Source organism: Schistosoma haematobium, chromosome 1, assembly GCF_000699445.3.
Source record: "Schistosoma haematobium chromosome 1, whole genome shotgun sequence".
NCBI classification, from domain to species: Eukaryota; Metazoa; Platyhelminthes; class Trematoda; order Strigeidida; family Schistosomatidae; genus Schistosoma; species Schistosoma haematobium.
Window position 1 is genome coordinate 9,003,855 of NC_067196.1, and position 127,238 is coordinate 9,131,092.

The window sequence follows — 127,238 nt, forward strand, 5'->3', positions numbered from 1 at the left end:
TGTATGAACAGAGTTTACAGATACCAATAAGTTACATTACAGTGTGATGATCCTGGAAAATGGAAAACATCAGACAGTTGTTCAAACCTAGCATAAGTCTCTTAGTGATCAGCCGCCTATAATTCCATCAGAGATTGAAACCATGAACTCCATACCCAAACTAATAGGGAGTTATATGAACCTAACAACAATACTCCCCTGGCTTGAAGTCATATTTTTTTAATATTCCTTTACTGAATATATTCCAATATCGATCTTTCCATAGGTCAGAATTTGTATTGATTTGTATTTTTGATTTTCTTCCGGTGACATGTCGCCTGGGTAAAAGATGGAGTATCCATGGGCTGTAGCCCTATAGCTATTCTAAGAAATAACCAACTATGGGTCATACACGATAATACAGAGTCATGTAAAAGTTCTCTCATGATTGTTAATGATAAATGTGTTTTGATGAAGTACTATGAATCTCCATGACTATTAATCCGACAATTAAACTTGCTTCATTTTGATTGGTTGTTTGAATCTTCCCATTGACATGTTAGGACTGCGATTAATCAATCCCGTGATGATTGCCTCGACATTGCGAGTTAGTCACAAACATTTTAAGCAGAAATGGATGATGGCTAGTTGTAGAATCAAGGACATGCGTTGGGTTTGAGTCCCAGGATGATTATTTTAGTTTCACTGAAAGGGTTTTGTGGAGATTAGTTTGTTAATGCTACTCTTCATAGATTAATTCCAGTTATTTGCTTTCATATGGTCTTCAATGATACATTAAATGAGATTAAACTTCGATGAGTATTATTTACTATTATTTCTAGTGCGTATTCACGATGAAATCGAAAACTGAACTTAAGTTCTTCAAGTCTCATAATGAACTCTTACACATAAGGATTACTGAACCAGTGTTAGCTGGCACAATTTCAACTTCAATCAATTAGTGAATACTACAACAATACTAACTTTAAGTTAAACCAGTCTCCACAAAACCCTTCAGATATAAGATTATTTGTTGTAATTGGTTTTAAATGTATAAAACATCAACCAAACAACCAATATTGGTGCCAAACGTATGATGTAATCACAGAAAATCTTTTTATCCTAATATTTACTGGCATTTTTATAATCATAACTACAAAGTACTAATCCTAAAAACAATGTTACATTAATCATTAGAAGATTAGAAAATTAATAGTAATAATAATAAACTTGTAAGCTATTTTAACACTGTTCATTTAAATGTATTTCATATAAGACTCATGATCTCAACTGTTAAATTACTATAATATCCACAAAAACCCCGTTCTGATATTAATCAGTATATGTTCACTAGTAACTGACTTCAAGAGTTATTTCGTGGAGTTCTAGTGAGAATCCTTGACCAGTGAAATTCAAACAGGTATTTTGTGAGACAATGGTGGACGTGGGGCTCAATTTTATGGATTGGTTGAATTTAGACATTAACACCATTAGATACCGGTTCAGTGGTCTAGAGGTTAAGCATTCGTGTGAGAAACCGATATGTACTGGGTTCGGATGCTGCGGGCAAGATCGTGAATGTTCATTCTTGCTGAGGAGGTCTACAATAGAATGAAACTGCCATCCAGTAGTTCTAGGCTTTTCATGGTGGTTTAATTTCTCATGAACCTAACTATTGAAATTACTATAATATCCACAAAAACCCTTTTCTGATTTAATTAGGAGTTAAACATGATACATATATCACATCATAAATCGTAAAAGTAATTATGTTTAAAGTAATTAATTACAAAGTTAATAAATACCACAGATTTAATGGTACTACAATTGATCAGTCTTGTCTTATAATTGTATTGTGTATTTACTTGTGCTTAGGTGTTATTATGCGTACATGTATCGGATGTTGTTATCTCATTAACATTAATTTTCCATAAAATAGAGACCCAATGAAAGTTTTTACTGTTTTTCTTTTCTTTTTTTACACATTTGAAGGTTAGTTTATTTCTCTAGATGGTAAACAAAAAACTGGTAATTCATTTTGATCTAATTAATTTTCTATTCCTTAATTCAGTATTTTAAATTAAAATCATACATTATAGGTAGGTTGTTGATTTGATTCAATAATTAGAAATAGTAACATTAATAAGATTGTTGCGTCAGTCAGTCAACCCTTGACGTGGTGGTCGAGCTTTCCTATCGCGATGAACCAATCGAGCTATACTGGCTGGAACAATCGTTCCTCAAGGTCCTACCAAGCCAGACAGCTCAGTTGAAGAACGGTAAGACTAAAAACAGCAAACCCAAGGTCAGAAGGCGAAGTCATACTGCTGACTGTACAGAAGTGTGACGGCAGTAAGGTGTTTATTTCAGACAACCAGCATCACAGCGATACTGACTACCCACAAGGAGGGGGTAAGGTGAGGAAAGGTCGACCCTAAGAATGCACACATTGCCTTATCTCACGGATATCCGTCTCCGGTGGTAAGGTACTCAACAAGTACGGAGCTAACACGAAAATTACTTACAAAATGGTTATGTGTGACCGACCTCAAGCAGTTGTTTCGTGGGCATTGCGGTCACGCTCTCAGGTCACAAAGACCAGCTCTAATCTAATGTCCTTTTCAGGTGCCTGCATAAGAACCCTTCTACGGTGTGGGCAACCGAGAAGCGATAACCGTCCTCATACCTCTAACAGCATTCACTGTATTCATATGAGACTGTTAAACTTTATAGTCATTGTATCTATATTTTGTATAGTTCATATTATCGACTGATCTTGGTTTGATAAACAGCGAAAATCTAACAATCTACACAAACCCCTCTAGCATCATCCATTTTAACTGTATGGTATTCATTTAATTTTGTTAAAGGCTCACTATGTTATAACACCGTTGTCAATTTGGTTTTATTTTACTATTAAGTTGTAAATTTTATTTTAAACTATACAGACGATTGTGTGTTACGTTATGACATACTACACATCTATAGAGAGCTGATCTCATTATATTCATCAGTTATTCACTGGCTGAAATGTTTATTAATAATAATAATAGCTTTATTCAATATTACATATTTGGTACAATATAGAATTCTCAGCACAAAGTATTTCAACAAGTTTCCTTTCCTCATATTTATTGATCTCTCCTGACGTTAAATATTGAGTGATCACCAGTTAGATGCTAACAGTTCAGGAATCGACAACTGAATAATGTTCATTGTTTTCAATTCATATTTTATCAGTCCCCGTGATGTCTCTGATAGTAGTGTTTTGTAACTTGTACAGAGAAAGGTCGTAAACTTTTCATAACCATGCCTGAATATGTCATGCGATTAATAGACACAATAATCTGGTAAAACAAACAGAAATCCGATAACTTATTGAAATATCTAGATGGAAGGAACAGGTAGCCCAGATATTCAAGGAGGCTGACAAAAGCTCGATTATTCAATTGTTAATTGATAAAATATTGTTATGTAGATTTATTGCAACTGCGGAAATCTAGTTATTTACTAGGTGTTATAAATTAACTAATATTGATAATATTAATGCATGGGGAAAAAGACTACATACGACGATCATGAATAAATCGAAAATGTATCTCTACCACACAGAAGTTATATTACATTTACTGATCCGATCAATAGTCAACATTGTGAATAGATTGAACTGAACAGTAGTTGACATAAATTAATCAGCAACATAATGGCTGTACACAAATACTAACTCCGATAGGTTAAACTGTTTCAATGAACAAATATAATTTAATTACTGAGTGATATGTTTGCTTTTTCATAACATTTTTAAACTAATGGAATATTGAACAATTTTAGAAATCAAAAGTGCTTTCCATCGAGAGAGTTGATAATTTGACTTTATTGTCAATTTTATTTAATAGTTGAATTCATGAGTCAATTAAAGCTAGACCATCATGGAAAACCTAGAAGCACTGGATGGCAGTTTGGTCTTATTATGTGACTCTTCAGCAGTGCGCATCCACGATCCCGATTCGGACCGAGAACCAGAGAAATAAATCTGGTTTCAGTTGAAGTATTGATCCAGATTAAATGACTCAATAAATTTCAGAATTGAGAAAGCACTACTGACCATTTAGTGATTCCAGGTTTTTGATGGTGTTCTAACATTAGTCTATTCATGATCTCAATAAAGTAAGTGAATTCCTTAAATCAATGAGTTTTTTTCACTAAACCAAGTTGAACTCTATATAAACGTTACGTAAAAAGAACTAAATATGTAACTATCATAAGTAAATAAACAGTCACGTGATGAATCTCAGAAGTCAACTGTCACATTATCAAGTTCAAAGATAACATTCACATTATTCATGGCTTTTGTAAATTTGCTTCTGTAAAATTTGGTACAGATTGAAAGCAATACATCAAAAGATAGAATTGTATCTAATTAATTAATCTGAATGACTTCAACTTTACATTCCAATCAATCTCTTAATCATAATTTACACTCATTTTAATAAATGATAGACATTTCCATATAAGTATGTAGAAGTTTAGTCAAATAAGATTGTATGAATCATAGACTGATCTCATTTGGAATATGAATGAGGACCAAGGACCACTGAATATTGGTTTCGTCCTTAGCAGCGAGTACACACAACTCTCCAGGCGTCAAACTTAGAACCTACGTGTCACGTGGCGAAAATTTGACCACTAAAACCACTGGGTCAATATCCAGTCGTACAGTCTCATCTGAAATCAGTATGCGATATGAAGCGACAATTATCTAATGTCACTTGGGACAACATTTTCACTAACGATATGTCTTGAGCCTCCTGGTTTTCACTAGTACTTAAATTGAGATCAATCAGTAATCAATACAACTGACGATCATTTACCAATGGTGTTTATAATATTCATCAAAGTATGTTACTTATTAATGTTTTGTACATGTGAGGAATTTTCGATATTATTCAAAATCAACTAGAGTACTATCGAAAAGCAGTATCACTAGATAGTTATTTCGCCTTAATATAATGTGCCACTGCACTACATTGTGGATCCACAATCCTCCAATAAATTGAAACTAAGGCTTTTTCGGTTTTGCGATAAATATTTAAACATTCAACTACTGAGTTTTAGTCGAATGATGCACATTTCCAATTTCAATCATTTGTGATATATCAAAACGATTATTGTAATGATTTTTTTTTTTACTTTTGACAATAGTGAACACTATCGGTCACCACTTCCCAGGAGAACTTCTCTAGCTCATATACATACAGGTCAGGTCTTATTTAAAAATCATACTTTCTGAAACATAAATTATCTCATAAAATAATTTTCTTTCTTGAAAATTATTTTATTATTGAGATGATGAATCAATTGAAGCTAGGCCACCGTGGGACTCCTCAGCAGTGCACATCCACGACCACACACGACAGTTGAACCCAGTACTTATCGGTCTCGTGCGCGAACGCCTAACCTCTAGACCGTTGGATGCCGGCTCAGTGCTCTAGAGGTTAAGTATTTGCTCATGAGACCAACAGGTCCTGGGTTCGAATTCCGCGAAGGATCGTGGATGCGCACTGCTGAGGAATCTCACAATAGGATGAACCGGCCGTCAAATGCTTCCAAGTTTTCCATAGTGGTCTAGACTCAATTGACTCATTATCTCGACTACTAAAGTTACTACAATATTCACAAAAGCCCTACTGATACTAAAGCAAATTATTTTCCAAAATATAAATACTTCTTGAAAGAAACTATAGAAAGTTCATTCCAAGAATCATATGACTATTTTAAGTCAACACAGTCATATGATAAAGGTCAGAATATATAGCTGTTATATGACTAAGTTTAGAGATAAACATTTTCTTTTTATAGTTCTTTTTAAATTAGTTTCTTTAAAATTTGGTAAAAGTACAATGCGAGACAAACAGAAATGAAAAAAATATTAGTTTTAAGTGTTTTGCACTAAACTAAAATATAAACGTCATGTATAAAGTGAAAAGTACATTGTAGTGACAAATTGGTAAGAATTAGAAAAGTAACTTTTTAGTTTTGTCATGCCCCCAAATGCCCTGCTACGACCGAGAGTGGAGAGAGTCCGCTCTCCCTCTCCAAATGCTCACACATGGCCACGCGTATACAGTCTCTGCCAGAGAAGTCCTACCCACCGCCTTTTATCACCAGGGGTGTTGTTTACGAAATTCAGAGGACGAAAAGCGAATGTCCGGCACTTTAACCGGATCCCAAACCAGTGGTGCACATGGGCTCCAGTATCCTGCGGGAACAAATGGCGTATGAACCAATCGTTGGTCACCGGCTACCATGGGACTGAGTCTTCTCACGGTGCTCCACTGCCTTGTGGGTCAGACCTTTAGGTCAAAGGCTCGGGGTGTGGCCCCCTAAGAAAACCACCTGTTTCGGTCTGGGCACCCAGGCAGTATCACAGCCCACACACAAAAGTGTGGCGCATATAGATTTGGTGCCCTCTTGTACCAATATTTATGTGTTCAAATAAAATAAATAAATAAGTTTTGTCATATCATGTACAAAGAGCAGTAGAAATATTTTTTTATAGTTTAAAATCTTAACAAAAATTATTTTTTCTACCATCTTAATAACAATTGCTTACAACTGTATAAAAATATTCTTTAAGATTATGGAAAGTATCTATGTAATATATCATGCATGAATTGACATCAACTCGATACAGAAGTAATATCCCTTGATTTGAATGTTCATATTTCAATCAAATACACCAATGAAATCGATACAGAAATCAAATTTGCGAACTTGTAATAGATGATGAACAACATGGTTGGTTAAAATCTGTACCCGTCAGCATAACAAATTATTTCGTGACTACACATATTTTACAATAGTGAGTTCTCTCTTTCACGAGATCATCAAGGAGCCTAATTCAATTCAATCGATCGTGAGAATATTGTCATCCTTAAACCTGATAAAGGCTTTGATGTGGTTGTAATGGACAAATATAGGTAATGTAAATAAATTTTGAGTAATTTTGGATGACTTTTTTGACTGAGATCATAAACCGATCAATGTTAGACCACCACTGGAAACCTGAAACCACTGGATGGCCACTCCGTCCTAGTATGGGACTCCCCCTCATCCACGATACCATACACGAGATTCGAACCCAAGACCTTCAGTCTCACGCACGAACGCTTAATTTTCGTGTTAATCATATAACCTATAACGTTTGTTCTTCTTCATATAGTCGAATTTTAATATTACACTTAATTTGTCTTCATTACTGTCTTGATTAGAATATGTTAATCCTACTATGTTATACTGATTGATGCACGTGGACCTAATCAATGCTTCATTGAACTTGTAAATTTCATTCAAACTCTAATAGATTTTGATATTCAACTGGTTTTCATATATTCTGATTACCGTTTTGTTGTATCTTGATAAAGTACTCTGTATAGCTGCTTATTACATCCGCTGTACAAAACTGGTCACCTGCCATTGATACGGATCAATGTAAGGAAAAAGTCACAACTGTATATAAAGGGTTTTTATTATGTACCACATCATTAGTTGCTATGCTTTATATCTCATTTTATGATGTGGTCAATTATTAAAGTTAAATGTATCGAAGTGATAGTATTTAACACTTAATGATCAATAATTTAATATATGAGTATACTTAATAAGATCAATAAATTTAACTGTATTAGCTAACAATATAATAAATTACTGAGTTGCGTATTTGCTTCTTTCTAATAGCTTTCAGTGGTCTATCATTTAAATTAAAGAAAATCAACACGCCTGCTTGGTATTGTTTTCTAAATTTGTTACTAGTGTTTATCTTTTTAGTGCAATAGCAAAAGTTACGGTTTACATGGGTTTGAAATGTGTCGTTGTGGAAGTTTAACTCCCTACCGTAGTCACTCCTCATTTTTATCACAATTCGAGGTATTCGTTTCGTATTGGCCAGTTGGTCTTTAATTGTCCCGCCTGATTTTTAAGGTCATTTAAGGTGTAGTGACCTATGTACACTTGAATTAAACGGGAAAATAAATATGTTTACACATAAATGTTCGCTTCAATTAAACTGTTTTAGTCTCTGCTAAAATATCTTTCTTGTTAAATTATCTTTTGGAATAGTTAGGGCTACAATAGAAAATGGAATTGAAGTACCAACTAGTCCGAAAAATGCTTGGATTTGTCCTCTCTCTCTCTCTCTCTCTCTTATATATATATATATATATATATATATATATATATATATATATATATATATATATATATATATATAATCTCAACGTAGAGACTTTAGACATAAATCCTGTTTTCTTTTCAAGTTATAACGGTAACGCCAGTTGATAAAAGAAATCCTTTTCAAATAACGCAGTCTCAGAAGGCTGCATTATTGAAAATAGCTGATTTATAGAAATGTACTGAATTAATTGTCAGTTCAAAGGCTTTGAACTTTCTATGAAATATTGTGGTTTACTGAGTGATTATCGTAGCTCATTCAGATGTCATTAATTTATAGGGTACGATGCTTACAACATGTTGTAATTATAGTATTATGACTTCACTTAGGCGTAATTTAATCATATAGCTAGTCAATTTTTAGGATTTACTTAGACTGAAAGTCATTTTTGTAGTGATTTGATATTAGCTGATAAGCCACTGAAAATCATTTAGCACATCACAGTTAGTTAATTTTAGTTTGAAACTCCTCAAAGTGAAACACTGGCTACTTTTTTAGGTTTTGAGTCGACTATGATGCTTTGGGATTACTTACTTCCAATACTTTTGTCCAAATTTCCGAAGTCAGGCGATTCGAAGTCTGTCAAGGCCTTTATAGGATGAGTTCTCCATTGTAGAAGTAGCCGAATCTCACTAATTTAACAAGTCGTAAAAAAAATTATACCTTCCTCTAACATGAAACATTGTTGGGATAATAAAATGTAGTTATCATGTGTTTAGAGAAAGGTACTGGTGATAAGGATGAAACTTGATACGCTGACAATAATTTGCAGAGTGTGATTTTCTAGCAACTTCACGGTTTTAAGATACTTTTTACAGTTAACTAACATCAGTTTATGAAGTATTGAAAACCAAAGATCAGTTCGCTATTGTTTTGACTTAGAGATCTCCACCTATAGCCACAAACGAAATTCACCTCAGAAATGTCGGGTTTACTGTGTGTATGATACTAATTAAACAAATAATAACCTTTTTCAAATTCAGACAGCTTGTAGTGTAGAGTGATTCTTAGTTGGGGTAGAATTGTTTTCATACTCATTTGATTGACTCCTTAAAATCTCATATAATCCACAAGAAACAGTTCTATATGTGTTCAGTAATGGATATCTTCATATTATTCTATTGGAAAACCGCGACCTATTAATTTATTTATGTTTCAAATGGCACAATGACTTACAGATAACATTCAATATAGATTGATCTACTTCCTGAATTGGTTAAACTTAAGAATAGAAACCATCGGATCATAATACAGTTATCCATTATTCTATGAATTTCAACAGTTCTTCCATTGTAGTCTAAATGTAATGAGAGCTATTTTGACATAACTACAGGATATTTATATATCTGCCTTGATAAAAAGAATTTCACTGTTTGTAACGCTAAATAATTCAATAAAATAAATAGTTTATATTATTATTATTATTATATTATTAGTTGGCGAGATTCTAATTTATGGACGAGCCAATAAGAGGCGTTTTAGAGATTTCAAGGTTACGGCGCCAACTTCAGTGCTTAATGCTAACGTACGGTCGGTTCACAGGGAATTTTGTACAAAACGTGATAATTGAGCAGCTATAAGAATAGAAGACGGCGAAGCTATATTTTGAGGACGAATCAATCAGGTATAAGATAATAGATCTCGGATTTTAACGCGAAAGCCTTTCATCCATTTGGCTAAATAGATTCCTGGCATTATAGCTGATTTCAGTTCGTGATGAAAACCCCATATATAATTCCTAACTAGGGCAAATTATGACAATTATCGCGAACTGGATAATAAAAGCACCAGTAACACTGGCTGCAGCCAGGTGCTGCAATATATACGGACGATTGGAGAGCTTACAGACTACTACATAGGCTTGGTTATGTGCATCGTGTCGTTATCCACAAGTGGTATTTTGTGCACTCAACAACCGGAGTGCACATAAACAATATTGAAGCTATGTAGTCGGGGCTGAAAGAGTTTTCGAGACTTTATCATGGCTCCAGAGGCCGACTATACTGCAGCCGTATGGATGATTTCCTCTACTGCATGCATTACGATTTTAGAACCTATGAACCTCTTTCTAACCTTGATAAGTTTTTGAACCGCGTATAAGAAGTGTATTCACTTTATTTCCTTGGTTTTGTATAACATATTTTTACTCTATACCGACTGTTTGTTGATTAGCTAGTATTTCTCAAGGTCACGTTAGATTCGTTCAAAGGTTGTCCACAAACTAGACTCTCGCCTATTAGTTTTAATGAATGTAGCTGGAGGTTTACGATCAAGAAACTATTTCTATTTTTAATAGAACATAGGTCATTTTAACTACGCCTGTAGCTCTTCCAGAGTTACTGCCGGTCCCAAGCCCGGGTAAAGGAGGTGGGTTGGGCATGGGGTTAGCGTCCCCATCCCGTAGAAAACTAACTCGCTAAAAAACGCTTACCAGAAAAATTTTTTCAAACCATTTAAACTCTGCCCTGAAAGTTAGAAGGTCTTCATTTAGAAGAATTATGACGCTTCATGGTGAAAGCCGAGTTATTTCAGAAGCCACGAAACCGATGCCCCTTCTAACAACCAGAGCAAAAATTTTTATAGGTACATGGAACGTTCGAACAATGTGGGAAACCGGGAAGACCAGTCAAATAGCAACTGAAATGAGGAGATACAACTTAGCATTACTGGGAATCAGCGAAACCCACTGGACCCAAGCTGGACAGAAAAGGCTAGCTACGGGAGAGATGCTGCTATACTCCGGTCACGAGGAGGACAATGCTCCACACATTCAGGGAGTCGCTCTTATGCTGTCCAAAGTAGCACGAAATGCACTTGTAGGATGGGAATCTCACGGATCCAGAATCATCAAAGCATCATTCAAAACAAAGAAGGAGGGGATCACAATGAATATTATTCAATGTTATGCACCCACCAATGGTCTATTGTACGAGCGGCTGCAGTCAATCATAGAGAAGTGCTCAAGAAAGGACCTCACCATTCTGATGGGAGATCTAAATGCCAAAGTTGTAATAGACAACACCGGGTATGAAGATATCATGGGACGACATGGACTGGGTGAGAGAAACGAAAATGGGGGAAGATTTGCAAATCTGTGTGCATTCAACAAATTAGTCATAGGCGGCACAATATTTCCACACAAACGTATATATAAAGCTACATGGATCTCACCGGACCACACTACAGAGAACCAGATAGATCATATCTGCATCGAGAAAAAATTCCGAAATACAATGGAAGATGTGAGGACCAGGAGAGGAGCTGATACAACTTCAGATCACCACCCAGTTGTAGCCAATTTAAAACTGAAGCTAAAGAAGAACTGGACAACTGGACAAACAGCACTACAAAGGTTCAATACAGCCTTCCTTCGAGATACTAACAAAATCAACGAATTCAAGATAGCTCTCAACAACAGGTTTCAAGCCTTACAGGGTCTACTGAAGGAAGAAGAAACTACTATAGAGGACAACTGGAAAGGTATCAAAGAAGCATTAACCTCAACGTGTCAAGAGGTTCTGCGTCTAAAGAAGCACCATCATAAGTAATTTATCTCTATAGAAACACTGGACAAGATCAAAGAAAGGAAGAACAAGAAGACAGCAATTAACAACAGCCGAACACGAGCAGAGAAAGTCCAAGCACAAGCTGAATACATAGAAGCAAACAAACAAGTGAAGAGGAGCATTAGAGCCGACAAGAAGAAATACGTGGAAGAACTAGCAACGACGGCAGAAAAAGCTGCTAGAGAAGGAAATATGAAACAGCTTTACGATACAACGAAGAAACTATCAGGGAAATACAGTAAACCAGAGAGGCCGGTCAAAGACAAAGAAGGCAAGCCAATCACCGAAATTCAACAACAGCGTAACAGATGGGTAGAATACTTCGAGGAACTCCTGAATAGGCCGGCTCCAATGAATCCGCCGGACATCGAAGCAGCGCACACATAGATCTTCCTATAGATGTCAATCCACCAACTACGGAAGAAATTAGAATGGCCATCAGACAAATCAAGAACGGGAAAGCAGCGGGACCCGACAACATACCAGCTGAAGCACTGAAATCAAACATCGAAGTAACTACAAACATGCTTTACCTTCTATTCAAAAAGATTTGGGAGGAGGAACAAGTGCCGATGGACTGGAAAGAAGGACACCTCGTCAAGATTCTAAAGAAAGGAGATCTGAGCAGATGTGAAAACTACAGAGGCATTACACTACTGTCAATACCAGGCAAAGTCTTCAACAGATTGTTGCTGAACCGGATGAAGGATGCAGTAGACGCCCAACTTCGAGATCAACAAGCTGGATTCCGTAAGGATCGATCGTGCACAGACCAAATTGCAACACTACGGATCATCGTCGAACAATCAGTTGAGTGGAACTCATCACTATACATCAACTTCATTGATTATGAAAAAGCATTTGACAGTGTAGATAGGAGGATGTTATGGAAACTTCTTCGACACTACGGAGTTCCTGAGAAGATTGTCAATATTATCCGGAACTCATACGACGGACTACAGTGCAAAGTAGTGCATGGAGGACAGCTGACAGATGCATTCCAAGTAAGGACCGGAGTCAGACAAGGCTGTCTACTCTCCCCCTTCCTCTTTCTTCTGGTGGCCGACTGGTTTATGGAGACCTCGACATCTGAGGGGAAACACGGAATACAATGGACAGCTCAGAACCAATTAGACGATTTGGACTTCGCAGATGACCTAGCCCTCCTATCGCATACACATGAACAAATGCAGATAAAGACAGCCAGTGTAGCAGCAGTCTCTGCATCAGTAGGCCTCAGCATACACAAAGGGAAAACCAAGGTCCTCAAATTCAAAGCGGAAAACAGCAATCCAATCACACTTGATGGCGAAACTCTGGAAGATGTAGAATCCTTCACATACCTGGGAAGCATCGTCGATGAACAAGGAGGTTCAGATGCAGACGTAAAGGCGAGGGTTGGCAAAGCAAGGGCCACATTCCTATAATTGAAGAACATATGGAACTCAAAACAACTTTCAATCAATATCAAAGTGAGAACCTTAATTACGAATGTCACGGCAGTTCTACTGTACGAAGCTGAAACTTGGGGAACTACTACAGCTATCATCAAAAAGGTGCAAGTATTTATAAATAGCTATCTATGCAAGATACTCAAAATCCATTGGCCGGATACCATCAGCAACACAATTCTGTGGGAGAGAACAAACCAGCTTCCAGCTGAAGAAGAAATTAGGAAAAGACGATGGAAATGGATAGGACATACATTACGCAAATCGTCAAACTGCATCACGAAGCAAGCCCTAACTTGGAATGGTGAAGGGAAGCGGAAAATAGGAAGGCCAATGAACACATTACGTCGGATGATAGAAGCAGATATGGATAAGATGAATAGGAACTGGAAGGAGCTGGAAAGGATTACCCAGGACAGGGTTGGATGGAGAATGTTGGTGAGCGGCCTATGCTCCTTCACGAGGAGTAACAGGCGTAAGTAAGTAATAGGTCACTTTACAGGTTACTCTCATCTGTTCAATGGTCATTCTACGAGTTTTACACATTTCCCCCAACATTTGAATATAATCAAATATATCATTAATTGCTTTTTTGAGTTAATGTGAAATTATAATTCTCAGAAGTATTTTTGTGTATATTATAGTAATTTTAATAGTTGAAATCGTGAGTCAATTAAAGCTAGACCACCATGGAAAACCTGGAAGCACTGGACGGCCGTTTTGTCCCACTGTGGGACTTCTCAGCAGTGCGTATCCTCGATTCTGCTTCCTACGAGATTCAAACCCAGGACATATGTTTAGGATTGCAATTGGTCAGTCTCTTATTGGCATATGTGCATCCTGTACGGAATGCCTTAATATTGCCTTAAATCACATGCATTATAAGGTACACCCATCTGACGTATCCCAAATGGGACAAAACGTGTGTCCTGGCTTCCACTGTTAGCCACCATCCATCTTTGCTTTCAATGTGAATTGTTTAAATAAAATATATAAAGGAATTCTACATTTTCTTGTAATAAGTAATATCTTGACACTGTCTATTATGATGAGAAGAAAGACATAAAAATAGTCATTTTTTCTTTAAATAACCAACAATTACCCTTATCGAGTGGAAAAAAAGAAGAAAAAGCAATAAATAACAAGAAAAGTAGTTTCGATTTTGCTAATAATAATAATAATAACAACCAAAACATTGATGAAACCATCATCGTAATTATTCACACAAGCTCACTGTAAAATAAATAAATAGAAATATATATATGATTAAAAAGTTTTGTTTTTAAGTATGTATATCGAATAAATTTCGTTTAAAAATTCCTATTCTTTTGTTGCTATGTGGGTATGTGTGTTGTCGTTGTTGTTGTTTCTTTTTGTATCAACTTTTGAAGAAAATAAAACAGATTAATTAATCAATCAATCAATCAATCAATCATACAAAGTGAAATGCAAACTTCCTGAAAAATACAAAAAAAAAATCAACACACAGAAACAAAGAAAATATAATTGATTGTTAAAAAAAGTTTTTTCTTCTCGTCTCTAGTGCTTTAACTTTCATTCACTTTGTTTACTTGTTTGTTTGTTTGTAAAAATGTCAGTTACTTTTCCTTTTTAAATCTAATTCATTTTGTAGTTTTAGTTAAGGAGATAATAATTGAACATTGAATGAAAAGATAAAAGCCTATATATATGTATGTATATTAAAAAATATATAACTATCCGAACAATAATAATAATGGTAATAATAATAATAATTAGTAGTAATAATGATAACGAGAATAATCAATATCGATCAGTTCTAGTAATTTGGATATATATATATATGCATGGATACATATAGTGAAAGAAAGAGAGAGAGATTTATCGATTTGGTATTGATCAAAAATTTGAAAAATAATAATTGTCTAAAATAGTAATAGTATTAATAATAATAATAATAATAATAATGATCGTAACGTTAATAATTAACTATAATAATAATAATAACAATTATTATACTAATACATTAGAACTTTAGTTAAATATCTAATGTATCCATAAGATTTATTCAATATATATTTCTTCATCATACAACAATAACCTATATGGTAATGTAATATTTCTAGTGAAATTTTACCGTATACATTTTTTTTTAGAAAAAAAGGTAAATAATACAAGTTGACAACCTCTTGGTGTGTGTGTGTGTGTGAATGTGTGTCGGTTTATGTGGATTTATGTTTCTCATTAAAGAAATGAAAAAAAAGAAGGAGAGTAATTCATTTGTTTTGTGGTTTATTCTTAAAGACAAAATCTGAAAGGAACATTGAATCATAATAATAATGATAATAATAATAATAATAATGATAATAATAATAATAACAATAATAATAATAATAATAGTAACAATAATAATGATAAGAATCCATTATATTTATACTAATCATTTAAATTTTTTTAACGTAATAATGACTCCATTGCACGTCGACATACACTACAACGACTAACATGTTGTAAGATACCTGTCTCTGTTTTATATGTAGTACCAATTGGTTTAATAAATTGTTCATTTTGTCTAATACTAGACATCCAATAAGATCGTCCATCTTGCCAATGAAAACAATTTCCATCATGATTATTACATTCAATAAATGGTAAAGCACGAAAATGTTGTAAACAACTACCAGGTGATTCTAATGGTTGTACACCACCATTTGATGATGATCCAATTGCCTGTAGATGTAAAAAGAAAAACAGAAGAAAAAATAGTGTAATTAAACTAGGTGCTGAAGTTGAATGAGAAATTGTTTTGTGTTTTGTGTGTACAAGAAAAACTGAGAGAGACATACAATGAACTATTACTGTTTAAAACAGTCCCATTTGATAAATTTCGATAATGTAATGAGAAGACGAAGATTATCAGAACTATGTGATGATATATTAGTGCAATACATTTCGAACAATGTGATCACTTAATTATGACCTAATAAGAGCAGAGGATAAACATCCATCATCCTCTATTGCTAAACATATAATTGAAACAGGTCACAAGATTGGTCTAAATTCAGCTTTCGTATTGTTGTATAAAAGTGTAAAAGGGCGTACACTAAAGTTTATTGAAGCCTTAGCCATACGAAAATTCAAACCTCCCTGTGTGTATTCAAAAACAGTTTGTTCCCACCTTAAACCTACCCTGGTAATATTGACTTATTGTCCAGAGTGATTAGGTTTCAAGTTGTGTTCACATTATTATTATTATTATTATTATTATTATTATTATTATTATTATTATTATCCTTGTCTCCTCTTACCCCATTTTCAGTCTAGTTGACCTTTTATTTTTATATATAAATGTTCTGAACAAGTATATGTGTGATCAGATTGTTCGAAATGTATTGCGCTAATATATCACAGTTCTGATAACCTTCGTCTTCTTATTACTATTTAATCAGTATATTTCTGAAAATAAGCAAAAAGTCAATGAACATTCTAAGTGACACTTACATTTGTTTATTGGAAGGTTGAATGCCTGGATTCCTGACACAGAAATGACAACTTACTTGATTTTATTAACCAGCCATATAATTAGATGTTTACACCTCTTCTATAGACTCAAGTTTTGTTTTTCCATCGAGTATGACTTTTCGATTACTGATAGAAACTATAAGAATGTATTCACTATTTGAATAAGATTTATTTATAAGCAAAGATGGATAGTGGCTAGCAGATGCAGGTATATCTAGCTGACGAGTCCCAAATAGGATGAAACGCGCGTCCTGGATTCCACTATTAGCCACTATCCATCTTTGCTTATAAAAACTTATGAATTAAAGCAATATCGAGGCATATGCCAATAACAGACTGATCAATCGCAGTCTTATACCTTGATGGGAAGATACAAGCAAAGCAATACCAAGTGAATTTAAGATTTATTTATGTTTCAAATATCAATAATCCCCATTAATTGAGTAGAGAAATATTCTATTTCATTGAGATCTCGTATATTATTTATTAGTGAACAATATTAAGTGATTATTAGCTTTTCAAATGTTTCGATCGACTAACTACTGCATTGTTGTTGAAGACAATAAGTCAACAACGCAGAATTGTGTTAGTAAAATATTTGGCTATAAAGCGAATTGTTCTCAATATTTTCAATCATAAGTTAATCAATCAATTAGTGAGTGAGTAATTAAATAACTGATAATAATATTTGAGGTTTATAATAGAAACTTAGTTAATTGAAGTTTAAGATTCGACTACTTGGTACCAAATCATTAACAGTGTTTTGTTTATCACTAAGTCAAAGAATTGTGAGTTTATCTCTATGTTGTGTGTATTTACTTTTAAAATGAATTTTAAACTCAGACAAAATGGTTGTGTAACTTCCACTTCAATCCAGGGTTACCAAGGTGACGCAATTATTTGACCATTGTATAATAGCGGAGCCAGTGAGTCAGAACTAAATAGTTAGTTTTTTCTGTCTAAAATTCTTTAAACTATAATGCATATATCTTTAGTAAGGAGTTAAGAATATGCATATCTTTCTAGTCTAAAAAACTAGCTGTTTATCTGTCTATGGTTTCTTTGCAGGTACTGAATGGATAGAAATTTTTTTTTCACTGACTGATCATGCTTGTCTTGCTTCTATAGTGTTTGGTGGCGATCGACTTCTGTTGGTTCAGTTATAATGAAGCGACTATTCCAAGTAACTGGATATGTGGCCCATACTATTTTGATTAAGGGTGATTGGAAAATCCTATGTTTAGGTTTCACTTTATTTGACACTTATCAGTAAACTGTATCTGTAATTTTAAGGAAACCGATGGGCTTCTACGGATTTAAACTCCAAACATCCAGCTTTACAATCTTATGGATTATCATTGAGCTATTGCGGTAACAGTTATGAAGCTGGATGACGTGGACCAGAATGTCATATGGAATATCAGTTACCTGGAGACTGAGCATACACCTAGTTGATAGGTGTCGACTAATAGGAAACCTAGATCCGGGTTTCTTCAACTTGCTACATCAAATTGCCTAATATTATATTCTACGTTAAACTGTTGAATAGCTGTATGTAAGAAGTTTAAAAAAAGTCCACCGAAAGTTCACATTGTTTATAATAAGATTGAAATGAAATAATTACCATTGGAAAACTGAAACCATTCCATGCATTTTCCCAACCAGGTGGACACATTTGACCAATATCATCACGTTGAGAATGAAATGCTACTAACCAAGTTCTAGACTGGCAAACAATACATCTGTAAGAATATGAATAAAACAGAATTTCATAAATTTGATTCCAATGGTAAATTATTTTTATGTATTTAAATAACCGAAATTATAGAATAAGTACTCTTGATTTCGTGTGTTCGAGTTAGTATCTATGATGAGTATACCTTATTATCTGTTTGTATTATTTGTGTCGTGAGCTACATATTCTATTACTATTACCTAATCAAATGAATACAAGTCGAATTGGATGTAGTTAGGATTAAAGAAATAAGCAACAGTATAAACAGTTTAACTTGACAATTATTAAGAGCCTGAAACATTGCACAGGCTCTTTCGTCTTAGTATGTTACTCCTTAGTAGCTCGGACCGGTAACCCAGGATCTCCAAACCTTATGACAAAACATTAAATTCAGACCATTGGGTTCAAATTCCCTGTCGGTGTTATTGGCATGCACTGGTGAGAAGTTTCATACTAGAATGTTTCATGGTTTTAAATGATGCTATAGTTAAAGTAGGTCCATGAAGCAAAGTAACTTCAAATCTCGCAATCTCTGTGAAACTTTGATATTCAAAAAAGATGTAAAGTACCTGTTCGTAATTCAAGTCACAGATTTTCTTTCATTGTAATCTTGTATGCTTCATTTTTTTTTAACTGACTCAGTAACCAAGTTATCTTAAGTGCAGTTTAGTTTTAAATTGATTAACTTATATGAATACCATGAAGTTGATTTCTTAGAAATATGCAATCGAACTTTCACTCAAACTTTGCTGTAGGTTGATTGTATGACAACATATGGCATTAATCGTTCCTTATATAAGTTGAAGATGTCTACATTCTTATCTAGTCTTTCTTTGCCATCGTTATTTATTACCTGAATAATAAGTTCTAGAAGTTAATGTTCTGCATAGAAACTTTCTGATTTTCATTTGTTCACAAGATGCTGTCACTTATTTTACGATAAACTAACCTATTAAACATGTCTTGCAAAAAAATATTGTTCATTGTTCAACTTTATAATGAATATGTTTACAAAAATGATACAGTAATTAAACAAACAAACAAAAAACGAATCATATTGTACCAATTATTTATTACCGTGATTAAGTTGAAATAACTTGGTAACCATTTATTTAGTTAAATAATTATCAACAAGTTAGTAATTTCTTTACACTTATCTGTTTGTGGATTTAGTAATGACTGTCTGAAAAGTTTTGGCATGTAATTTGATCACTAAGCTAAACTAACTTATCTACTCACTAAACTTACTCTATCCTTTCTAAGCAAAGATGGATAATAGCTAGCAGTGGAATTCAGGATGCGCGTTTCGTCCTATTTGGGACTCGTTAACTGGATGTACCTGTATCCCAGAGTTGATGTTCACGTCGAGACTAGAACCCAGTACCGTTCGCTTCAAATACCATCGTATTATCCAGTTGACTGGATTCCACTGCTAGCCACTATCCATATTTGCTTAAAAAGCTGGTAACTTAAGGCTATATCTAGGCAATCCACACGGGATGTACATATACCAAGACGAGAATGATCAATTGAGGTCCTAAATAACAATGGGAAGATACAAGTAAAATAACACCAAATGAATTTCTACTCTATCCTGTTTATGCTCTCATTATATGCCATGGTGGTTTTTGGACATTGCAGATAAATATTGCATGAAGTAACGTAGACTAAATAAAATTTTAGTCGAAAATGGGCGTATTTTAAAGACGAAGAATTTTGAAATGATCAATTTTTTAGAATCAAATAGTAGAACCCAATAATCGACTTGATTTCTATTACCATATGATTTGATGAACGTCAGTAATTACCACATGAATCCTTGATTAAAATTTTGATTTAGTTGAAATGGTTCATGGAATTTTAAATTATGGTACTTCTCATGTTAATCTTTTTAATGTAGTTCATTCATTTACTCGGTTATAAATGAAACAGGATTTGAATCTGCAACATATTAGTTGAAAATCGAGAACTATATGCTTACTAGGGAACAATTTTTAAAAAAATGATTCCAGGAGTTCTAATGAAAATCTATGGTCGATGGAGTTCGACCATCCCGAATGATGATCTTGAGCTCGATTCCTGGTGAACGATCCTGACAAACCTAGTGATTCCTGTTTTTCACTGACTGTCAAAGGCCAGTTCATAATATGAATTATAAAATTCACTAAATTTCCACAGGTCCGTTGTACTAATAAATGTCAAATTTTTTAACCAATAAGTCAGTACTTCGCAAATCAACTAGAGCTTCTGTTTTGATTTACTCAATAGTCATCACCATTCTGAGGTGGTAAATGAGACCTTATGAACAATCTAACAAAAAAATGATGAGAATAGTTTACTGGTAATCAAAATATAATTTAACAATATGAAATAATCATCAGTATGAGGTTGTGGAGATTAGACCACCACTGGTGGTCTAACATCAATCGATTCATGATTTCAACCAGAAACTTAATGGTCTCCACAACCCCTATACTGATAATTAACATGTGCTCACTATTGACTAGCTTCATGAGGAAATTCGCGGAGTTTTAGTGAGAAGCTGTGACCAGTGGAGCTAATCCATGTCAGGTAGAGACAAGTATCTACCTCAGTACAATGGAAGATGGTCGAGCAATTTTGTGGATTGGTTGAATTTAGACATTAACATCGTTGGATGTCGACTCAGTGGCCTAGAGTTTAAGCGTTTGTATGAGAGACCGTAGGTCCTGGGTTCAAATCCCACGAGCGGGATCGTGGGTGAACACTGCCAAGGAGTCCCCTAATAGGTGGTGGTCTAACATCAATCGATTCATGAAGCCATTCAACAAAAGAATTAGTTCAAATAATGAATTACCTAGAAATATATGGTTTAATATTTTCAACACGGGCTGGAGAAAGCATATATTGTTCTAATGTTGATAACCAATATGAACGTCCATTTCTCATATTCACTTGACAATGACCGTTTACTTTAGCAAAACAATTTGCAAATGGCATTATGCTGAATTTTCTAAGACATGAACCAGGTGTTCCTGAAAAATGAAAAAAAAATTCTATCAGCTTTCGCTAATAAGTAAAAATTAGTAACTAGTGATGAAACTTAAAAAAAATTTGTCAGTTCAGGGGGTGTGGAGATTGTTAAGTTTTGATTGAGATCATAAATTGATTGATGTTAGACCACCATTGAAAACCTGGAAGCAATGGACGGCCCTGGGTTCGAATCCCGCGAGCGGGGTCGTGAATGCGCACTGCTGAGGAGTTCCACAATAGGACGAAACGGCCGTTCAGTGCTTCCAGGTTTTCAGTGGTGGTCTAACATCAATCGGTTCATGATCTCAATCTAGAAAATGTGTATCTGATTCACAAATGTTTACTGAATCAAAATATTGAAAAAGTTAAAATGGATTTACAGTGTAAGTGTTAGAATATGTGATTTAACCTGATTCTGAGGTTTATCAATGTTTCAGTGAACACGAAACTAAAACATCATAAAGAAGCTATTTCACTTACAGATTAGATACTGAAAATTAAAAAAATTCATGTTAGCAAATTATACTAATTGGATTCACTACTGAATACCCTAATTTTGATCACATTTTTGTCTTTCATATAAAATACTAGTGGTAAATTTGGAGCAAACTAACTGATTAGAGTTGATTTCTTCACATTAAAGAAGATCACATTACTCAAAAGAATTAGAAGCTACCACCAGATGGTGAAATTTAACAGATTCTTGGTATATTTCTTCAATAGCTAAGTGAATACTGGGTTCGAGTCCCGGAGTGAACTTCAACTATGGGATGCAGGTACATCCAGCTGAAGAGTCCCAAATAGGACGAAATGCGCTTTCGTATGCTACTGCTACCGATCTTTGTTTATAAATCTCTTTTAATCTTATTAATCTAAAGATGTATTGATAAATGAAATAATTGCTCTAATCTTTCAAATAATTTACATGTGATTAACCAATTAACCATATAGAATTACATTTATAAGGTATAATTAAGAATATAGTAATTAATATCTTGTTAATTTGATTAGTCAAAAGGAAATGTGGTTGAATTATCCCTAATAATGTTCACAAAAAGTTATAAATGATCATGATAGTCTGAAGAGTAACTGTCCACCAAACAAATCAAGGTACAATTTATGTATTGCAACTCCTTTGCCGATTGATACCTAAAGAAGAGTCTTGAATAACTCACATCAATTTATTATTATTTTATCCAAGATATTAAGAATGTAATTAAAATCTTACCTAAATCCATTGTTGTTGAATCATCATCACCTTGAAGTGTAACAAGACTGTAGCCAGTATAAACTGGTGTTGTATAAATTGGACAACTAGGCGGTTGGGAATCCTGAGAATGTACAGTGAAAAGAAATCCACTATCATCTAGCCCGATTGTTCCATTTCTTCCAGCTGGTCCACGTTGACCTTTTTCACCAATAAAACCTTTCATTCCTCTGTAACCAGGATCACCACGTGGACCTTGATCGCCTATAGGACCTCTAGGACCAGGAATTGGGTTAGGCAATCCTTTAATGCCTTTTTCTCCTGGATCACCTTGTTTGCCACGTTGTCCTGAAAAGAGAAAAAATTTATTAATAATAGTGAAGAAAGATTAACATTTTTCTTCCCGTATGCACAAACCAAAACAATAGGAGTAACTTGTCATCAGAATGATAAGACTATGGTAGGATTCCAGCATCCCCAAAATGGATATCCTTGTAGCTATAAATACTGATATAAAAATTATAAGTTGTCCGTTTAGGTTAATGAGTTTGTTGGACCTCATGAGTCACTAGTTTTTCTATGTCTTTTGGATATTTGTAGCATGGAAATGATCTACTTACAATCATTAATAAGACTAGTTATTATTCTACATATGGACACATTAATTAAGTTAAAACCTACCTGAGCCACATACATCATTAGATTCATTAATATGATAGTCTCATACACGCTCCACTTTATACAATAATTTTTAGTTTAACGAATTGTTAACAGGCTGAAAAGGAATTCACTATTATTTTTATACTTTAGTATTCTTTGTTGACTGAAATCCAAACATGTACCGATGAAACAATCGTCAATTAACGGTGTTGTCCTAGTATCTGACTTCGTATCAGTTCACTTTCATGACTCTATCTGGAATTAAACACAAGACCTTCAGGTTTCAGGGAAGGCAATATTGCGAATCTGTCGAAGTTAAACTATAAATCACTAGATGCAGACTCAGTAGTTTAAAGTTCAGACACTTATCGTGAGACTTGAAGGTATAGGTTTGATCTCTGATGAGGTCGCCGATGAGAACGGTCGACAAAGCCTATACTGAGCCGAACTAACTTACTAGTGTTTCTTATTTTTCACCCTTTTTTTCTAACAAAGGTCAGTCTGTGGTGTGAGTTAAAAAATGAACCAAATCTCTTGAATTAAAGGAACGTGGAAAGATTAACATCGGATATAAAAATGAATTTACATGCATTAATTATAATGCATATTTTATAAACTAAATAGGGAAGATTCTTTCGTATAATGCACAAAGGAATATGGGAAATTGTGATGAACTCTAGTCACAATATTCTAATATTCTTAACTATGTTGTAAAATGAAATAACAAAGATATAAAAATTCATTTTTGTATTGTTTGTTTGAATCTTCCCATTGGTGTTTAGGACTGCAATTGGTCAGTCTCTTATTAGCCTATGTGCATCCTGGTATTTGAAGTGAACGGTACTGGGTTCGAGTCTGGGAGTGAACATCAACTCTAGGATGCAGATACATCCAGCTGACGAGCCCCGAATGGGATGAAATGTGCATCCTGGGTTTCACTACCAGCCACCATCCATCTTTGCTTGTAAATATAAACAATGTGATATAGATGTTACTGTCATACTGTTATGTATTATTTCCTTCCAGACTAAAATCATAACGTACAGGCGATTCATCTCTGATTGTTAGTGTTTAATTTTATTTGGATTTTAAGTAATGATATTGTTACAATACTATTGTCGATGATATTACGTATACCATTGAATTTCAGTGTAATTCCACGATTATTATATATATATATATATATATATATATATATATATATAGCACCTGGAAACAACTGGAAATGATTGCCCAAGACAGATTTAGATGGAGAATGCTGGTGAGCGGCCTGTGCTCCCCCATGAAGGGTGACAGGCGTAAGTAAGTAACTAATAGTTACTCAAACGGACCTTCGTGATGTTTTTCGAATTTCAATAACATAACAATAATTTACATCAACTACAGACTGTTCTATGATGTAAGTGGTAAAATATCTGATAAACATTGATAATCTGTATAGAAAACCTACTAGAAATGTGATTGTTGTAATCATTTACGTGTGCAAAAAATAAGAGGAAACTTAGTATTTAAAATTGTGTCCATAAACATTTCAATGTTTAAAAGTCAATTGTATCAATGTTTTCTACGGTAAATTTATTTCGTTTTCTTCAGGGAAATATTCCAAATTAAAATGATCAAATATATCTAAAGTAATTAGTTCTATTTGATAAATTTCGATAGGGTAATAAGAAGACGAAGATTATTAGAACATTTCGAACAATCTGATCACACACATAATGTACTTGTTAAGAACATTTATACAGAAAAATAAATGGTCAACTAGACTAGAAATGAGGTGGGAGGTAAGAGGATGATAAGGATAATAAAGAAATAATGTGAAAACAATTTGTAATCTCATCATTCTGGATAATAAGCTAACATTACCAGGGTAGGTTTAAGGTGAGAACAAATTGTTTTCGATGAATACACAGAAGGGGTTTGAACATGTACCCAAATGACTATAGAAATAAATAGAATCAAATGATCCAATAAGAGTAGAGGATAAACATCCATCATCCTCTATTGCCAATACACATAATTGACATAGGTCACTAGATTCATCTCAACTCGGCTTTTGTGGTGTTGTACAAAAGTGCAAAAGGGCATATACTAAGGTTTATTAAATCTTTAACCTTGTGCTAATATATCACATAGTTCTGATAATCTTCGTCTTCTTAATACATTATCGAAATATATCTGAGAACAAAAATATTCTTCAATCAATGTACTCATGAATTCAACTGTGAAAGGCACTACAATCATCATACATCCTCATTCAATAATTGTTCAGTCATATGTAAAAACCATCTGATTTTGTTATTATTTTGAAATTTCATTGTATTATACATTCAAGATATATGGTATGTAAAGTAACATTTGAAGGATATAGCTTATTAAGTTTAATTCATCTCATGAAAGGTTTATACGATAACAATATATCTATGTTTTAGATCACCACTTCACACTAATCTTGCGAGAAAAATACCTCTCCAGACTTAAAACAGAATATCTACATTTAAAATTAATGTTTAAATAAAGTGAAAAGTAGTCATGGTTACTTTTAACGTGTATTGATCACTGTTTCTAAGTTTAAAATAACCAGATTTGATACGTAATTCAAAATTTACCTGGCAATCCTGGAATACCAGGTTCACCTGTTGCTCCAGGTGAGCCTGGATCACCACGAACACCTTTTTGTGCACGATCTGACCGGCCTGGGAAACCCTTGACACCCATTTGGCCAGGAGTACCAGGAGGACCTGAGTAAAATTGAAAAAAATAAATCAAAGAATACTAAGTATAGAAAAAATTACAATCACGGAAATATTCACTTAAATTTTCTTCAGTTTAGGGTCAACTTTCAATTAAAATTTATACGTTCTTTTAGTATCCCTGAGGGTATGATTTTATTTTCACATATGATAGGATTCATTTAACAAAGTTAACTTTTATTCATAGAATGGAGTTATAGGCTAACTTACCCTGAGACCCCATAGCACCTTTTATTCCTGGGAAACCAGGATTGCCAGGCAAACCACGAAGCCCCTTCATTCCTGGAGGCCCATCGTTGCCAGGGCGCCCAGGGTTCCCGCGAAAACCATCTCTTCCAGGTGCTCCATCCTGACCAGGAGTTCCGGGAAAACCACGACTACCGGGGTCCCCTTGTGTACCGCGAAATCCCGGGTCCCCAACTGGTCCCGGCTGCCCTTTCACTCCACTAGGTCCGGGAAACCCAGGATCACCGAATGAACCTTCAAGGAAAAAAGGAAATAATAAATTATTTTAAGATTTAATAATCATTAGCTAATATGAACATTAGTAATATCATAAATACCCAGAGAAATGAATGGTAAAGATTCTTTGATAGGAATAAAAGTCTACAGGTTAGTACAATCACTCAGATCTGTTAGTATTAGATTTGAGGTCAATATTACTGATAATACAGCGTCTACAGAGATTAATAGGCCCAATAATTGATGCTACAAATCTTAGAATACACTTCCATAGACACTATTCTGGTTCTAGATGATGAGTAAGCTACCACAACGGATCAATTTAATATAGATTGAAAATTTCAATTGCTATAGAGAACTCAGGTATGAAGATAGTTCAAAGAGATTATTTCTTCATCACATTCGATAGTACTTTTTATTTCAAAACAATGTAGATAGATTATGTTCAAATATTTTATAACATGTAACAGTCTGAAGCTAGTGTTTTGTAATAGTTATAATTCATTATGTTAAAATACTAGCAAACATTTAAAATTTAGAAGGTTTGTATTGTACGGTTGTTAATAATCGGGACTGCATATGATCCGTATGTGTTAGAATACAAAAATCCTAAACGGATATCTAGATATTGCTCGCTTTCGGATTGTGGCTAGCTATACAATCTATCTGGAACTCATAAGATAGATGCACATGCAGCTCAATGTTGATCTTCATACTGAGATTCGAACCCAGCAATTTTGACGATTATATAACCGACATATGAAAAGAAGCTTCTTGGTTGTTATCTATGATATGATTCAGATTTTCGATACGATTGTAGTTGAAAAAATGAGAAGCGTTGAGTCAAGTAATTCATCATTCAATTCAGATATTAGTTACACTTAGATAAAATACCTATTTGTCGGTTAATTAATAAGAGAATCAATGGTCATACTAGATATTAAGAAAGACTGGTGCGAATAGTTTTTCAACTGGCCACCAAAGGTTTTCCAAGACGATCAGCCATAACGTTACATTCTACAACGGAATCGGGGAATTGAAAAAAGGAACCAGTAAAACTTCATTTTTGTCTCATCTTCTCTGAGATTATTAAATAGATTTGTGTTACAAACATTCTGCATTACATAGTGGTATTTCAAATAAATCAAACGTGATTTGCTACGTTGAAAACAATATGATCTAAAACGTACCTTGTAATCCATCAAGGCCTACTGGACCCATATCACCCTTTGATCCAGGAAGTGGTTCTGGCGTCAGACCACGCACACCTTTCGGACCTCGTTGCCCAGGTAGACCTAGACATGTAAAACGGATGTTAATGTAAGTACCATTTATAAAAAAAAATTAAAACAACAATTATTTGGTTCCGTCAATTAATTCATTTACATACCTCTGTTGCCTTTTTCGCCATCTGGTCCTGGTAGGCCAGCTCCACCTGGTTGTCCTCGTCTACCTGGTTGTCCAATAGGACAGGATGGTGTTAAACCTTGATCTCCTTTTTCTCCAAAACTACCTTTTTGACCAAATGGACCTTGGAAACCAGGGCGGCCAAACTCACCACGATCACCCACTTCCCCTGGTTGTCCAAACCGACTTGGTAAACCAGGATCTCCTGGCAGTCCCTTGAAACCAGGATTTCCAGGAATCCCACGTGGTCCAGGCAGTCCTTCATCTCCAGGCAAACCTGGTGCTCCTAAACACAAGTCAATATGAGAAGAGTATATTAAAAACTCCAGATAATCTTCATTATGGTATCACAGTTATCAATTTTAAAGTTTATGTTTAACTGACAAATAAATTTTTATTATCAGAATGGGTTTTGTGGAGATTTTTAGAAATTTCAATGATTGAAATCATGAGTCAATTGAAGCTAGACCACCATGGGAAACCTGGAAATTTCTAAAAATCTCCACACAACACATTCTGATAATAATAATCACCTACTCACTAGTGACTGACTTCAGGAGATACTCCTGGAGTTCTAGTGAGAAGCCGTTACCAGTGGAGTTCAACCAGGTCTGTTGTGAGATATCAACTCACTGAAGACAATGGTGTACGGTGGCGCAACTTCGTGGGATGGTTGAAGTTAGACATTAACACCGTCGGATGCCGACCGGCTCAGTGGTCTAGCTGGTTAAGTGCTTGGCGCGAGACTGATAGGTCCTGGGTTCGAATCTCGTGGTGTGCGAAATCGTGGATGCGCACTGCTGGGGAGTCCCATCTAGGATGAAACGGCCGTTTAGTGCTTACAGGTTTCCCATGATGTTCTAGCTTCAACTGACTCATGATTTCAACCAGTGAAATAAATTTTTAACATATAAAAGCCGACTGATAACTTAGATTCAGTATTTGCTTTTAATAAGCACATAACCTTTAATCAAAGATAAGATGTAGTAGTATGCTAATTACTTCAAGAGGTAATGAGTAATACTAATCCATAAACACTCTTAGAATTAAGAAAATTATTTTCTCATGACTTTATAACAGGTATTTTCACATTTCTTTGATTTCTTACACAGGTCAACATACGTACATAACTCATGTAGATTTACCTTTGCAAATTGTATTTAGAATGAAAATGTAATCTTTTGTAAATGAATCATCAACTATATAAACTGACTTATATTTTATGATAGGGTTGCCTGAAAAATACCAGTGTTATTCTTACTATTTTAAATGATTACTTTTGAGCATCAATTAATGTTCTAATCCTAATGTGCATTGAAAGAATAACTGACCTCTCTCTCTCTCCTACACAATTTCTGCAGCAATTTGAATGACTCTGCCTGTCTCCTACATTTTAAGAGCATTCCATACACCTAAATTAATGGTTACTCTGGTTCTCAGAAGGGGCAACAGACTCGTGACTTCCGAACGAATTCGGCTTTCACCATGAGGCGTCATAACTCTTCTAAATGAACACCTTCTTACTCACGGAGCAGAGTTGAAATGGTTTGAATAATTTTTTTGGTTAGCGTTTTATTAGTGAGTTAGTTTTGTACGGGATGTGGTTGCTAACCCTATACCCAACCGTCCTTCTTTAACCGGGCTTGGGACCGGCAGTAGCCCCAGGAGGGGCTCCAGGCGGACTCTATTTACTTCTGTTTATGAAATAATTCCAATGTTACTTTTTCTAAGATTATGTTTTTACGCAATGATGTTTTCTCATTTATTTTCATCGAGATTTAACATCTCTCTTGTAATGTCCAATCATCTTGAATCATACTCGCAGGTGAATTGTGTATGACCCATCCAGTTAATATAATCTCATTAATTTCATTCCCCTATTGACAATATCACTTTGGTTGTGTTCACTCTCAACTTGAAATATAACAATATCATGAGAAATCCCTTTTGTCCTTATTAAATTTTGAATGATTTACTATAATTGCTTTTAAAGGAGCATATTACAAGAGAATATCGAGATTTCCAGTGCTTCATATTACCTATAGCATTAATTTTGATATTGAGTTTTTATTACAAGATCTCTATCTACATATATGTCATCGTTAAGGTGTTGTCATCATTTTTACTAATAAGCTAACATTCAATAACTATGGAAAATAGGAGAAGGAAAATAATAAACGGTATAAAATAACAATTGACTCACCAGAAAAGCCTTTATCACCGATTAAACCCGGCAAACCATACGATCCAGGGATTCCAGTAAGACCTTTTCTTCCTTGTCGACCATCCAGCATTTGTGCAGTTGGTCCAGGATCACCGATCAAACCGCTCTCACCTTTTTCTCCATCATCTCCTCGAAAACCTGGGGAGCCACTTCGTCCTTTGCTTCCTGAACCTCCAGGAATGCCATCTCTTCCAGGGAATCCAGGAGGACCAATATCACCCTGTTAAAATTGTTAAACTATATGATAAAGTTGTAATCATGATGATTTAAACAAAAAGATATTATAGAGAAAAATCTTCAAAACTGAACAGCCATTTATTGTTGATAAGAAATGATAATGAAATTGAATGTTTGTAAATGGTTCCATACAAATTAAAATGCCCCCAAATGACCTGGTATGGCCGAGAGTGGGGTGGGCCCGCCCCCCCTCTCCAAATGCTCACACACGGCCACGCGTATACAGCCTCTGCTAGGAAAGTCCTACTCACTGCCTTCTCTCACCAGGAGTGTTGTTTATGAAAATGAGAAGACGAAAAGCGAATGTCTGGCGCTTTAACCGGATCCCAAACCAATGGTGCACATGGGCTTCAGTATTCTGCGGGAACAAATGGCGTATGAACCAATCGTTGGTCACCGGCTACCATGGGACTGCATCTCCTCACGATGCTCCACTGCCTTGTGGATCAGACCTTTAGGTTAAAGGCTCGTGGTGTGGCCCCCTAAGAAAACCACCTGTCTCGGTCTGGGCACCCGGGTAGTATCACAGCCCACACATAAAAGTGTGGCGCATATGCATTTGGTGCCTCCTTGTACCAATGTTTATGTGTTTAAATAAATAAATAAAACAAATTAAAATGGTTCACTGATCTTTCCACAGACTTACTTTGAGTCCCATACGTCCAGAAAAACCTTGATCACCCTTAGCTCCACGTACGCCTGCAAATCCTGGCCTTCCTGAATCACCTGGGGGACCAGATGGTCCAGGCAGACCTTGTCTACCTGGAAATCCCTTTATTTGTATTCCAGGAATACCAGGTTTCCCGGTTTTGCCATGAATCCCACTAATGCCTTTTTCCCCGCGAATACCTTGGATCCCCATAGGTCCTTGTTCACCCATAGCACCAGCAACTAATCTTCCAGATATTCCAGGTGAACCTTTCAAACCTTGTCTCCCCATAGGACCTGGTCTGCCTGAAAAATCAATACAATGAAATTAGACAAAATAAAAGTACTGAAGAAAATATGTGTTAAATTTATAGAATTTTCGAAAGATTCAAACAACCCATATCACATTATCGTAGAAAAACTTACTGTTCGATAGAAATTAAAGGATTTTTCTATCACAGACCCTTCTGTTCCCTATTCTTGATACATTTGTAGAGAATGTGAAATATAAATAAAGAGGAACTTACTGATGGTGCAGTAAAAAGAAGCTGTTAGGTCTCTATTAATTTAAATTATTTACGAAACCTATTTTATAAGCAATAAATAATATAAGCGATTTTCTACAAAATACTGGAACATAAAATTATGCATGATATACAAGTTACGAAAAACCTACCCTGTGAACCAGGATTTCCAGGCTGACCAATTCTTCCAGGATTTCCCTTTGGTCCAACCGAAGCTGCCCATCCACTTCGTCCTTTTGGTCCACGGGTTCCAATTCTTCCAGGCAAACCACTAAGACCTCGGTCACCTTTTTGTCCACGTCTTCCTAGTGGTCCTTCATAACCTATATCTCCTGGTTCACCAGAAACACCTGGGATTCCAGGTTGACCTCGACGGCCCATTGGACCCATTGGACCCGGATTTCCAAATATACCTTTGATATCACAAACACCTGGCATTCCACGTGTTCCTTTTGGTCCGAATGATCCTGTAATATGTAAGAATGAAACAAGTATATTATATATTTAAGTGATAATATGCAGCACAAAAAGTAATTAACCGACATTGATGTCTATGTACGCTTAACATCGTCACATATGAGATTTTCTATCAGTGTGATTCACTAGAAAAAGAAAATTTCCTAACTATACTACCTATTTGAAATGGTCATCATATGTTCATTTCAACTGAGTGTAATAAAGAAATAGTACTTCCAACAATAAATCGTAGCGTTGAATATGAGTAAGATTTTTTATGTATGCTTATCGCATTTAAGAACTTATGTTTACAAGAACGATATTTAAATTGAACTAGTGAAAATAAGAAATTATTTATCTAAATGGAAATTCAAATGAAGCAAATAGGATTTTGGCTGACTGAAAATACTAATCATGCTCATAATAGAGAAAAATTCGATTGATATCATGAAACAATCAATGTTAGGCCACTATTGAAAATCCGGAAGCAATGGAATGCCGCTTCGTCCCAGTGTAGGACTCCTCAGTAGTGCTCATTCATGATCACATACAAGAGACTCGAGCCCAGGACCTTTGGTCTCGTGCACGAACATTTAACCTCTAGATCACTGAGCCGACATCCAATGGCGTTAATGTCTAACTTCAAACAATTCACGAATTTGAGCGACCATCTCCCACCAAAGACAATGAAAGATGGTCGCTCAAATTCGTGGATTGTTTGAAGTTAGACATTAACGCCATTAGATGTCGGCTCAGTAATCTAGCAAGTTGGCAGATATTACAGATATTGAGTACAGAAAGGAACAGTGTGATTTTTCCAACTATGGACGTCTTCAACTGACACAATGATGCTGTCTAATTACTATTGTTATTATTTGCGTAAACTTCATGCTCAAAAGTAAACTTATTAGATCTACTTAAAAGTTAAAAACAAAAACAAAGTTGTAATGTGAAACACATCTTTTTATTTAAAAAATAATGTAAATTCAACATTATTGAAACTCATTCTTACCCGGTATACCAGGTCTGCCTTTAACACCGATTGCACCTAATTCTCTACCGACACTTGGTAAACCTTTGGGACCTTGTAAGCCTTTCGGACCTGGATATCCTTTTGGACCATACAAACCATCCACACCTCTTAACCCTATTTTTCAAACAAACAAAAACAAACAGACGAAATGAAAATATTATATGTGACTTATGAAAGTAAGATGTGATTGGCCATTGAGTGTAGACAGAAAAAAAATCATCATACTGACTACTTAATTTGTGCTTTCCTTCCTATTATTATTGTCTGCTCTGGATTCACTGAGTGAAAACTTCTTGAAATTGTATTCGGTACTCTGTTTCACTGTATATGGTCGTAAATCATATATTGGTGTGTTGATCGCGTATTCACTCCAGTGGTTGCTTAATATCGATCACCCGTCTTATTACCACATAATCATAGGGTTGGGTTGCATCGACACCCGAACTAATGATAGGGAGTGAAGTAGTTGAGCGTGTCGACCGCTTCATTTATCTTGGAAGTCTCATCAGCCCTTATGGTCTGGTGTGTGACGAAATCTCCGCACAGATACAGAAGGCTCGACTAGCTTTTACCAACTTGAGTCATTTATGGCGTAGGCGAGATATACGTCTATCAACCAAAGGACGGGTTTACTGCGCAGCAGTTCGTTCCGTCCTACTTTATGGCAGTGAAACGTGGCCGGTAAGAGTAGAGGATATACGTAGGTTACTAGTATTTGATCATAGGTGTCTTCGAAACAATGATCGAATATCCTGGGACCATCGAGTAAGTAATGCAGTTGTTAGGAAACGAATACTAGGTAAGGATGGCAGATCAATTAATGAAGTAGTGAAACTTCATCAGTTGAGATGGCTTGGACACGTGTTACGTATGCCCAACGACCGACTGCCTCGACGTGCGATGTTCAGTGGTATAGGAGTAGGTTGGAAGAAAGCTAGGGGCGGCCAGACCAAAACATGGCACAAATCCATGAATTCACCCGCAAGTGGACTGAGCCATGTTGGTAGATGTAAACTACCTGGTTGGGGACCGCGAGATGATAGCAACCAACCCTGAATGACATAGCTCAAAATCTTTTGCCATGGCGCAGGTGCATACACTCTTTGTGTTCTTCTGAATTCTAATCTCCTGAATCCTCCTTGTCTCTTTTTCTCTTCCCAAATTTATCTCACTGGATTATACTCTCTAAGTAACATCTCCAAACCCTAATCTTTCCGATTACTGCTTATACTCTTACCACCTCTACCACTACGGGATTTGAATCGACAACTACATCTCTGTGCCAATGTGGTATGACAACTTGAACTGATGTACGTACGTACAAAGTTCTACGTTGTCACTGACTGACTAAGTATAACGCGGCAAATAAAAATTAAATTTTATTCTGCCGTTATATCAAAAGAATTATCAGATTTATAGTTGGAAAGTCTATCATTTTTATAAAAAAACATTCAGTTATTTACTTCATATAATCAACTTACCTGGTCTACCAGGGAAACCTTTAAAACCAGGCCTACCATCAATACCAGGTAGACCGATAGATCCAGGGACACCTTGAAGACCTTTTATACCTTTGCTTGCATAAGAGATTCTGCCAGAATCCCCTTGTTCTCCAATTATACCTGGGATAATTGTTGGGAAAAGATAATAATGATAATAATGTTTAACAGTGAAATGTACAATGCCATTACAGATTTAAAAAGTTCTTCTTTCAATATGGAGAAAAATAAAAAAACTTGTTGCATTTAATAATCCTTTTTATACAAGTAGACTACTGACTGAAGGCCAAAAATATCCGTAATTTCCGCAGTGAATGATGTCATTAACGTAAAAATTATGGTTAATAATGTCTGATTTATGACCACTTTTTAATTTCATTGTTTTTACAATAATCTTTAATTTAATATTGAATTTGAAATAGTTTATAATCGTGGAGGGGTTTTGTGGATATTATTGTAATTCAATAGTTGAATTCATGAGTCAATTGAAGCTAGACCACCATGGAAAATCTGGGAGCATTGAAAGACTGTTTCGTCCTATTACGGGCTCTCCAGCAGTATGAACCCACGATCTCTCTCGCGGGATCCGAAGCCAGGACCTGTCGGCCTCGTGCGCGAACGCTTTACCTCTAGACCACTGAGCTGTTTAACTTTAACCGATCCACGAAATTGGGCAACCATCTTCCATTGTACTGAGGTAGATACCTTTCTCTACGTGACACGGATTAGATCCCGTGGTCACGACTTCTAACATCAGTCGGTTCATGATCTCAATCAAAAACCTGATAATCTTCACAGCCCCATACTGAAAAAAATAGTTACTTGATCTTCCACTGTGTTTCACAGTAAAGGGGATTTTTTCAGTAATTAAAACTATGTACCTGAGGCACTGTGAATAGGATATGTAGTACAACGAAAATAACAATTTATCACAATCATGAATATGTGTTACTAGGGATTCTTGTACATCTTACCTTTCTGACCCTTGGGACCCGGAGGTCCTTGGAATCCAGGTTCACCTCTAAAACCACCTAAACCAGGAGTCCCGACCAGACCTGGAAAACCAGGTCTCCCAATCGGTCCAGGGAAACCTCGTTCACCTTTAAAACCAAACACTCCAGGACGACCATCATCTCCAGGAATCCCTCGAGCTCCAGGTAGCCCAGTAATGCCTGTTGTAAACATACGTGAATTACAAATATGAAAAGTCAGGTAAAACAAATATAACTAAAACATTTTCCAAATTTTAGTGTCTAGCAAATGTTTTTTAATAACGGAAGTTCAAGTATGCACAGAAAGTTTGTCTATCGAAACAAAATAATTGTTACCTTTCATCCCACTTCTTCCTTGAGAGCCTTGTTCACCAGGGAGCCCGGGATCACCGGGGAAACCGCGATCACCTGAGACGCCTAGAAAAATAAAACATATCTTTCGGTAATATAGTGGACGATTAAAGTTGGAATTTGAATGTCTTTACAGTGCCTGATATATCTGGGCTCACTGAGTAGTTTAAAAGCTATATTACATTCAAAGGTGTATAGCATACATTTGTGGAAGAACAGTAATTAAAAAAATGTGTAGCTAACATTTACTTACCTTTAGTTAACTGGGGTTGAATTAGGTCGCAATAACCTTTCGCTCCTGGCATACCTTTAGAACCGGGCAGTCCAGAATATCCAGGTTCTCCTGGATCTCCAGTTTCACCGACAAACGACCTACCATCTAATCCAGGATCACCTGGAAGTCCTCTATCACCAGGATCACCTTCAGGTCCTGGTATACCGGGAGTGCCTGGAAGACCCTGAATGTAAAATGTATAATGTTTAATACTTCATTTGAGATTTTTATTTTGAAGTATGCAGCTCAATTATAATTTCATATATTTAAATAACTAAATTTCATAATGATTTATTCTATAATGATGTGAATCATACAAGATTTCTCTGTTTATCGTTACGATTGGGAAGCGTAATTTTCAAAAAAGGGATTCCTTGTTTAAGGAAAACTTTAAGGCATCCAAATATGATATTATGTATTTCAAAGTAGTATGATGAATTTGGTTGTGAAGGTCAATGATGGCCCTAGAAATCAATATTCATCAACACATAAGAAATGTACAGAAGAGAATGTATGACTCAATATTCATTAAGAAAACAAGCAAGTTTATGCGAAAACATTCAAAAAACAAAAATCTGAATTTGAAATACTACGCTTTTTAAAATTACCATTCGTCCTTTAGGTCCGATTTCTCCACGAGCACCAAATGAACCTGGATTACCTAAGTCACCTGGTTCTCCTTTAGCACCTGGATAACCACTATTGCCTGGATCGCCTGGTAGTACTTGTTGATTTGTAATTCTTAGAATTCCAGGTTCACCAGGGTCGCCTTTAAAGCCAATTTGACCTGGGAATCCTACCATACCCTAGAATTTTAAAAAATTAAATGAATGATACTATGCATTCCTACATTAACAAGATAAATAACGGGGTATAAACGTTTAAGCATTTTTTTTCTGAAGACGAAATCAGTTAACACGATAAATGCAAACACTTTAATTAAAGACAGGTAAATTTTATTCACCTAGTGTTCCATACATGAATCAAAAACCTATCGGCAAATGTGTAATACAAATATTTTCCAGTCCTATTTTATCATTAGTTTGTCAATCAAGCTCATCATTACGTTACATAAATTAATATGGGGGTGAGCAGATTGTATTATGTAAGATATTTAAAAGTGTGTGCAAACGAAGATTCGATATATTAGGGGAATGATTATTCTGTTGACTACAGAAAGTGATTTAAACCTGGAATAAGGTAAGCAGTGAATTAATTGATTGTAGTGTGAATAATCTATGAAATTGGTTTTTCCCAATCACCTTCGACATGTATTCACATGTTGAGGTGTAATTATCTGACTTGGTCAATTAGTTATTTTTGTTGATTATAGATGATATTTGTTCACATAGCAATTTATTGATGATTTAATGTTGAATACTACTCAATTCGAATCCTACAAATCTAAGTGTCAATATGACAACAAATAAATCATTTAGAAAGTGGTGGTGGTTGGATGGAGAATGCTGGTGAGCGGCCTATGGTCCTTCACGAGGAGTAACAGGTGTAAATAAGTAAGTAAGCATTCATATATCATTTTGATTTATCTTTAAAGTCAAACAAAACCAAACAAAATTTTATTTAATAGCTGTTGTGTTTTCATTAGGTGTCGTCAAATCCAGGGTTTTTCAATGACAATCACGAATCAGTTAAATATTCAGAAGACATATCAAATTTAACAAACCTTTCTCCCTGGTGGACCAGGTAAACCTGGACGACCTGGATCACCGATATCTCCAAGTTCACCATCTGGACCATTTGCACCTGGTCGACCTGGTAAACCACTATCACCTATTTCTCCAATGTCTCCTGGACGACCCATTTGACCATCTTCACAGAACAAACACTTTGCCACACTTACACCTTTTATAAATTGTCGGCGAAATAATAGAACAATAGATGAAAAGAAAAGTTTTCACTAATTCAACATTTATCCTAGTATGCTATTAAAACAGAATCATACAGTATTATTTGCATAAGTTGTGGTGGTCGGTATTCAATATAATCCTTAAACTTTGTATTCGCCTTCTGATTACTACACTGTTGGGGCGTTATCTAGTGACAGTTATCAGGAAGAACTGTATACGAAGTTTAAGGATTATATTGAATACCAACCACCACAAAGTACACAAATTTCATTTATTAGATTTTAAATTTATAAACCTGTCATCATAAGGAGGAAAATGTTTAGCAAACCGATACACAACTTGAAATTTTGATATACAAGAGGCTAATAAACTGAATTAATTTATCTATAGATTAGAAAAGAACTGTTGAAAGATTAATGTTTGTACAATTCAATTTCCTGTCGCAGAACATCGTGGTACTCAGTTTTTAGATTCATCCTGAAATTTATGAAAATATTTGTAAACAAGATGGTTTAAAGAATGTCAAAACTCCTCCTAGAGCCCCTTCTGGGGCTACTGCCGGTCCCAAGCCCGGATAAAGGAGGACGGTTGGGTATGGGGTTAGCAACCACATCCCGTACAAAACTAACTCACTAATAAAACGCTAACCAAAAAAATTATTCAAACCATTTCAACTCTGCTCCGTGAGTAAGAAGGTGTTCATTTAGAAGAGTTATGACGCCTCATGGTGAAAGCCGAATTCGTTCGGAAGTCACGAGTCTGTTGCCCCTTCTGAGAACCAGAGTAACCATTAATTTAGGTGTATGGAATGCTCTTACAATGTGGGGGACCGGGAGAGCCTTTCAGATCGCTGTAGAATTCAGATGTATCCAAATGCGACTTAACCCCAAAGGACTTATTATTTTGAATCCTTTTTAAGAATGACAGATTTCCAGGGTTAAACTATGAAAAGCTTTAATTCTCTGATAATCTAATATAAATTCAATAGTACAGAACTATAAAAGCCATGTAAAACTTGAAATAGGTTTGTGTTTATTGTATCATGTGAATAGGATGATACAACATTCAGTTAGATAGAATTCTGGACCCTGAAGAAAAATGTCCAATCATCACATCAAATCTGTTCTTTTTTCGCATCCACTCTAACTTAGTATAGACGGGAAAAGTAATATATTCACATAAGTGGAGGTAAATCAAAATGAAACCAGATTTTTCTTACCATTTTATTATTCAAAATAAAAATTTGAAATTGTTAGAAACTAACTCACAACTCACCTTTTGGACCTCTGATACCAGGACGTCCTTCTCTTCCAGGTCTACCAACTAGACCAGGATCTCCAGGAGGCCCACGCGGTCCAGCCGGCCCTCGTTCCCCAGCTCCTGGAAAACCTTTTTCTCCTGGATCTCCAGAATCACCAGGCAAACCTTTCATGCCAAATGAACCTGGGGCTCCAGGATTTCCACTTGGTCCTGGAAGAGCTGCTTCAGTTACATCACCAGGTTGTCCACGCAATCCAGTAATTCCAGGTAGACCAGCAATTCCTGGTGGACCACGAATACCGGGACTTCCTTGAAAGAAGAATGAAATAATTGTGATTATTTTCTCCAAATAGAACAATGTTAGCTTAAATAAATTTTCTAGTTTTATTAATTACTACCAGTCACATCTAGATATGTTTTGAGAAACATTATAAACGTAAACTCATTATGCCTCAGCTTGTACTTATTTCTGCTTAGTAAGAAAACATTGTGGTATACTATATAAAATTTATTATTGTTCAGGATTATTATTTGCTCAGTAATAGGATCTATTTTTAGATGTATACGTTGGAAACAGTTCACATTGTGAGCATATAAATATTGACCTAAAGAAGGTCAGTCGTGGCACGGATAGCTTAGTGGTAACTCCTCTGACTGTGAAGCTGAGTGATACGGGATCGAATCCATCTGGGAGCATCAGTTCCCTTAAGATTACAGGTACACCTTGCTGACGAATGCCAAGTAACACGAAACCTAGGTCCAGGGTTTCCTGTTGACTACCTCCAACCACCATCTTATCTCAACATGGTGTGCGCAATGTCGAGTCACCTAAACTGGTTGCCACGTTGCAACTTGGTCGATAGGATTCGATCTGCACTAAGAAGGACATGACATACATGATATTGATCACCACCCAGTGATCAATCAATTGTAAATATTGACCTCATTTAATAACTTCAAGTTAATTGCGTATCTTGTAAGTTGCGTTATAACAACTGGAAATTTAAACTAGTCATAACTAATAAGTATTGATGTTCTATTGTATATAAATTGGAAAAGGCAAAGACATGTGAATTTATTCGCAATTTGAATACCAGAGTCATAAAGTGTTTATTCCTGAAGTACACTTAGCCAAGTAGTAGCCTTTAAGGTAACTTATCATCAGAAAGTGGTCGTTAGTTTTAAAGAGTTAATACCATTACCATACTTTCTATAAAACCCGGTATTAGACTTTGCTACGTAAAAAGAAACGCTAAACCGGACAACTTATATAGAATATTTAATAAAAGTTGAAACTTAAAGTATTCAGGATTCATATTGTTTCATCTAATGAGAAACGAGCGGTGTTGAATAGATTTTAACCAATATAAATTACTAATTTAATTTAAATAAGAAAATTCTGGTTCCGAAATAGAGCTGGAGTGTATTGACTTGTATTTTTCCATAAATACATTGGACCTCGTAAAGTAATAAATCATTTTCATCAAAGAGACTAGTTTCATTTACTTACCCATATTTCCTTTCGGACCTGGTAGACCTGGTTGACCATCAACGCATCCTCGACCAGGGATACCACGATCTCCTTTCATACCAGTGTCGCCTTTATCACCATCAGTACCAGGTAAACCTTCTCGACCAACGTCACCAGAAAGTCCTTTCAATCCAGGAAAACCTGGTAAACCTTTCATTCCTTTTGGTCCTGCACAATGTACATAACCCTAGAAAAAAAAGCAGTTAAATATTAGTTTATTTATTCAGTGTGTTTTATTTCAATCCTTTCTAAAAGTTTTAACTCCGCCTGGAGTCCCTCCGGTGGCTACTGCCGGTCCCAAGCCCGGATAAAGGAGGAGGGTTGTGCATGGGGTTAGCGACCCCATCCCGTAGAAAACTAACTCGCCAAAAAAACGCTAACCAGACAAAAATTATTCAAATCTTTACTAAAAGTTTATATTTTACAAGTAGGTATAAAATGCAGGAGTGAATGTGACTTTTAGTGATAATATTTGTGATAGAATTCTAGTTGATCAAAATAAATTTTCAGGATAATCAACATTAATTCCTGGTATTGGACTTTTCAAAAGCGCGTACGCACCACACTATAATAATATAATCCTTATGAAATTCAAGTTATGTGATGAGTGCGTTACTTAGACTATTAAATTGAGGTCAGTTCATTCATATTTGGAATTTTAGTCAGTGTACAATGTTACATTACTATCATCCAACCCCATAGGTATCATTCCAGTCTCAGATCAAACACATGGTGAAACTTCACTGATTATAATTTTTTTCAATTGAGATTTGAGAATTTTCCTCGGTATTAGTCACTAGAGAGCACATGATTATTATTAGGATGGTGTTTCATAATAGTCTAAAGTCGGTATTGAATGCTTACTGATTATCAATGATAATCTCGTTGGAGTCCGTCCATAATATAGATTATCTTTAATTAGAACGGCATCCACAAAGACTTACATTTGGAATAATTAGTCTAGGATATTTGTAGAGATTGTTGAACTTTATAGCTTAAATCACCAACTGACCTACGTTAGACAACCATTAAATCTAAGAAGTAATAAACAGCCAGTTCGCCATTGTATGAACAAAGCATAAACCTTTAGATTATCGAACTATCATCTAGTGATCTACATTTCAAACTCCAATTAATTCATGATATTGTAACGCTATCTTCCAATTCCAGTGATGGATAACTGTACATACCATAAATATTTGAACTCAGTTAGTTATAGCTTCTCACTAGAACTCTGTAATTATCTTTCGAATCTAGTCAATTGTGAGCGAGTAGTTGTGGATGCACATTACTGAGAAGTCTCATACTAGGACAAAACAGCTAATACATACTACTCGCTTTTCAATCGTTATCTACCCAAGTTCCTTCGTATGATATATATAATGTTATGACGGAGTCAAAGGTCAAAATTGGATCGATTTCTCATTATGATTCTTTTTCAACAATAAGTCCGTTTAATTCAATTTGATGATCACTCAGTATAGTATTTGTTTTGTTTTCCCCTATGACATTTTATTCTGTATAACAATATGATATGACCCCACGAGGCGGGATCGTGGATGTGCACTGCTGAGAAGTCCCACAATAAGACGAAACGGCTCTCCAGTGCTTCCAAGTTTTCCATGGTGGTCGAGCTTCAATTAGCTCATGATCTCAACTATTGAAATTACTACAATCTACACAAAACCCCTTCTGATACCAATATGATATTTTTGTATGAAGTATTTTTCATATATGTGATTTATTCTCATTATGAGTCAAAAAAATGGATGTATAAACCAGTATATAAATGAGTATATTTCCGACTAGACTGTATCAGGATTGCTTGTGCTTCTGGTTGCTTGCGAAATATATTTCCCCGTTTCAAACTTGCACTTCTCTTTCTAGTTAGCGGGACTGAAACACATCAAAATAGCTAGCTTATTGGTCTTTAGTCACAGAATTTATGTTCCGTTCTCAGACTAGGTGAACTTGTAATCGCTTCAAACATAACATATAATAAGATATGTGTATTAAACGAGAAGTTGATATGGTCCAGCATTAAAAAAAAAAGAAAACACCGTATTGTATGATAATCATCTGATCTACAAACTATTATCTGAATTTTGACTTTGTTGTATCATTGACACCAGTAATTAATACGTTCTTTTTACACGTACACACTTTTTAAACAAACAAAAACAATGAAAGAATTTCATTATCATCTAAAAGACTAGGTTAGATGAGATTTGTTTTGTTTCTAGTGGAATACATTCAATAATAATAATAATAAAAATATGATGATTTCACTTTCTGAAAAACAAAAAAAAAATAAAGGACTATGGAACGTTTGGTTGTTATGGTTCTTAGTTGGTGAATTGTAAACAGTCACACGTATTTATTTAATCTTAAATATTAATAATCATCTTTTGATTAATGAACTGGATGAATACTTCGATAAGTTTTGTGTTATGATAAACTATTGTATAGTGTTAATGATTCAATTATTGTTCTGTGAAGCATGAAAACTCTTTCCATGGATAAAGATTCATTAGATAAAATAGGCTACTCCACTTATAATCATTGATTATAGATGGAATCTTTAATTATGTTATTAGTAGAATAATGATTGATCTTCTAGTTGATTAGAGATAAAAAATGTTACTTACTCCAGGTTTACCCTTTTGACCTCGTGGACCACGTTCTCCATCAATACCAGGTGGTCCTGTGTCACCTTTAGGACCAAGTTCGCCTATTCGACCAGGTTCACCATCTAGACCTCGTTTTCCCTAAAATTATATAAACAATAATTAAAATTTTGAAGAACAACTACTAGAATGAAACGAGTAGTGTGTATTATTCCTTAAGTAGTTTTAAAAGAAAACATATAGTTCACTGGTTTTGTTATAATTGCTGAAAAACTAATACATATAAGTGAAGAACACTGAGATTTACACGACTCAGGGAAATAGACAAAACTGATGGTAGATGAAGATTTATTTCATTCTCCGGAAAAAAAAACATAACGAACAGTTTAACTATTGATTTCATTAACATTTGATGAGTTCACGAGTCGATCTAAGCCAGATCACCATTGAAAACCTGAAATCACCGAATGGGCGTTTCGTTCTAGTATGGGACGACTCATAAGTTCACACCCACGACCCTGAAAGCAAGACTCGAACCAAGGATATTAGTTCTCGCGGTCAAATACTTAACATTTAGACTACTGAGCCATCCAGTGCTTCTAGGGTTTCAATGGTGGTCTGACATCAAGCGGTTTATTATCTCAATCAAAGACATACTAATCTCCACAATTCCATACTAATAACTATCCATATGTTGGTCTTTTTTGATAACCATTATTTCTATGTTAATGATCAGTTAGGACTTTACATTTGTAAGTCAACTGTTATCAACTTTACACGAGATCTTTAAAAGAATGTACGTCATTTACTATTCACATGTAATCAACTATTAAGAAATAGATGTTTCATGGGTTACTAAAATCAGGTGTCCAATCGTGACACTATTCATTAGCATTCACCTTTCAATCTACTGATCACTACACTTGTTGTATTAATGTTAAATGAGGTGACTCGATTGAATGTTAATTTATAAACTAGTTCTGTATTGTCTATACCTAACAGACCATGATTTTGTTGTGTATCTTGACGGTTACATTTGACTTCTCATGATCATAAACATTTCAATGCTTTTAATATGGTTATTAAAGCATATAGTTAATCATGAAAGTTTATAAAATACTACTATAAATACTTTACAATTCATTGTGAAAGTCCTATCATAATAATTTGAATAGATACTTCACTCTACCTTTTGACTTTATAATCTATATAAATAAACAAACATATAGTGTACACATTATCGATTAATCATAAGCTTTTTTACTTACAGTCTCTCCTTGTGATCCTGGGAAGCCTGCATCACCTGGTTGACCCTAAAATCCAAAAAAAAAATAACAATTTGATAAAACAAAAAATAAGAGGGAAAGTGGTTTTGGCTTTTTTAAAAAAATGATAATTGTGAAAATGGTCATGTGATATCGTTGGTTGTTCGAAGTTAGACTCAGTTGGTCTACAGACTTAAGGTCCTGGGTCCGAATTCCACGTTGCTGAGGCGTTCCAAGCTAGGATGAAACAGCCGTCCAGTGATTCAAGTTTTTTAAATGGTGATCTAACATTTATCGGTTTATAATTTCAATAAAAACTCAACAATCTCCACAACCATATACTGACAATTATGTACATGTCTTCAAAACTTAGTATTATAGTTAAAATTTTCTTGATGATTTACTTCTTATCAAAAATATCGCAACGTAGTATATTTATAAGTGTTCGTATCTTATCATTGTAAATAATCAAGATTATGAAGTATTTTGATAAGTCTTTGTTGATATATCGAATCATTGAACGGATCCCTCGATATTCTTGATCGCTCAATAGTTAAAAATAGATATAATACCCGTTAAACAGATTATTGGCTATCTGAACTGTGCAGCTTATTCGATAACAGTTTAGAATTGTCGAAAAAATATAGATACAGGATCAGAATTTCACTGTGAACGTCAACATCAGGATGTAAGTACATAGAATGAATGAGTCGTTAATGAGACGAAAGGTGAGAAATGGAGTTCATTATAATTTATAATTCAATAAATAGTTTAATGGTTTTTATTCCAATTTGAACAATAAAAAGTGAGATAATATTGTGGTGTGTGCTATCGATGTATCATCAATCGAAAGTGGAATGGATTGTGGCAGAAGGTTGAGAAAATCTAATAGAAGAGTATGAGAACAGAGTATGATTGTAAGCAAAGATGGATAGTGGCTAGAAGTGGAATTCAGGACTCGCGTTCCGTCCTATTTGGACCTCGTCATCTGGATGCACCTGCATCCCATGGTTGATGTCCACTCTGGGACTTGGACCCAGTACCGTTCGCTTCAAACGCCATCGCGTTATGGGATAATTTTTAAATGTATACATTCTTTGTAGAAATAGTATTTTGTGTCTGTTTAAAGTTAATTCCTTAACTTTTTTCATCCAGATGTATCATGTCTAATTCTTAGTTCATTTGAGGTCACGCTTATTATTTCGTTTATCTTTTTTGGATTTACAATAATATCTTTGATGTTGTTTGGCTTTTTCCCGATTGTGTTAATCTTATTTTGTTTTTGATGGTTGCTATCTTGATTCCGTGTTTTATTAGTCATCCTTGAAGTGAATGACTAGATTCATTTATTATGGATATGTTTACATTCTTCCGTTGACAGGATACTTATACTATTTGATTGTAACGAATACGGCTGTATATATGTGTGGCATAACTGTTCAGTATCTCTTTTAAAACTGGATTGTTACATTTTGATTTATTGGACCGTTTTTGCACCCGACAATTAAGTATGGCAGATAAACAGAATATATTGAAATTTTCCCACAAGAGAACACCGAAGGACATTGATCAATTGCAGTCTTAAATGTCAATGGGAAAATTAAAACAACCAACACAAATGAATTATTCTTTAGCTCATTTCTGAATTGAACATAAGTCAGTGTTCATTATAATGATGGTTTTCATACATATTAAAGACATTTACATTGATTGTCAAATTATTAGCTTCTAGGAAATTCCTTTACAGTAGCTGATTGGAGAACGCACTGGCGTTTGAAGCGAAGGGTACTGGGTTCGAGTCCCAGAGTGAACATCAACTCTGAGATACAGGTACATCCAGGTGACGAGTCTAGATAGGACGAAACGCGAGTCCAGGATTCCACTGCTAACCACTATCTATCTATGCTTATAAAGGATTTCAATGTTTATAGTTAAAATGTCATGTTTTTCCTTCTTTAGACGTAACCAGCTTATTTTATTGTATACGAAAGTATAGGTAAATTCCTCAAGCTTGTATAATTCAAAATAACAGTCGGCAAATATGAATTTACGATTATTAATTAAAAAGAGATACTATAATATACCGATCAAATGTGTCTGTCAATGTTGTTTTAATCTACAGCGATTGAAGCTCTAATTTTCCATCATTCTACGATATCTACTTTAAAAAGTAATGATTTTTAGAGAAAAACATTGAACATACTCTGTCACCATGACGGCCAGGAAGACCTTTCTCACCAGGGATTCCAGGAGGTCCATCAAAACCCTTAATTAAAATAGTAAAATACAATACTGTGATACATTATGGCTGTAAATTAAAAATGGAGTGCTGTCTAAATTATTAGATAATTTAAAGGTAATTTTCATTACTGAAGAATCATTGATAATCGTTGTTCACTGAAACAACTTGTTATATCTAGAGCTTATATTCTTAATATACCGTGTATAACTTGAACACTCGAACGCTAGAACCCTCCAAGTTGCAAAAAAGAAGACAGAAGACAAGTGAAAGGAGTTCTACTCCAAAACAGTGTCAATTATGGTACGAAACAGTCAGGTATTTTTAGTTTTTGGTAAAAACGAAATCACCACTATAGTCCTCCAATCCGCATACAGGGAGTTATTAGCATTTGTTCAATGGTTGTGGTGTGAGCTACTCATGTACACATGTGTAGTATATAATGATAGTTCGGAATATAATGTATTTCAGTAGAAGACCGAGAAGGAAAGAACGGGAACGGAGAGCAATTGGTATGAAAATGCAGGAACAATGAAATTTAAGACGATGGACTGATATTTGCAAAAGAAACAGTCAATGGATTGATATTTTGCAAATTAAGTATTTACTGTATGGTTCTCGGATTTTACTGAGATATTCTACAATTTCGTGTCGAAATACATTCGGTTGTCCCCATTCGTGTTCTCGTTCACTATAAAGCTACGCGTAAAAGTTCTGGAATATTCTTCCAAAATATGATTGGATGGAATATCTTCGGCTCTTTCTGAACTTCTTAGAGCTTCCTCAACTTCACCCATGAATCGTCCTCACACAATTTAAAACACAACAGTAATTTACATCTACGGGATTAAATAAAGAACTTTCATGGCTTTCAGTGAATATACTAAAAAAAACTTTCAATCATCTAGAATACCGTGTACCATTATTTGTAACCTTTTTCAGTCTGTTCTTATGTGACTATCACTAATTACCATTGACTAGCATCCATCTCTTCCTTGTTTTTCTTTTCAAATTAATCCCGATGTAAGTAGTGTACAAATAACTTACGTAAGAAACAAACAACCGATTATTCTTATTCTGCTAATCTTACTGTTATAGTGGTCACAGATTCATTCAATTGTTGTCAATAAATGCTAAGGTCTAATGAGTAAAGATAACTGTATCTTATTTTGTCTAATTCAATTTTTCGTCAGATGAAGTAAAGACAAATAAAGTGAAAATCAGCGCTTAAAAATGAAATCCTTAGTCAAAATTAAAGTCATATGTGCAGAAAAATGCTTGATATGACACAGATATTGAAAATAGAAAAAGAAATGCGCTACAAATCCATGAACACCTATCATATCTATAATCTTAATTTGGTGTATGCAAATGACTCAAATCTGTTTATCGGACGAACTTGTCGTATAAGATCTAAATATTTTACATATACGTATATTGTAATGTGTGCTACTGATATCAACAGATATGAGTAGTATGTACCATCAATCGAATATGAAATATCTGAAGTCGAAAGGTTAAGAAGATTGAAGAAAAGTGAACAAGAACAAAGAATAATTGCTGTGGAAACGAAAGAACAATGGAGTCTGAGACGATTGACTGACATTTTGTAAATAAATTATTTACTGTATAGTTCTCAGATTTTACTGATAAATTCTGTAATTTTGTGTTGAAATACATTCGATTGTCCTCACTTGTGTTCTTGTTCCTTACATTAACAATCATGTATTATATTTTAAAGTTTTTTTGCACAGATCAAATACCCAGTACATCTCGAGATGTAATGTCTGGTTATTAGATTATGTTTTTTTGACACTGAATAATATCAATTTCATTATGTCATAGGGATTAAACTTGGTTAGAACTCGGTTCAAGTTTTCAACACCAACTACTTAAAAATGGATGCACTTTAAATTTCTGTCATTATTTGTATTTGCTGATAAGTAAATGTAACTTCTGTGTTGGTACCATAATTCTGTACACGTATATGGTTCATTATTCTATACTAATAAAATGAATGTTCAATTGAATTCATAAACAATATTTAATAAATTCTTAATTTAAGAGGTTCACTTACTGGTTCACCAAAGTTTCCAATTGATCCGCGATCTCCTTTGTCTCCTTTAAAACCCTGTTAAAAGTAATAATTTATGATACAGAATTTATATGTTCAGGAAACATAGTCACGTTTTAAACAAAAAACTTTTAATTATTTAAACTTACAACTGGGCCTTGAGGACCTTGTGGTCCAATTTGTGCATGTATATCCAGTGTACAAGGATAACCATCACTGCCACGTGGACCACGTTGACCTTTATCACCCTTTTGACCTTCGATGGTAATAGGTGCTGCTGGACGACCTTTTATACCAGGAGAACCACGTGCCCCTTTAAATCCCTATACAGAATAAGAAATTGTAAAAGTATTTTGACGGTTACTTATAAAATGAGAATTGGGAAAACAAGTTATAATCTATTGTAATTTAATGTACAGCTTTAGACAATTACTAAAACTAGTCTAAAGTTTCATAATCACTGTCAGTCACCATAAATGCACAATGTCAATATGATAATTAATATGCTGTTTTAACCTTTGATCATGAATATAAATTGGATGGTCAAGGAATATCAATGAATTATTAAGTCAAATAACTCAGTTACACAATTAGTTACGTTTTAGTTTGAATAACTGATTTTAGTTAGTCGAATGATGTTGGTCTGTGTTATGGCTGAATGGAACTAGGTTTTGGATTATTATTAAGTGTAATTTTGTTATGTAATTACTGAGTAACTAGATTGCAAGGTGTGTATATCGTTTATCACAAGCTATCTATTGACACATTAACTAAGGTTATACGGTTTATTGTTCCTACACTCTTCCTTATCCACAATCACTTTTTAGCTTTTTCATGTATTGTTGCTATTTATCATTTTATGGTGTGATGTGGTCTCATATGTCTGCATATAAACCACGACTGTTTGGAATGTAAATATGGTGGAAGTTGGTTGCTGACTTTTGAACCCGAAAGCAGAACGTAGGGAGAAACATGCGAACAATGAACTAGTAAGAACTTGGTTGCTGACTCGAGGTTAATGGTGTTGGTTGGGGGCGTAATTGACTGATTCCGAGGATTCTCAAGACATAAGAGGGGATTTTTTGTACTGTATGAAATTTACCGCGATTACCAACTATTCCATATATTAAAAATGCTCAGCACAAAGCCATATTCAGAACAGTTTTTACGATCATTTTCTTTGTAACAGTTTTAGTTTCCCTCGTACATCTGTACTTTCTATTGTGAGGACGATCCACTGGTGAACTCGAGGAAGCTGTAAGAAGCTCAGACAGAGTCGAAGATATTTCGTCCAATCATCTTTTAGAAGAATATTCTAGCTTCCCGATTGGGCAATGCTAATAACTCCCTGTGTGCGGATTGAATAGCTATAGTGATGATTTAGTTTTTACTAAAAATTATAAATATCTGACAGTTTTGTACTATAATTTGACACTGTCTGGAATAACATCCCTTTCACTAATCTCCTGTCTTCTCATTGTGACTTGGAAGGGTTCTAGAGTTCACGTGCTCAAGTTATACGTGTCATATCAGAATATAAGTCCTAGATATAACACCTATCATATATATATTCATCTTAAAATACCATATAGTCTTACTATCCTTAATTCATTAGTATCTCACATTATCCATTAAGTAGTCACCAAATTCATTTGTTATATTGACATTTGATTACCTATAATCAAATCATAATTTCATGTAAAGTGACTTTTGTCTCCTAACTGAAATAATAATGACACCATAATCTCTTACTGCTTACTTTTATATTCGACTATTATTGGTACATCCTGCAGAAAACATTTACAAATTACACAAAGAAATATGAAAAACTAAATACTTACTTTTAAACCCGTTAAGCCACGATTGCCTGCATCACCCATTGGACCAGGTTGACCAGGAAAACCCTAAATACCGTGAAAAAAAAATAAAATAATGCCAGTAAACTGGGATATAGTTGATAATCAATTCACAAAACTACACTTTTACACAACAAAATTCAATCATTGTCTATCTAATAGAATTGATTCCATAAAAGTACCCTCCACTTGAGATAACCAATTGGATATTTAATAATAATGTGATAATAATAATAATACTGTATGTTTAGGTAGAATGTTCAATAAAAATCAATATTATTATGATCTATTACTGATTACAAAATAGTAATGATTACCGAGATCTTTTAAACTACAGTATTATAGTGACCAATTACAATGTAACAGTCTCATGTAAATCATAACCATTCCTATTAATTACTGTAACATCTAAAATATGATATGAACTGTAATGTTAGTCTTTTAATTTTCTTTGAATGAATACAATAAAAGCTGTTTTTACAACGTCACATCATCATCATCATCATCATCATCATCATCATCATCATCATCATCATCATCATCATCATCATCATCATCATCATCATCATCATCATCATCATCATCATCATCATCATCATCATCATCATCATCATCATCATCATCATCATCATCATCATCATCATCATCATCATCATCATCATCATCATCATCATCATCATCATCATCATCATCATCATCATCATCATCATCATCATCATCATCATCATCATCATCATCATCATCATCATCATCATCATCATCATCATCATCATCATCATCATCATCATCATCATCATCATCATCATCATCATCATCATCATCATCATCATCATCATCATCATCATCATCATCATCATCATCATCATCATCATCATCATCATCATCATCATCATCATCATCATCATCATCATCATCATCATCATCATCATCATCATCATCATCATCATCATCATCATCATCATCATCATCATCATCATCATCATCATCATCATCATCATCATCATCATCATCATCATCATCATCATCATCATCATCATCATCATCATCATCATCATCATCATCATCATCATCATCATCATCATCATCATCATCATCATCATCATCATCATCATCATCATCATCATCATCATCATCATCATCATCATCATCATCATCATCATCATCATCATCGCCTCTTCTTCCTCTTTGTGTAATTCAAATTGTTGTTATGTATAATTTATCTTGTTTGTCCAAACTCATTAGATTCAATTTTTCATTGGGATTATGTTTCATTATTATTATTATTATACACTTTAATCAGAATGCAAAAATTATGACATTCTTACCAGTGATAAGTTGTCTGTATACAACAAGTTTTTATTAATTATTGGTAATATAACATGCCCTGGTACGGCCGAGGGTGAGGAGAGTCAGCTCTCTCTCTTTCTCCAAATGCTCTCACATGGCCGTGCGTATACAACCACTGACAGGAAAGTTCTACTCACTGCTTTCTCGTGGCATTACTGTTGTTTATGAATTTGAGAGGAAGAAAAGCGAATGTCCAGTGATTTAGCCGGGTTGGTGGAAATGGAGGATCCATCTAGAGGAGTTAGGAAACCCTCATTCCAAATCACTGATGCACATGGGCTCCAAAATCCTAGAGGAATAAATGGCGTGTGAACCTACTGTTGGTGACCGGCTACCGTGGGACTGCATCTCCTGAAGTTGCTCCACCGCCCTGTGAATCAAACCTTTAGGTCAAAGGCTCTAGGTGTGGCTCCCTAAGAAGTGCATGGTTTGTATATGATTCTAATGATAAATTAAAAAAGAAATTGCAAACATAACTTGTATAGCACTAATTTTAATCCAAACATAAAGTGTGATTGTGGAGAAACTTACATATTCTCCAATCGGACCAATATCTCCACGTGGCCCCTAGTTTAAAGAAAAAAGAACCCGCCAATATTATTATTATGATTATCATAAATTAACTGTTTAAATTTATTAACTGAGAGTTCACGTTACTGATTGATATAAATTGAAGAATCATTTGAATTAATGGAAGGATTGGATTTGACTCAATATGATCTGAAGCTATTTTTACATAAAGAGACCTTTAAAGATTCTATGTTTAACAAATGGGTGACATTATGGGTTCATTTAGTTGATGAGTTCCAATGTTGGAAGTAAACATTATGTAACAATATCTTATTTTCAACAGTTCTCTCTACCTAAATATTACTTCAAGATCAGTTATGTTTTAAACTTGATAAATTTTACAGTCCCACAATAGAATGAAACGGCCATCTAATGCTTCCAGGTTTTTCATGGTAGTCTAGCTTCAGTTGGTTCATGATCTCAACTATTGAAATTACTATAATATCCACAAAAAACCTCCTTCTGAAATTTTAGATATTCAAAACCATTTCTGTGATTAAGTAAAATGAAAAAAAACTATAACCTGAATTAAAAAGCTTAGAACTTAGTATACGGTATGAGCTAAGAAACATGATATAAGCTTCATTAATCAGATTATTTGAAGTTTATCACAGAAGTATAAGCCGTCATATTGCTTTTAAAAAAAAACTGGATGAGCACTGTTGACGAGTCCCGCAGTAGGACGAAACAACCGTCCAGTGCTTTTAGGTTTTCCATGGTGGTCTAGCTTTAATTGACTCATAATCTCAACTATTAAAATTAATAACCATTTTCACAATTTACATTACGGACTTATTTTAGTTGAATAATCATTGAAAACCAGAGTATTGAAGAAGAGTTTTATCTTAATATGAAACTTCTCATCAGTTCATAGTCACTACTCAAATGAGAAGCCTAATTACTTTTTACATCCTTATTAATGATAGTTTCTTCTATAATTAGAAGTTGACACCTGATTCCTACCATAGTTTATTCCTTTATACCTTTTAAATGAGCTACAATAATATACATATCTATTATGAGGACACTGTACTTAAACATTTGTAGAATAATGAGCGCTTTGAATACCATCATATACGTTAATGTCAATTACCTAGTTGTCAGAATTAAATGACCATCTAGTACTTATGTGAACAACTACTTTAAAGATATTTTTCTAACAAACTAACATTACAAAAGGGGACAATTTATAAGAAAGTTGTTTCGTCTTTAAATTGAATTCTTCAGAACTATAAATCTATAAAACTCACAAAAATGAAACAATGATTCTATAATCTCAGTAAATTCCTCATGATAAAAACTAATATTGTGATGTATGCTACTGATGTCGATAGATATAAGTAGTATGTATCATCAAAGGTAAAATGTCTGGCTACAGTAGGTTAAGAAGATCAAAGAAACGAGAACGAGAACAAATAATGATTGATGTAGAAATGAAAGAACAATGAATTCTGAGACGTTTGATTGACATTTACTGTATGGTTCTCAGATCTTACTAAGACGTTCTGTAATTTCGTGTTTAAATGCATCCAATTGTCCTTTTTTAGGTTCTCGATCTACACAATATAACTGATTATATCTTAAAAATATATATCAAATAAAATGTAACATTACTGGAATATGTTATAATTGAAAAGAGAGAAAAAAATGTATTTATTCTTACCGGGAATCCAATCGTGCCTCTTTCAGCCCAACCTGGTGTTCCCTTAGTGCCTTTATTACCAGGAAATCCAGGCAAACCTTTTACTCCAGGTCTTCCAGAATCGCCAGGCATTCCATTCTCTCCCTATTGGAATTAAACATACAAGACTAAATGCATCATGAAAATAAATACTGGTATAATTTAATTAAAGTAATATTATGGAGTAGGATAGAATTAATCTATTTCATTTTAATGGAATATCATTAGAATCACAATGAAATCTATTAAATTGAATAGTCATTTTCATTATATAGAATAATAGACATTTGTAACTAAAACAAACAAAGAATCTATCAGTGTATAACAAAATAACCTAAATAAACTTATAAAAGTATGGGATCATGGATGCGCACTGCTGAGGAGTCCTACAATAGGACGAAACAGCCATTAAGTGCTTCCAGGTTTTCCATGGTGGTCTAGCTTCAATTAACTCATGATCTCAACTGTTAAAATAATGTAAAAAAATGTTTAATGATAACGATTTAAGTAAGACACATGATTTGATTTTACAAGCATAGAGTTTATGTTTATAAAAAGAACTAAAATGATTCATTTAACGCTGCTTTTTTGTTCTCAACATGTGAATAGTTATTCACAAAGTGTTTTTTGTTCTTATTTGACAAAAACTACAATCAGTATAGGGTTATAGAGATTGTTGAGTTTTAATTGGAATCATGAACCGATCAATATTAGTCCACCATTGAAAACCTTGACGTACTGCTGAGGAAATCCATACTAAGACAAAACGGCCGTCCAGCGCTTTCAGGTTTTCAATGATGGTCTAACATTGATCGATTCATGATTTCAACCAAAACTCAACAATCTCTACAACCCTATATTGATCGTAGTATTGGAATCCAGGATACGCAGTTCTAAACATCAATGGAAGGATCCAAACAACCAAATACAAATAAATTAAATGCATAAATAGTCATGACAAGTTCATGCCATTTCTTGTCATAAAGTTCAAAATCTATGATTCGTGAGTGATCAAGTAAAATCTCACTAGTAAATCAATAGTACCCCCCATGAAATTGAATTAAATATTATCACCAACAAAATTAATTGTCCTCGGTCAGATTAATCGAAATTTCTACTTTAATCAGTGAATAATTTCAACATCTTTCTTACTGTTGTTCCCATTACATGTCGTTACCTCATGAATTCATCAATCTACAAATGTCAGTTATCTTGAGAATACTACCGAACAATAGTTAAACATTTAGTTTGAAATTCTTGCCGGACATTCAAATAAATGTGAATAAATGCCTCACTATTATTTTTAAAACTATTTCCACTTTAATTCATTTTTGTATTGGCTGCTTAAATCTTCCCATTGATGTTTAGGACTGCAACGGATCAGTCTCTGATTGGTATATATGCATCCTGTACAGATTACCTCGGTATTACCTTCAGTCACATGCATTATTATGACTAGTAGTGAAACTTCTATATTCATTTTAACCTACTGTAAGTAGCATAAGCAAATATGAATAGTGGTTAGCAGTGGAATCCAGGACTCGCGTTTCTTTCTATTTGGGACTCGTCAGCTGGATGTACCTGCATCTCAGAGTTGATATTCACTCTGGGACTCTAACCCAGTGCCGTTAACTTCAAACGCGTTGTCCACTTAGCTTACTTACTTACTTACTTACTTACGCCTGTTACTCCTCGTGAAGGAGCATAGGCCGCTCACCAACATTCTCCATCCAACCCTGTCCTGGGCAATCCTTTCTAGCTCCATCCAGTTGTAATTCATCCTTTTCATATCTGCTTCTATTATCCGACGCAATGTGTTTTTTGGCCTTCCTCTTTTTCGCTTCCCTTCAGAATTCCAAGTTAGGGCTTGCTTCGTGATGCAGTTTGACGATTTGCGTAATGTATGTCCTATCCATTTCCATCGTCTTTTTCTAATTTCTTCTTCAGCTGGAAGTTGGTTTGTTCTCTCCCACAGAATTGTGTTGCTGATGGTATCCGGCCAATGGATGTTGAGTATCTTGCGAAGACAGCTATTTATAAATACTTGTACTTTCTTGATTGTGGTTGTTGTAGTTCTCCAAGTTTCAGCTCCATACAGTAGAACTGCCTTGACGTTCGTATTGAAGATTCTCACTTTGATATTGGTTGAAAGTTGTTTTGAGTTCCATATGTTCTTCAATTGTAGGAATGCGACCCTTGCTTTGCCGATCCTCGCCTTTACGTCTGCATCGGATCCTCCTTGTTCATCGATGATGCTTCCCAGGTATGTGAAGGACTCTACATCTTCCAGAGTTTCGCCATCAAGTGTGATTGGATTGCTGTTTTCCGCTTTGAATTTGAGGACCTTGGTTTTCCCTTTGTGTATGCTGAGGCCTACTGATGCAGAGACTGCTGCTACACTGGCTGTCTTCATCTGCATCTGTTCGTGTGTACGTGATAGGAGGGCTAGGTCATCTGCGAAGTCCAAATCGTCTAATTGATTCTGAGCTGTCCATTGTATTCCGTGTTTTCCTTCAGATGTTGAGGTCTTCATAATCCAGTCGACCACCAGAAGAAAGAGGAAGGGGGAGAGTAAACAGCCTTGTCTGACTCCGGTCCTTACTTGGAATGCATCTGTCAGCTGTCCTCCATGCACTACTTTGCACTGTAGTCCGTCGTATGAGTTCCGGATAATATTGACAATCTTCTCAGGAACTCCGTAGTGTCGAAGAAGTTTCCATAACATCCTCCTATCTACACTGTCAAATGCCTTTTCATAATCAATGAAGTTGATGTATAGTGATGAGTTCCACTCAACTGATTGTTCGACGATGATCCGTAGTGTTGCAATTTGGTCTGTGCACGATCGATCCTTACGGAATCCAGCTTGTTGATCTCGAAGTTGGGCGTCTACTGCATCCTTCATCCGGTTCAGCAACAATCTGTTGAAGACTTTGCCTGGTATTGACAGTAGTGTTATGCCTCTGTAGTTTTCACATTTGCTCAGGTCTCCTTTCTTTGGAATCTTGACGAGGTGTCCTTCTTTCCAGTCCATCGGCACTTGTTCCTCCTCCCAAATCTTTTTGAATAGAAGATAAAGCATGCTTGTGGTTGTTTCGATGTTTGACTTCAGTGCTTCAGCTGGTATGTTGTCGGGTCCCGCTGCTTTCCCGTTCTTGATTTGTCTGATGGCCATTCTAATTTCTTCCGTAGTTGGTGGATTGACATCTATAGGAAGATCTATGTGTGCGCTGCTTCGATGTCCGGCGGATTCATTGGAGCCGGCCTATTCAGGAGTTCCTCGAAGTATTCTACTCATCTGTTACGCTGTTGTTGAATTTCGGTGATTGGCTTGCCTTCTTTGTCTTTGACCGGCCTCTCTGGTTTACTGTATTTCCCTGATAGTTTCTTCGTTGTATCGTAAAGCTGTTTCATATTTCCTTCTCTAGCAGCTTTTTCTGCCGTCGTTGCTAGTTCTTCCACGTATTTCTTCTTGTCGGCTCTAATGCTCCTCTTCACTTGTTTGTTTGCTTCTATGTATTCAGCTTGTGCTTGGACTTTCTCTGCTCGTGTTCGGCTGTTGTTTATTGCTGCCTTCTTGTTCTTCCTTTCTTTGATCTTGTCCAGTGTTTCTGTAGAGATCCATTCCTTATGATGGTATTTCTTTAGACCGAGAACCTCTTGACACGTTGAAGTTAATGCTTCCTTGATGCCTTTCCAGTTGTCCTCCATAGTAGTTTCTTCTTCTTTCAGTAGATCTCGTAAGGCTTGAAACCTGTTGTTGAGAGCTATCTTGAATTCATTGAGTTTGTCAGTATCTCGAAGGAAGGCTGTATTGAACCTTTGTAGTGCTGTTTGTCCAGTTGTCCAGTTCTTTTTTAGCTTCAATTTTAAATTGGCTACAACTAGGTGGTGATCTGAAGCTAAGTCAGCACCTCTCCTGGTCCTCACATCTTCCATTGTCCTTCGGAATTTTTTGTTGATGCAAATATGATCGATTTGGTTCTCTGTAGTGTGGTCCGGTGAGATCCATGTAGCCTTGTGTATACGTTTGTGTGGAAATATTGTGCCTCCTATGACTAATTTGTTGAATGCACACAAACTTGCAAATCTTTCTCCATTTTCGTTTCTTTCTCCCAGTCCATGTCGTCCCATAATATCTCCATATCCAGTGTTGTCTATTCCGACTTTGGCATTTAGATCTCCCATCAGAATAGTTAGGTCCTTTCTTGGGCATTTCTCTATCACTGACTGCAGCCGCTCGTAGAATTGATCTTTAATGTCGTCGTTGCTATCATTGGTGGGTGCATAACATTGGATAATATTCATTAAGATCCCCTCCTTCTTTGTTTTGAATGATGCTTTGATGATTCTGGATCCGTGAGATTCCCATCCTACAAGTGCATTTCGTGCTACTTTGGACAGCATTAGAGCGACTCCCTGAGTGTGTGGAGCATTGTCCTCCTCGTGACCGGAGTATAGCAGCATCTCTCCCGTAGCTAGCCTTTTCTGTCCAGCTTGGGTCCAGTGGGTTTCGCTGATTCCCAGTAATGCTAAGTTGTATCTCCTCATTTCAGTTGCTATTTGACTGGTCTTCCCGGTTTCCCACATTGTTCGAACGTTCCATGTACCTATAAAAATTTTTGCTCTGGTTGTTAGAAGGGGCATCGGCCTCGTGGCTTCTGAAATAACTCGGCTTTCACCATGAAGCGTCATAATCCTTCTAAATGAAGACCTTCTAACTTTCAGGGCAGAGTTAAAATGGTTTGAATTATTTTTCCTGGTAAGCGTTTTTTTAGCGAGTTAGTTTTCTACGGGATGGGGACGCTAACCCCATGCCCAACCCTCCTCCTTTACCCGGGCTTGGGACCGGCGACAACCCTATAAGAGCTACAGGCGGAGTTGTCCACTTAGCTACTGAGTCATAATGGCCACTTGTTTATGTAATGGGGTGAAGTTTAAATTCATTTGGTATTGTTTGCTTGAATCTTCCAATTGATGTTTGAAACTGCAATTGATCGCTCTTTTTTTCTATTATCCTTTTACTACTGTAAGTAGTATGTTTCAATAAACAAAAGTAATCGACTTTAGTGAAGATTAAAGTTCATTTATCGAAAGTTTAAAATACTTTCCCTTAATGTTGAGGTAATTTAACTTCTTATCAAACCCAGTTAATCAGATCAATATTAGTTGAATGTATTTCTGTAAGAACCTCTTGTTTATTGACCATAATATTCTGTTGATTTATATTGTCTAAGGAAATATTTTCATAGAATTCATACTACATTATTATAAGTTTGACGATGTAACATGAAAACCCATAGAGTTCTTTCATGGTCACAGGGTCTTTATATTTCTTCAGTATACTTGTTATTATAGTTTAAACACTATAAAATGTGTCGAAGAGGTCTCTTCTTATGCATCTATTATCATGATGTATATATATAAATGGATCATTTCTCTAAGGAAATATGAACAATGAATCAAAATGATAATGTAATATAAAAATGGATTCAAACGTTACGCCACCAAATTTACCTTAGTAGAACGTTAGATCGATCTACAAGAACTTTCGTCCAAATTTGACTGATGTTTCACAATATTTGGATGTAAAGTTGATGTAAGACATTACGGAGGAAGGGTGTATTTGTAAAAACTCAGCGAATGAACTTGAAGTTAAGCGAAATTTTGATGTTTGATTATATTTCCTTGATAAAGCCTAGACAAGATTGCTAGGTGCAACGTTGGATTTAATTCAGATTCATTCCATGAGATTTTACAAATAGATTCTTCCTCATTAGATTGATCTGTTCGAAAGCTGTATCGAAGGCAATGAATATCTTAAAGAGTTCACATTAAATTTAAATGCAGTTTTCGATACAAACATACATTAGTAAGAGAATTACTGTAAATGAAATAAACCCTAAAGTAGTTTTGCATACTAAAATTACACAAATGTAACTTCATCTCAAATGGATTAAATCTAAGGACTTTCAAGTCTCGTGATGTGAAAAATACCGTTAGACTACTAATTCAAATTCTAACTTTAGTCAGTTTCTACTTTTCTGATTTTTGCCTGACTATAAATATTCGGTTTATTTTGAATTTCAATGGTTAAGATTATGAGTTAGTTGCAGCTAGACCACCATAGAAGACCTGGAAGCACTGGATGGCTGTTTCGTCCTATCGTGAGACTCCTCAGCAGTCCTAATGAGAAGTAGTGACAAGTAGTTTAATCAGCAAACTAGAAAACAGTTCCAAATTATCACATAGCTATTTGCTGAAAAATTATAATGACTGTGTATCATAGGTTTTCCAAGGTGGTCTAGCTTCAATTGACTCATGATTTCGACTATCATAGAAATGTTAAGAAACGGCAAAAAATTTATCAAGATCATAATTATCATAACAAACTGTAGCGAATCAGAAAACTCGTGGATGAGTTGAAGTTAGACATGAACACCGTCGGATGTCAGCTCAGTGGTCTAAAGGTTAAGGTTAGAATCTCGCTAGGCGGAATCGTGGATACGTATTGCTGAGGAGTCTCATACTAAGACAAAACGGCCGTCTAACGCTTTCAGGTTTTCCATAGTGGTCTAACTTCAATTGACTCATGAATTCAACTATTAAAGAAAATTAATCTATGAAAAAGCAACAAACAGATATAAAATTAATTAAAAAAGACATTTGTTTAGTTACTATGTTGTAAGGAATCTCTTACCGGGTCACCATAACAACCAGGATCACCTTTGTCTCCTTTGGTCCCCATGAAACCAGGATAACCCTATATTGAGTGCATTTCAAAAGTAACAGTACACATCAATAACAAATATATAATGTTTAGTATTTTGTTATGACACAAGTTAATTAATAATGATAAAATATATAGAAAGCGAAACTGTTTATTGGCTTCTAGGAGTCTGATTTACAAGCTCTACATTTAGACGTGTTTTCCAATGATCTGAAATTATAGAATAATCTATTGATGAAGTGATTACAATTCTATTGACACCCAAAGCATTTCATTTTCACAATCGAAGATTGAAGTAATCGGAAGAATAGTTACAAGATTTAAGCTTCCAAACATGAATTTTAGAGCTTCTTTCCATAATGATATCTATCTAAAAGATAATATTTCAGATTCTACAAGTCAACTATCTGCAAATTTACTTCATTCTGTTTAAAACCTTTATAAAGTTTGTTGCAGTGTATCAAATATCTGTCAGTTGATTTGATTACTCAACCTATAAAGAAGGTTATTTAGGGAAACTGAACGTTGTATATTGTATATGTGGTGTGCGTTACTTATATCCACATAAGTAGTATATAACGATGGTCAGACAGGGAATGTATTTCACTAGAATGAACGGGAACGGCATGGAACGTGATTGGTATGAAAATGCATGAACAATGAAATCTGAGACAATAGACTGATATTTAGTGAGATATTCTGTAATTTCGTGTCACATATATTCTATTGTCCCTACTCGTGTTATTGTTCACTACATATAAACTGGTCAATATTATTAAACAAGACTAGTCCACTTGTTCAGTTATTAATTATACTCACTTTTGATTGCTGTTAGAAACACTGATAATCCAGTTCGATAGGTGAGATGTAATAAATTGAAGTTAAAACTTGGTGATGATTAACTTTCGGCAAGGTCTTTTCAGTTTAATTAATTGACGGTTACCTAAAAGTTACTGTTTCAGTTGTCGTTACAATCATCATAATTGAATGCGATCATAAACGAATGACGAATTTTTTAAAATTCCATTTGATTGACAACCTCTTAAAGCTAATATTATACATTTCTTATGTAATGATGTCATTTATCTCTTGCTTGTGAACAAGTTAACTCCGCCTGGAGACCCTTTTAGACTACTGCCGGTCCTAATCCCGGATAAAGGAGGAGGGTGGGGCATAGGGTTAGTGACCCCATTCTGTAGAAAACTAACTCGCTAATAAAACGCTAACCAGAGAAAATAATTCAAACCATTTAAACTCTGTCCTGGGAGTTAGAAGATCTTCATTTAGAAGAGTTATAACGCCTTATGGTGAAAGCCAAATTCCTTCGGAAATCATGAAACTGATAACCCTTCTGACAACCAGAGTAATCATTAATTTACGTACATAGAATGCTCTTACAATGTGGGAAACCGGGAAAGTCATCTAGATTGCTTCAGGAATGAAAAGATACAACCTGGAGGTGCTTGGAATCAATGTGAACAAGTTAACAAATCCCATTTGGAAATAAGCTTTAAAAAATGTGTATGAAGTATATATATAATGAATACTTACATCAAATCCATGCTGACCAGGATATCCAGGAGGTCCTTGTGTACCCTACACAATATAATATAAAAAACAACAACAATACAAACAGTTCTGTTATGTTATAATGGAAGAGAATGAGTAATAAAAATGTACCGTTTTGTAAACAATAGGAAATCTGATCAATTTACAAATAAACCTTCTATTCATTGTCCCCTAATTCAGTTACTAATAGCATCAATAACCTTTAATAAAATCTAATAAATATGTTATTTGTTTGTACAATATAATGTACAAACTATTTCGTTATCCTGAAAAAAAGAAACAATAAATTTCAATAACTAAGAAAAATATTACTTATTTAATAAATCTTAAATGACATTTCATTAACTTATAGTGTGTGCTACTGATGTCAACAGATATATAAGTAGTATATATCATCAACCAAAAGTGGAATGTATGGTGGTAGAAGATTGAGAAGATTGAAGAGAAGAGAATGAGAACAAAGAGAATGATTGGTATGGAAATGAAGGAACAATAAAGTCTGAGACAATTGACTGATATGTTGCAAATGAAGTATTTACTTCACTTAGTATTGTTTGCCTTGTATCTTCCTATCGAGGTTTAACACAGCAATTGATCAGTCTGTTATTGGCATATGTGCATACTGTGAGTATGCCTCGATATTACCTTAATTCACAAGCTTTTTGTAAGCAATGATGAATAATGGCTAGCAGTGGAATCCAGTTTGACGCGCGTTTCGTCCTATTTGGGACTCGTCAGCTGAATGTACCTGAATCTCAGAGATTTTGTAATTGATATGTTCAAATGCATTCAGTTATCCCTACTTCTATGGTCGCTTACTGTAAACTGAAAAGTTTTGATACTCAGTATACTTTGAAAACTGTTTCAAATCACATGATATAAGCATTCTTTATCATCTATATAAATTTTGCTCAAAGTCTATATATGTATGGAATGTATGGAGCAAAGATTCTTTTCTAGTTCAAGGCGTTATAACAATCCAAACTAATGACTCCACATGTAAATGAACCTCAAATCTGTTCAAGAGTTTTAAATTTGCATAAAATATCTTCTTATTACTTCCTAGTTTATAAGAGCTTTATCAAACTGATTTCATTCTCGGATTATGATGGGACTCTGCTAAAGTAGAAATCATCATGTTAGGTTGTTAATTATATTTCTATTGAAAATTTTGAATCATACTTCCATGCAGTAGGATTGTACCTCAATAGACAATCTATTCCATTTTTGAACCAATGAATGTAAACCATTATTACATTTTCTCCTTATTTATTTCCCTGTTCTCTTCAATTCAATCTTTTTTAAGCAGGCATTCCACTTCTGACTAGTGTTATATACTACTCATATTTGTCAACATAAGTAGCATATACCACAGTATAAATGTTTCTGTGAACATATAGCTTGTGTTTCATGTTATTTATTAAAATAATTTGTAATAAGAATTTTAAGTCATTATGGGCTTTCAGATTAAGTATGAATTGTGTAAGATAAACTATGGTGAAATCTAACATTATTCTAATTTTGCTGAAGTTTACACAAATCAGTAATCAATGTGATTTGTCATTATCACCACAGTAACTATAATAATAATATTCGGGATTTGATAATATTTTGTAATCTATAACTCAACCTACCGGTTACTATTGGATGTGAAATACTATTAACACACACACACACTATGAAGTGTACTTGTTCAGTAGAAATTTCTTGTGAGGTAAAAGCTATTTTGAAAGGTTTACCTTTTGATATGAACTATTGAAGTTAGCGAACATTGTATTAGAGTTAATAAACTTTTCAGTGTTATCGGGACGAAACAAATCTTCTTGAATATCGTTTATGATATAATCGATATTCAATCATCACGACACACCAAGTGCATTGGTACGGCCGAGGGTGGGATGAGTTAGCTCTTTCTCTCTCTCTCTCCGAATGCTCTCACATGGCCACGCATATACAGCCACTGACAGGGAAGTTCTACTCACTGCCTTCTCATGGCATTACTGTTGTTTATGAATTTGATAGCACGAAAAGCGAGTGTCCGGCGATTTAACCGAGTTGGTGGATATGGAGGATCCACCTCAGGAAGTTGACAAACCCTGATTTCAAACCAATGGTTCACATGGGTTCCAGGATCCTGAGAGAAAAAATGGTGTATGAACCAAATGTTGGTGACCGGCCACCATGGGACTGCATCTCCTGAAGTTGCTCCACCGCCTTGTGAATCAAACCTTTAGGTCAAAGGCTCTGGGTATGGCTCCCTGAGAAAACTACCTGCTTCGGTTTGGGCACCGAAGCAGTATCACAGCGCACATATAAATCAAGTGACTTGTGTGGCGCAAATATGTTCTATGTCCATTTTGTTAGGACCCGAGAAACATAATGAATGGTAACTTTGGGATCCTTTTATGGACCAATACTATGAGTATATTTTTATCGTATAATTGTTAAATAACTAAACTATTCATATTCATGTTCCTCTTATTATAAGCTTTATTTTGACCCATAAACTATTATTATACGATTTACCATTCTTGAGTTATACCCAGTATATTAATTACTACCTCCCTCATTCACAGCCACATCTGGCTAATTCTTGTACAAATGTTGTTTCATATTTTATTAGTACGTTGTGGTCTGCTTGATTTGTATATAAACAGAGTATGTTTGAAATAAATGATTCATATCGCAGAGGCTGAGACTTGTGTTCTGTACTTAACTGGCTGGGCTAGGCGGAAAGCAGGGCCAATCAAGACTCTAGACTGCTCATACGGTTTTACGCGTCCTTGGTTCGATCGATAAGTCACTGCTCTCTAATCGGCGGTCACAAGTTATAACACTTTTGTGCCAAAATGTCTATGTTCAAATAAATAAATGTGAATAAATATCAAAATGAGTAAGGTAGGATCTAATAAGGAATGGAACAGGTAATTATTTCATGACTTCCTTTAATGATAAAGTAAGTTATATTACAGAATTACATCGTTCACTTAAATTTTACTAATACACTTTATGTGTATTTAATCCATTGTTTAAGTTTTCACTGTCAATAAATAGTACCTACTATTCACTAATAGCAGTTATCATTAGGTTGAAATTTTCAAAGTTAACCAACTGTAGTTACATTTAACAAGAAAGTAATAGTAAAGAACTCCTTTTCTCTATATTTACTCCTACCTGTTATGTAATATCAAATATATGTTTAAAAAACACACAGAAAATAATCATACTTACACGTTCACCTTTAAATCCTTGTCTTCCTAATTGACCAGCCTCACCTTTCTCACCTTTTGTTCCTGGATTACCTGGTGGTCCACGTTCACCAATTAAGCCAATTGTTCCTGGAGCTCCAACAGGACCAAATGGTCCCTTTTTAGTTTATTCAATAAAATAGATTTAAATATAATAATATAAGTTGTATAAAGTGGTTATCTAGAAATAGATTTTAGATATCATTTTGTTAATCTTATGATTAAAATAGTATTTTGTTATACTTTATATGTTAACAAGAAATGGGACATTGGTAGATGTTTCGCTCAATTTCGTGGATTAGTTGAATTTAGACATAAACACATTTGGATGCCTGCTCAGATGTCTAGAAGTTAAGCATCTGCACGCGAGACCGATAGGTTCTGGGTTCGAATCCCGCAGGTCAGGATCGTGATTTCACACTGCTGAGGAATTCCACAATAGGACGAAACGGCTGTTCAATGCTTACAGGTTTTCCATGGTGGTCTAGCTTGTAGTAAGCCCATTCCACTACTGTATTATTTATCTGCTCACTGTAATTTAGACACTTGATCCACCATGTAATTTTCTGTATGAGTTTGATTGAGCCCATGTCAATTTTTTAATCTATTCTCCCATTGGTTGTAATGCACAAACAATCAATAATTTATCCATACTTGATTAACACTCATAAATATATATGGATTTTTAACACGCACAGACGCACTTCGTTTTCACTGTGTGCTTGCTTCATATACGCCTGTACATTTTACCAATCTTTAACAATAAACTATCTCTATAACTGGTGTTCAGGCTTTTGAATAATCATCTCGAGTAAATCCATAATTCTACTAGGAGACTTATCCTTCATTAAATACTCGATTAACGGGATACCATTTCCTGGAGTCAGATACAAAGGATACTAGACTCTACAAGCTTCAATTGACTTATGATCTCAATTATTAAAATATGAACAGTTGAATAGTTTGGATGATTTGTAACACAGTAGATCCTATCCTACTCATCATATGTCTGTAACTTATTTTCGCCTGGCTATAAATATCGATTAATACTTGAATAAATTGGGTTGGTTCATTTGCCTTCTCCACTTCCTGTTGTTTCTCTCCGCTCTCTTCTATTCACTCTTCTAATCTCTTATCTGTATCAACGATTGTATGAAATATACGTATTCGAAATTCGTCCTCGTATTTCCGTATTCCGTTATATTCACTAACGCGGATTAAGTTGATAATTATATATGAGGATAACCGAAATGTATACTTTGACAATAATCATCCATACGATCCAATTGGAGTCAGATAAGGAGCCACAAAATATTTCACGTGGTTAATCAGTTTCTCAAGGTTTATGTTCTTCGAAATTTATTATCTTAAAGTATACTACTTCAGCTACAGAGAAGATCTATAAAGATCTAAGCCTTTTATCAGGTCATAAATAGTTTGTATACATGATTTCTCATAGTTTTAGTAATATCTGTAAACAGACTTCTAGAAATATAGATGATGAAATGTTACGTAACAATCACCTAAAAAGAGCATCAATGAAGTCCTTAATCCCTTTCAGAAAATTTGTAAGACATAAAAGTGATTATTATTTAACGAAACAGTAATGAACAAGGAAATCAGTAATGGGGTTTTATAGAATCGTTTTTGAGGTAGAATATATATCAGAAGGAGGAAACGGCGAGATTATAATTTATGGACGAACCAATCAGATATAAGATAATGAGTCACGAATTTTTGTGCGAAATCCATTCATACATTTGGCTAAATAAAGTTTTGGCATTGTAGCTGATGTCAGTACGTGATGAAAACCCTAAATCTAATTTTTAACCCTAATCATCAATTGTAAATGAGAATTCTAACTGCTTTATAACCCTCATTTAGTTGTAGTATGGAGGTGGACATCCTCGAGGTCTTTTTAGCATCGCTCAAAGGTCGTCCATAAATTATAGTTTCATAGGAGGAAACACTTCTCATAGTTTTTTCTTTTCGCCCTACCATCTTAATTATATGGCGCCGCTAAAACCGTTTTTCTTGCCAGTCAGTCAGTCAGTCATGAGGAATTTTATGTCTAACTAAATGTAACACATTAGAATCTCCACTCTATTAACTAGTTTTGGAAATCACTTTCTCTCAATTTTGAGCTACTGTTGTTGCGAATTGTTAGTAATCAGTTTAGATATTGAACGTGAGTTCATTATGTATGATTGTTAAGTCGTCAAATCAATTTTTACTTTTCTTCTTCCCTTAGAGATTCTTCAAAAGGTCGGGGTCTACACACAACTCAACATATTACCTACTTTTAAGCTAGAAAAAACCTAGCAAATGGGGAACACTACATATAGCTTTGCTTTATGGAACTACTCGCGATGATACTTCTATTCACCATAGAGTTTTGAATTCTGATATGAAACTGAATCCTGCTACACTGATTCTAATCTATGTTCTGAGCCTTCTATATGCAACTTCTTTCAGTAGAATATATTTAATGATTTTCCGCTACATCTCAATGAATTCATTAATAGGAGAGTAGTACAAACTGAAGGTTAAGTGAAAAACATATTCTAACCAATGAATATACAACTTCATCTAAAACATTACACTATCTTTTTCGTTTCATCAAAATATTATACTAGTTACTGAATCGTTAATTCTTTTGATATAACTAATATGGTATAGCAACTGGAACTGATGTATGTACGTACGTACGTACGTACGAAATTCTACATTGTTGCTGACTGCCTGATACAACTAATATTTTACAGAAACAATAATATAATACAGATTTATTGTACACATTCACTTACTTCTATTCCTTTTCTACCAATACATCGACATTTATCTGGAGTACAAATACGTTGACATCTGTATGGATCATTGTTGTCTATTTGCTAATCACAATTTTAAATAAAAATACAGAATTCATTAAAACATCAATAAGGAACTTTGGTAAAACTATTATTAACATGAAAGCAGTTTTAAAATTATATCTATATTTACAATGAAACTGACAATATATTTAATCTGTAGGATCTCAGAATATTTCAAAGACAACGGATCCCTAGACAGATCATCACATTCAACAACTCAATGTCCAGGCTTTTTTTGCTGTAATTCTGTAAGTACTGGATTACATTACGGAGTATATTAGAGTTACTAATGTGGACAGAGAAACAAGAAGCCTTGACAAACTATGGAGGCTACTTTTCGGGAAATTATTGCATCTGAGTCCCAGAGTGAACATCAACTCTGAGATGCAGGTATATTCAGCTGACGAGTCCCAAATAGGACGAAACGCGCGTCAAACTGGATTCCACTGCTAGCCATTATTCATCATTGCTAACAAAAAGCTTGTGAATTAAGGCAATATCGAGGCATACTCACAGTATGCACATATGCCAATAACAGACTGATCAATTGCTGTGTTAAACCTCGATAGGAAGATACAAGGCAAACAATACCAAGTGGATTATTTCATTCAGTTCAAAACTTGTAAAACAGTAACATTTATTTTTGTCCCTAGTCTATTCTACAGATCATAAGTTTTCGTTTGATGTTTGTATGATTCACTGCCATAGCCTTTTCTGTTCCAAAGCTATTGTAGCAAGACTGTAATTTATGGACGAACCAATTAGGTATAAGATAACAAATCTTGGATTTTGGCGCGAAGTTCACTTATTCACTTGGCTAAATAGAGTTTTGACATTGTGGCTGATGTCAGCTTGTGATGAAAACCTTAAATCTAATTCCTAACCTTAACCATCAACTGCAATTCATAATTCTAATTCCTCATACTGGTTTATAATCCTCATTTGGTCCTAGTTACTAGGTGGACACTCTCAAGGTCATTTAAATGTAATCTTTTGTACTATATTTTTTACTCTAATCCTCAGTTTTGGACATAATTGTGTTTCCTTAATTGTTTGAACATTGTGGTTCGGTTAGTCATCTATTTATTCATGTATCTTTTTACACTAATCTGAATCGGGAATCAGATTGGAATTTGGAATAAATCGGGTAGCGCTCCAGTCAACTTGTCTTCTCTCTCTTTCTCTCTTGTGCTTGTCAGGTGACAGGATAGTTTTCGTCTTTCTATCCCAAGCAGTTGATCTCACTTCGAACTTACGCATACTAGCATCAAGGTTCAGCCACGTCAGCCTATCGCATCAAGGTCTTAGTCTAGATTTAGACAAGTTATCCTCTGTATAGAAGAAGGTAGACAGATCAAGGGCGTAACAGTTACACATAAATATTTCAATTGATAAATTTTAAGTCAATCAATCCCCAACAAAAGACAAAGTGTGAGATTAACGAGAAAGTAATGCAAAAACTGTTGTATATTGATGCTTGATAATAAACAAAATAGAATCACAAAGAAACAACAACGTGAAGTCAAAGAAATACTGTTTCGTAATAATGTCCTATGAATAAAGAGGTTTTAGTAGCTAAAAATGCTGTTGCACAGGAAAGAGTATAATGGGCAGAGTGAAATACTGAAGGGTTCTAAATACTTCACTAAATTAGAACAAAAAAACGATTCATAAGCCTAAAAACTATGAATCTTTTGAAAGTACAAATTTATAATTTGAATTCAGATTTTAATCTGGATCAGTACCGAATAATCGAAATTCCTTTTCCGGTATGATTCGACCAAATAACACTAACTGCCATCAAACATTCAATTTCAATACAAACATACGTTTTATTTATCAACATTAACTGGAATCTAGTCAGAGTTCATATATACAGATAGGGAAAATCAGTCAATCCACGATGTTACGCGACCATCTTCCATTGTTTTCGTTAGGTAACTACCTCAAACCTGCGTGAGGGATCGTGGATATGCACAGCTGAAGAGTCCTATGCTGGGACGAAATGACCGTCCAGTGCTCTTAGGTTTTAAATAGTAGTTCAACATTGACTGGTCCATGATCTCAATTAAGATTCAACAATCTCCGCAACCCTACAAAGTCATACATAAGTTGATTGATCGTGTAAGGTTTCTTTTTCTATACAAGTATCTTATTCAAGTATGTTCCGTACTAATCTGAAATCAGAATCTGAGAAGAATCATTAGTTAAGACAGTAAAGACTTGATGTTTATCACTGAATCTATTTCTGAAGTATAAATTGATCTAATTAGTACAGGAATAGGAAATAAGTACTTTTAGTTAAAATAGTTTGGTAAAATCCTTACCAAACAGTAATGAGAAGTATGACTAATGAATAACAATCAGATTAATTGAAAAATCACAATTTTCATCTATCAGTAGTCATATTATAATAGATTACACCAATAATCAGAATGAGTTGAAGTTGTGTACATTTAAAAAACACCATGGTGTTTGTCACAAATTGATATCAATTATAGATCCATTGAAAATCAGAAACTGATGAATTAATGTCTTTACCTGGTTTAAGATATCTCATGAGTATGTATCTTATGAGCCCAATACTTTTATATCTTATCAAAGTTTACGAAATCTTCAAGCTAGAATTTCCAATGGTTTTCAATGATTTGTGATACATAATAATATGCACTTCATTTTATTCATTACCTTACTAATGACTTAATTATTCCATAAAGAACTCAAGCAATCGGTTATAAGCTTATCGATTTTGTATACAAAATGACGGCGATTGATGAATAACTATGAATGGATTCATAACGTCTTAATATGAATTTAACAAAAGCATCTGTATCCAATATGTGATAGATAAATAAAATACTCTGTATTGACTGTTATATCGTAGCGGAAACTAGATTATGAGTAACTTCAAAGAGATATTAATGGACTAATATTATACGTATATTCTTATTGTATAACTGTTGAGTAACTACATTACGTAAATCTGTACTCCTCTTATTACAAGATTTACTTTGAACTATAGACTATTATTATATGATTTACTATTCTTAAGTTATACCGAGTTTATGAATTACAATCTTTGACAATCATGGACACTTTTTAGCTTGTCCTTGTACGATTATTATTTTTTATTTATGGTATGATGTGGTTTGGTTGGCTTGTATATAAAAGAGGTACATCCATTTGACAAGTATGGAAATAGAACTAAACGCGCGTTTTGGATTCCACTGCTAGTAACCATTCATCTTTGCTTATAATGCTTGTGACTTCAGGCAATCCACACAGGATACACATATACCAATGAGAGACTGATCAATTGCAGTCCTAAACATCAATGAGAAAATCCAAATAAACAGTAGTAAGTGAATTTAAACCAAGTATGTTTGAAATATATGATTTATACAGCAGAAGATGATATTGGCGTTCTGGACTCAACAGGCTAGGCTAGGCAGAAAAAGGATCAATAAGGACGCAAGACTACTCATACTAGTCAATACGTCATTGTTGTGGCACAGTGTTAAAATTGTATAAGTCATATTCTGATTAGCTACCTTATCATGAGATATTTTAACTGGGCAAATGTCACAATACTGACCAATTCTTTTCAATAGATATGCACAGTCATGTAATGGATATATACAAGAGGTAATAAACATATAAAACAATTAAATAATCATTCAATTACCTGTGTTACACCAATTTGTATGATTACCACTGAGAAAAATATAGATACAAACCTACAAATAATAAAACAAAACAAAAGAGAGAGAGATAATCTGTTAAAACAAACAGAATTCGACTTTGAACTTACTTACTTACTTACTTCCTTACACCTGCTACTGCTAATAGAGCGTAGGCCTCTGATCAGCATTTTCTAACCCACTCTGTCCTGGGCCTTCCTTCCTAGTTCTATCCCCTCCTCCTTTGACCTTGAGGATTCCATGTGAGGAATTCACCTTTGACGCAGTTGGGTGCTTTCTTCAATGTGTGTCCTATTCACTCCCAGCGCTTCTTCCTGATTTCTTCCTCCGCTGGGATCTGGTTTGTTCTCTCCAATAGTTGGTTGTTTCTAATAGTGTCTGGCCAACGCGTCCGAAGTGTTTTGTGTAGACAACTGTCAATAAACACATTTATCTTCAGGATGATAGCTTTCGCAGTTCTCCAAGTTTCCACCCCACACAATAGAACTGTCTTCAAATTCGTTGACATGTCTTTGACATTCAACTTTGGAATATTGAATTTATTGATTTACATTAAATCGTTATTGTAATAAATGAAAAACAAATTTCCAAAATCAATAATACTTCATAGTATTATGAACTTCATCGAAACATAGACATGTACATCATCATCATCATCATCATCATCATCATCATCATCATCATCATCATCATCATCATCATCATCATCATCATCATCATCATCATCATCATCATCATCATCATCATCATCATCATCATCATCATCATCATCATCATCATCATCATCATCATCATCATCATCATCATCATCATCATCATCATCATCATCATCATCATCATCATCATCATCATCATCATCATCATCATCATCATCATCATCATCATCATCATCATCATCATCATCATCATCATCATCATCATCATCATCATCATCATCATCATCATCATCATCATCATCATCATCATCATCATCATCATCATCATCATCATCATCATCATCATCATCATCATCATCATCATCATCATCATCATCATCATCATCATCATCATCATCATCATCATCATCATCATCATCATCATCATCATCATCATCATCATCATCATCATCATCATCATCATCATCATCATCATCATCATCATCATCATCATCATCATCATCATCATCATCATCATCATCATCATCATCATCATCATCATCATCATCATCATCATCATCATCATCATCATCATCATCATCATCATCATCATCATCATCATCATCATCATCATCATCATCATCATCATCATCATCATCATCATCATCATCATCATCATCATCATCATCATCATCATCATCATCATCATCATCATCATCATCATCATCATCATCATCATCATCATCATCATCATCATCATCATCATCATCATCATCATCATCATCATCATCATCATCATCTGCAATTATAAATATAACTATGCCTCATCATAATGATGTAACAGTTCGGTTTATATGCCAAATGAAATAAATTTTTAGGTTTTAATATAAATTTGTTTGTTTGATTTCCCTGTTGTTGTTGTTCGTTTGTTTTTTCATTCCTATTAATTTATGGACCACACATATTGCTAATATTATCATTCTTACATATAGTTTAGACTTTTCAGTATTCTTATCGTTACTATTCATGAACGGATTTAAGAATAAACATAGAAAAGATTATTATTATTATTATTATTATTAGTAGTAGTAGTAGTAGTAGTACTAGTAGTACTAGTAGTAGTAGTAATTGGAAGAAAAGAAGGAGAAGAGAATGAGAAAGAAGAGAAGTGAATAGCAAAGTATCAATGTTGAAAACTACACCCCTAATTTACTTAAATTGATTTCCCATGTACCATGTAAATAACATTGTTCAATAATGTTGTAGAAGTTAGTTGAATATAATGTAATTTATATACGTTTACGTATATTTATGATGATTAGTATTATTGTTAATTCAGTTTTCATTGCTAGAAGTAACAGAAATTAATTTCAGTTAATACAGTGAAATGGATAATTATTAAATTCTATATGAATCTATTGAATTAATTTTTTTGGTAAGGGTTTTTTTAGCGAGTTAGTTTTCTACGGGATGGGGTCGCTAACCCCATGTTCAACCTTTCTCCTTTACCCGGGCTTGAGACCGGCAGTAACCCTAGAAGAGCTACAGGCGGAATCCTGAAGAGAAGCGGAAAAGAAGAAGACCAAAGAACACATTACGTCGGGAAAATGGGAGCAGATATGAAAAGGATAAATAACAACTGCAAAGAGCTGGAAAGAATTACCTAGGACAGGGTTGGATGGAGGATGATGGTGAGCGGCCTATGCTCCTCTACAAGGAGTAACAGGTGTTAGTAAGTAAGTAATATTATTCTATGATTTTATCATTAAAATTATTTAAGGTAATTTTGTTCGGCAATGAAAAATAGGTAACTATGAACAAAATTCAATGTAATTTATTAAACATTGGTTAACTCTACTCTCTACTACATTATCATCGAAAGTGACACTTGGAGAACTATTACAAACATCATCAAAAAGGTATAACTACTTATAAACAGTTGTCTACGCAAAATATTCAATATCCGTTGATCGGATACTATCAGTAACACTATTCTGTGGGAGAGAACAAACCAGCTTCAATTGAAAGGGAAAGTAGGAAAAGACGTTGGGAGTGGATAGGATATATATATATATTACAGTAATCACCAAACTGCATCATGAGGCAAGTACTAACTTGGAATTGTGAAGAGGAACAAAAAAAGAGGAAGTCCAGAGAACACACTATGTCGGGAGTTGGAAGCAGACAGGAAAAGAATGAATAGCAACTGGAAACAAAGTGGAAAGAATAGTCCATGACAGAGTTAGGCAGAGAATGTTAGTAAGCGGTCTATGCTCCTCCACGAGGAGTAAAAGGTGTTTTGTTAGAAGTATAAACAAGGAGAAATTGTTGCTTGGAATATGAAATTGTTGAATGTTGCACAATACAAGAAAGAAGTAAAAAAACTAATCACAGAAGTAGATTTCATTTATCTATCCAATATGATAAACACTTATTGACTAAATTTACTGAAACCTGATGACTAGTTAACAAGTGATGCATAAAATTGAAATAAAGTTGATTTTACACAAGATTACTATATCATTACATATCATACCGAAAAGCTGTATCCTAGCAGATTCATAAACTGTAGATCTGGTTATTTTTGTTACAATGAAATGGATATATTTTGGATAGAATCATAAGTTTGAAGTAAGTTTGAGTACTTCAGTCCTCATTTCAATTTAGATCATTTTGTCATCTCTGAAACATTCTTATTCTCAGAAATTTCATACTATCATGAATTCAATGTTACATTTCAAATGATGATCAAGTAACCGATTGATACTTGTAAAAAAACACAGTAAACACTTGACTGTTATATGAAGTTTTAATTTTATTTTATGAGTAAGAATAACATTTTGATAACTTTCTGATGAAGTGTGAAAATTACATCAACCATTGTAATAAAGAGGCAAAATCCGACTCACACGTCCGTGTCGTGCCTCCTGGATAATGAGGCGAATGACTCATGAACTAACGTGAGCGGTAACACGGGTGGTGGAGATCGGGCTAATCACCCACTCTTACCTATACCGACCAATCAATTACGAATCCCACAGAGAAACATAGCACAATTACATTTGGAATGAAAAACTTTCATTTTTAGTAATGGGTTTGTGGAGATTAATAAGTTTTTGATTGAAATCATGAACCGATTGACGTTCGACCACCATTGAAAACCTGGAAGCACTGAATGGACGTTTTGTCTTAGCTTCAAGATGGATTTCCTGGAGTTCTAATGAGATGTCGTGATCAGTGGAGTCAAATCCGTGTCAGGTGAAGACAGTTATTCACCTCAGACAATGAATGAAGGGTTGTGTTTCATCATGGATCAATCGAAGGTAGACATCAACACAGTTGGAAGCTGACTCAGTGGTTTCGAGGTTAGGCGTATGTGTGCAAGACCGAAGGTCCTGGGTTCGATTACTGCATGTGGGATCATAGATGTGAATTGATGACGAGTTTCATACTAGGTCGAAATGGCCTTTCAGTGATTCCACGTCTTCAATGGTAGTGTAGCGTAGATCAACTGATAAATTCAACTATTACATTTATCCACTCATATTTTGGAATTGTATTAAATCTTCACAAATCTACTTCTGTAAATTCTTTATTGATTTTGAATGAGCTCATGATATTTTTCAAGTTTCATAAGTCCAATATGAAAAATATTTTCACTTCAATAGAATAGATCAAATGAATTTTATCACTAAATATTGTATTTCATTTAAGCATATATATATTTCAATAGTTGAGATCATGAGTCAATTGAAGCTAGACCACCATGGGAAACCTGGAAGAACTAGAAGGCCGTTTCGTCCTATCGTAGGACTCTACAGCAGTGAGCATCCGTGATCCTGCCTCTCGAGATTTACGACGTAGGAACTATCGGTTTGGCGCGCGTTTAATATGTTTAACAAATGCAATTCTTTGTAGTTCTATTGACTACATATATTAGTAACAAATAGTACATTAGAGTATAAAGTGATTTTTTTGTAATTACTGTAGAATGAATATTTAGTACACTACTGTATGCTAACGAATCAAACTGAATAAAAATATATTTCTCAGTTGTCTGAAAAGAACTAATAGTCGATTTCTAATAGGAGACACTAATCAAATATGTAAATATTCATTGATCGGTTCACGATCTTAGTAAAAATTTTAAAACTTTCCATAACCATATATGGATAAATTTATTACTTTTATGTTCAAATAGACAGACTGAAAATAAAGTTACATCCTGTGTGATATAGAAATTATACCAGAAGGGTTTTTGTGAATACTATAGTAATTTCAGTGGTTGAAATCATGCGTCAAGTGAAGTTAAACCACCATGGAAAACCCGGAAGCATTGTAAGGCCATTTCGAATCTCGCGAGGCAAGATGATGGATGCGCACTGTTGAGGAGTCCCACAATAGGACGAAACGAGCATCCAGTACTTTCAGGTTGTCCATGGTGATCTAGCCTCAATGAACTCATGATCTCAACCATTGAAATTACTATAATATCCAGAACACCCATTCTGATACTAATCAACATATGCTCACTAGTGACTGGCTTCAACAAGTATATCCTGAAGTTCTAGTGAGAAGCAGTGACCAGTGGAGTTCAACAGGGTCTTTTGTCAGATAGTAACTCACTGATGACAATGATGAATGTGTCGCTCAATTTCGTGGGTTGGTTGAAGTTAAATATTAACACTTTTAGATGCCGGCCGGCTCATTGGTCTAGTGGTTAAGCTCTCGCTCGCGAGACTGATATATCCTGGGTTGGAATCTCGTGAGACGTGATCGTGTATGCGTACTGCTGAGGAATCCCACAGTGGGACAAAACAGTCGTCCAGTGATTTCAGGTTTTCCATGGTGGTTTAGCTTCAATTAACTCATTATTTCAACCATTGACATAGAAATTAGTCAGAGATTTAGAAAAATATCTATAAATGGATTCCAGATACATGCGAACTCAAGTGAAATGGACTCGTTTAACTAAATAAGTAAGTTGATTAACACTGTTTTACTCAGAAGAGCATAAGAGTTGAATAAAATGATAAGAGTAATTGGCGAGACTATAACTTATTGGTGGACCAATCAGATTTATGAATAACATGCTTTGGATTTTGGCACGAAATTCATTCGTCCATTTTGCTAAAAATAACGTCATGACATTTTAGTTGATGTCAGTTCGTGATAAATCTAATTTCTAACCCTAATCATCAAATGTAAATCGTAATTCTAATTTCTCGCACTGGTTTATAACCCTCATTGAGCCATAGTAAGTTGGTCGACATTCTCAAGGTCACTTTGACATCTCCCAAGGGTCGTCAATAAATTATGGTCTGATCTAAAACTTATCAACTATTGATAACGAAAGTACTTCATCTGAGTTCTTCCGTAAATAATCATTGTTTTCTATGACTCTTGAGTAGGAAAAATATGTTTTGATAAAAAAACTGTTCATTAACTATCTAAGTACTTATTTTTAAAACGATGTACAGGTAAATTACATTAGCAAGAACTAAATTCACTTGGTTTTGTTTACTTCAATATTCCCATTGATGTTTAGGACTGAAATTGATCAGTGTCTTATTGACATATGTGCATCCTATGCGTATTGCCTCGATATTGCCTTAATTCAAAAGGACTCAGTAGTTAAGGGGATAATGCAATGGTGATTGCAGTGAACGGTACTGGGTCCGAGTCCCAGGATCAACATCAACTCTCAAGTGCAAGTACATAGAGCTGACGAGTCCCTAATAGGACGAAACTCACGTCCTGGATTCCATTGCTAGCCATTATCCATCTTTGCTTATTAAAAAGAAGTGTTAGTATAAATCAATCTCACGAATTGAAAGCATTAACTATTTGAAATGTAAAACATCACACTAGCACAATTAAATAGAATAATCATGGTGAATGAGTTTGTAACATTGTGGAATATGGTAGATATGACTGTTATTTCTTTAAATTAACATTATAGAATAGACCTGGAGTGAATATCAACTCTGAAATGTAAGTATATCCAGCTCATAAGTCCTAAATAAGATGAGACGTGTGTCATCAATCCCCTATTAGCCATATCACATCTATTCTATATTAAATAAATTTTTTCATTAAAAGCATTGTTTGAAAATAAATATGATGGAAATGAATACATTTATTTACATTTCACTTCATCTGTATACTGTCTACTATATTCCGGGGTAATGTATATATTATATATATAGACAGTTTTATGACTGTAAAGTAAACTATGACATACTCTAGTTGCCTGATAATATTCAAAATAGTACGTATTCAAATAGATAAAGGGTTAACCAAAACGATATTCTGAAGAAGTAATTCATGTTAGAAATGTCTTACACAGAAGTCTACAGTAGATTAATATATCTTTTGAATATAGTTTAAACTCAAATGAATTAAAGATATTTTCAAAATTAACTTCAGTATTCATGTAAGGCATACTTCCGGCTTTAGACTAATGATGATTGTCGAATTACAGTAATTATTTTGAGTTAGACAGAGCCAGTAGAAACTGAGGAATAAAATGGATAGCTCAGAATCAATTATAAGATTTGAACTTCGCAGATAACCTAGCCCTCCTATCCCATACACGCGAACGAATGCAGATGAAAGCAACTAGTGTAGCAGCAGCCTCTGCACCACTAGGCCTCAACATACACAAGGGGAAAAGAAAGATCCTCAAATACAACACCGATAACACCGAGCCACTCACACTTGATGGCGAAACTCTGGAAGATGTGGAATCTTTCACGTACCTGGGAAGCATCATCTATGAAAAATGAGGATCGGATGCAGACGTAAAGGCAAGGATTGGCAAAACAAGGACAGAATTCCTACAACTGAAGAACATATGGAACTCAAAACAACTGTGAACTAACATCAAAGTCATAAACGTCAACACGAACGTCAAGATAGTCCTATTTTACGAAGATGTAACATGGAGAACTACTACAACCATCATCAAGAAAGTAGTGTATGATCGAGTTAATCAAGTGATAGTGATTATTTTGCTCAAATTGTTTTGGAACATAAAGAATATTAAAAATGAAAGTCAAATTCACACACAGCTAATAATTACACCCAATTATATTGTATACCACAAACTGACTGGAAATTGAAAACATTGTGTATAACCTCAGTATATTTGACATAACTCACATGTATAAACAACTTATGAGCTGATAAAATCGGATTTAATAGCTGAATTCATGAGTTGATGTAAGCTAGAACACCATGGAAAACGTGGAAGCACTGAACGGTCATTTCGTCCAAGTATGCGACTCCTTAGCGATGCGCGCCCACGATCCTAAATACAGAATTCCAACCTAGGACATTACGTCTCACAAGCGAACGCCTAACCTATAGACCACTGAGCCACTATTCAACGGTGTTAATATATATAACTTCCATCGATTCATAAATGGCTGCACAACCATTCATTCATTGTCTGACGTAGATAATTGTCTCTATCCGATACGGATCGGACTCCACTAATCACTGGACTGATATCTCATCTTAATATCAGGCTCCTCAACAGTGCACGACTCATGAATTCGACTATTAAAATTACTACAATCTTCACAAAAACCCTATTCTGATCAAAATCAGATTTGTTATTATTAAAACAAATTTTAAAACAAAAAGTAATCAGACAATAACAAGTGAATTATCAAAATGAATTTCAATTCATTTTTCCCATGTTCAGCATGTTCTGTTTTTACTTTTCTTCTTCTGATTCATACTTCAATCATACTACTGAAATGGATGATTATCATTAATTCTTGTTTTCTGCACTTAATGATAACAGATTACAATGTTCGTAGTATATAAATTATTAAATGCTAAATGTAATTATAATGGACTAATCTTGTTTTAATCTAATTACATATATACAAATGTAGTGCAGTGTATGTGTATTCCCATACTACTACTACTACACTACCGAATATATATAAGTAGTAGGATTAAAGTGTGTACTACTTAAATAATTAGTTAGTAGACATAATGTAGATATTATGTCAAAATAATTAGAAAAAAAAGTCTGTATTAAATATCTTTGGGTAACCGGTACCTTTTCTATATCATAACTATTCATTAAGATAGTTACAACTGAATGGATAGATTTCAATTCAATGGTAATGTGAACTATTGATTACTAACTGATTGGTCTATAATCAACAGGATTACTGTTATAATATTTGAAAGTTTCGAGATGGTGGAGAAGATTTGTAGCTCAGATGGATAATGTTGACGGAGTTTTGTTCTTTGAGCTGGATAGTTTGGTTATAGAGCTTTCATTGTTCTTCTGAACGACATCATCAGCACAAATTTTGAAAGTTTCATGTTCGATCTTTTGAAATGTCACTTCTGAGAAGTTTAATAATGGAACTGAATAACTATTCAGTGTTCCCTAATAACATGTTGATTGCAATTTATAGTCAAGTTTAGTTCTGTCTAAGATTGTATGTGTGTTACTAAAACATCCTAAACGACTATGAAAGTTAGAAATGTAAACCTTTAGATGTAAACTCTGTGTTCTAAAAGTTAACTGACTGCCAAAATACTTGAAGTCCTGAGTTTAATTCCAGGTAATGTCGTGGACACTCACTCATGTGATGTACTATGCTAAGACGAAACAGGTGTGTTGTGTTTCTTAGATTTCAACGATTGCGTAAATAAGGTCATTTCATGATGGAAACTATGGTGTTGCAATACACATAGGCAGTGTTTATTCATATTCAACAATTTTACAGCTAAAACCAGTTCTTAATGAAAACTACCATGAATTAGAATTGAAATCGTTGAATAATACATGAATGATATCATGAAGTCTATTAATATTGCTCTGAACGACTTCAATTCGTAACTAATTCTGTTTTATTAAATGGAAATTTATTAGATCGTAACAAATTAATCTAAACCATTAAAATTACAATAACATCCAAAACACCCCTTCTGATACTAATCAACATATGAACACTAGAGACTGACTTCAACAGGTATTTCCTAAAGTTATAATGAGAAACAGTGACCAGTGGAGTTCAACCGGGTCTCTTGTGAGATAGTAACTCACTGATGACAACCAAAAAGTCCTAAATAGGATGAAAAGTGAGTTCTAAATTTCGCTGGTAGCCACCATGTATCTTTATAATGCTTGTGACTGCAAGCAATATCACGGCAGTCCACAGAGGATCCACATATACATCGAGAAATCGATAAAAAGTTCTAAGTAACCAATAATTCTCTTAAAATCAATAAATTTTAAGAGGTTCATTTTATTTCTGTTAAGAAATACGTCTATGATTTATACAGTTACTTTGTTTATCATCTATAAAAGTGGCTTTACAATCGTGCGATCATCTAAACTTGTCCCTGTATTATACATTTACCATTTGTAATTCATTTTAGAAGTGGGATGAAACGATTCTAAGTTGAATTAAATACTTTCAAATAAAACTTATGAATATACATTGAAATGTATGAAGAATATTAGAAGTGACAAAATCTAATATATATTAAATTCATTTGGTATTGTTTTACTTGTATCTTCCCATTGTTATTTAAGACTACAATTGGTCAGTCTCATGTCGGCATATGTGCATCCTGTGCGGATTGTCTCGATATAACCTTAAGTTATAAGCCTTTTTTAGGCAAAGATGTATAGTGGCTAGCAATCGAATCCATATTAAGCTATAAAATATGGATCAAAAAGTTAAACATCAAGCCAAAAAATGTTATTATTAAACACTGTTAAATAGTTCAACAGTTTATGTCCGTTATATATGATCATTGGTTGCTCATAATACCAATGTACAAACATATAACAATAACTCAACAATGAGTCGGGATATATGAAATATAAATAATAGTGAATCTGAAAGAACAAATAGATAACCTAGTTAATACAATAACTGACAGTTTAGCTTGTACTTAAAAGATTGTATCACTATGTGAATTTTATAGTTTTGATAGTTATCTACCAACATTATCATATAATAAACACATACAGTTTAGTATCTTACAGGTTTATATGACTGGAATATATTATTTACAGACTAAACTGAAGTTAAAATTGTATAACTACGCCTAACAAGTAATTTTAATGGTTAATAGTTTTCCGATAGATCTGAAACTCTTGGATTTTAATCGATTACTAGATCGCGGATATATATTATTGAGGAACCTCATAGTAGGACGAAACAGCCATCTTCTGTTCTCTAGTATTAAATGTTACCCTAATTATAGTCAATCTGTGATGAATACAACCAAACAAAAACAAACTGGAGTTTATCAGTATTGGGGTTGTGGAGATTATTACGTTTTTGGTTGAGATCATGAACCTACTGATGTTAGACCACCTTTGGAAACCTGGAAGCACTGGACGGCCGTTTCGTTTTATTGTGGGGCTTTCCAACAATGCGCACCCACAATCCCACTCGTGGGATTCAAACCCAGGACCTTCAGTCTCGCGTGCGAACCGCTTAACCTACTGGACCACTGAGCCGGCATACAACGGTGCTAATATCTGATCTCAACCAATCCAGGAGATTGCGTGACCATCTTCCATTGTACTGAGGTAGATACCTGTCTCTCCCAACCACAGATTATCTCCACTGGTCACAGCTTCTCACTAGAACTCGGAGAATTCCCTCACGAAGCTAGCGGGCAAATGTTAATTATCAGTTTAGGGGTTGTGGAGATTATTAGGTTTTTAATTGAGATCATGAACAAATTGATGTTAGACCACAATAGGACGAAACGGTCATCCATTGCTTCCAGATTTTCAATGGTGGTCTAACATCAATCGGTTCATAATCTCAATAAAAAGAAACTGAATTTTGACTGAACAATTTTCTATCACACTACCATCATTAATAATAAAACACTAAAAAATAAGCCCAAAATGCTAAATTTGAAATTTTAAGGAAAATATTCCTTAAACTAAACTACATAAAGTAGTTTTACCAGATTTTGCATCGTGTTAAAACGAACAATTATCCCATACATTTTGATTCCTTTATGAAAAATTTGTTTCCATTATTGATTTTACATATATATACAGTTTGGTATTCACTAGGTACAGTTCAATGGTAAAATAATAAAGAATTTCTAACTGAGAATACAATGTTTCTTTTATTCATGACATTAAGTTATCTATAAATCAATATCAGGGATTGGGGGAGGGGAAATATTCTTTAAAAAAATCCTAAGCAGTAATTATCAAAGAAACTTAGTTTCATTTTGAACTCATCAACTAAGTGTACTTGTACATTTCAATTTTTAAAAATGGATAATATCATGACATCCCTTTAAAATGTTCATATGTTCACAGAAATTAATCAGAAGGGGTTTAATGGAGATTTTAAAAATTTCACTGATTGGAGTCATGAGTCAATTTAAGCTAGACCACCATGGAAAACCTCGAAGCACTGAACGGCCGTTTCGTCCTAGTATGGGACTCTTCAGTAGTGCGCATCCACGATCACGCCCCCTGCGAGATTAGAACCCAGGACCTATCAGTCTCGCGCCAGGCGCTTAACAAACTAGACCACTGAGCTGGCAGGTATCCAACGGTGTTAATGTCTAACCTCAACCAGTCCACGAAGTTGCGCCACCGTACACCGTTGTCATCAGTGAGTTGATATCTCACAACAAACCTGGTTGAACTCGCATTGCGCACTGCTGAAGAGTCCCATACTAGGACGAAACGGCTGTCCACTGCTTCCAGGTTTTCCATGGTGGTCTAGCATCAACTGACTCATGATTTCAATCAGAGAAATTAATCAGTTATAATCTTGAATATCAATAATAAGTTAGATACAATTCTTATTATTAATCAATAATCAATGCACTTTTGGTTACCTATCAAAATAATCAAAAAGTGACTAATAATTTGTTTAGGTGATAATGTAAGCAATTGTTATTATTGTTGATTTTCTCTAAATCTTTATGTTCTTTTATTGTTATCTTTTTGGAATTAGTCATCACTGATTAATGTCTACATTTATGTAACTAAGTTGAAAAATCCTTAATTTTCATGATATAGATAGAAATGACAAATTATAAAGCCATAAAAAATATCTAGTCAAGTTGTAGTGAACGAGAGCACAAATGGGAACAACCGAATGTGTTGGAATACAAATTCTTTTTTAGTAAACGGAATACACCCATTAAGACATTAAATAAGAAAGATTAGTTCAGTGAAGAGTTCTCTTTTCGGCGAATTCATTTTCAAAGTTGTACAATCATAAATATACATATACTTATTTGTGCAGGGTGATAATAATACTGATAATAAACTTCTTTTAGACATGGTGACAGTGAGGTTAAATAAACAAAGATATTAGAAGTTTTTTTATGAAGCAAGAAAAGTTTAATAATCGTTTGATTGTTAATGGCTTAAGTATTCATCAAAGGATAGATAAGGAAGTTATCATTGGGAAAGGATGGCTCATCATGATAAGATAGAATGTTGAAATTGAGATTAAATGTAATCAGAATGATCGTGGAAACAAAAATAAACCAGTTGTGGGTAGAAGATTTAAAGGGAGGATGGAAGGTGAAGTAGATGGCTGTAAAGGAAGAAGAGTATGAGAAAGAGAAAAAAATTATAAGACATTAAGACCATGGTTGAAGAAGAAGTTGTACCAATCTCTTATGCACACACAATTCTGGTTTTTCCAGATGCATGGCTAATGCTTCGGCAATGCAAAGAAGATGCAGTTTAATTGATTTTGCGAGACTTCTACCTACCTTGTAGATGACTTTGAACGCAGTTTGTCTTGATTGAGTGACCTGTGTTCACAAGATGTTCGATTACTGAGCTTCTTATTGAACCGTTGCCTCCTCTTTTTAGCCATGCCAGACAATGTTCTTGAATTCTTTTGGATAAAGTACGCATCGAACGACCTGTATGCCTAGCTCCACATGAGCAGGTAAACTGATAAATGCACATTGAGTTTGTCAGATGCGATAATTTATCTTTTAGATCATTGGAAATGTATTTATTACGAATGTATTAATCCTGTATAACATAAACTATTGAAGGTTTTAACTATTTATCGATCGTTTTAATCAATAACAATTAACAGTGAATAAGGTCTTATAACAAAGAATATGAGAAGGGGCTTTGCGGAGATTGCAGTAATTTCAATAGTTGAGATCATGAATTAATTGAACCTAGCTCACCATGGAAAACCTGGAAGCACTGGACGACCGTTTCGTTCAATTGTGGGACTCTCCAGCAGTTCACATCCCCGATCCCGTCTCGCGAGATTCCAACCCAGGATCTATCGTTCTCGCGCGCGAGCGCTTAACCATTAGATCACTGAGTTGGCATCCAACGGTGTTAATATCTAACTTCAACCAATCCACGAAATTGAGCGACAAATCCATCACTGTCATCAGTGAGTTACTATCTCACAACTAACCCTGTTCTGGGTCCGGATCTCGCAAAGCGGGATCGTGGATGAGCATTACTGAGGAGTCTCATATTAGGACTAATGAATTCAACTTTAAAATTAATTTAATAGTGGACTATTATGAATAAACATTTTACATATAAATAATGAATTTATATCCTTTAGATATCTTGATTCATGCATTCATTCACTTAGTTTAATGTTTTAATTTCAATGTAAGGACTTGTTTCCATCATTATTACTATAATTTCCAGGATATCAGTAGTTTTATTAACTTATCAAATGAACTATTCCATTACAATATTTAATGTATGAATGTCTCTAATTAATACTGCAACAAAGAATACTTTGAATTAAGACTGCAAAATGATGTACATCTTGATGTATTGAACAAAGAATTGTAAGTAAATTGAAGAATAACCTTTTAATAAATATTGGACAGTATTCCCGAATACTATTCGACGGCCTATGCTCCATTGGGAGTAACAGGCGTAAATAAGTATTCCCGAAAATTTGATTGGATCATAACAAATAATGATTTATCTTGGTTGCCATACACTGGATTCATAACAATAGTCAGATTAAAGACAATTTAACGAACGTAAAACTATACAACTCAAGTAATAAACATTATTTGGCACTTGTTTAAGCTAATATATTTCTATGGGATTATTTAAGAAGAAGATCATTTGCATTAGGAACTAGTATAAACTAAAAAGTCACTAAAAACCAAAGAACACTGAATGAATGTTTCGTCATTGTTCTTCAGACCCTCATCATATGAACCCGTAATATAACACAGATTTGGACATGATAACATCAGATATCTACATGAAGTTTAATAGTTAGTATTGATATATTCAGAGTAATAACTCTTGTAGTATCAAAGTATTATCAGTATAGTGTAGGTAACCGTATGCCAGTAATCATAAAGTTTACTGATAACAAACAATGGCGAATGTCTTTCATCTACGTATGGACATAATGAATATCTTACCAAAATCTAAAATATTATTTTTAATGAATCGTTACATTTTAACCAGTTAGCTGAATGACATAAACAACACTGTAGTGGATTTAACAGTAATTGATATCTTTTTTAATGTATAACCTTAATAAAATAATAAACATGGCACAAGTCCATGAAGTCACTGGCAAGTGGACTGAGCCATGTTGGTAGGTGTATACTACCTGGTTGGGAACCGCGAGATGATAGCAACCGATGGTTAGAGACCTTGAATGACATGGCTCAAAATCGTTTGCAATGGCACAGATGCATCCGCTCTCTGTGTTCTCTAAAATTTTAGTTTTTTGAATTCTTCATGTCCCTTTTTTCTCTTTCCGAATTTATTTCACTGGATTATACTCTTTGAATAACATCTTCAAGCAATAATGTTTCCGATCACTCCTTATACTTTTACTACCTCTACCACTATGGGATTTGAATCGACAATTGTATCTGTGTGGTAATGTGGTATGGAAACTCTGACTGATGTACGTACACACGAAGTTCTACGTTGTTACTGACTGACTGAATAAAATAATATGCTTAACATAGTTATCTGCAGTGTTTTCACTGTTCAATAAGTTTATCATACCCTGTATTTACCATCGTTTTTCACTTTGTTTTCTGAATGACTACTGAATATTAAAGTATAATATAAATTAAAGATTTCATTTAAAGCCCTAACTTTATAACGATATTTGTGTTTCTTTTTATATCCAGAATGTCAAATTATTCATATCAGACAGTTATGAATCGCTTCAGATGTTTAGAATGAAATGTTCAATGAGCATTACACTTTGAATATATAACACTCATCAACTTAATGAACGGAGGAAAGATTGTTTGATACAACACACTAGGTCAGTTAGTCAGCTACAATGTAGGACCAGGCACATATATGCACCGGTCCAAGTCGCCATATCTGATTAGCACAACAAGATGAACACTGAATTCATAGAAGTAATTAATTCAATGGTGATAATTTATAAAAGAAAGATTTCATATAAGGATATAGTACAGGAAGAAAGAATGAGTTGGTAGAAAGAAATATATAAAGCAATTTTAATCTCATCGTTTAAGGGAAGACAGAGAGTGTATACACCGGCACCATTGTGATCAATTCTGAGCCATATCATCCAGAGTTTCCAACCATTGGTTACGATAGTCATGCAGACCCCAACCAAGTAGTCTGCATCTACCAATATGACTACGACTAGAAGTTATTGACTTCAAACACTGATACCATATTTTGGTTTGGTCACCGCTAACTTACTTTCAACCCTCCCTAACACTAGTCAGTATTGCTTATCGTGGTAATCGATGTTCAAGCATACATAACACACATTAGATAAACATTGAAAATGTTGTTAATAACTTCAATAAATCTTTACTCTTACGGAAAATAATTAAAAAAAAACCCATCCCAACTCGAATAAAGTCATACACATCAATAGTGTTTTTTTTGCTGTACAACCCCATTATATCACTCAAAACATAATAACTTACCAACTAAATGTTGACATATGTCCCATTCTGCTTGAATCCTTTGTTTTTCTTGCTTTGAAGAAGAAAATAGTTCTCTTTTTTTATTTTACTATTTTAATTAGTAACCAACGTATTTTACTCTAGTTGATTGATGATCTTGTTTATTTCCAATATTCTTTTCTTTATTATTATTAATTAAATCATAAAAAAATAATCAAATTATTTTACAGTTTTGTTATTTTCTTAAAAATAAAAAAAATTGTTTATTTTGTTTTGCTTTTTTCTATTTTTTTTCTGTTTTTTGTTGTTGTTGCTAGGGGTATTTGAGAAATGAGTATAGTTCCAATTGTTATTTACAATGATTCTATTATTAAAAAAATAATGAACTATTCAATCTCTTATGTTTATGTTGATGATGTTGATGGTGACGGTGACGATGATATGGATGGTGCTGATGATGATGCTGATGTATATTTTTTATTCTCCTTGTTCTTTCTGCACCTAATATAATTTTTCTTTACAAAACTATTAGTTGATTTCATTCATAATGATCGGTTTTCATTTAAATTTTCACAAGGTCATATAGATGATTTAACCAATCAGATAGGAAATAGTAGGCGGCACCGAATATATTTAGGATGTGTTATGCTTTCGAAAAGAATAAAAATACTAATAATAACACAATATGGTATCGATATTTTTTTCTTTTTTCTTTTCTTTTTCTTTATTTTTTTAAGGAGGAAATATTCATTTATAGAAAATATAGTTTTTATGTGTGCATATTGGGTAGTGTATGTATATAAAAATGTGTATAAATACATGTCTATACCGGCATTTTCCAGGTCATTTAAATCATTGACCTAATCATATAAGTTTGATGTAATTCACTGATTTTGTGTGTGTGTGTGTGTGGGTGTGGGGGGGATTTGTTGTTGTTACCAAAAGTTAAACATGTATTACTATGCCCAAAATAATTTGATATAGTTACTATAGTTATTAAATATAGAAAATGCTAGTAAAATACTTTATATAATAATATTGGTAAAAAACGACAATTAGAAAGGAAACCTACGCAAAGTAATACAACACACCTATTTATAGCAAACAAATGTGAAGAATAGTCTTAGTACGTCCCCCTTTTTTATTATTATTAATAGTTCTAAGCACATAAAGATGTTTTTATTAGGCCTGTAAAACATGTGACTAGAATAAGAAATACCGGTTAACTATGTTTTATCTTATATAATGTAATAAGTTAGTACTATTTGTATTGGTAAAGTGTATTTTTAGTCTTCTATAGTTTATAAGTTGATAAATCAAGTGAATTACTAACATCTATTTTATAATTACATGTAAAATATAAACGTTTAGATAAGTATTATGATATGAGAAGCAATATATCTTTCAGTTGACGTGATGGTATTACAATGCTGTTCTGAAAGCTAATGAATACTGACATTTTAGTTTAAGTAGTATTCGTTTTTGTGATTCTCATGAATATCTCTGATGTCATTACATTTTCTAGTTTCACAGCGTTATCTACAGTATTTTCACTAAGTTGAAATGATTGCTGCTTAAAGATCTGTTGACGAAATAAAGCATAAAAAATAACGAATCAAAAAGAGGGGTTGAGCAAGATCATGAATCGATTAGAGTTAAACATTAACACCGTTAGATGCTGGCTGGGTGATCTAGAGGTCAAACATTCGCGCACGAGGTCGAAGGTCATGGGTTCGAGTTTCGCGTTTGGGATCATGGGTGTATATTGTTCAGGAGTCCCATACTAGGATGAGACTGTCATCCAGTGACCCCAGGTTTTCAATGGTGATCTAACTTAGAATGACTCATGAATTCAACTGCTAGAATCACAAAGAATTCGATTTATTTTCATTGGATAAGTTTTATCAATCAGTGATTTGAATAAGTTATTAATTGACAGAATAGTAAGATGTATGCATAACTTAATACATCATTACTGGTTTGGTACAAATACAATGAATGAGCGAAATATATGTAGAAATTGAGATAATGAAATAGCATGCGATTATCTTTTTATTACACCAAGGCAAAATTTACATATAATCATAAAAAGCAGTTGTAAACTATTTACACCTATTATGGTGATACATATCATAAATTGATATCCACTGAAAACATGAAACATTGGTTTGAGGTAGTTGGAATCGATCTTCAAGAAACTTTGGGTTTACATTTCATCCTAGTCCAAAGCAATGGCAAATCTACAGTTACCTGACTACAGAACACATTGAATTCTAACTGATGAAATGAACTGACGGAATTCTACAGCCTATCAGTAGGAGAAAAGCATGGCATTGGCTACTGCTCTATGTAATATAGAATATTTCGTTTTCGTTTATAGCTGCTTAGACATGTGTTTCATTAACCACATGTAGATTACAGTAAATTGAATAAATACCACTTAGCGCGACCAATTGCTGACATTTAGTAATCTAAGCAGCTACCTTTTTGAACTTATATCTTTGATGGTATCATGAGACTACAAACTATTACAGTACTAAGTTTAATCCGACATTACGTCGTGGATCAAGAAGTAATCAAAGATTAAGACGAAACAACTCCCTTTTTCTGGCTTTCAATGGCTACCCATCTAATACCAATGCATAATGAAAATAACAAGTTGTGAAAATACAAATTCTAGACTACTCAAATTTAGTGACAGATAAAATAAGTAACATGACACTTAGTTCGTTGATGAATATTAATGTGTATATGTAATTATGATGAAAGACGCCAGAGCTTTTTGTAGCCCACTGATTTGATTCCAAATCGAAAGAATGAAATGAATATATCATAAACATAAATTTTCCATTTAACTCCGTCTGTATTAAGAAGGTGTTAAGAAGCCAAATACGGGCTGCGTTAGATGAATTTATTTCAAGCACTCGTTTATTCACACAAGCATTCAGAATGAAAAGCATGGAAACAAAGCGGGGAAAGCAAGTGAGCTAACTCATTTTGATAAAGCGTCCAGACAAAAATAAACCGAAGACATATGATTAATAGGGTAAGCGATACACACACATACGCCCATATAAATCTATATTTATTCATATATCTGGAATAATGATCATTACCACTATTATTGTGTTGTGCGATTTCTATTCAGTTTAGTTGTTAATTTGTTCTCTTTAAAATAAATTTTTTTTCAGTTTGATTACCACTCACCTAACCGTCCAAATCCCCGACACTTATTACGTAACCCAACTTTATCAATATCCGTCAATATTCATCTTCAAATGACCTAAAGTATATATGTATAATCATTGTGCTTAATAGTGACGAATTTCGAGGAGCGATTCCTGGATTTTTATTAGGAAGCAGTGATTAGTAAAGTTCATTTATGTTGGGTGTGAGACAGTTATCTATGAATGACAATAAAAGATGGTTTCACAATATTGCAAATCTATTAAAGTCAGATCATTGGATGGCGGTTCAGTAATGTAAAGATTCAATATTCGCTGTGAGACCTCGTGGCCCTAAATTCGACATCGAATGGAAACGAAACGTCTGTTTGACGCTTCCTGATTTTAGACGGTTGTTTTATTAAAATCAGTAGGTAAACTATAAAACTCAGAAATCTTCACAACTTCTCGGTACTAGCACTATTAATCCTTGTCACTTCAACGTTTCAATCACCACTGTCTCTTATTTAACATTACATGATCGTTTAAATGCGGATGCGATTATAAATAGCCGATGAGAATCCAAGAAATAAAATGTATTGACATATTACTCTCATTTAACCATTAAAAACACGAAGTTCAGCGAAGAACGATCTCTTTTCAACGAATTTATTATCAAGCTGTATAATCATATATGTATATGAAAAACTTTTTATGTCAAAGTACTAGTTCCATGAGGACGCAGCAATTGGGAAGACTCTCCCGGTCTCCCACATTGTACGGCGATTCCATGTACCTAAATTAATGTTTGCTCTGGTTGTCAGAAGAGGCATCGGCCTCATGGCTTCCGAAGGAACTCGACTTTTACCATGAGGGGTCATAACTCTTCTAAATAAACACCTTCTGACTCCCAGGGCAGAGTTTAAATGGTTTGAATTAATTTTTCTGGTTAGCGTTTTTTTAGCGAGTTACTTTTCTACGGAATGGGGTCGCTAACCCCATCCCCAACCCTCCTCCTTTATCCGGGCTTGGGACCGTCAGTAGCTCCAGACGGGCTCCAGGCTGAGTTATGAGGACACATAAACAAGGAATAACCATGATGATACAGTCGAAAGTTTATATAATAATAGACTACGTAATATGAATAATAACAGTAGACTTAATAAGTTAGTAATGAATGATAATATAAACGCATTATGATGATTAACATGTTTTTGTTACAATGCTTAAAGGTAATAGAGGTGCAGAATATAAATAAAATGATATCATGAACATTGATGAATAAAATCATAAGAATATGTGACGTAGCTAGAGGGAGAAATGTAATAATAATATAATGATAACAGATCATGACCGAGGTAGTGATAACGGTAGAACGTACTTCTTTTGTATGCACAGTTTTGCCTTGAATTCATGGATGGTAAGAGCTACTGCTATTTTGAGGGTTTGGATACGAAGAAATCTAGGTAGGTTTGAACGTATCACATACACAACCTTAAAATCAACCTGTGGAACAGTGGACTAATTAGAGTAAATTAGATGTCCAAGAATAAAACTTATAACTACTTTCTTATCACCCTTGTAGAACCACACGGGAACATGTTCCCATATCCAAGGTGAAAGCGATTTCTGGAAATGGCCAATGTACTATGCTCCACAAAAGAAGGTAAACTGGTAGATGCATATGAAGGCGATTAGACGGGGAAGTTTTTACTTTATGGATATAGGAAACGAGTTCCTACCAGTGAACGTTACTAGCAGTTTTGCCGCATAAAACGTTCTTCGTATTACTTCCGTTAATCGATTTTTAACTACATCAAATGCTTGATTACCTTTGAATTTCAGATTTATATAAAGGTATTTTTTTGGAACGAAAAACTCGGGTTTCTTTTCATGACATCTTTTCCATGTTTTTCTCTATGAAGCGGCTTGGATGACCGTTTTCCGCCAGAGTTTTCCTAAAGAATGCATTCCGTACTACATGTACAAAGCATTCGATAACATAAGGATTGAGTAAGATTCTTCTCTCTCTGCTTTAAGTAACCCAGCTATAGAATTTGGTCAGCTGGCAACTCCATGTTTTTTTTTTCTAAAAATGAATCATTTTAAGGAACCAAAGTACTTCATGAACGAATGTTAACGATGAAATCGATTGCACAACTATACATAATAAATAAAAAGTATAAATTAATAGTAACTCAATAGGTATATTAGCAGTAATAAAAATAATGACAATTTGAATCAATGTTTCAACATCCAAAGTAGGTGTAAACTTGAGAAAATAGACATTGAAATAACAATCTCCAAGACTATTATTACAATAACAAAGCAGTAGGCTTCAACACCACAATAAAAAAGCAAGAATCTGGACTACATAACGATGAACACCAACCCGGTCTCATATGATGGGGAAGCTCTAGAAGATATGGAAACTTTCACGCACTTAGACAGCATCATCGATGAACGTGGAGGATCTGATGAAGATATGGTAAAGCAAGGACAGCATTTTTACAACTGAAGAACAACTATCATTCGACATCCAAGTCATAATCTTTAATACGAAAGTCAAGACAGTCCTGTTTCACAGAGCTGAAACGTTGAAAAATACTTTAAACATAATCAAAATTGTACAGGTATTTATGAACAATTGTCTACGCAAGATAATGAATGTCCATTGACCAGATATCATCAGCAATCATCTACTTTGGGAGAGTACAAACCAGCTCGCATCTGAAAAGGAAATTCGGAAAAGACGATGAAAGTGGATAGGATATACATAGGACGGAAACCGCCAAACTGCATCATGAGACAAGCGCTAACTTGGAATCCTGAAAGGAAGCGGAAAAGAGGAAGACCAAAGAACACAATGCAGTGAGAATTGGAAGGAGATATGAAAAGGATGAATAACAACTGGAAGGAGATGGAAAGGATTACCCAGGACAGAGTGAGTTGAAAAATCCTTGGCGGGCGCCTATGCTTCTCCACAAGGAAGCAACAGATATAAGTGGATAATTAAGTAGGTAATTATCATCACTCATCCAGCAACTTACTATGTGAACATATTTTAACATCATACAATTAGGTATTTCTTCTCAGGATGTAATTACATGTCACCAACGATAGGAAACAGTCATTTTCCTAAGCCATTCCTACTCTAATCGCTTTGTTACAAATTTATTCTGAATTCAAAAACTATAGTTTTTGATTTGAGTTCCTAGTGTTTCTGATATATATCAGAGTTGAGACTGTCTAGTTACCATTTTAGTAGATATTATAAAAAATGATACATGACTAGTAATAGTGTAGCGAACGAGAACACAAGTGGGGACAATCAAATGTATTTTAATACGAAATTACATAACATCCTATTAAAATCTGTAAACCATACAGATAATAATTCATTTGCTAACCGTCAATCAATCGTCTCAGACTTCATTATTCTTTCATTTACACACCAATCTTCTTAACCTTGTGTTACAAATCATTTCATTTTCGATTGATGATACATACTACTTATATACCTGTCAATATCAGTAGCACACATCATAGTAGTACTGTTATAATTTTCAATACAAATATTTCACTGATTAAAATCATGAGTCAATTGAAGCTAGACCATCATGGAGAACCTAGAAGCACTGGACGGCCGTTTCGTCCTATTGTCGGACTCCTCAGCAGTGCGCATCCACGATTCCGCATACCGCGAGTTTCTAGTGAGAAGCCGTTACCAGTGGAGTTCAACCAGGTCTGTTGTGAGATATCAACTCATTGAAGACAATGGTGTACGGTGATGCAACTTCGTGGACTGGTTGAAGTTATACATTAACACCATTGGGTGCCGACCGGCTCAGTGGTCTAGTTGGTTAAGCGCCTGGCACGAGACGGATAGGTCCTGGGTAAGAATCTCGCGGGGTGCGGGATCGTGGATGCGCAGTACTGAAGAGTCTCATACTAGAACGAAACGGTCGTCTGGTGCTTCTAGGTTTTCCATGGTGGTTTAGCTTCAATTGACTCATGATCTCAACCAATGAAATTTCTAAAATCTCCATAAAACCCCTTCTGACAAATATGTCAGCCAAATATTATCGACTTACTTTTTTCCTAATATATCTATTATCCATCAGACAATAATTTTACGTAATTCTAACTAGTTTATCACTCTTTTTTTCATTGAACGTAATTACTGTCAACTTGTCAATGTTCAAGTTATGGATTATGATCGAAATCTAGAGTGATTTATTTCCAAACTGATCTACTAATTAAATTGGTGAACAACTTTTGATTCCCTTTTTGTTTTCATTTTTATTCAATAATATAAAATCAAATTTTAATGATAAAAAAACAAACAAACAGGGGGAGATGTAACTATCGGTTTATCCTCATAAATCACATGTTTCATATCAAATACAAAACTGATTTTGTTATTTGTCCTTTTACTAAACGTTATATCATTAATGTTTTGTGATTATATAATCATTATCAGAATAGGGTTTTGTGGAGATTGTAGTAATTTAATAGTTGAATTCATGAGTCAATTGAAGCTAGACCATCATGGAAGCACTTTACGGCATTTTCGTCCTAGTATAGGACTTCTCAACAGTACGCATGCACGATCTCGCATCCTAGGGATTCGAACCCGCGACTTATTAGTTTCATGCGCAAACGTTCAACTTCTAAGCCACGGAGCCAGCATTCAACGGTGTTAACGTCTGACTTCAACCAAATATTTTTGGAGAAAGTATAAAAAAGTATTAATTTAGAAAAAATATTTGATATTTTTAATACAATTTCCATCCTGACTAATACTGAAAAGTAAATGTGTGAAAACCTGAAATAGATAGATAGAGAGATGGTGTAGTGAATATACACTACCTTTAAGTTAAACAAAAGTTCTAACACAGTTATTTAAACTATTTTAGAAAGCAATTCATCCCCAAATGTCTGAACTTTTATATTACTAATTTTAGCTAGACAACCAGTGAAAGCTAGGGAGGATTGAACAAGCATATTTTTATAGAATGAAACTTTACATCAGTGGAAGTTCATAATCTTGACAGAAACTGAATTTTAAACGTTTAGGCCTCTCGGAGATCCTATAACCTACAACTCACTGAACTGAAATCTAATGGATAATGTTTCCAACCAATGAATATCTTTTCCTATAGCTAATACGTATCTCACACCTAACATATTTATTTCTTATTGAAATCATCAATAGACCTTAGTTAGAGAACTATTGCACATCTGTTAACAAACAGCTCATTAATACACACTTACGACCTAGCCCCTAGAGATCGAAGTCAAGAACTTCAGTCAAACGTATAAACGCTTAAGTTTTAGATCAGTGAGCCGATTACATACACATCTAACTTTGATCAGTATACAGTCAGTAAATGATCTTAATGAAAAGTTCAATAATCTTCATATATCCGTAAACTAAATGTTTACTTCTTAGTTGGCACATGTTTATTATGTTTATTGGTAATACCTTTGCTTATTGAACCTCATTGTCACCATGTCTAACAGAAGTTTATTATCAGTACATGAGCTCCAAATTTTGGGGAAGCCGCTATAGTGAACTTTGGGGAAATGGTACAAAAACCCCAACATTTCCCCGAAATTCCCCTTTAACCTTAGTCAAGGTCATTTGTCTTTGAGAGTTTCTCCAAAATACTCCAAAATTTCCTCAAACTTGGGAGCTCGGGTATTCTTATCATCCTGTAAAAATAGGTATATATATATATTTGCGATTGTACAGCTTTGAAAATGAATTCGCCGAAAAGGGAACTCTTCACTGAACTAATCTTTCTTATTTAATGTCTTAATGAGTGTATTCCATTTACTATTATGTTTATTCCTTCAAATTACTACTACCGATATAATTCTATTCAACTATGTTAATCAAATGTTGTTTTTTTAATAAAGGAAATTGCTATATATGCGTGAACTATTGACATTCTAATCATTTTTAGTTATAAAGAATAATAAACTGTACGTAATACTTCTTTTTTTCCTTTTCACTATCATAGTTACTTGAGATAAACAACAAAACAATGCCTAGATACCAAAAATGTTTTATTCAAATTGGCTACAAAAACAGCTGTCCAATGTTTATTTTTTTTTAAATTTTTGGTAATTATCTCACTAAAATCAATCTATGACGTAATCTGTTTACAGTGAACAAACTCGACAAACTTCGTATACGAATTTTTAAAAATAAAACAAAACAAGGTAGTTATGAATTGTAACGGTAAAATGAATTTGATTTGTATGTGTTTCTAAAGGATTGTTATTGGTTAGTCACTTGTGAGATTTGTATATTCTATGAGAATTACATAGAGATTGTTATTTAATGAGTTAGATAATGATTAGAAGTGGATACCAGAAAATGAAATCTACGATGGTGAAGATGTCACAGGTATTCGGAGTTTGACAACGCTTTAACCAGTAACACCTTCTAATATGAATTGTACCCACTAAGTGAAATCAAAAGACAGAAGCGAGGAGGTTCGAAGATATATTTGATAGGCTATCAATATATCGAGGATCGTCTGATCTAATCTGGCTAGCGATTGCAGTAGATGTTGAACACGGCGTTCCTACTCATGATCTGGTGCGGATGCATGACCGAGCGCCTTCAGCTAGGTGAGTCCATTAAAACTAATGTGATCAGCATTCAATGTCGAAGACCTAAAGAGCTATTTATTTTGGGGATTTATTTACCGCTACAATGGTAAACTACAAACACTCATATATCAGATTCATACTCATTGATTGAGTAAATGGCTGTCTGAACTCAGAAGTTCAGTGGATAATACATCGGCGTTTTAGGTGAAAGGGGTTGGATTAGAGTTTCAATTTGAACATCAACAATAAGATCAAAATGCATCAAGCTGATGAGTCCCAAATAGAACAAAACGCATATCTTGGATTAAATTATTAGCTAATATCTAATTTTAAGATCAATGAGACAAATCTAAATTTAAAATTGATGAATTTCATTACTTTGTTTTAATCCCATTACTTAGTCAATCGAACTTACTTCGTTTAACTTCATGAGTTGGCTTCATAATTGATTAATGAGTTATCCTGTAGATATGAGGATTTACTTGGGTTCACAAATGTGCTGATAGAGAATTCTTACTGTGATTACCTTAATCCTTGATCTGGTCTCCTCCACTTCAACCATTTCATTTCTGTCTCTTCGAACAATTTATTGATGACCTATATCAACCGGCGGCCTGCTTGAATATCTGGGCTACCTGTTCCTCCGATCTAGATATTTCATCAAGTTATCTGTTTTGTTGTTTGTTTTAGCACATCACTATGTCTATTGTGCGCACAACCTATTCAGGCGCGTTTATGGAAAGTTTACAACCTTTCGCTATACGGGATACAAAAAGGTACAATCAGCGACATCATGGTGGCTGGCAATATGCATTGAAACAAATGAACAGTAATCAAATATGGATTACCGAACTTCTAACATCTAACTGGACATCATTCAAAATTTATCGTCACAATCGATCAAGGTATAAGAACAGGAAACTTGTTGAAATACTTTATGCTGAGAATTCTATGTTGTACCAAAAATATAATGTTGAATAAAGCGAATAATAATAATATCTATCAGTGAAGGTAAGTCTTATTTTTAAATAACAAGAAATGCATTATGTTCATCCCCGACCGTTGTTACTACCTCGACGTGGTGGTCAGCTTTGCTTATCGTAATTAACCAATCGAGCTATACTGGCTGGAACAATCGTTCCTCAAGGTCCTACCATGCCAGACAGGTCGGTCGAAGAACAATAAGTCCGAAGGCGAAGTCATACTGCTGACTGTACAGAAGTGTGATAGCAGTAAGGTGTTTCTTTCAGATAACCAGCATCACATCGATGCTGACTTCCCACAGGGAGGGGTAAGGTGAGAAAAGGTCGACCCTAAGAATGCACACATCGCTTTATCCTACGGTTATCCGTTTCCGTTGGTAAGATCTCAACAAGTACGGAGCTAACACGAAAATTACTCACAAAGAGGTGGTATGTGACCGACCTCAAGCAGTTGTCCTTTGGGCACTGTGGTCATACTCTCAGATCACTATTATTATTATTGGCTTTGTTCAATATTATGTTTTTGGCACAAATTATTTCAACAGGTTTCCTTTTCTTATTTCTTTATCGATCCTTGCGATAAATATTGAGTGGTCGCCAGTTAAATGTGAGCAGTTCAGGAATTAGCATCTGAATAATGTATATTCTTTTCGATGAATATAGCCAGCAACCACGATGTCTGATTGGGCTCTTTTGTAACCTGTATAGCAAAATGTCGTAAACTTCTCACAAGCGCACCTGAATAGGTTATGAGACTAATAGGCATAATATTGTGTTAAAACAAACAAGCAAAAAGTTGACTTCTTGAATTATCCAGATTGCAGGAACGAGTAGCCCTGATATTCAAGCAGGCCGCCACTAAGAGCACCTCTAATCCAATTTCGGTGAGACTCTAATTTATGAACGACCTTTGAACGAATCTTAAGCGGCCTTGAGAAATACTAGCCAATCAGCAAACAGTCAGTATAGAGTAAAAATATGTTACACAAAACCAAGGAAATAAAGTGGATACACTTCTTATACGTGGTCCAGAAACTTATCAAGGTTAGAAAGAGGTTCAGAGGTTCTAAAATCATAATGCCTGCAGTAGAGGAAATCATCCATACGGCTACAGAATAGTCGGCCTCTGGGGCCATGATAAAGCCGCAAAAACTCTTTCAGCCTCGACTACATAGCTTCAATATTGTTTATGTGCACTCCGGTTGCTGAGTGCATAAAATGCTACTTGTGGATAACGACACGTTGCATATAACCAAGCCTATGTAGGAGTCTGTACGCTCTCCAAACATCCGTATGTATTGTAGTACCTGGCTGCAGCCAGTGTTACTGGTGCTTTTATTATCCAGTTCTCAATAATTGTCGTAATTTGCCTTAGTTAGGAATTATATATAGGGTTTTCATCACGAACTGACATCAGCTATAATGCCGGAAATTTGTTTAGTCAAATGGATGAAAGTCCGATTTGATTGATTCGTCCTCAAAATATAGCCTCGCCGTCTTATTTCTTATAGCTGCTCAATTATCACGCTTTGTACAAAATTCCTTGTGAACCGACCGTACGTTAGCATTAAGCACTGAAGTTGGCGCCGTAACCTTGAAATTTCTTTAGCGCTTCTGATTGGCTCGTCCATAAATTAGATTCTCGCCCCAATTTCCTTTTTAGGTACCTCCAAAAGAACCCTTCCACAGTGTGTGGGCAATCAGGAACTGATAACCACTCTCATACCTCTAATAATACTCATTATGTTCATCTACATTTAAGATAATAAACACTGAGTTTGACAAAAAAAACAGACGAAACAGAAATGAATCTATCTTATCATACCATGGATATATTGATTCACCGTTACCGTTTTTTTCTGTTTAGATTTGTCTCTTTTTTTTCACTTTTTTTAATACAATCGTTGTGACATGATCAATAAAAATGAAACAGCAACCAAAAAAATAAAAAAATTTTTAAAAAAAAAATACTGAGCCAAAATAAATAAGCAAAATGTCTTTTCTATTTAAAAAGGTAAAGAAATATATATGTACGTTTTTTGTATTATTTTGACCCAGTTATGATTTATTAACAATATTGGGACAGATGAATATAAACTATGGTTCAGTATTCAATCAATGATAATCAATATAAAATAGTCCAATAACAAGTAATTGTTCATATTACTTTATATAAGTAAAATGTATTATTAAATTGTAAGAGTTATTATATTGAGATTAGATGGTGGTTGGAAGTAGTTGACAGGAAACGCTGGACCCGGGTGGCCACATTGCAACATGATCGATAGCATTCGATCTGCACTAATAAGGACTAGACACGCATGTGATTGATCGCCACCCAGTGATCAATCAATTATGAAGAGTTATTATAATTTATAATCTAAATATAGATATGATGATTATGGACTAGTTTTATTTAGAGAACCAATGATGAAAACTAAAAAGTACTGGATAGTTTGTTTTTCTTGATTCTAGCATGAGATTCTGCTGGAAATGAACGTAGAGTATTTGTATCATGATGAATTGGTAACTTTGAAACTGATTCTTGAAGTTCTAGTAAGGAAAAAAACTTTGATCAATAAAGTTTAACCATGTCTGGTATGAAGTGGTTACTATTAATAACAGTGGATAATGCTATTTAAATGTTGAACATTGGTTAGCAACTTAATGAACTGAAGGTAACGTATTTGCTATGAGTCATAAGAATCTTATATTCGATTTATAGTTAGATTTGTTAGGTTGTCTTTTATAATTTTCAAGATTTATTTAGATAAATTTAATTCATGATGTAAGTTATTTTCAAAATGTATAAACGATACAGAAACTTTATACTTATAGGGAATGATCACTAATATCATGTGATAAGTATCTGAGTAAATTGATCAACGTACTGTATGAGAAGTATTGTTTTATTTTGAAAAAGACTTACATAGGTATTGTATGTGCTTTGCACCTTCGAAGTGCAAAGTAATTCTACAAGACTGGCAGGATTCTAATCCTGTACTCACCCTGGATGGTGAGCAGATAGAATTAGTCGAGAAGTTCGTGTATCTAGGTAGCTGCATAAGTGCTGGTGGTGGAGTGAGTGATGAGATCAATGCACGTATAGTGAAAGCCAGAGCGGCTTATGCCAATCTGGGCCATCTTTGGCGCTTTCGTGATGTTAGTCTGGTCGTAAAAGGTCGGATCTACAACGCGTCGGTGAGAGCAGTTTTGCTCTATGCTTGTGAAACCTGGCCTCTCCGAGTTGAGGACGTTAGACGACTCTCTGTGTTCGATCATCGTTGTCTCCGAAGGATTGCTGACATCCAGTGGCAACACCATGTCAGTAATGCAGAGGTTCGGCATTGTGTGTTCGGGCACATAGATGATAAATGCAATCGGTGTCACCATCTTGAAACACCGACTTCGGTGGCTTGGACATGTTCTACGAATTTTGTCCAAGAGAATTCCACGTCGTGCATTATTTGCCGACGCTGGGACTGGTTGGAAAAAACGGAGAGGTGGTCAGTATATGACATGGTGTCGTGGCATGAAAGAAAGCTGTAAAGGACTGGCTTGCGTTGGTCCTTCACGACTCCCTGGTTGGGGTCCGAGAGATGGTGCTACACAGCGGCTAGAGACATTATCAGAAATGGTTCAGAATAGAAGCCAGTGGGGATTCTGCTGTAACCTTCTTTTACTTTCTTCATAAAAAGTGGTTGCTTCTTCCTTAACTGAAAGATCTCTTCTGATCGTACGTGTCTATTTCCCCCATTATTAATATTATTATTACACTACCTTACGCTAGTCTGTTAGTTATTGTTCCTTCTTCTTCTTTTTTCTTTTACGCTCCTTACCTTTTTTTCCTTCTTCTCTTCGAATTCTCATCGTTTTGTGTGGCGCATATATATTTGGTGCCCTCTTGTACCAATATTTATGTGTTCAAATAAATAAATAATAATAACATCTAAGCTAAATTATTATGCAGTAAGATGATTAGTAGAGATATTATAGTGGATGTTACTCAAAAGACTGCTCGTAAGTAGCATTTTGCGGAACATGACCTCAAAGTTTTGAAGAGGAGTGAAGATTTTCAATATAGCATAAGTACGGAATTGGCAGAAAAATTCTAGATCAGACAAGGAAAAAGTTCCATTTGCAGAACACACCGAAAAATGCAAATAGGTAATTCAAGGTTACGCCTATGTATTATGTAAATAATTTGTAACTCCTTACGACAATGTTGATTCCCGTTGTCCTCTACCCTCGTTTACATCAAGATTGGGAGTAATTTGCTAAAAATCTGTCGATAAGAAGTACATTTCAACTGTGTTCAATATCACTTAAGAAGCCTTTCTTCCTAGTATTTGTTGGTTTAAAATTCTTCGTAGTCAATATTTCTGCTCAGCCTTCCTTAACAGAGTTTTGTTCCAAAATGTATCATTATATAATCACTGTAATTATTTATAACATATTTTCATAGGACAGTTGGCATGTGGTTAGCAGTAGATTCGAGTCCTGGATATATGTACACCGATCTGACGAGTCCAAAGTGGTATGAAACGAATATTCTAGGTTTTACTGCTGACCACATTCCACCTACTTCTTATAAACTTTGGTCATAATGGCCATATCAAGGCAGTCCTCACAAGATGCACATATGCTAACCGAGACTAATCCAATTACAGTTAACATATTGATAATGATATGATCTGAAACATTGGAAATTAAATTAAAATTTATGAGATGGTTATTATGTCATATGAGAATCTGAAGCAAATGAACGATCTTTTTAAGAAGGTTTATTACTTTTCATTTTCGGCGGGAGTAGCCAGAATTTTAAGACTAATAAACTGATCGTTATCTGCCCTGTTAATTCAATATTACGATATGAACAGTGTTGACATGAATGTCGCTAATAAAATTTCATTTGTAGGGATATTTTATTAAAAATTAGCAACTCTCTTAATTATAACCAGTATGTAGTCCGGTGAAACTTATATAGCTTTGTGTATGCACTTTCGGGGTAAAATGGTGTCCCCTATCATCATTTTTTTGAAACCACATGGATTTGTAAATTTATCAACATTTTCGTTCAGCATTTGATAAGTCCGGGTCTAAACTGAAGGTACCTTGTTTACTGGAGAAGTGTGAAAATCACCATAAATGAGAATCCAGGAAGAAAATGAACCAAAGAGAAGATGAGCCAAATACTTAGTAGGCATAGAGGATGAAATTACATTTGACAATAAAAGCAATATACAACGGTCAGTAATAAAACAAACGTAAGATTGGAATACTCTGATAACCTAAGCTAGAAGTTGACAGCGTGGAGTTTTCGAATATGTTACTACAGTACTTAACATTACCAGTATAGGGTTGTGGAGATTATTAAGAATTTTTATTGAAATCATGAATCGATTGATGTTAGACCACCGGTAGAGCTAATCTACGTCAGGTAAAGACAGGTATCTACATCAGTACAATGGAAGATTGTCACGTAATTTCATGGATTAGTTGAAGTTCAACATTAACATTACTTCACAGTATCTAACTCCAAAATGAAATATTTCAAAATATCTGTCCAGTAATCCTCGTTTTATATTGATTTTTTTCTACAGTTGAAATCATGAATTTATCTAAGCTTGATCAATATTAGAAACCCAGAAACATTGAACAGTTGTTTATTCGTATCACAGAACTCCTCAGCAGTTTGTATCAAAAATCTCATACTAGAAAGAAACAACCGTCTAGTGTTTCCAGGTTTTCAATGATAGTCTACTATAATGCCCATATTAGTTGTTTTTTCAATCAACTTCAATTTAGAAATAAAAAATCACCTGAAAAGTTTACAAGAACAAAGTCAACTTATGTAATTAGATGTATGTAACTAACATTGAATGATGTTGAGAATTATTCATGGAGTATTGATTTTGAGTTGACTTATTCCTTGTGCATTCAATATATTCCACTTAAATCACTCATTGTTATTGGTATTGTAACGGAAATAGAACGATGAAAATCACTTTGTAGCGTTTTTGTTGGACAGTACTGTCATTTATCTGTTTCTTCTCCTTGTCAAGTATCTTAATCTTTGTTCAGATCTCGTTTAACCACACCTTTTGTTCTTCAGTTTTCCTCGTCTGAGCCTTTATTATGTGATTTTGATTAAAGACTTATCTTTTGTTCCCATTGCATTTTGCCGGACTATTGACAGTAAGGTCGTGTTTGACTAAGCTCAAGGTCACGGCGTGGTTCAGTGTGTGACTGCTAACCCTTTGACTGTCTGCTTGGGAGGACTGCTGGAATCTTTGTGGATGGATATTTGATCCCATCTTGTTAAGAATCTTTTTATTGATTCCCTATAGTATTAGTTGTTTCCTTCATTGTTTAGTGCGCTACTTTGCGTTAGAGAAACTTCTGACTGTATAACACAGGCTGTACCGTTTGAGGTATTTTGTACTTTTGATATAATTTGTTCTATTTTCTAAATTAGAACCGTTTATATCGAGCACATAGTTTGTGTTTTGATATAATATAATACGAGTATCTCAAAAACGTGTTGTACGCTATACAGAGGAACGTAGTCTGGTTTAATCGAATAAGTTTTGGTTCGTCAGTCCGGCGTTCCAACTGAATACTGGTTGTTCGGTCGTTACAGATATGTTAACAAATATTTTTGAATTCAGGCTTATAATTTTACGAATCTCGCGGGGCGGGATCATGGATGCGCACTTCTGAGAAGTCCCATACTCGTATAGCTTTAATTGACTCATGAATTCAATTATTAAAAGTTATTATAATCTATATATTCTACAATGAAGAGTATTACTACTTTTAAACATAATAATGAATATAATAAGTAATATAGGCAACCGATTTTTTCCTATGTATATTAAACTTCAGAAATAACTTGATTCCAAACATCAGATTGTTTAATATCAGAAACTACATTCCAAATACAAAAATTCTCAGATCTTTAATGTAGGCAGAATGGAAAAATGTAACATTCAATCTTGATCTATGAATAGCTTCTTACTCTTCTTCTTCTTCTTATCTTTCTTCTTCTTCTCCTTATTATTATTATTACCACTGTTGTACACTGACTAACGACTTCTTTTTTAGGAACTTACTATTCATCTACAGATGTTCTGCATACATAACTTGTGAATTTGTAATAAAAAAGAAGAACAACATAATGAAGCAGCCTACACATTTCTATGTAGATCTTTTATTAAAAGACGTAAATATTTGTTAGTCTGAGAATTTGTTTTTTTATCGTAATGGATATTACACTAATTTCTACAATCATCTTGATTGATTCTGTCATGATCCATCTAAAAAATAGAAATGGAGTAAATTTCTTTCACCAAACATCAAGTTCAAACAAAATGTAAATTGCTTTTACTGATATGGAAAACGTTTGTTAGGATATATTTCTGATCAGAATGTAATCAAAACGTGATCATTAGTTGGATACAGAGGATCCACCTAGGGGAGTTATAAAACCCTGATTCCAAACCATTGGTGTACATGGGCTCCAGGATTCTAAGGAAACAAATGGTGTATGAACCAATTATTGGTCACCGGCTACCATGGAACTGCATCTCCTAACGTTGCTCCACTGCCTTATGGATTAGACCTTTAGGTCAAAGGCTCTAAGTGTGGCCCCCTAATAAAACCACCTGGTTCGGTTTGGGCACTAGGGCAGTATGCTAGCCTTCACGTAAATCGAATGATTTATGTGGCGCATATCTATTTGGTGCCCCTTTGTACCAATTCTTATGTTTTTAAATAAATAAATAAGTCATTAGTCGGATATAAAGATTTATAAATTTAATGGATTTTCGAGATTGTTGGATTTCATAGGTCATATCATTTACTAATCTTATTTAGATAACTATTAATGAACAAGAAGTCCCAATATACAACTTCTCACCGGTAGGTATCCATCGTCCTACAGGTGATCGAAGTTAAGATTATATGGTCTCACGGCGAGCGCTCAAACTCTGTGCCACTGAGCATACAACATCCAGATCACAATACTTCTCGACCATCTTCCAATACTATTGGTAACTAAATCGATCCCACTTGACGTGAATGAGCTCTGCTTTTTATTAGAATCAGGATTTTTTTGGCATAATTCAATTTAGTCATGATATAGGCATAAAATACCACTTATTACTAATACTGATACACTTTGAAGAAAGGAAATTCAAATTACTCAACTATAACTACTTAGATTAAATCACAACCTACTGTTCACGATTTTCTATGGAAATCAAATTGAATTTCTGATAATAAATAACAATGAGGAACCCTCCTTGATAATGATATGTTCATTAAGAACGACACATATTGTGTGAGATTTTTTTTTGTCATGTCATTTTACTTAAGTTTGGGTTTTCTTAAAAACATGCAGATAAATTATAACTTATAACGTCTGAAATATGGATGTACATTATTATAATAAAAATTTCTATCTGTCTAACTTTTAATTATTTTAATAGTTGAATTCACGAGTGAATTGAAGCTAGACCACCATTGAAAACCTGAAAACACTGAACGGCCGTTTCGTTCTAGTACAGGGACTCCTCAGCAGTGCACATCCCCGATCCTACACGCAGGATTTAAATCATGGACTTTCGACCTCGCACGTGAACGCCTGACTTTAAGACCACTGGATTGGCATCCAATTGTGTTAATGCCTAACTTCAACCCATCCACGAAATTGTGCGACCATCTTCCATTGTACTGAGGTAGACACCTGTTTCTACCCGACACAGATTACCTCCACTGGTCACGGCTTCTCAGTACAATGGAAGATGGCCACGCAATTTCGCGGATTGGTTGAGGTTAGACATTAACACCATTGGATTCCGGCTAAGTGGTCTAGTTGGTTAAGCGTCTGGCGCGGGACTGATAGGTCCTGGGTTCGAATCTCGCGGTCGCGGGATCGTTGATTAGCACTGCTGAGGAGTCCCATACAAGGACGAAACGGCCATCCAGTACGTCCAGGTTTTCCATGATGGTCTAGCTTCAATTGACTCATGATTTCAATCAAAAACTTAACAATCTCCACAACCCCTAAAAAACTGATAATTACCATTTGCTCACTAGTGACTAGCTTCGTGAGAAAATTCTCGGAGTTCTGGTGAGAAGCCGTGACCAGTGGAGCTAATCCGTGACGGGTGGAAACAGGTGTCTACCTCAGTACAATGGAAGATGGTCGCGCAATTTCGTGGATTGGTTGAGGTTAGACTAAATATATTTTTTTTGTTTTATGATTTTGACTAGCAAAAGTACTTCAACTGTTAATTCAATTCCCTACTGTTAAAGCGTTTTAAGATCAAAAAAGAATAAGAAATAAAAGAGTACACGTATATATATCGTAATAAGATTGGTAAGGTGCTTAACGACCATTCGAATGATTCTTATTCCCTATTCGCTTATTATTTTTGATTTTTTCCACACTTTTTCCAAATACAAACGTTAATCAAACATAATTCGCATAGAATTAGGTTTTGTTTTTTTTGACCCCATTATCATTAACAAATGTTTTTATGATGAATTTGATAAACATGATTACTATCGCTCTCTCGCTCTCCCTTTTTTAGCTTGGAAAGAAGCTAATTTTCTATGTTTTCATTATAGAAGAACGAATAGCTTTTTCGACTTTCCAGATATTACTATAATATCCACAAAACCCCTTCCAATACCAATCAACATATGCTCATTAGTGACTGGTTTCAAGATGTATAGTCTGGAGTTCTAGTGAGAAGTAATGACCAGTGGAATTCAGTCGAGTCAGTTGTGAGATATCAGCTCACTGAGGACAACGGTGGACGGTGGCACGATTTCGTGGATTGGTTGAAGTTAGACATTAACACTGATGGATGCCGGCTCAGTGGTTTAGTGGTCAAACACTCGCGCGCGAGACTGGGTTTGAATCCTGCATGTGGGGTCGCGGATGCACACCGCTGAGGAGTCCAATACTGGGACGAAACGACCGTGCAGTGCTTCCAGGCTTTCAATGGTGGTCTAACATTGATCGTTTCATGATCGCAATCATAAATATTACGAGCATTATCACCAATGCAGATCATAATTTACAATTAGAGTTACATATCGATATAAGTTTTGAAATATCTATAAATTTATCAACCCAAAGGTAATTCCTGATGAAATATACTTTTACGGTTTCAACCCGTTCAAATGATACCTAATTGTGAACAGATAACAGTATAGTAACAGTCAGTCATTTTTAGCAAACATGGTGTTATAGATCGGTAATCTTATAGGAACTCAAATTTGTACAGATATAATTATCGTACATATAAATAGAATAATTCATAGTCATAAACAGCAAAGATGAAAACTTCGAGTTGAAAAAGTTTCAAACATTATAAGCAGAGATGGATGACCAATAGCAGGGGGGTTAGGGATACACGTCTCGTCCAACATGGGACTCCTCAGCTGAAAGTAATTGGATCCCAGAGTTGATATCCACTGTGGGACTTGAACCCAATACCCTTCACTTCAAATGACATCGCGTTATCCACTTAGCTACTCAGTTCAGACACCCAATACAAATGAATTAAACCTCACTCCATTGCACAAGTCAATGGCTGTCTGAACTCGGTAGCTAAATGGATAACATGATACCCTTTGAGGTGAAGGATATTGAGTTCGAGTCTCACAGTAGATATCAACTTTGGGATGCAGGTATATCTAATTGATTTGTCTCAACTAGACAGAAACGCGAGTCCTGGACTTCACTCCTAGCGGTCACTCAGTTCTAGTTTAAAATCTTCGTGATCTAACAGAAATATCGAGTCAATCCACCCAGAATGAACACACATTGGCCAATACAAATAAGTTTAATTCTAAACTTGTTTCCATATTAAAAAGGCTCGTCATTATATCAGTAACTTTGAAATTTGTAAAACCGATGGAAAATCCAAAAGTGTAAAAAAACTAATTGATTTCACCTTATTGACTTGTAGTGACCTATTTTTATCAAAAGAATACGATCGGTTTAATGGAAACAATTATTATTATAACCAATTGTACCAGTGATTGTTTTACTGTACTCGTTTGTTTAACTGTACTAAAGACATATATTCTTTCGTTGATTGTAACCTTGCACGGACAAAATTTCTCAGTGATTCAGCATGTACTCCTTTGGCACGATATCGGTATTCTTTCGATATCACGAGATCGCCAACAAATATATCTCGCTACAACCTCCAAGCGCCTTCTGATATCTGGTACGCAACCTTCTTGTAGTGGTGATCATAGTCAACCCTGACTCGACACCGCGCTACAGACTTTCAGTAAGTTTTTTGACAGAATTCAATGACTATTTAAGATGATTCCTTTACTTTATAGTTGGAAAAGCATTTTCATTGTATTAATCACTTTGTTTATACTAATGTTATGATAGTTGTCTAAATTCCGCTTTTCAACATGATTTTAAAAAGCACATTCCTTTTTGATTTTGTTTCACTCTATGATTCACATCACTACTATTTATAATGTGCTGAGAGAGAGGGAGAGAGAGAGAAAGAGAAAGAGGGAGGGAGAGGTTATGGGCAGTCTTATAATAAAAAAACAAAGTCATTCTTGCCAAATATTTGAAAATTTACTTGAAAACCAACTACAAATTTCAATCTAATACAATCTCGGACTTGGCAAAGAATACTGTGTAACAAAACAAACAAACAAACAAACACAGGAATACCAAACTTAGTTATTCTAAAGAATTGAAAATCATCAGTAGTAACTTTAGAGCAATTAAATACAACATTCATTGAAGGCTACTAACAATATAATCAAGTTTTTAAAAGAGTTAAAAATAGTTATCTTTGTATAATCAAAGATTACCAAAGTTCTCTGTCTTGTGCAAACAAAATTAATCAAACAAATTGGTTGATTTAAGGTACGAAATCTAAGGTGGTAGTTAAAAGTAGTTGATATGGAACCGTTGATCTAGGTTTCATGCTATTTGGCACTTATCAGTAAGGTGTATCTGTAATGTTGAGGGATTTGGTACTACCTGGTGGATTTGATATCTTGTCATCACTGAACTATTGAGCTCGTGATTGATCTCCTTTGGGACTGAGATGTATTTACAATTAATTGGTCACTTTGTAGTGATCTATGTTATGTAGATTATCTACAATCACCACCTTGTATCTCATTATAGTGCACATGATATTGAGTTATTGAGACTAGTAACCACATTGCTACTTTATCTATAGAATTTAATCATCACTAAGAGGGACTTGATATACATTACATTGGTAAATACTTAGTGGTCACTCAGTTGTTAGTAAGAAAACCTAATTGTAAATGTTTCCTTGTGAACCAGGATTCTTCAGAAATTCCTAATCTAAACATCAGATGAACTACAATCAAGTAATTTTACAGGTTATTCCTAAGGCCATTTAGTTGAAGCGACTTAAATAAAAAATTTTTCTAAACCGTTCAGTTGTTATTCACCTGGAATTACTTCTATGAGGTTAGTTTATAAAAAGTTAACTCCTTAATTCTTTTCTGAAGACTTTTTCATGGAAAAAAAGTTTCTTGTTGCTGTCAATCAATTTTTAAAATGTTTCGAAGCATTTATAATGAGTAATACTTCATAGAATACTTTGATACAAGAATTTCGAAAAGTGATTAGCTATTTTAGACTACCATATAATTCTATGTTAAACAATGGAACGCAGTTCGCTTCCTATTAGCCTAGAAGTTTCTGTGGAAGAAATACTATCAAATATGTCAATTCCACATCATTTCACATCTGATACTTAACACTTTGGTCATCTATAACTGTGTGATCTCAACTTTTCTGTTACTAATTTATCATTTCATCATTGGGTAGGAACGTTTTGTAAATTTAAACCGTCACTAGTTTGCTACAGACCCATAATGATTGTTTATAAGTTGAATAATCTACTTCCTAGTAATAATGTTTCTAAATACTGACTGCAACCAATAACCAGTTTCTCCTATACCCTCTTTGGTACAAATCTTCTATGAGTGAAAACCATCAATGAATGAAATACAACTCAACTCGAAATAGTCGATAATAACGGTAGTTGTTTTATTTCACGCTAAATAACAGATGAAAAGGATCCTCTTAAGATACCTGTAGGATTTTAAATAACCAAACAAGACTTTCTATTCTCTTCCTTCCTCTTTCTTCTGGTAGTTGAGTAGATTATGAAGACCACGGCATTTGAGGGAAAGCATGGAATACAATGAACAACTCAGAATCAGTTAGACGATTTGGACTTCACAGATGACTTAGCCCTTCCATCATATACACACGAACTAATGAAGATGACAACTAGTGTAGCAGCAGCCTCTGCACCACTAGGCCTCAACATACACAAGGGGAAAAGAAAGATCCTCAAATACAACACCGATAACACCGAGCCACTCACACTTGATGGCGAAACTCTGGAAGATGTGGAATCTTTCACGTACCTGGGAAGCATCATCGATGAACAACGAGGATCAGATGCAGACGTAAAGGCAAGGATTGTCAAAGCAAGGACAGCAATCCTACAGTTGAAAGACATATGGAACTCAAAACAACTATCAGTCAACATCAAATTCATAATCTTCAATACGATCGTCAAGGCAGTTCTACTGTACGGAGCTGAAACTTGGAGAACAACTACAAACATCATCAAGAAGGTACAAGTATTTATAAACGGTTGTCTACGAAAGATACTCAACATCCATTGGCCGGATACCATCAGCAATAGCCTATTGTGGGAGATAACTAACCAGCTTCCAGCTGAAGAGGAAATTAGGAAAAGACGATGGAGGTGGATAGAACATTCATTGAAGAAACCACCAAACTGCATCACGAAGTTAGCCCTAACTTAGAATTGTGAAGGGAAACAGAGAAGACGACGGCCAAAGCACACATTACGTCAGGAAACATAAGCAGATATGAAAAGGATGAATAACGACTGGAAAGAATTGGAAAAGATTGCTCAGGACAAGGTTAAATAAAAAGTGCTGATGGGAAGCCTATGTTTCTTCACAAGGAGTAACAGGCGTAAGTAAATAAGTAGTCTATAATGATTCTTAGCTAGGCATACTTGTGTATTAAAGAAATAATTGTGGTCATTTTTCAGTTTTTGATATGCCTCTCTATTTCCTCTTTTGGTAACATCTCTTGAAATGAAGAACTAAAAGATCAATTCAATTTAGGGTTTCTTAATCAGTAATAATCTTATTTTAATGATAACAATATCTTTTATTTAAGCAGTATTTCCAATGACACCCATCGATACTTCATTCAGTCTATCATTAGCTTCACATTTCGATAGGCGAGTATACTTCAGCGGCTAAAGCAGTATAACCTTGAAAAAAAATCATCATAGTGATTAGTTTGGCAATAAAATATAATCTCATTCTTAACCCAGACAATATTTTGTAGTAAAACCATTATTATTAACAAACTAAATAAACAAAGTTAAATAATGAATTATTTTATACAATAATTATTAGTAACTATCCATTTAAATTAAAATATAATAAAAACAAAATTCCAGTACTCTAGGAAAAGATGGATAGTGGCTAGCGGTCGAATTCAGGACACGTGTTTCGTCCTACTCGGGACTCGTCAGCTGGACGTACCTGCATCCCAGAGTTATTGTTCACTTGGAGACTCAAACTCAGTACCGTTCATTTCGAACGCCATCATGTTATCCACTTAGCTACTGTGTCCTGACAGCCACTTGATTGTGCAATGGGGTGAAGTTTAAATTCACTTGGTGTTGTTTTCCTTGTATCTTCCCACTGTTATTTAAAACTGCAATTGATCAGTCTCATATTCCAGTACTTTCAAGTTTTTCATAGTGATTCATGAATTCAACTGTTAAAATTACTATAATATCTACAAAAACCCCTATTCTGATCATTTCTGATAATTCCTTTGTAATTTTTAAGATACTTTCAAATCTATTAAAATTATCCTATCACTTGACTACAATTATTCAAGTAATAAAGACTAACATACAAAATTCCAGTTTGTTATCGATAGATTAAAGTTTACTCATATATTTTTTTATTATTCACGATGGTTATTGGTTCATTGAAATAAAAAGATAACTCTTATTCTAAGAAAGGGGTGTTTTGTAGATATTATAATAATTTAATAGTTGAATTCATGAGTTTATTGAAGCTAAACCACCATGGAGAACCTAGAAGCATTTGACGGCCATTTCATCCTAGTGTGGGACTCCTCAACAGTGCACATCCACGATCCCGCTCTATAAGATTCTCTAATCAAGTTCATATATTTATGGCTCATTTGAAACTATCAGCATGTTTTAATTGATTCATATAAACTTATTTATCATTTGAATAATAAGCTTCTTACTCATATGTTGTTGCTATTATTATTGTTGTTTACCATTAGAATAGCTTTTTCTGTTTGCCTTTTTATGGTTATAGAACATCTAAAAGTATTATATACACACTTATATATATATACCATACTATATTATAATCTGTATTCTTTACCCACACACTAATTTACATTTTATGAATGGAAATGTTAGTACCTTAATGGACGTTTTCTTCACTCTTTCACTTATATGTATATCTATAAACCGAAATGATATTAAAAGTGAATGAAATCCTGTCTTCAGTACGTCTATGTATGCACCCATCCACACACACACATAAACCCAATCATACATACCTTTACACTTACCTTTCATTTACTAATGAGGAAAAAATACAGTTTTTTTTATAATAATCATAAAATCAACTGATTGACTATATTATATTAGGTGAATAAAAACGGCCAAAAAAAGTTCATTAAAACCCAGACAAAATTATTACTGTCTAATAAAAACTCCTAAATAATGAAGTAATTCATTGTTGGTAGTTTAAGAAAATATTTAATTGAAGTTAGATGATAACAGCGTTGGATACCGGCTCTATGGTCTATTGGTTAAGCACTTGCGTGCAAGACGGATAGAGTCCTGGGTTCAAATGTCGCGTGGTGGGATCGTGGCTGTGCACTGCTGAGGAGTCCCATATTAAAAAGAAACGGCCAGGTTTTTAGGTTTTCAATAGTGGTCTAGCTTCAACTGACTCATGATTTCAACCATTGAAATTTATATTAATCTTGTTGTAATGGATAGTATTAGACAAAAAAATTCTACGAATCTACATAACATATCACTTTCATGAGTTAGATTTATAGCTAATTAATTAGTTCCAGATAATTCAAGAACTTTTTGTTTGATTGAGATCATGAATCGATCGATGTTAGGCAACCATTGAAAACTTGGAAGTACCGTTTCGTCCTATTGTGGTCGTCCTGTGCTTCTAGGTTTTCCATGATGGTCTGACTTCAATTGACTCATGATGTCAACTATTAAAATGTTTAGTGTTAGACAGGTGAATGTAATCGGTACTTATTAACAAGGCATTGTGGTATGTGCTACTGATGTCAACAGTTATAAGTGGTATGTGTCACCAATCGAAAGTGAAATGCCTGGTGGCAGAAGGTTAGGACGATCAAAGCAAGGAGAATGAGAACAGAGAATGATTGCTGTGGAAACGAAGGAACAATAAAGTCTTAGACAATTGATTGACATTTTGCGAATGTAGTATTTATTGTATAGTTCTCAGATTTTACTAAGACATTCTGTAATTTTGAATTCAAATACAGTCGATTGTCCCCACTTGTGTTCTCGTACATTACACCATATTTTCTACAACTTTTATAATATGTAAATGAGTATCAACAAGTATCATTTTTACAAGAGCATCTTACTTACTTACCTACTTCTGTTACAACTCGTAGAGGAGCATAGGCCGCCCACCAGCATTCTTCATCCATCTCTGTCATTGACAATTCTTTACAGTTGTTCCCAGTTGCTATTCATCCTTTATATGCCTACTTCCAATTTTGACGCAGTGTGTTCTTTGGTCTTCCTCTTCATTTTCCCTCAGGATTCTGAGTCAGTGCTTTCGTCGTAATGAAGATATAGTTTTTTCCACTTGTGTCAACCCTTATTTTCAAGGTGTCCTAACAACTACCTACGACTGTCTAACATTAAACATATCTGATGATTAAGTTACCTAGACTAATATTTACACTGTAATTAGACCAATAGAATCCGATTAATACTCATGATATTAAACGAACTTCAAAGCATTGATCCAACGAAAGAAATTATTGATCACGATGTTAGTTTCTGAAGAAATAAACTCCAGTAAAAACTTATTATGAAATAACATTGTATTTAGAAACGTAAATATATTGAATACCACTTCAGTTTCGGAATGAGATTATTCATTTAACTTAGCATATAAAGTCCCGGTAATAAATCATGAACTGATTGATATAAAAGAAATGACCATGAGATTCTGATTTCATAGTCTTAATGTATAGCGATAGATGAAACATTTGAAAATTATGTTTTTTTTCAAAGGTTTAATATTGTAACTGTTAACTGTTGAAGAGTTTTGTATTAAGCCATGAAAATGATGGTAGACGGTCATGTAATATTGTGAATCGATTGAAGTTAAACTTGTATATCATCGAACTTCGGCTCTGTAGTTTAGAGGTTAAGTGTTTGTACATGAGAACGAAGTTCCTAGAAACATTAAGAAACACTTCTCATTAGACCTTATCCAAATTTCGATTTTCCGTATTGAAATATTCAAGATTAAATTTACACAGTCACTGCTGGCACATAGTTTCCTTGAATGGATTTCTCAAGATAAGTGGGCAAAAGTAGTAAGCCAGTCTCTTAATCAAAACATCAACACCAGATTATGCATACATCTGGTTAATGAGCCCGAAACCGAAAAGTACATTTCCTGAAATCTATGATCTAGAATATTACATAATATTTTTCTCTGTTGTGTGTGTGAGTGTGCGTGGTAACTTCAACATTTCGGTACTTAGATAAGTGTTAGTAAACATTTAAATTGCCGCTATAAACATAATCATGAAGAGATGGATGAATATTCAACTTAAATATGATAATGTTTACCTACATATTTGATTGATTTTTTATGTAATTGTTTATTATTAATCAACATTTCTAATAATTGACAGTTAAGTTATATTGATTATGTAATAGAACAAAAATATAAAAAAAACATTATTTGATAATTATCATTTCTTCTCCTTTTCCTTTAATTAGATCATATTTACTTATTTACTTACGTCTGTTATCCCCATAGGCCACCGACCAGTATTCTCCAAACCACTCTGTCCTGTGCCTTCCATTCCAGTTCTATCCAATTATTGTTCATGATTCTCATATTTATCTCCATTTCTCGACGTAATGTGTTTTTCGGCCTTCCTCTTCTCCTTTGGCCCTGAAGATTCCAAGTGAGGGCTTGACTTGTGACGCAGTTTGGTGCTTTCTTCAATGTGTGTCCTACCCACTTCCAGAGCTTCTTCATGATTTCTTCCTCTACTGGGATTTGGTTTGTTCTCTCCCACAATAGGTTGTTGCTATTAGTGTTTGGTCAACGGATCCGAAGTATTTTACGTAGAAACCTGTTAATAAACACTTGTATCTTCTGGATGATGGCTTCCGTAGTTCTCCAAGTTTCCGCCCCATACAATTGAACTGTTTTGACATTTGTATTGAAAATTTTGACTTTAGTGTTAGTTGACAGAGAGTTGTTTTGAGTTCCATATGTTCTTCAATTATAGATATGCTGCTCTTGCTCTGCCAATCCGCCCCTTCACATCTGCATCAGATCCACTGTGTTCATAAAGGATGCTGCCCAGATACGTAAAGGTTTTTACATCCTCCAAAGATTCTCCGTCAAGTGTGGTTTGGTTGGTGCATGTTGTGTTGTATCCGAAGATCTTGCTTTTCCCTTTGTGTATGAGATCTCATTTACAGTACATTTATTATATATGTCAACAAAGCAATAACAACAATGTTTACAGTTTTGGCATCACAAACCTAACTGTTAGATATTCATTAGAAAATAGGAATCACTGGACAGCCGTTTCATCCTAGTGTACTCGTCCTGCACAACCCCGCCATTGGGGATTAAAACCAACACATTCGGTCTCTCATGTGAGCGTTTAATCTCTAAGTCATCGGTCCGGAATTCGATGTGTTTGTGTTTAGCTTTAAATAACATATATATAGAAAAAGTATTCAACCTTGTTTGACCTTGTTAAGAGTATTTCAATTAAATCATCTGATCTATTATACAACATTAATTTTACCATCCACTGTCTTGTAATCAAAAAGTTATTTTTGTTCCAACTGCCACTTGATTGCGCACAAGTTTGTTACTTCTGTGAGTGTTGATGAACATGAACATGTCTCAGATTGTGTACTTTGTAAGCCTAGTTTTTCTAACATATAACTGAAAATACATCAAACTTTACCTTAATTTTTGGTACTGTTATTGTATCATATCCCATGTTTTGTGGCTTGTTATTCTATTTCAAACATCCTGGTTCGAGTCCCACAGCGAATATGTGTTTCCTCAACATTGCAGGTATTCCTTGCTAACGAGTACCAACTAATGTAAAAACAAGGTTCATAGTTTTCTGTCTCTAACCTTTAACCATCTAACACTCCCAAATATTACCAATCCTACTGTCACAGATTCTTACAAAACTACCAAATAAACAAGCATACTGAGATCACGAACCTATCTAATTTAGATAAATAGTAAAATCCTGAAATTACAGGGTGGCCATTTTGTCCTAGAATGGGATTACTCATCAGTGCACATCCATAACCCTGAAGGACGTAACTAAACCCACAATATTCGAGCATGCTCCTTAACGTTTAAACTTTAGTCCACTAAGCTGGGATCCAGCGGTATTTAAGGTAGTGGAAGATGGTCACAAAATATCATGGATTGATCGAAGTTAGACTTATAACTCATTGAATCCCAACTCTGTAGTCTAGACATTAAGCGTTCTTGCATAAGACCTAAGGTTATGGGTTCGATTCCCAGATGAGGATTATTAAAAATGACTAACATTGAAAAATATACCAAACGCTATATTGATATTTATTCATTCTTATTTTATGCCTATATTATTCAACTAAATAAACCTTCAATATTTCAATAAATAGAATATTACACATTAATATCACTTTGAACTAATAAACATTGATTGTAATTTCATAAACGGACAATCTCCCTTTCTGAAATCCACTTCATTTACAATTCACGAGAAAAGATTCAACTAGTTAAATGATGGAATTCTCTTTCTTTTAAAATGGTTTATTAAAACAAAAATCAGGAATTCAATCCTAAAATTACTTACAACTGTTACTCTTCGTGGAAGAGCATAGGCTACCCACTAGCATTCTTCATCGGATTCTATCCTGGTGGATTCTTATTATTAACAGTAGGTTACAATGATGAAGTGTACTCACTATGTACCGTATAACTCATATTAGGTTTTTTAAAAAATTTTATTCACATTAAACCATCCAAATATTGAAATTAGAACGAAACAATAAAAGAAGGATTTTATTACTTTTTAAATCTAACTGTTTCGAATTATTCATTTGATGTTGTTTACTTGTATCTTCCCACTGTTATTTAGGACTGCAATTGATCAGTCTCGTTTTGGCTAATTGGATAACGGAATGACATTTGAAATGAACGGTACTAGTTTCGAAACCCAGAAAGAATACCAGCTCTAAGATACAGGTACATCCAGCTAACGAGTCCCACCGAGGACAAAACGGACATCCTGGATTCCACTGCTAGCCACTATCTATCTTTGCTTATAATGTTTCGGATTATTTTTCATTAGTTTACATCACGAACTGATCTTAACCAGATAATCATTGATAACCAGTAAGTATTGAATATCTGTTCCGTTCCAGTATGCGACTCGTTAGTAGTAACCATATGTGTCTCTATCGATGATCGAACCCAAGATATTCGGTCCCATGACAAAAGTTTACACTTTAGAGTACTAAGCTAGCATCCAGTGGTTTAGATAACTAATTCTAATCAATTCGTGATATTACACAACCACCTTCCAATACTATTGTTGGGTAACTTTTACACATGTGATATGATTGAACTTTGTTGGTCACTCTTTTCTATTATAACTCCGGGTATCACCGCTTGAAATTACCCATTGATGGGCACATAATAATGATAATTATTTATTATAAAAGGTTAATGATTATCGAGGAAATACACTGTTAAGGGATCCTATACTAGAACAAAAACTTGTCAATATCTTCCTCACTTCCAATCGTTATTTAACTAGTTTGTATTGAATTTCATTAAATAACATAAATTCTAATCGTCATTAACAAAGTGTGTAGTTTTTCACTACTCTGACTTAGTAATGAATAGGTAACAATTTAATCGAACACTGAATTTCCAATAAGAACTATATATTTACTTAATAGTTTTACCTTTATATAAGATTATGAAGATTGATATAATAATCATGTTCATAGATGTTTGTTTTTTGTTTTTAGTTTATATATAATAGGCCGAACCAACACGAATACAACATATGCCTATGAGTATAGCCAAGGTCAAGGCTAAAGTGTTAGTTTTTGTTTGGAATCATGAGTCAGTTGAAGCTAGACCACCATGGAAAACCTGGAAGCACTAAACGGCCGTTTCATCCTGGTATGGGACTTCTCAGCAGTGCGCATCCACGATCCTGCAACCCGAGAGACTCGAGCCCAGGACCTATCAGTCTCGCTCCAGGCGCTTAATCAACTAGACCGCTGAGCCGGCATCCAATGGTGTTAATGTCTAACCTCAACCAATCCAGTGCTTCCAGGTTTTCCATGGTGGTCTAGCTTCAACTGACTCATGATTTCAATTAAAAACTTAACAATTTACACAACACCTAAACTAATAACTAAATTGTTAGTGTCAGACATTTATGTACGAGTGAGATGACGGGAAACAAAGTCAGATATCGATTGATTTACTCATTATTAGTTTTGTTCAACATCACTTCCGTTTTGATTCAATGTAATTATTACTCAATGTAGTATTTGTTTTCTTTTATGATATATGATAGTCTTGTATTCCATTGACATGAACTATGCTTAGTATGTGATTTGTTATAACTGTAAGTTATTTTTCATATATGTGATTTCATCCTAATTATTAATCAAAGTGTGTGCACAATCAATGTATAAATGAGTTTATTTTCGACTAGAGTCGTCGTCGTGGTCGTTTGTTGGGGTTAATAAATCTTCACTTATACCAGTCTTTGTGTTCTTACTATTCGCGTCTTGGGAATTGTCGAGGTCCCTCATATCGGGTATAAATGATAAGCGTTTCCGACACAACAATCAGCGACGACTGGATATAAAAAGTAGCACTCAAAAAACAACAAGACATATCGACGAATGCTAATGATCAATATTAATATTTTTTTCTTCACTCAAATCGAAAGTTGTACTCGCATATAAGAATGGTGCATATCAGTATCAGAGTCAAATAATCATCTTACATAACAATTATCTTTTTACAATCTGATTCCATCCAGTAGGTAGGTGTAAATGAAAATGTAAATAAAAAATATAGTATTGATGACGAAAATTATCTTCATTTCATCCCTTGTACTTTTTTTCTCTCTGTTATCAATATCAGCAATCAACAGACGTGATTTTTTCATTTAAAAATGGACATATTACAGAACAATTATTATTCTAATCTCATCAGTAAATCTACAATCTCTAACGAGATATACATTAAGAAAAACTTCATTCCCGTTTGGTTAGGTGTATCTTTCTTTTCTCTTTTTAAAATCTTCATTTAAACTGTTTTATAGCCATATCATTAAATTTCTTCTGGTGGCGTGCATATTTTACAAAAATGTGGTGGTGCAAAAAAATTCTTGCTCCCCTTCTTACACACACTTACCAACCCACCACCTCTTACCATTTTTTTTTCTTCATGATAAATATTATTGATAATCATCACTATTAAACAAATACTACCCATAGTAATTATTAAAAAGCAAAAAAAAACAGAAATAAATTTCTATGGGAAATTAATAAAACATACTACTATAGGTTTATTTGTAATTAAGTCATCAAAAAAAAAATCAATATCCAATGTCTTCTATTTAGGTTAGATTATTAAAAATTACATAATGACTGATCAATTGCGGTTCTAAATAACAGTGGGAAGATATAAGTAAAACAACATCAAATGAATTTAAACTTCACCCCATTGCACAAGCAAGTGGCTATCAGGACACAGTAGCTAAGTGGATAACATGATGGCGTTTGAAGCAAACAGTACTGGGTTTGAGTCCCGGAATGTACAGCGACTCTGGGATGCAGGTACGTCCAGCTGATGAGTCCCAAATGGGACGAAACACGTGTCCTGAATTCGAATGCTAGCCACTATCCATCTTTGCTTTAAAAAAACGCTTGTTAACTAAGGCTATATCGAGACAATCCGCATAGAATGCACATATGTCAACAAGTGATTGATCAATTGCAGTCCTAAAAAAGAATGGGAAGATACAAGCAAAACAACACCAAGTGAATTTTATAAATAATTAATATGAAATTATCCATGATAATGAATGAAATAAGATTAGATAATACTAAATAACAATAGCATATGTTTAAGTTCTTTTCTTTCTGATGGAAAACATTCTGAAAAAGATAAAAGAATTTCTTACAAGAGGAATTAGTTGTTGTCTGAGGAGAAAAAATAATCGAAGGAATTCGTCGTATTGATTCACTTAAGTCAATATGAGATGTATAGAGGTGTATAACATGATGTGTATACCTTGGCGGGTTTTTTCTTCTCTTTTCTTTTCCTTTTTTCGCACATTTCAAAAATATCAGGAGGGGTTCTGTGGAGATTTTTAGAAATTTCACTGATTGAAATCGTGACTCAATTGAAGCTAGACCAACATGGGAAACCTGAAAACACTGGATGGCTGTGTCGTCCTAGCATGGGACTCCTCAGCAGTGCGCATCCATGATCCCGCGCCCCGCGAGATTCAAATCCAGGACCTAACGGCTTCGCGCAAGGCGCTTACCCAACTAGACCACTGAGCCGGCCGGCATCCAACGGTGTTAATGTCTAACTTCAACCAATCCATGAAGTTGCGTCACCGTACACCATTGTCTTCAGTGAGTTGATATCTCACAACAGACCTGGTTGAACTCCACTGGCAACGGCTTCTCACTAGAACACCAGGAGTATCTCTTGAAGTCAGTCACTAGTGAGCAGATGATTATTATCAAAAGAGGTTATGTGGAGACGTTAGAAATTCTACTGATTGAAATCATGAGTCAATTGAAGCTGCTCGCTAGTGAATGACTTCAAGAGATACTCCTGGTGTTCTAGTGAGAAGCCGTTACCAGTAGAGTTCAACCAGGTCTGTTGTGAGATATCAACTCACTGAAGATAATGGTGTACGGTGGCGCAACTTCGTACATTTCAAAAGTAGTCAAAAAATTTGGAAATACAAGTATTTATTTATTGAATTGATAAATGGTTGAATAATAAAATAAATGGATGATAATTAACAATTTTATAAAGAGTAGTCTAGACATTAAACGTTCTGGATTCCATTGCTAGCCACTATCCATCTTTACTTAAAAAGAGCTTATGACTTAAGGTTATATTGAGGCAATCCACACAGGATGCATATATACCAACATGAGACTGATCAATTGCAGTCTTAAATAACAAGAGGAAGATATATGTAAAACAGTACCAAGTGAATTTAAGAGTACTTCATGTTTTAATAAGGTACATGAAATTAGAAGGCAGCTGATTGATTTTAAGTGCAAATAATTAATGATTTAATAGTACTATTTGTAAATGTTAGATAAATAATTGTATTCAATGTAAATGATGGCATTATATAGCATTGTGTTTATCAATAAGTATGTGTGCATGGATACATAAAGATACATAAAGTGATGTAATCATGACTGAATAGGTATCAAAATGAATGTGAAAAACTATTAAATCAAATTACCACAATAATAATAGATGACAAACATTCATCTATTGAATAAATACAGTTGAAATGGATCATAAGTTTGATTTTAACTCATCCTTTATGAGTACAGATGGATAGTGGCTAGCAGTGGAATCCAGGATGAGCGTTTCATTCTATTCGAGACTCGTCATCTGAATGTACTTGTATTCCAAAGTCGATGTTCATTCAAAATGGATGACATTTAGTTCTAATAATCTTTTCTCTTTAAATTTCTGAAATGAACTAGTTTCTATGATTGTAAAGAAGAAGAGACTAACCAAATGATGTTCGTTAGTTCAAAGATATGCTGAACTACTTAAATGTCCTGGTACGTCCAAGGGTGGGGAGAGTTAGCTCTCCCTCTCGAAATTCTCTCACATGGCGACGCGCATACAGCTACTGCCAGGGAAGTCCTACTCATCGCCTTTTCGAGGCGGCAGTGTTGCTTGACTAAAGTTTACAATAAATGAATATCAGAACACTGAATAGATATTATACTTTGAAATTTATTTAGAAAGTAATTTATTATTGAATTCATGAACCAATAGATTTGAAGACTTACAATCAATCTCATTTATCGGACCCCATATTATCCATCTAGGTTATTCATACATATACAACCTTAAATATATATGTAAACGGTACAAACTATTTGCTAGTAAAGCTACACTATAACACTGAAACTCTGTTGTTGTTTTATATTTTTCTGAGACTTAAACAGTGTCTAGTTCATATGGTAACTGAAATTACCCTTATGTAGAGAAAATACATTATAACCTATAACCTGATTAATGCTGTTATTTTAAAATGATTAACTTATGACTGAAGTAATTTGTGTACAAGTAGTTTACTGTAGTTTTAGTTTTAAAAAATGTGAATAAATGTACCTTCACCTTAGTTCACACAGTTACATCCAAATGGCAGATTTATTTTCATAATAGAATAATGATACACTAGGTCAGTCAAATATAGGCCAAATGTCAAATGAGTAATGAAGTCGGACATAAGCTATTGATCAAGATTTAGCCTAGAATTCTAAAAATACAGGCATACCCTAATGGTGAAAATTAGGCTTCATTTTCTAAGGGGGAAATATTTTGGTGGCTCCAAATTTGACTGTAATTAGATCGTATGATTGATTGTTATTGAAATATACATATCGCTAATCCTCGTATATAATCGTCGACTCGAATCATGTTGATGAATAACAGAATGAAATAAGTCAAATACGAGAATTAATGTTTGAATACGTATATTTTGTACACAGACGACGTCTTGATGAACCAGTCGATCACCAGGAGAAAGAGGAATGGTGTGAATAAGCAACTTTGCCTGACACCGGTCTTTACCTCGAACGACTCTGTGACCTGTCATCCATGCACGATTCTGCAGTTTAATCCATCATAGGAATTCCGTATGATATTGCCCATCTTCTCAGGCACGCCGTAGTGTTGAAGAAGCCTTCATAGTGTTGTCCTGTTCACGCTATCAAATGCTTTCTCGCATTCAATGAAGTTGGTGAAGAGTGATGAATTTCATTCAATTGACTGTTCCACAATCATCCGTAAAGCTGCGATTTGGTCTGTACACGATCTATCCTTACGGAACCCAGCCTATTGGTCTTGAAGTTGGGCGTCTACGAAGTCCTTCATTCTGTTTAATAATACCCTGTTGAAGACTTTTCCTGGTATTGAGAGAAGAGTGATGCCTCTGTAGTTATCACACTTGGTGAGATCGCCTTTCTTTGGTATCTTGATCAGGTGTCCTTCTTTCCAGTCTGTCAGTATTTGCTCTTCATCCCATATCTTGCTTAGAAGAATGCGGAGTATCGTTGCAGTTACTGCTACATCTGCTTTCAATGCATCTTCTGGAATGTTGTCTGGTCCCGCTACTTCGCCACCCTTGATTTGTCTGATGGCCATGCTGATATCTTCAATTGTTGATGGGCCAACATTGATTGGGATATATGTTTGTGAATTATATATATATATATATATATATATATATATATATATATATATATTCTCCATCTAGTTTAACCAATAAAAGCTTCCCGTTTATTTTTCATTTTCCCACTTAAGTAGTTGGTAGGGCTCACATTTATGAATTCTGAATATCGTTAGCAGATTCGAACAATCGTGCAACATAATACAATTATGATTTAATCAAAATCATCACATTTATAACTGATTAATCATACTAGTAAAGTGATTATACTAGTTATACATCTATTAAGATCCTTATAATATACATTTTAACTACAAACGGTATCACACAACACACATTGATTGTAAT

General features: G+C 34.5%; 1 protein-coding gene across 1 annotated transcript; it reads right to left on the reverse strand.

Annotated features, from left to right (window-relative positions):
• Positions 1-15,068: 15,068 nt before the first annotated feature.
• COL4A1_1 (collagen, type IV, alpha) lies at positions 15,069-89,736 on the reverse strand. Its single transcript, XM_051208504.1, has 34 exons — positions 89,212-89,736; positions 72,622-72,673; positions 68,874-68,957; positions 66,050-66,184; positions 62,801-62,845; positions 61,220-61,282; positions 54,502-54,624; positions 52,800-52,835; positions 50,907-50,969; positions 49,215-49,388; positions 49,069-49,122; positions 46,956-47,018; positions 44,756-44,800; positions 43,509-43,628; positions 40,840-41,047; positions 39,345-39,638; positions 37,886-38,064; positions 36,810-37,007; positions 36,181-36,385; positions 35,913-35,993; positions 35,559-35,756; positions 34,567-34,707; positions 33,065-33,199; positions 31,749-32,063; positions 31,071-31,378; positions 30,167-30,407; positions 27,947-28,249; positions 27,747-27,851; positions 26,305-26,574; positions 25,951-26,082; positions 22,703-23,029; positions 21,299-21,476; positions 18,352-18,469; positions 15,069-15,935 (listed from the first exon to the last, which is right to left on the reverse strand). Exons 1-34 carry the CDS (start codon positions 89,235-89,237, stop codon positions 15,660-15,662), a joined length of 5,295 nt encoding a protein of 1,764 aa, XP_051073065.1. The 5' UTR covers positions 89,238-89,736; the 3' UTR covers positions 15,069-15,659.
• Positions 89,737-127,238: the final 37,502 nt, after the last annotated feature.

Bases quoted from the DNA above. Each gene is read 5' to 3' on its own strand.
- COL4A1_1 (XM_051208504.1), bottom strand. From the start codon at position 89,237: ATGGGACATATGTCAACATTTAGTTG. The intron at 33,200-34,566 runs GTAAGTTGATTA...TTTGAAAAATAG, and splicing joins AGGTTTCCCTGGTAGACCAG to GGTTAAGAGGTGTGGATGGT. The intron at 30,408-31,070 runs GTAAGTCTGTGG...CAATTTTAACAG, and splicing joins CTGGACGTATGGGACTCAAA to GGTGATATTGGTCCTCCTGG.